This window comes from Zingiber officinale, chromosome 9B (genome assembly GCF_018446385.1).
Source record: "Zingiber officinale cultivar Zhangliang chromosome 9B, Zo_v1.1, whole genome shotgun sequence".
NCBI lineage: Eukaryota > Viridiplantae > Streptophyta > Magnoliopsida > Zingiberales > Zingiberaceae > Zingiber > Zingiber officinale.
The window spans coordinates 114,298,852-114,436,952 of NC_056003.1; the positions used below are offsets into that span (position 1 = coordinate 114,298,852).

The 138,101-nt window shown below is 35.4% G+C and overlaps 1 protein-coding gene across 4 annotated transcripts; it reads right to left on the reverse strand.

The window, feature by feature from the left end:
* Window positions 1-20,317: 20,317 nt before the first annotated feature.
* LOC122022562 (histone-lysine N-methyltransferase, H3 lysine-9 specific SUVH4-like) lies at window positions 20,318-105,700 on the reverse strand. Of its 4 annotated transcripts, none has more exons than XM_042580594.1 (16): window positions 105,444-105,700; window positions 104,772-105,350; window positions 103,835-103,918; window positions 96,001-96,069; window positions 89,843-89,897; window positions 86,153-86,262; window positions 75,590-75,769; window positions 74,758-74,856; window positions 64,403-64,501; window positions 53,673-53,722; window positions 50,024-50,112; window positions 28,668-28,827; window positions 26,856-26,961; window positions 26,604-26,786; window positions 22,012-22,230; window positions 20,318-20,767 (listed from the first exon to the last, which is right to left on the reverse strand). In XM_042580594.1, exons 2-16 carry the CDS (start codon window positions 105,348-105,350, stop codon window positions 20,654-20,656), a joined length of 2,196 nt encoding a protein of 731 aa, XP_042436528.1. In that variant the 5' UTR covers window positions 105,444-105,700; the 3' UTR covers window positions 20,318-20,653. The 4 variants fall into 4 exon arrangements, with proteins under 4 accessions (XP_042436528.1, XP_042436527.1, XP_042436529.1 ...); XM_042580593.1 differs by having other exon boundaries at window positions 86,144-86,262; XM_042580595.1 differs by lacking the exon at window positions 74,758-74,856 and having other exon boundaries at window positions 86,144-86,262.
* Window positions 105,701-138,101: the final 32,401 nt, after the last annotated feature.

The following is a 138,101-nucleotide window of genomic DNA, read 5'->3' on the forward strand; positions in this document are numbered from 1 at the left end:
AATTTATTAAGGATTGTTCATTATGTTTTCCTTTACAAAATGTGCATGTTCCCTACTTTGTTCAATGCACTAGTTAGTTTCTATAATTTTGTGGAATTTGGATCCCTTTAGTTTTGATGTTCTTGTATGTCTTGGGAGGATGATACCATGATTAAGGTTCTTTCCTTATGCTCTAAATGATTTGTATAGATGGTAAGTCCTGAATTTTATAGCTTATCCCTATGTTCCTTTCGGTTTTGAAAAGATGGCACTATGGTTTAGTTTCCTTTCTCATCTCTACTTGAAAACTAACAAGATTTGATGCTCTAGTGGTGCTTGGGATTGATGTAAGTTTTGGATCCTTTAAGAGGAGTTTAAATTATGTTTTAGGAGTTAGTTATATGGATGTTGTACTCCATAATGTTACATGCTTCTGATTATTTTCCCTTGGAAGATAGAAGACCCTTTTTATGCTCAATTCGAATTATATATCTTGGGTGTTTCAGATTTATAGGAGGGGTTTAACAATTGTTTTTAAGAGCTATTTATTTGGATGATGTACAAAAATTTACCTCATGTTTTGCTATTGGTTTACCCTTAGAAGTTAGGGATCTTTTCATGCTCACATGGATTTGTAGGCCTAGTAAGTTGCAAATTCTATAGGTTAGGTTTTAATCACTATTTTTAGGAGTTTATTCATCATGATATTGCCCTATAATTGCTTCATGTTCTTCTATCTATTTTCCATTAGAAATTGGAGATCTTTGCATGCTCAAATTATGTTATAGATTTTGCAAGTTTTGGATGTGATAGGAGTAGTTTTAAATTCTATTTTTAAGGCTTTAATCACCATGAGGTTGCTCTACAAAGGTTTCATGTTCTTCTATTTGTTTTTCATTAGAAACTAGAGATCTTTACATGCTCAAATTATGTTATAGATCTTGTGTCACGCCCCGGAGGAGTCCCTGTCCGAAGAAATTTCGGCAACATCTCCCCTGTACGGCGGACAATCTGAAATTTTACTATATCACCATATACCTCAGCCACATGCGGCTGGAATAATAACAACAATAGACAAACAATCACACATACATCTACGCAGTTTAATATGAAATGCTAAGAAGACTCAAAATCCACCCTACTCAACTACACTCATAAAACGCAAATCCGATGATAAGATAACAACAATAGACAAACAATCACACATACATCTACGCAGTTTAATATGAAATGCTAAGAAGACTCAAAATCCACCCTACTCAACTACACTCATAAAACGCAAATCCGATGATAAGATCAACTTACCTCTTCTGCCGTCTAGGCAGGCATGTAGTAAAATAAATCCAAGTAAAAATCCATCGACAAGTACAATCCATACAAGCTCCAAGTATCAAAACAAAACAAGTCTAAACATAGTCTAATAAAGAAGAAAACCAAAAGATCAATAAGCCCTCGTGGTCTGCAGGGGACTAGCTGTCACGCCCCGGAGGAGTCTCTGTCCGAAGAAATTTCGGCAGCATCTCCCCTGTACGGCGGACAATCTGAAACTTTTCTACAAGCACTATACACCACAGCCACATGCGGCTGGAATAATAACACAAATTAAAACAAACACCACACAGTTTATAAAGATATTCAGCCTCTAGCTGTCACAACCACGCAGTTAATAATAGTAATCAATAACAATAGGACTCTGACTCGAAATCCACCCTACTCCACTACACTCGTAAAGCTCAAATCCAACGAACTCACCTCTTCTGCCGTCCAGGCAGGCACGTAGTAGAATGAAATCCAATATCATATCAAAAATCCATCAAAAGGTATCACTCCATACAATATCCATAGGAAAAATCTAAAAACAATACTAAAACAAAGTCTGATATAGAAAAAGGCTAAATAAAAACAAATAACGAACTAGTAGAGAACTGGCTCTACGTGCAGATGGGGGGCCAGCGACGGCCTCAAACTGAAAATATCAACAATGGAGACGGGGTGAGTCCAACACTCAGCTATACAACTGATATGCATAATAAAACAAATAACAGACAACACTAATCATGCGTACAGTCTCCCGAATACGAGAAGGAATAAATGCAATTGAAACGAAATCGGAGATAAGTACTAACCGGAATCAAGGTACAAAGGTAGCAGGTCGTCGGACCGAAGAAATCATATGCATGTCAATCAAATGCATCCATACAAATGCATATAAGTGCAACAATCACAACAATAAAATGCAATAAATGCATATGGTGATCGTGCACTCGGACATCACCGCTCCGACGGTGACTGAGTGGACGGATTGTGTCGTATCCTCTGGCCCCAAATCATAAATGGGGAGCTCAATGCTCTCATCTCCACACAATGACGGGAGGAAAAATCTCTGGCTACCACCGAGTCTCGACCAGCGGAGCCAAACGAGTCCACCATCTGCCGGCTACCACTGCTACACTAAATGCCAACGGAGCCAAGCAGAGCGGAACTGTCTGCCGTCACGACTAACGGAGCAAACAGCAGAACCGCCACACACCTGCCTGATATACAACTAATCCATGGGTGGTGGTGGTGTGTGCAGTACATGTAACTGGCGATGGGCTCAACCATAGTGGAGCCGACAATCGCACAGAATGCAAACATGATGCATGATACTAAGCATGACAATCTCATGAATAGCATAGCAAGATCCATACATAAATAAAAGGTGTACCACAAGTCAATGTATCGGATGGAAGGTACACAAACAGATAGGGTATCATATAAACCCTAGGTCCTGAACATGATGTATCACATGGTTGGGTCACTACCGAAAGCATGTATGGTCAGATAAATAATAACATGCAGTACATAATAAATAAACAAACAACATGTAACAGATCATGTAGTGACCAACCGAATCAAATGGAAACACAATTCTTGCTATATGTTAGACACTTTATCATGTATATCAAAAGACATAAGTCAAAGTACCCGCCTCCAAAAAAAGAAAGGATCGTATCCGGTCCAAAGCCAACGTCGAGATACTCGTCTCGCGTCAAAATCCTAAGTCACGAACAAATAAATATATTTTATTTAGCTATAATTTACATAAATAGCTAAATAAATTCTTAAGAACTATTTAGGGCAAAACCCTAAGTCAACCTACTAACCATATAATTCAAATTCACTACAAAATGTATCACGATCCTACACTTTACCTCAAATCACAGCCACTGATTGTTGCTAATCGTTTACTGCTGAAATGAGGGCTGCCGGAACAGGGGCAACTGCTGGGAACAAAACAAACAAACCAAATCATCAATTTTCCTTCCAAACTATGTTCCCAAAACATAACCATTACCTCTACGGTGGCAGTTCCTTGTGTCTAACTGAAACACCCCTCACAACTAGCTGCTGGTGACCTTCTGTGGCCGGAGAAATGGCTGACAGTGTACACCGCCAAAAACCCAAATCCTAACAGCGTAAGGATTTGGTGAAGAAGGAACTCGGCAGTGGAAACTAGGGCTCGGCAGAACCCTGCGACCTCAACTAGAGCTCACGGCAATCGTGCTAGGACTGAGGCTTCGTCAACAATGGCAGCAAGCTTTCTAATGACTGGCTAGGTCAAGAAATGGCGGTGCTGGGTCGGCAGATTTAGGGCAAGGGAGCTTGGTCGGCTGTCGGCGCTCGGAAGAGGAGAAGAAGAATCTCGACACCGAGGAGGCAGCCGGTGGAGATGCTAGGCAGAAGGGAGACCGGCGGGGTCGCGATCGGGGACCGAGAGCCGGCGGCCAGTGATCGGGATCTCACGGCTAGGGCTACGGGCAGTGGCGAGGGGAAGAGGTGAAACCCTTAGCCGAGGGCTATTGTACGCAGAGGGGAAGAAGAAACCGCTGCGGCCGGCGGTTAGTGCTCCGGCGGTTAGGGCTCGGAGGCGTCGGGCGCAAGGGGGAGAAGGTCGCGGCCTCGGGGGGTTTCGGCAAGGTAAGAAAAAGAAAACAAATAAAAAAAATAAAAAGGAAAAAGGAAATGAAATTATAAAGATTTCCTCGCTTAACTGGGGTAGCCAAAACAGGCTTTTCCGGGCCCTACTTTTATCCCCGTGAACTCGTCCATACGAGCTCCGAAAAATTCCCGAAGAATTTCCAAAAATTTCAAAAAATTTCCTTATTAATATTTCCTATTTTCCGGTATTTTACATTCTCCCCCACTAATAAAAATTTGGTCCCCAAATTTCGTTATCTACCATCAGCAAGTACTAACAACATATATAAAGTATATAAATGCTGAACGGTAAATAAATCACATACCTCAAGTGAAAAGATGGGGATATCGAGCTCGGATCATATCCTCGAGCTCCCAAGTAGCCTCCTCGTCTGAATGATGCTGTCATCCGACTTTAACCAGCCGGATAGTCTTGTTCCGCAACTGACGCTCCTTCCGGTCGAGAATCCGTACCGGAACCTCCTCATAAGTAATGTCAGGCTGAACTGGAACTGGAATATCTACCGGTACATGCGTCGGATCGGGTACATATCTCCTCAACATGGATACATGAAATACATCGTGCACGCCTGACAGGGACGGTGGTAGTGCCAGTCGGTAAGCTACCGCTCCAATCCTCTCCAAGATCTCGAAAGGGCCAATGTACCGCGGAGCTAGCTTACCTCTGAGGCCAAATCTCTTCACCCCTTTCGTGGGTGAAACTCGCAGAAATACATGGTCGCCAACAGAGAACTCTAGTGGTCTGCGTCTCCGATCAGCGTAACTCTTCTGACGGTCCTGCGCCTCTAACATCCTCCGTCTGATAATACGGATCAACTCTGCCTCATGCTGAGCTCTATGAGGTCCCAACAACTGGGCCTCACGGATTCTCGTCCTGATCGACGACTGAGCAACTATGGTAACAAGAATGCCCTGCTCGGTCTGTCGCTGCTCCTCAAGGTCTAACTCGGAGAAACCCTGAATCAAGTCTGTGCCCACAACTCGATGGCAGGCTAAAGTCCCTCTGGACTTCTGGCTAAATGCATCGGCAACCACATTAGCTTTTCCCGGGTGATAGCTAATGGTACACCCATAATCCTTCAGGAACTCCATCCATCTCCTCTGTCGAAGATTAAGTTCCTTCCAAGTAAAACAGACATTTGAGATTCGATGATCAGTGAGAATCTCAATGTAATATCATACAGGTAATGCCGCCAAATCTTCAGGGCAAAAATAATAGCGGCCAACTCCATATCATGAACTGTGTATTTCTTCTCATGCTCCTCCAACTATCGAGAAACATATGAGAATACTCTACCGTGCTGCATCAGAACAGCACCCATACCTTGTAGAGACGCATCGGTGTAGAGGACAAATCCGTCCTCTCCAGAAGGTAAAAACCAAAAAAAAATCAAAGCCGACACTAGTCTCCGCTTCAGCTCCTAGAAGCTGGTCTTGCAATCCTCAGTCCAAGTGAACTTCACGCCTTTCCTGGTCAGGCGTGTAAGTAACATAGCAATCCGTGAGAAACCCTCAACGTATCTCCGGAAATATCGAGCCAAACATAGGAAGTTACGAGCTTCTTCTATAGACTCCGTCTATTCACAACGGTAACTACATCGATCTCCTGTGGGATCACGGTATACTCCTACTGGTGACCGTGTATCTCAAACATCTCACAGAAGACAACCAAAATACACAGTACTGATCTTCACATCTAGACATTTCCATCGAAACATCTCTAGAACTATGCAAAGATAGTGTACGTGATACACCTCAGATCAGAAATAAAACACCAAGTCATCAATAACTATAACGAATTCTGATCCAATATCCTAGGGATACCCAAATCATCGAGTCCATGAAAACATCTAAGGCTCCGCAAGCCCTACTGGTAAAACCAAGACACATAATGTCCGTATCACAACATTCCTAATCATAAGATCCTCAACAATAAACAGATCTGATCACCAACGTTATAAATCATCTAAGCATAGATCCTCCAGTGTGAGAGCAACGCTCCATCACAGAAAACACCACATATGTGGGAGCAACGCTCTACCACAAACAATCCGTAATATGTGGGAGCAACGCTCCACCACAAACAATCTGTAATATGTGGGAGCAACGCTCCACCACAACAATCCAAAATATGTAAAAGCCATGCTCTACTACAAACCAACAATAATATGTGGGAGCTCCGCTCCACCACAAACGATCTATAAGTGTCCAAGACACCTAACTATCCAACTAGAGGCTGCACGAGCTCACTCAACCACATATCACTGTGGCAGCCAAAGGTATAACAATCCAGCAATCAAATCAAACTCATCGTCAAATCTATCAACATCTTAGTGAGTCACCCACTGATAAGAAAATGGGTTGACAGGGTAATCCAACAAATGACATAATGCAGACACTCCACATCCTGCATTCAACTTAAGTGGAATCATCATGCTGCTACCAATATATACCTGGCACACATGCTCACACAACATATGTATGATCGACATAATCCTCCAATTAGTACACACCAAACATACTCACAACATAGGTATAAATCATCGTGATATCTCCAACAATGCATACCGAACCCATGTGCAAAATCAACATAGTAAAATCAACAATACACCTCAAACAACACTCACATAACATATAGTATAACCAACATATACTTCCAATAAAACATACTAAACCCAGGTGCACTCACAATCAAACATAATCAAAAAGATACCTCAGATACCACACCAAACACATATGTACATATCACAACTCAGATTAAATCGACAAAATGCCTCCATCAAAACACCACCGATGTACTTATACTACAACTCGGATTTAATCGACAAGATATCTTCAATAATACATCCAGATACATACACCGAACTACATATCTATGATCCACAAGGAACCTTCAAACCATATCAGAACATGGATACATATACTACTTGCAAATGGACAGTCTACCATAGAACTCCCACAACACATAACAATCATAATATACATGCAACATAGACATGCAAAATCAGCATACCAGCTCAACCAAAGAGACCAAGCTTATGCTACCAACACTCATGGGTTACGGGTATATCTAAACAAAATTCATGCATATGTATCAAGCATGAATACATCAATCAAAAGCAACCCAAAATAAAGCAGTCTAATCATCCAGTAACAACCCTGCTCCAGGTTCAAGGAACTAATATCGGACAAGAAAGATATACACACCATGGTATAACATTGCAAGTCAATGTCATACACTACCAAGACCATATCTAATGGGAAAAATTTTATCATCATAAATCCAAATGTACTCTCCCAGTATACACTAGTAACGATTGTATCCCATAAGTTTTAAGCAATTAGCTCTACACTTCCTTACATCAGCAGGGTCACATATCCCAATGCACCCCTTAAGTTATCCCACCAGGTATATACAGTCCACGGTCAAAGTCTTCATGGAATATGATACATCGATCCTCTATAACCTATCCAAGCCGTCAGTGATATATGGCAAAATCAGTCCTTTCCACGTCAGTACAAAACATGTACTCAAATGTGCTTTAGATACATAACTAAGCACAAATATCCTAAAGGTTCGAACCTCTAAAAATAGAGTATGGCAATCCTCTACTGATCAACCAACAAAACTAAATCATTCATCTACTAACTAATCAAGAATACATTAATCCTCCACAAGCAACTAAGGTATATCCAACCACATAATATCATATGTATAAATGTGTACGACCCAAAAGAAAAAGTCAGAATTTAAGAACATCAAGACACTCTCATCTTCATCCTCAAAAACATCAGCCCACACTATATCAGATGAATAAATCTCTACTCCCCATGAGAGCTTATTAGCATTCAAAACATCGATCATTATTTATCCACACAGTCCAATATCAGAGGAAGCATATATCAATTTTTTATCATCCTGTTAACTAACCACAACTAACCAGATTCATTAAAATTTCATGGGCACACTCAACCGTAAACTCTCTAGCACCCAATTTATAATCTGAGCACCAACTATAATCATCAAAACTGTAAATATCATACATGACACTCATTATGTCACCATCAACGACATCCCAAAAATAAATCATCAAAATAGTTATCCACTAATAGATCATCAAAACAAATATCTAGTAATTGGTCATCAGACAACCACATAACATTTATCCTCATAAATCATTAGAAATCAACATATCACAATACCTGATCTCACAATATCCCTCAACCTCAAATCATTCTCAACAATGATCAAACATGATAACCCCCAATGACCAATTCCCATCGTATGGGTACCCTAATATCCAAAAGGTATGAGTATAAAAACTCTACTGGCTAAGTCAACAGGAGTCTATAGGTATCATCCACTACCCAGCTAACAATAGCAGAGGCCGGTATGTGCCTCCATCCCCTATGAGTAGTAACAGAAGCTAAAACTACTGATGGTATGATAAGAAAAATCACCAGAGACTATAATCCCTTATCTCTATTAAGGTCAACCATCCTCAATGGCAAACTCATCACAAGTAATATGTGCTACAGCAACCAGACAGGTACTAAATAAAGAATGCTAATACCTGTCATAAACTATAAAATTAAACATCATACCTATATGCCGTCTGGAGAAGTTCCATCGCTGTCCAGTCCCCAAAATGACCTCGGAATTCCGTACGAGAAAAACAAACACCGAAAATCCATATAAATCCAAAACGGAAGTCCATAACATAATCGAAACGGACAAATCCGTGCAACCCAAAATAACTGCCCAGACCAATATGTCTCGCAACTAGGGCTAATATAAAATATCCAAAATACCAAAAGCAGGTATCTCACCCTGCTCTGATACCAATGAATTGGTATCAGATAAATCTCGAAAATCCAACACACGGAAATCAAACAAATATCGCCAAACTTTGGCGCTCTGATACCATATCAATTGGTATCAGGTTATATCAACTATCCGAAATACGAAAACAAAGATCGTAAAACTTAAGCTCTCAAAAATCCAGAACACATAGCAAGTATCGTATACCTGCTCTGATACCACTAAATTGTCACGCCCCGGAGGAGTCTCTGTCCGAAGAAATTTCGGCAGCATCTCCCCTGTACGGCGGACAATCTGAAACTTTTCTACAAGCACTATACACCTCAGCCACATGCGGCTGGAATAATAACACAAATTAAAACAAACACCACGCGGTTTATAAAGATATTCAGCCTCTGGCTGTCACAACCACGCAGTTAATAATAGTAATCAATAACAATAGGACTCTGACTCAAAATCCACCCTACTCCACTACACTCGTAAAGCTCAAATCCAACGAACTCACCTCTTCTGCCGTCCAGGCAGACATGTAGTAGAATGAAATCCAATATCATATCAAAAATCCATCAAAAGGTATCACTCCATACAATATCCATAGGAAAAATCCAAAGACAATACTAAAACAAAGTCTGATATAGAAAAAGGCCAAATAAAAACAAATAACGAACTAGTAGAGAACTGGCTCTACGTGCAGATGGGGAGCCAGCGACTGGAACTGCTCCGGACAGCTTCAACCTGAAAATATCAACAATGGAGACGGGGTGAGTCCAACACAGTACAACTGATATGCATAATAAAACAAATAACAGACAACACTAATCATGCGTACAGTCTCCTGAATACGAGAAGGAATAAATGCAACTGAAACGAAATCAGAAGATAACTGTACTAACCGGAATCAAGGTACAAAGGTAGCAGGTCGTCAAAAAAATCATAATCTGTATGCATGTCAATCAAATGCATCCATACAAATGCATCATATAAGCAATCACAACAATAAAATGCAATAAATGCATATGGTGACGTGCACTCGGACATCACGCTCCTGACGATGGATCGAGTGGACGGAATCTTGTCGAGTACTCCCGCCCTCGCCCCAAATCATAAATGGGGAGCTCAATGCTCTCATCTCCCAGACACAATGACGGGGAGGAAAAATCTCTGTCGGCTACCACGCTGCAACAGAGCCAAACAGAGTCCACCATCTGCCGGCCACTGCTACACTAAATGCCAACAGAGCGAAACTGACTGCCGGTTACCACGCTGAGTCACCTGACCAACGAAGCCAAACAGCAGAACCGCCACACACCTGCCTGATATACAACTAATCCATGGGTGGTGGTGGTGTGTGCAGTACATGTAACTGGCGATGGGCTCAACCATAGTGGAGTCGACAATCGCACAGCATGCAAACATGATGCATGATACTAAGCATGGCAATCTCATGAATAGCATAGCAAGATCCATACATAAATAAAAGGTGTACCACAAGTCAATGTATCGGATGGAAGGTACACAAACAGATAGGGTATCATATAAACCCTAGGTCCTGAACATGATGTATCACATGGTTGGGTCACTACCGAAAGCATGTATGGTCAGATAAATAATAACATGCAGTGCATAATAAATAAACAAACAACATGTAACAGATCATGTAGTGACCAACCGAATCAAATGGAAACACAATTCTTGCTATATGTTAGACACTTTATCATGCATATCAAAAGACATAAGTCAAAGTACCCGCCTCCAAAAAAAGAAAGGATCGTATCCGGTCCAAAGCCAACGTCGAGATACTCGTCTCGCGTCAAAACCCTAAGTCACGAACAAATAAATATATTTTATTTAGCTACAATTTACATAAATAGCTAAATAAATTCTTAAGAACTATTTAGGGCAAAACCCTAAGTCAACCTACTAACCATATAATTCAAATTCACTACAAAATGTATCACGATCCTACACTTTACCTCAAATCACAGCCACTGATTGTTGCTAATCGTTTACTGCTGAAATGAGGGCTGCCGGAACAGGGGCAACTGCTGGGAACAAAACAAACAAACCAAATCATCAATTTTCCTTCCAAATTATGTTCCCAAAACATAACCATTACCTCTACGGTGACAGTTCCTTGTGTCTAACTGAAACACCCCTCACAACTAGCTGCTGGTGACCTTCTGTGGCCAGAGAAATGGCTGACAGTGTACACCGCCAAAAACCCAAATCCTAACAGCGTAAGGATTTGGTGAAGAAGGAACTCGGCAGTGGAAACTAGGGCTCGGCAGAACCCTGCGACCTCAACTAGAGCTCACGGCAACCGTGCTAGGACTGAGGCTTCGTCAACATTGGCAGCAAGCTTTCTAATGACTGGCTAGGTCAAGAAATGGCGGTGCTGGGTCGGCAGATTTAGGGCAAGGGAGCTTGGTCGGCTGTCGGCGCTCGGAAGAGGAGAAGAAGAATCTCGACACCGAGGAGGCGACCGGTGGAGATGCTAGGCAGAAGGGAGACCGGCGGGGTCGCGATAGGGGACCGAGAGCCGGCGGCCAGTGATCGGGATCTCACGGCTAGGGCGACGGGCAGTGGCGAGGGGAAGAGGTGAAACCCTTAGCCGAGGGCTATTGTACGCAGAGGGGAAGAAGAAACCGCCGCGGCCGGCGGTTAGTGCTCCGGCGGTTAGGGCTCGGAGGCGTCGGGCGCAAGGGGGAGAAGGTCGCGGCGTCGGGGGGTTTCGGCAAGGTAAGAAAAAGAAAACAAATAAAAAAAATAAAAAAGAAAAAGGAAATGTAATTATAAACATTTCCTCGCTTAACTGGGGTAGCCAAAACAGGCTTTTCCGGACCCTATTTTTATCCCCGTGAACTCGTCCATACGAGCTCCGAAAAATCCCGAAGAATTTCCAAAAATTCCAAAAAATTTCCTTATTAATATTTCCTATTTTTTGGTATTTTACACTAGCTACTGGAACTCTCTCCTGACAGCATCAACCTGAAAATAGTAAATATCCACGGGGTGAGTCAACTCCTCAGCGGGTAACAACTGATATACATAGTAGAGAAATAACATCTAGAACTAATCATGCGTACAGTCTCCTGATATAAGAAGGATAAAATGCAACTGTAGTAAACAGGAAAAAACTGTACTAACCAGGACCTGGTACATGGATAAACAGTCCGAGAGGTATAGAAATCATGTATGCATGTCAAACATGGGCATCCAACCAATATGCAGCAAATAAATGCAGCAAACACAATCACAAGAAATAAATGCATCAATGCGTATGATGTCAATGATGCGTCCTGGTCACCCCTGACACCAGTCAACCATATCACACACAATAGTGAGACAGAGTGGGTAGGACTGTGACAACCGTGCACTCTGTCGTCACTGCTCCTGATGAGTGACCGAGTGGACGGGATGCTGTCGAAGTACACCTATCCTCCTACCCCAAATCATAAATGGGAGAGTGCAATGCTCTCAACTCCCGGTACACGATGACGGGAAGGAATCTCTGTCGGCTACCACGCTGCGTCACACTACCCATGAGCGGACCAACGAAGTCAAACAAAGTCCCTGCTGCAACACACTCTGCTTGAATCGACCATTAACCCATGAGTGGTGGTGTGTGCAGATCCATGTAACTGGCGATGTGCTCAACAATAATGGAGCGGACTATCGCACAGCATGCAATCATACGAATGGTGCATGGCACTAACCATGTAAATATCCTGAGCTAAACCATATATATATATAGAAGGTGCACCTTAGGTCAATGAATCAAATCAAAGGTACACAGATAAGATAAGGTATATAACCTAGGTCTTGAACATAGTGAAGCATGGTATATCACTACCCCCTATAAGCATGTATAAGCAGGTAAGAAATAACATAATATGCAAAACAAGTATCAACCAAGCATGTAACAAGTATCAGGTAGTGACTAACCGAAACAGATAAGAAACATAATTATTATAATTTGTTAAATTCACTACTATGCATATCAAACGACATAAAGTCAGAAGTACCTGCCTCCAATAGGAATGTCCAAATCTGATATCGAGATACTCGTCTCGCGTCAAAGTCCTGTAATAACAAACATATACGGATTTAGCTAATTCCCTTGTATATTTAATTAGCTAACCAACCATTAATCCATATCCAACTAGATTTAACCTAACCCATTTCACAATTACAATGGATTAGGTATCCCCAATTATCTAAAATCAAATTGTATCAGATTAATACATGAACTAATACCTAACCATGTAAAAACAAATTCTTTACAGCATGTATCACGATCTAAAATAATCAAACTACACTATGATCTACAACTAAGACCCAAAACCCAGTACCTTACCTGAATTCACAGCTAAGGGTTGCGGCCAGAAGGAATCTAGGACACAGTGGCCGGCTGCCGGCGCTAGGAAATAGCAAGGACAACAACCAAAAATGGTCGCCGGAGAGATCAAACCGTAGCCGTCGGCTTCAAGCTAGGGCACAGTGTCGACTTGGCAATTTCGCCGTGAGAGCTCGGGTGGCGTTGTCGGGCAGAGACGGGAAGGAAGGAGGACGGCGCTAAAGAAAAGAGTAGGGCTCTGCTCGGCTGTGCTCGCCCGTCGTCGGCGCTTGGACAGGGAGGAAGAAGGGAGAGCGTCGGTGGTGGTGCTGTGCAGAGCTCGGCGTAGAGAAGGCCGGCGTCGCGAGAGATGAGGGAAGAAGGAGGGTTCGACTCGGGAAGGAGAAGAGAGGTGGAGGCTCGCGGCTCGCTAGGGCACAAAAGAAGGGAAAGATAAGAAGGAAAAAGGGGCTCGGCGAGGGAGAAGTAGAGAAGAGGAGAAACCGCTCGGCAATTAGGGCAGATGGTTGTCGGGCGCGCGGGGAGGAAGAAACGGCGAGGAAGAGAGAAAATAAAGAAAAAAAAGAAAAAGGAAATATAAAAATAAACATTTCCTCGCTCAAATGGGTAGCCTAAACAGGCTTTTCCGGAACCCCGTTTTATCCTCGTAAACTCGTCCATACGAGCTCCGAAAAATTCTGAAAAAATTCCCAAAAATTTCGGAAAATTCCCTTATCTTTATTCACCATTTTTTCGGTATTTTACATCTTGCAAGCTTCAGATATGATAGGAGTAGTTTTAAATTCTATTTTTAAGGATTTAATCACCATGAGGTTGCTCTACAATGGTTTCATGTTCTTCTACTTGTTTTCCATTAGAAACTAGAGAACAATGCATGCTCAAATTATGTTATAGACCTTGTAAGTTTTGGATATAATAGAAGTAGTTTCAAATCTTGTTTTAAGGGTTTGTTCATCATGGTTGTTCTACCATTGTTTTATGTTTTTCTCATATCATGTTTTATTTTAGTTGCTCACGTTCATGTATGTTTAGGTACCCTAAATGAGTTTCGGTTTTTGGTTTGTAAGTATATGTTAAGAAAATGATACCATCTTAGCTCCTATAATTTTTAAGTTTCAAATTTTATAGATCCTTATGCTCTTTATTGGTTTAAGAAGGTGAAGCCATGTTAGCTCCTATAAACCTAGAGGTTTCAGATTTTTATAGGTCCTCACGCCCTTAGTTTTAATAGATGATACCATATTAGTACCCACCATTTGCAAGGTTCGAATTTCATAGACTCCTATGCTCATCTACTCATTTAGTGGATGATATCAGGTTAGCTCCTAGAACTTCTAAGTTTTGGAATTTGCTTAGTATGCTTGTGCTTACCCTTACTTCACATCATGATAGTTTAGTAGGTTATAGATATGATATGAATTTGTATGCTTACATTTAGAATTATGATTATGTCATGTCTAAATTGTTATGCCTGCTCATGCTATGTTGATATACAAAGTCTATGCTTAAGCTTATGTTATGAATTTACACACAAGTTTATATTCATGTTCTTCGTATGTATGATTATGATATATTAAAGTGATAATGATAATGATAAAGATTAAATAAGGATATCGTAAGGGAAAATGCCCCAAAGGGCCCCTGTTTACGGAACAAGGCAATATTGGGTAGGTTGATTGTAACAAAGTGATAATGAAAATAATAGAGATTGAATGAGGATACCGTGAGAGAAAATAATCCAAAGGGACCTCATTTAGGGGACAAGACCCCAGAGGGAGCCTAATATCGAATAAGTTGACTGTGATCAAACGATTATGATAATGATTTATGGGAATACTGTGAGGGAGAAGGCTCCAGAGAGACCCCGTTTACGGGCCAAGACCCCAGAGAGAGCCCAACACCAGATTTCCATAGGCCACAACCTAGTGATAAAAGGATTGTTGGAGACCCCGCTAACTATAGGCTAAGACACATAACGGAAAAGTGGTTGTTGATGTCCCATTGCCTGGTACTATGGTTTTACAGCTGAGATTGATCAATCGACCATATGATGATAGCTAGTCACTTTCAACAATCCTTATAAAAAGGTTTTATGATAAATTATGCTTATGTTATGCTTATGTACATGCTTATGATTATGTCTGTTCATATGCTTATGTACATACTCATAATTATGTTTGTTCATATGCTTATGTTTATACTTATGTTATGCTTATATACATGCTCATGATTATGTCTGTTCGTATGCTTATGTTTATACTTATGTTATGCATATATACATACTCATGATTATGCTTGTCTGTATACTTATGTTTATGTTATGCTTATATACATGCTCATGATTATATTTGTTTGTATGCTTATTCTTATGTTTATGTTATGTTGATGTTAGAGCTGTCAGACGGGCCAACCCGTGGCGGGGCGGGTCGGCCCGTGGCGGGCTAACCATTTGGCGGGGTGGGGCGGGCCAACCCGCCAACTTGGCGGGTTGGAAAATTTCCAACCCAACCCATTCTAAGGCGGGTTGCGGGTTTGGCGGACCAACCCGCGGACCCATCAAAATTTTTTTAAAAAATTTAAAAATATTTCATATCTTCAACATTTTACTTCCAAAAAGTTTTCTACAATTAAATGTATACATAAACATGTATTTTAAATATAAATGAACACAAACGAGTACTTATGTTGGAGGAAAAGTACTATTTTTATTTCAAAATTTAAACAAAGAAAGATAATAAATTGGCCTAAAACTTAGCTTACATATGTTTTTCAACCCGTGGGCCAACCCAAGCCCGAGCGGGCCGACCCGCGCGGGTCGCGAGCCTAGGCGGGTCGGCCCACGACAGACTTGGGTTGATAAAATTCCAACCCAACCTGCTTAAATTGTTTGGCGGGGCGGGCCAACCCGACGGGCCCAACCCAAATTGACGGCTCTAATATTTCCATAGGCCACAGCCTAGTGATAAAAGGATTGTTGGAGACCCCGCTAACTATAGGCCAAGACACATAACGGAAAAGTGGTTGTTGATGTCCCATTGCCTGGTACTATGGTTTTACAGCTGAGATTGATCAATCGACCATATGATGATAGCTAGTCACTTTCAACAATCCTTATAAAAAGGTTTTATGATAAATTATGCTTATGTTATGCTTATGTACATGCTTATGATTATGTTTGTTCATATGCTTATGTACATACTCATAATTATGTTTGTTCATATGCTTATGTTTATACTTATGTTATGCTTATATACATGCTCATGATTATGTCTGTTCGTATGCTTATGTTTATACTTATGTTATGCATATATACATACTCATGATTATGCTTGTCTGTATACTTATGTTTATGTTATGCTTATATACATGCTCATGATTATATTTGTTTGTATGTTTATGCTTATGTTTATGTTATGTTGATGTTAGAGCTGTCAGACGGGCCAACCCGTGGCGGGGCGGGTCGGCCCGTGGCGGGCTAACCATTTGGCGGGGTGGGGCGGGCCAACCCGCCAACTTGGCGGGTTGGAAAATTTCCAACCCAACCCATTCTAAGGCGGGTTGCGGGTTTGGCGGACCAACCCGCGGACCCATCAAAAATTTTTTTAAAAATTTAAAAATATTTCATATCTTCAACATTTTACTTCCAAAAAGTTTTCTACAATTAAATGTATACATAAACATGTATTTTAAATATAAATGAACACAAACGAGTACTTATGTTGGAGGAAAAGTACTATTTTTATTTCAAAATTTAAACAAAGAAAGATAATAAATTGGCCTAAAACTTAGCTTACATATGTTTTTCAACCCGTGGGCCAACCCAAGCCCGAGCGGGCCGACCCGCGCGGGTCGTGAGCCTAGGCGGGTCGGCCCACGACAGACTTGGGTTGATAAAATTTCAACCCAACCTGCTTAAATTGTTTGGCGGGGCGGGCCAACCCGACGGGCCCAACCCAAATTGACGGCTCTAATATTTCCATAGGCCACAGCCTAGTGATAAAAGGATTGTTGGAGACCCCGCTAACTATAGGCCAAGACACATAATGGAAAAGTGGTTGTTGATGTCCCGTTGCCTGGTACTATGGTTTTACAGCTGAGATTGATCAATCGACCATATGATGATAGCTAGTCACTTTCAACAATCCTTACAAAAAGGTTTTATGATAAATTATGCTTATGTTATGCTTATGTACATGCTTATGATTATGTCTGTTCATATGCTTATGTACATACTCATAATTATGTTTGTTCATATGTTTATGTTTATATTTATGTTATACTTATATACATGCTCATGATTATGTTTGTTCGTATGCTTATGTTTATACTTATGTTATGCATATATACATACTCATGATTATGCTTGTCTATATACTTATGTTTATGTTATGCTGATGTATATGCTCATGATTATATTTGTTCGTATGCTTATGCTTATGTTTATGTTATGCTGATGTATATGCTCATGATTATGTTTGTTCATATGTTTATATTTATGCCCTCGTACTTATGTTGATGCCTATGCATACGTTTATGGTATGTTAGTAGGAAGGTCCCTAGTTACCTAGAATGTGGTTTCCCTTAGTACACTAGATTACAGGCGCTAACTGTTGCATAACATGGTTTTGAATATGCTAAGTCTCTTGACTCATAGACTTTAACCTTTCTTTTTTAGACAATGGAACAAATGAGAGAGGAGGCGTTGACCAATGAGTCAGCTCGGAACAATGGCAGTACAACCCGAAGACCTTCTAGTTTAATTTCCACATTTAGCTATGTTATTTTTTGAACCGTCTATGTAATTTTATTTGAATTAAGAAATCGCTATGGAAGTATGAGCAAGTGACGTCCGCAATTACATTTATGAATTGTAAAAAAAATAAAAGAAAAACTAGGGGTGTTACACTTAGACACAAGGATCAAATACACAAGACCTAACTAGACTTGGTTGATCACATTAAAAATCACCATAAGGTACTTACACGGTCAATTGTACGTGGTCGACTGGAAACCATTCAATCACACATGCTTGGAGTTCACTTCTCCAAGACTTCTTACTACTTAGGATTACCTCCCCCTAGATTTTTTCATTGTCTGACTTCACTTATCAGGGTTTTCACTACATAACTTCACTTACTAAGGTTTAACTTCACTCACTAAGACCTTCACTTTGCTTGGAATTCACTCCTCCAAGACTTTCATTATCTAGAGTTACCTCCCCCTAGAATTTTTCTCTTGCCAAGTATTAGGTCACTTTGACTTGCTTGGACTTGTTAGTTACTCGGTAGACTACTCACCACTTGTCTAACCTCAGCTAGAACTAGTCACTCGATAGACTTCCACCACTTGCCAGTCATTTAGTCAATCTTGACCTAACTAGACTTTTCACTTGACTAGGTCAATCTTGACCAAACTCTATTAAACGTATTGTCAAACAAACATAAAAAACTTGGAGGTCGATTGCACCAATAATCTCTCCCTTTTTTATGTTTGGCAAATATATTTAAGTTAGGCTGATTACGTAACCCAACTTATCGAGTCAAAAGCGTTAGATTTCTAACTTAAATCCTTCTTCTCCCCCTTTTGTCTTTCATAAAAAAAAAACTTACATAAATGTTTTAATTTCTAAGGTATCCCTTAGGTTTTGTACCAACAATAATATTTCCGTTATCCTTTTGAAAAATAATTTATAATTTTAATTTTTCAATTTTGAAGAACTCTGTTTCAAAATTATTTTAAGTTAAAATATTTTGCAAAAAGTAATTTTCAAAATATATTTTCCAAAACATAAAAAATATTTTAAAAGAAGACATAAAAAATAATTTTCAAAGTAACTTTGAACAACTTTCTAAATATTTTTCAAAAATATTATTTATTGAAAAGATGTATTTTGAAAATATTGTAAAAATTAATTTTCAAAGAATTTTATATAGTCATTCTCAAAGTGCAATTTCAAAAAGAAATATTTCCAAAGGTATTTTAAAAAATAATTAAAACATAATTTTTTAAAATATAATTTTTTACAAATATTTTCTTAAGTATGATTGTGAAGAATATTTTTAAAAGAATTTTGAGAATAACAGAAGTTATGTTGAAATTATATTTTTAAAATAGAATATTTTAAGATAAAATTTTTTAAATTATTTTTTAAGATACATTTTTCAAAAATATTTTATTTTAAACCATTTTTTTAAAATATACCTTTCAATAGGACTTTCCTATTAAAGTTCTGAAAATATAAGATGAATACCAACATCGGACCAATAAGGTTCCTTGGGCGAAAGTCACCAAGACTACTAATAAAATAATCCCCAAGAGGATTCTACAAACTTCCCCTTCTTTCAGTGCTCATCCCTAGTATTGTGTTTAATGGCATCTTCTAGTGTCCTATTAACCTCAGACAATTGCTGAATCAGTTTGGCGAGCTTGGCTTGAGTCATTTTTTCCCTTTGAATGATAGCATCTAGTGCGCTCTTTACATGATCTCATTGTTACATTAGGGCCTTTCTGGGAGATGACATTATATGTTGCTCGAGGCCTTGAGTGAGAGCCCTGTTTAAACTGGTATACCAAAATGTAGAATCAAACTCAACAGATAAAAAATATAATAAAGTTAGTCAATTGATTAAAAGAGGGAATGATAAAACTTCACCAGGGAACACAAGAAATTTCTGAGGCAGAAGATTCTACAGTAATAGAATAAACATATGTAGAATCTTTCGATGACTCTTCAGACGAAGGGGGCATTTTAACGTCAGAGGAGGAAGGTTTAATTTTTGATGGGTTAGAGTATCTGGAAACCTTCAAGAAAATTAGGCGGACTTGCGCCATGAGATCAGGGAAGAAATAAATGAACACAAAAAGGATGAGGAGGCACACATTAAAGGATGGAAATGTGAAGATCGCGAGGTATCAAGTTTATAGTAAGAGCCTCCTAGTCTTGTCATATGTTGATAAGAGGTGACGGATATGATAAAGATAGGTTCAGGAAAAAGTTGAAACGTCTCATCGAAAATGGAAGGAAATGAATGAGGCAACTGAAGGGTCAAATTCACCTTATGGATCACGAGGTAATTCCTCGATAGCAGAGAAAAGTAGGAACAGATACATTAACGTATGTGATTTTGAAAATGTCCATAGTTTTAGGTAGATAAAACAAGTCAAGGAACCACCAAACATATTCAAATTGGAAAAGGAAACTTCATTCAAAACAGTTAAGTTGTAATGTAATGCTTACAGATGTGGAGTGGTCTACAATACCCCCTTTCCAAAGAGAATACATCAAAAATTTGAGCCAATGTTGTGAAAAATGCTCAAGATTTGAGGCATGCTACCACTTACAATACATGAAAAGTTCTAAAGAGAATACAGCTGAAAGAATAGGGGCATTGCACTCTTTCGTTAAGAAGAGTCCCTGAAAAGATAATTGGAATGCCCCGGCCAATGTAAAATTAGGGGCACCGTTACAGTAGATGTCAAGGAATTAACTAACACCTATCTAATGATCCAACCATTTAGTATAACCATTTTCTGCAGTCAACTGCCCCACAATGGCATGGCATCTTAACAACTTTCCCATCAGCTCCTACGACACTATCCAGAGCATAGCCATAATCGTATGTGAGCTCCTGCAGGATAAAAATAAAGACTAGTATTAAGCAAGTTTTTCAAACAAGTGTACAAATGCTGAACAGAGAAAAGGACCTCCATGACACAAGCAATGTTTCGCACATGCTAAAGTTATAGATCTGACTCCATGAAATAAGCATTGATTCTTACATGCTAAAGCTATAGATCATCAGTTAAACATAATCTTACAATTCCCCTCCAGCTTCAGAATTGCAGGATGGCATCAAAATTCAGATCTAAATTGCTCCATAACCCTTTTATCCAACGCATGAGTTTTTCTGGAGATATTTCATTGAAAATTCCAAGTATTGATGCAATAGTTGGCCTTCTAATCAACCTCCAATGTTATTCATTGTCAAAAATAAAATTTTACCAGCTTCATTAACGCTGGCATTAACAGACCCACATCATACTTATAGGTTCTGCTAAAATAGCCTTCTAATCATGTAACTATATTGTCACTCAGAATTTTGTAGTCTTCATTTGCCGAGTAATTTTATATCATTGTTTCAAATGAAATATTGTATACTTTTTAACAAACGTCGCGATATTGTTAATTTGAGAAAAATAGAATGTTTCTGATCTTTTTGAACATCAATTATGTACATTTTCATTATACAAACAACAGCACTGATGAGGACAGTATGTTTTACATGATAATAAGACCCTAAAATTTGAAATAAACTAGTAATCAAATGACACACACACAGGTTAAGTCTATTGTTTCCTTTTCTATGCACCGTAAAATTTTCAAATTATTTCATCTTAATTCTTGTCGATTTCACTCAAATAGATTATTTCTTGAGAAAGATAATTGAAATTTACTAATCCTGAATGCATTTGAATAGAATAAGCTAGTATAGGAAATCATGGGTTTAGGACACATTTGTTAAGAGAGTGACCGCAGTTTGTACTAGACAGGCATCATGTCTAGAGAGGGACTGCAGTTGGTACTAAATATGGGTCTAGGAATAAACATGTTTTAGGATGTATCATTATCCAGAGTGAATGCACAGTTTGTACTAAACATACTAAGTGGCATGTTTTTCCAACCACCCAAACCAATATCCAGATTAAAAACCCAAGCAACTTCAAACATAATAACTCCAACTTCTATTTACATTTGGTTTTAAATATATCATTTGAATCTTTAAACCTTTTTCCTTGCTTATCATGAAAAGAAATGTTAAATCTGAAATATACAATGTATATTACATATAAGATAGAACTACAGGGAAATTACCTCCAATGGCGGTATAGTGTCTGCAGCAAACAACATCACCTTTGCCATTTTCATGTCATGGTGTGAGCTCAGAATACACTGAACAAACAGATTTGGTTGGCAACTGTGGTTAATGAATCTAGCAACATTACCAACTGAACCTGCATCAATGCAATACTCTACAACCTCTGATCTTTTATCATCAAGGTTGATGAGCGAGGACACATCTCCAGGCCGCGTCTACATAAAAAGATGCAATTAATATAACTAATTTTCCATTCAAAGGAAAAATAACATAGATTAATTCTGCAAAAAATGAAGTTGTATGTGAGAAAAATAATGAAAACAATGACTTGTCTTCTTTATTGATTGAAGTTTCTCTAGAAATATTAAAAGATGCTCTCTATCTTGCTCAACAACAATGGCAACATATTGAAAGTAAATACTGCTCAGAGGTTGAATTAACAGAGGTCAGCTTGTTTTCTCATATTTTTTCTGTTTATCTGGTTCTCTGGATTTCTGAGGAAAAATAGTCTGGAAGAAGGCCATTGTGAACAAGACAGCAAATTGCCTTTATTGAAATCACAGAAGTGGAGGTTGAAGATGCACCTAATTTGAAGATGCAAATTAATAGAGAAAACATAAAAGTTTGGCTTCTGCAGTGGTGATGGTAGCGACAACAAAAAGAATAGGTCGTTGTCACATTCTTGTGTTACGATTTCAGTGCCGAATGGAGCATGAAGCAGCTAATTATTGATGGTTGCTTCAACAGTCCAGCATTTTGAGGTCTCCAGCCACATATTCTCCAGGATATGAGAAGATGTGGGGAAAATCTCACAACGGAGAAGGATAGCATAGTGGAGAGAAGGCTGGAAAATCTCACACGTTATCCAAGGAAGAGGCTTTGCATGATGATGAAGGAAAACAAAGCTTGTGCTGAAGGGGAAATCACGATGAGATGAACTAGTGGTGCACTTTGATACCAAAACTTTAAGTAAAAAATACTGATTTCCCTATTCAGTCCTCTCTAACTATATAAATGTACTACATTCATGCAATTTGTACGCATACAAATGCTTTCTCACCATATCAAATTAGCCCCTAATCTATTTACAACTAGGTGCCTAACAAAACTAAACTAGGGTGTGACAGTCTAAACTCGGGTATACAGGACTAGTCTAATTATAGAATTCATCTGTTATGTTTAAGCATTTAAGTGCCCACGGCCTCATTACAAGGATTGCATTTTCATGAAATAAAATGCAATCTGTGAGAATAATTTTGATTTTTATATAGATACCCACAGAAACACGTATACAACAACAACAACAACCAAGCCTTATCCCACTAGGTGGGGTCGGCTATATGGATACTTTTACATTATTGAGTTATATCTCTAACTATATCATCATTTATATTTAAATAAAATTTATCTTGTTTTATCGTTGCTAACAAGTCTTTTTTGGTCTTCCTCTTTCTCGTTTGATACGCGTGTTTGTCATAGTTTCACATAGCCTAACTGGAATATTTATTGGTCGTCTAAGTGCATGCTTGTATCATCTTAAGCATGTCTCTCAGAGTTTTCCAATAATAGATGCAACTCCGACTTTCTCTCTAATGCTCTCATTTCTTATTCTGTTTATTCTCGTATGTCCACACATCCACATTAACATCCTCATCTTTGCAATTCCCATCTTCTGCTCATATTCTCGAGTCATAGCCCAACATTCAACTCCATATAACATAGCAGGTCTAACTGCGGTCTTGTAGAATTTTCCTTTAAATTTTAGAGGTACTTTACGGTCACATAAAACACTCGATGCTCTCCTTCATTTCAACCATCCTGCTTGTATTCTATGTAATACATCTCTATCAATCCCTCCATCATTTTGCAAAAATGATCTTAAACATTTAAACCTCTCGGTTCCGGGTAACTCATCGTTTCCTATCTTAACAATTGTCTCATTATATCTAATATTGCTAAACTTAAATTCTATATATTCTTTTTTTATTCTACTAAGCATAAAACTTTTCCCTTCTAATGTTTCGTCCCGCCAAGATTCTAATTTAGCATTTACTCCTTCACATGTTTTATCTACCAAAACAATATCATCTGCAAACAACATGCACCACGATACTATGTCTTGAATATATGCAGTGAGTTCGTCCATAATTAGTGTAAAAAGATAGGGACTTAGAGTTGATCATTTGATGTAACCCTATTTTTATTAGAAATGCTTCAGTTACTCAGTCTGAAGTCTTTACTCTAGTCGTTGCATCCTCGTACATATCCTTAATTAGTTCAATATATGTTATGCTAACACCTCTTTTTTCTAAAATTCTCCATATAATTTCTCTTGGGACTCTATCATAAGCTTTTTCTAAGTCAATAAATACCAAATGCAGATCTTTTTTTTCTTCCCGATATTTTTCAATTAATTGTCTAAGAAGATGCATAACTTCTATTGTAGACCTTTCAAGCATGAGCCCAAATTAATTTTCGGTCACTGGTCTTCTTCCTTAATATTTTTTCTATTACTTTTTTCAAAATTATATGGTATGACTCATTAGTTTGATACCCCTATAGTTTGCACAATTTTATATGTCTCCCTTGTTCTTATATAAGGGAACTAGAGTACTTATTCTCCCTTGATCAAGCATTTTTTTCATTTTCAATATCATATTAAATAATTTTGTAAGTCATTTAATACCTTGTTCCCCTAGGCACTTCCATACCTCTATCAGAATATCATCTGGTCTAACGACTTTTCCATTGTGCATCTCATTTAAAGTTTGTTCTACTTTTGAAGTTTGAACTCTATGATAAAAAATAAAATTTCTATACTCATTTGACTTACTTAAATTACCTAAGTTAAGTTGATCACCTAAACCTTCATTAAAAAGTTGATGAAAATACCTCCTCCACCGCTCTTTTATTTCTCCCTCATTTACTAGTACCTTATTACATTCATCTTTAATAAATTTTATTTGGATAAGATCTCTTGTCTTCCTTTCTCTCATTTTAGCTATTCTATAAATGTCTCTTTCCCTTTCTTTTATATCCAAGTTTTGATATAATCATTCAAAAGTTTTATTCTTTGCTTCATTCATACTCTCTTAGTTTCTTTCTTGGCTATTGTATATTTTTAAAATTTTTCGCATTCTTATAAATATATAATTCCTTATTTGATATTCGTTTTTCCTTCACTTTCTCTTATACTTTTTCATTCCACCACCAAGATTTCTTACGTAGTGGTGCATGTCTCTTTGACTCACCGAATATACTCTTAGCTACTATTTTCAACTTTCATACCATCTTATCCCATATTATATTAGAATCACTGTATATTTCACCTAATGCTTGTACTCCTACCTTCTCCTTAAATATATTTTGTTTCTCATCCTTTAAGTTCCACCACTTAATTTTAGGAGTCATATATATTTTTCTTTCTATTGATATTATGCTTGAGGTGTATATCCAACACTACTAACCTATGTTGGGTAGTTAAGCTTTCTCTAAGAATGACCTTGCAATCTTTAAAAATCTTTTGATCTTTCTTCCTAACCATAAGAAAGTCAATTTGTTATTATTCCTACTTCTAAACGTGACTAAGTGTTCCTTTCTTTTATTAAAAAACGTATCATAGCTATCGTAAAATCTAAAATAGTTTTCCTTTCTTCATTTCTCGTTCCAAACCCATAAACTCCATGTACCCTTTCATGTTCCTCATTTTTCACTCCGACATGCTCATTTAGATCACCTCCTATTAAAATCATTTCATTTGGCGGAATGTTTTGTAATATTTCATCTAAGTCGTCTCAAAATCTTGATTTAGTAGCTTCATCTAATCCTACTTGCGGTGCATATACGCTAATTATGTTTATAGTTTCTTTTGTCACTATTATCTTAAGGGTTATAATTTTATCTCCTTTTCTAACTACTCTTACAACTTCATCCTTTAATGAACTATCTACAATAATACCCACATCATTTCTTGCTTTACTCTTTCCTATGTACTATAACTTAAAACTCGAGTTCTCTATCAGTTTTGTCTTCTCGCCTACCCATTTTATCTCTTGTATACACAACATACTAATTTTTTTCCTAATCATCGTATCTACTACTTCTATTGATTTACCCGTGAGGGTTCCTATGTTGCTATGTTCCAAATCTTAGATTATTAGTTTTCCTATCATATTTATTTTTATCCAACCTATGATGTGAGAACTTTTGCTTATTTAACACTACACCCAAGTTCTCATGGAGATATAGTGGTCCTTGTCGATACGTTAGTCGAATCATGCAACGCGAACCCTTGGATATTTAGCACTACACCCGAATTCTGGAGATGTAGCAGTCCTTGTAAAGATATTACAGTCGGACCCTGCAACGTATTCCTTCCGGGGAATAACCTAGCATTAGCATAATAATTTAATGGATCCATTCATTGAATATTTGTCATAGTTTTAACACTGACTGGAACCCTCCTCTTTATCCGGACTTAGGACCGGCCAGGACTATGTCGTCACGGGCGGAGTTCCACAGAAACGCTCATCATGTAAATAAAATGGGAAGGTAAAATTAAATTAAAAATTAGGATTAACAGAGGCACCTCTCGGCCATCAAGACCCTTCATCGTCTGAAGACAGTCTATCTCAAAAATATAGCTGTTGTCAGCTATGTTGTCCATGTCATCGGTCTTTGTAAGGATTCCAGTGTATTCACAAATTGGAGCGCCAGAAGGAATAGTGTCCCAAGATCGAACTCCCCACCCTTTGCTAGGTGTGCGAAACACCTGGATACACAATCCATAAGTTATGCAATTCACAATTAAAACAAATATCTTTGAGAAATCAGGCAGAACCTCCAAATGATATTTTATTCCCTGCTGAGATATACGATTGACACAGCTAACGTTACACCCACAATTTGGACCACATTCAAAGACAACAGATTTGGCTTCAATTAGCCTGAAAGGGGAAAAGGAAAATGAAAGTAGTTTCAAAATAACCTGAAAACAAGAATGTATTTGGTTCAATTTGGCTCATTTCAAAAATGACCAAAATCAGAATATCCAGTGAGACACATGAGAAAGGTCAGTCAATGGAACACTGTTAAAGTGAAAGAAAACCAAATCAACTGAGCTATGCAACAATAACACAGAATTCAATTATGAAGGGTCATTCTATAAAGAATTCCTAACATTTGTCCTGCAGCAGTGATTGGAAAGATTCTCTGCAAAATTTTGAAATTTTGGAATCCCAAAAAATATCTTAGGCTGAAGGCGCCTCCTACCGAGATGGTAAAGACCGTAAGTTGTTGCCAAATTGTTGGGTGTGAAGCACAACTTCACAAAGTAGGGATCCAGATTTCAGCTATCCCTTCTCCTGAAAACAAATAGCTTAAGCTAACTGATAGTTAAGTAATATATATCTAACACCACCCCTTCCTGTGTGGAATACTAGAAAAGAGCAAACCCAAGAAGCATCAAACAAATAGGATATATATATATACACACACACACACAGTTTCAGATATGGTAACAAATTAGTTGAAAGTGTGCAAGGGCCTAAATGTAGACAACTTATTCAATACATATGTATAGATAGAGGGGGCTACCAAGGATAACTCTAAATTTTTTCTCGTTCACATAAATGGTATCAGATAGAATTCTTGGTTATGTGATTTTAGCCTGTGCATCAGCCTGGTCATGTCCTTATTTGATTTCACAATTGTCTGGACAGTGCTGCAAACTGCTGCAGACTTCCTGAACTGGCAGAGAAGGGACACCTGGCTCACTTCCTTTCCCTCTCCCCTGCTTTAGCAAAGTTCACGCAGTGCAGTGCCTCTCCAACATCTTCTGCAAATCTAGGTGGAAGTAGCATGCGCTCCCAATCTGCACTTCTGATAAATGATTTTCTTGGTCTTCTTTACCTATTACATCTTCCAATCTATTCAATTCAATTCTTTTGACAATAGAATCCATTGGTCGCCTTTGATCATGGTCAAACAATCACAAATTATTCTCTTATTCTATTATTGGTTACACCTACACCTAATTGTTTTGGATATTAATATATTTTCTTTTGGGTCCCTCAATCAAACTTATACTATAGTCTTCAATCCATTCCAAGCATCAATTCTTTATTATTAATGATATCTTCATTAATATCTCTTTGCTGAATAATACAACCACATCAATTTTGCCAAGGTTTCTATTCAATTACTAACTACGAGAAAATTGACTAAATTACTAAAGTGTCACATAATCTTTGCTGCTAATTCTATTTTTATTAAGGAGTTACAGACTGAAAAGGTGATTGGTATAGGTTATCAGCTTCAAACATTGTATCAATTGATAATGGCTACCCTTCATTATATTGTACCATCTCGAATAATAAGTTTTTATTTTTTAGACACGTAAATTTATTTTACAATTTAAAAGGAGTTGAGACACCAACTACTTTTTGTTTACCTTCTCCATCTAGACAGAATCACCTGAACAGAAACATATCCATTCAATTATCTAAGGTTCAATAATTATGGAATTTGAGGTTATATTATTAGTATACATCCAGCAAATGGAGTTAACCCAAGGCCAAAAAACACAAACTTGAATGGAGTTTGATGTAATGTTGATTCTTTCTTACTACAATTAATGAATCATTAAAATCACCTGCCACCATCCCGTTGAACATATGGGAAATCATTGCCATTTAACTGAGCACATGCACAAGCTCTTGGATTTGAGCAACCCCCTTTGCATTGACAGCCAAGACAATTTGTAGGAAGCTTCAAGTTGTTTGCAAATTGCATAGACTTTTGATATACAAAATCTAGCATTAATAGTTCATAACTGTTAGAAAAGATGAATGAAGAGATGCATTGAACAATTCTAAATTAGTAAGGATAGTTGATTAGATTATCTGAGCCTGAGCAGGCATAACCAATAATATATTGCAATACAAAACAGAAATTAAAGAGTGCTCAGCTAGAATGCAGCTAGGCTTGAAATCAACAAGGACTAGCAAGATATCAGTTGGTTCATTGAAAATTCAATGACAAAAGCTATATTTCAATGATCTTGTGACTTTGAACTTGGCTAAATGACATCACCATAGTAGTTTTCTTCAATAAAAAAGTCAAGAAAACCTCCAAAAAGGAATGTGGAAGATAGTAAACAAATGCAGAACAAGAGTTCAACTAGGGAAGTTCAAAAAGGTTCAAACTTCTTGTCATCATCCACTCTTCCATAGTCGTTGGCATTTGCTGGCATACCCACTGTCATGCTAATTATATCTATATTTTGTCATGAACATGGTAGCCATAATTGATGTCATATAATTAGGCAAGACCATTATCCATTTCAAACTAAAAAAAAAAAAAATCAAACCAAACATAATTTTCAATTTTGGCATAGCCTGGTTTGATATGGAGAAACCCAAAAAAAACAGTTTAGTTGACTAATTGGACAGTTAAGTGAGGATCAAATCAAAAATTGATACACGAAATTTGTTTTAATTTATAAAAGTTACATTTATATCTAAAAAACCCACCGATGTCCATCCCTAACCCGGATGAAAAAGGGTGATGGTTACGTTAGGTTGCTAGGTAGTTCAATAAATGAATCCATCAAACTATTATGGGTTAATGGTAGGTTGTTCCATGAAGGAACACGTTTTAATTTTAGCATATTTAATAGGAGTAGGTACTGCTGTAGATAATTTGCTAAAAAATGAAATAGTAGGAGTAATTAGAAAGGAATAGGATTATAGCTCTTAAGATAGGGGTGACAAAAGAAACTATTAATGTAATTAGTATTCTGATAGAGACATGGAAGTACTTAGGAAAATAAGATATTGAATGACTTACAAACTTATTCAACCTGATATTGAAAATAAAAAAAATGTATGATCACTAGAGGGTAAATACTCTCGTTCTCTTATATAAGAATAAAAGAGACTTATAAAATTGTATAGGGTTATGAAACTAATAACTCATCATGAAACTTTCGGAAAGAGTAATACAAAAAAAAGTCTAAGGAAGGAGACCACGATAATAAAAAAATAATTTGGATTCATGCCTAAAAGATCGGCAATAGAAGTTATACATATTCTTAAGCAACTAATAAAAAAATATCGGGAACAGGAGCAAAACTTACACATGGTATTCATTGACCTAGAAAAAGCTAATGACAAAGTACCAGGGGAAATTATATAGAGAATTCCAAAAACGAGAGGTGTTAGTCGTATATTGAATTAATTAAGGATATGTATGAAGATGTAATAACAAAAGTGAAGACTTTCAACATATTAACCAAAGTATTTTTCATAAAGATAGGTTTCATTAAGGATCGGTTCTAAGTTCTTATCTTTTTACACTAATCATGAACGAACTCACTAGACACATCCAAGACACAGTACCATGGTGTATATTATTTACACATGATTTTGCTTTGGTAGATGAGACACGTGAAGGAGTAATTGCTAAACTTGATTTTGACGGGAAACACTGGAAATGAAAGGTTTGAAGCTTAGTAGAGTAAACGTAAAATATATGAAATTTAAAATTAGTAATATTAAACGTAATGAGACAATTGATAAAATAGGGATGACGAGTTGTCTCTAACTGAAAGTCTTAAGCATTTAAAATCATTTTTTACAAAAAGGATGGAGGGATTGAGAGATGTCTTACATAGAATATAAGCAAAATGGCTAAAATAAAATAGTGTCAGGTGATTGTTGTGATCCTAAAGTACCTCTAAGACTTAAAGCAAAGTTCTACAAAATGGCGATTAGACCTCCTATGGTATAAGCTGAATATTAGGCTATGACTCGAGCATATGAGAAGAAGATGAGAGTTGCAAAAATTAGGATATTAAAGTGGATATGCGGACATACAAAAATGGACAAGATAAAAAATGAAAGCATTAGAGAGTCGAGATTGCACCTCTTGAGGGAAAACTTCGGGAGACACAATTAAAATAAAACAGACATGTACTTAGACAACCAATAAATATTTCAATTAGGCGATGTGAAACTATAATAAATATGCACATCAAATGAGAAAGACCAAAAAAAATTTAGTTAATAATAATAAAATAGGATAAAATTTATTTAAATATAGATAATGATGTAGTAGAGAATAAAGTTTAATGGTATAGAATGATCTATATAGCCGACCCTACTTAGCCAAATAAGACTTGTTGTTGTTGTTGTTGTTGTTGTAGTAGTAGTAGTAGTACTTTTACATCCAAAATATAGTTAGATATGTTTTGGTTTAAAATTATATTGATTATCATTGTTTAAGGGATTAACCTGCAAATTACAAAACCGGTATCATATATCACTGATTGTGATATTTGAGTAACTAGGAGCAGATTTAATGTTCACTAATTATTGACTTATTCAGTGTATTGGGTCTAAGTTGGTTAGAACTCATCCTGTTTTGACTGGCCCAAATCAAAGTTAAATAGGAAGATTTATGACTGAGCAAGAGTTGAACCAAGATGAATTGAACCAAACAGTTCAAAATTTGTTCGACTTATGATTTGTTACAGTATTTAAAAACCTTCCTCTCCCACCCAATTCAATTCCCATTTCCTTCAAGCTTGTGCATCATTACCCCTCGACCCCTTTGAAAAATGCAATTTCACTACCACAAAGTCATCATCATACACAAAAAAATATACAAAGTGCTATCATTGCCTATAACATTCCAAAAGCAAACCCTCCTCTCAAGGATACAGCCACAGATTGCAAATATGTTGACGGTAATGCCATCACTGCCTTAACTGCAAAAATTATGGAAGCACCCTATCATCTCATTGCCTTCAACTGTTATCATTTCCTCTCATTTGAAAGTGTTGTGAGTCTGTATTCTCTTGAACGCTGCCTATCAATCTTCTGTGAATATCCAATCTGCATCTTGCAATTCATGGTCCATGCACATGTGCACTGATGTATTGTAACTCACCCAAACATCATTCTGCCCGTTAGATCTCTTGATCCTCTATCTTCTCTTGTTTTTTCTGCCCAGATCATGTTACCCATGCCAATGCCATTGCTAGGCTTGGTCGTCTTGCTTTCTTCTGCTGACTTGAGGAACGTATACAATCAGACACGGAGAACATGACGCTTGGCCTTGGTGCAGAGAACTCAGGCCTGCCAAATCTAGCATCGCTTCCTTGACAAATCCAAATATTCTCCTCTGCTGCTCTTTGCCAGATACAGATTGCCTCCGCCATGATTATGGCAGCATAAGCCAGATTGTAAGAACTGTTTTTAAAAATGATAACTTAGTTGTAATTTCAAAAAAAAAAAAAAAAGACATTTCTTGCAAAATTCCAATTAAATCCCACAACCTTTTCTTTCTTCTTTCCCTGATCCGGAACAAGCCTATTTTCAGTATCTTCCTCTGCTGACTCCATCCAAGCCTGTATCCGGACCATTCCTTTTGTATATGAAGGCCCCTCCACAGTGGCTGCCTCCTTAGGATTCACACAACAACAGAGACAATTCAATTATAGGCTCATCTGCAAGACATGGCCTCGGTGCCCTGACCTCACACTTGAATCTATAAAACCTCCTATAGTCCTAACCTTATATTTCTTGACACTGTCAGGACCTTCATTCAACTTTGCATGCTCCTCTTCACCTTTCCAGTGTTGGCCTTTGGAAGCAACAACCACCAGCAGCCCTTGCTTAGTACCTCTATAAGCAAACTGCAGATTGATCAATAGTTTGTGAAAGCCATCAGCTACCTAGGAGAAGCAGCAACCCTGGTTGTCCTGTCCTCTTGATTGGAGCGAGCCAACCCTATTGACCAAAACCTTTGCAATGTGATTTGGACAGTGACTTTTCCTTGGGGTATGGATTGTGGTAACTTGGGGCATTATTTTCTCCCTCCATTGGCAAAGTGTCTTAACCCTCTTGCTCTTTTGGCATAGGTCAGTGACAGTAAAAATGAAGCTTCAGTTGTGCATGAGCCATCTCCCTTTGTTGATCAATCTGTATCTTGGTAAGTTAGATTCCTACCCTTGCCATCGTTGTCCCTAAAACCCCTGTTTTTATTTGATTAGGACAGCAACATTATTCTTTTTCCCAGTTGCATTTGTTGATTGCGAATCATGTTCTAGTTATCTTGACCTTCAGAATCAAGGTAGGATCCTCCTCCTTGCTTGTATGGCGAATCATTAGGCTAGAGGTCCACCAACAATGGAAAGGTAACGAAGGATTTTGGATTGTTTAGATGATAGTGTTGGAGATTCTACTTTTGTTTTGCAAAATGTATTCATGTATTCTTTTTTTTTTTTTTTGATAATCGAGGTGTTCAGGCTTCGTCCGACTAATCCTAGATAGTTTTCCCCTGGTTCGCCTACTAGGTAAATCTAGAATACAATTTATGCACAGTCAAAAGCCAACTTCCAAGATATTCACTTCATTGGGGATTTGAACCCTAGATGTATACATATAATCTTGCATATACCCATTGTGGCGATATCAGAAAATAAAAGTTTTGCATCCTAACCTTAGGAGAAAGATTGCAGATAGTTTATAATTTCCCTTAATTTGGAGTTGAACATAACTACCAAAAAGCTTGAGCTTAGCCATGCTATAGGGTTAGTTGAAACCTAACCAAGTGAGATTTTGTCAATTCTTATTTATGCACTTCCTTTTGTAATCTTGTTACTATTATATATGATTACTAGACTTTTATGCTTATGTACATACCATGTTACATTTGTCGCATGCTAGAGTGTTTATTTTATTGGAGCATGCTTTATTACTCTTTGATTGTTCTTAATTATGAAATTACTTCTTGTACAAAATATGACTACTCATGTAGAGATAAAACACAACCTATGGACATGGTAGCATTCTTGTAACGAACCATTAGGGAATCACTTATAGGGCCTTACGACTCTTAGGTTGGACCTATGAGAGTTGGGTTGGGTCAACTCTAACCAAATATCTTGACACCTAATAATGATTTTGAACTCATGTCAGTTGGATGTTATTTAAGCACAACTGAAGACTGAGCTTCGAGTGTAACTTCTCAATTTTACTTGACCTAGCGGCTAATATAACAACTATGGTCAACAAAGATATTTTGAGTTGGCCCCTCTTAGGTTGATAGAAAGGGTAAAGTCCCTTGATTGACAATTATAATTAAGGTTTCCTATATGCTCCATGTTAATGTCCATATTATTATGTTTCATAGTTAGAGTTTATTGCATATGCATAGCTTTTCTCTTTAACTGTCTTGCTTATATTTTGTTTGACCTCTTGGATGGATCTATCAAATTTATGAACAATTCTCCTTTCTCTTTACCTTCAAATCAGCCAAAGGCTTCTAGTGGTGTTGAGTCTTTGCATTAGGTGTGCTATTGGGTTAGATGCAACCACCATTAGGTCTATAGTTTCCATGTTTTACATAATTTTTGGATTAGTTTATTTTATGCTTCCACACTTTTACTTTACACTTCGAGATCTCTATTATCTTCAACCTTTGTAAACTTAATAACATGAACTTTATTATTTCTATAAGATTTACTTATTCATTATTATGATAATGCTCGTGTTCCCATGGGTACATGTATGTTTGTGTTACAAGTGTTGTCTAGTGACTCAAGTATGGGAAAGTCAGAAGACATACGGAAAGGGATCACTTGAGGCATAAAAATCTGGCGGAAGATAGTCGGAAGGTGGTTCCACTTGGTGGGATTTACAAAGCAAAGGCAATCGATGACTATGCAACAAGTTCATCTACTAATTGGCTAGCGTCAGATGAGGAAAGGGTGCACTCACTGAGACCAATTGGGGAAAGAGTGAAACCTCTATTCACGGCAAAAAAATTCCTTCATCAACAAACTCTAGTGAAATGAGCATAATCCCGCACCATTGGTATCAGGGCACGGTCACAGACCTAAAGGCAAGGATGTGTCGTAAATAGGAAAGGAAAAATCCCAAACTGCAAGCAACGGACAACTTTGTCCACTAAGGCAAGCAGAGGAATGTACCATCCTCAGCCTCAACTATGTCTAACAACGCATAAGCAAGGTTGTTGGTGTGGGGGAAGAAGCAGATAGGTAGGCATTAGACGCCGGCTATGTCGGCCTCATTGGGTCACGGGTGAGTTCAATGGAGAAGACCTCTATAAGAAGCCACATGACCATGTCCAACACACAAAGCAAGTAGATTGTCATATAAAGGAATTTGGATGGTAGAGAGTTGTGATGGTAATTGCAATAGAGAAGCAATAGGCCACATGGGCAGCAAGACAGGACGCGTGTAAGAGCATTTGAATTTTAAATAGTAATTGTAGTCACTAACTAACATAAAGAGTAGAGATCTTTATATTTTTAGGCTTGGAGTAAGCCAGGAACGGGATAAAGGAAAATTTAAAAATTGTTGAATACTTCCGAAAATTCCCTTGATCGTAGGAATTGAGATTGATCTTGACTGTATTCCCTTGATTGTAAGGATTGAGATTGATTTTTTCTTTTTCCCTCCTTATGTATATAAATACCTACATGTAAGTAAATTTATAATGAATACTAATAGATTTGTTTTCCTTCTCTTCTACATGGTTTCAGAGCAAGATTAACCCTTCACTGACCTAGTTTTTTTTGTTCTCTTTCTTTCTCTGCCACCACTATTAGAAACCCTAATAGCCACATGTTATTTTGTCACTACCATCCCTCTCCTTTCGACCTCATCTAATCAACTGGATGCCACACAGTTGGAGTAAGCAACAGATTGGAACTTCTTGATCAACAGGTTGCTTGATCTCAGGTACTGTTGGATCGCCGGAGAGGGAATCAACCAGCACTGTTCTAATCTATTACTACTCAAGTTTCTGTCCCTGAATTTCTCCTATGATGTCTTCATATTCTAAACATAATTTGGCTACCACTATCAAATTGAATGGGACCAACTATCTCCTATAGTCGCATTCATTTGAATTATTACTGGGTTCTCGCAAGAAGAAGGATCATATTATGTTCGGCCCTCCTGACTCTAACAATCTGAAATATTCAGATTGGATTTCGAACTATTATTCTACTATGGCTTAACTTCTCAACAGTATGGAGGAGTCCATGAGCACTAATGTGGCCAAAGAGATGGGAATGCTTTATGTGGCATGTATTCGAATGACAAAAATGTTTCTCAAGTCTTTGAATTATATGAAAAACTCTTCTCTATTCGTCAAGCTGGTCAATATGTTAATAACTATTTTGCTACTCTTAAGGGGGTTGCCGATGAAATTCTGATATACCATTCGCTCTCTTGTGATGCTCAGACTTGAAAGAATCAGTGCGAGGAATTTTTGGTCGCAAAGTTCCTATCTGCTTTAAATTATACTCTATGACCGCTTCGGGATAATCTGCTGGCAAGTAATAACATAATGCTCTATCTCGAGTTCTCGTCCTGATACCAATATTTCTTCATCTTCCGACACTTCAACTATGACTGCTCACGGTCGGGGGTTCTTTCAGGGTCACGGTCGTGGTCATTCATGTGTTCACCATGGCCAGTCCAACCATGCCTCCGAGAAGTTGAGCGAAGTTTGGTAAGCCTAACTAGGTTAATAATACATCTACCGAACTATCAACTCCATCACCGGACACTGACGATCACGATGATATGATCTCGGTTTCTCATACTGATTATGAGAAATTGCTTTGCTCTTCTGCTAGCATTCCCTCTACCACTGCTGCCTCATCCTCTATAGGTGCATTTGTTGTATCCCATGATAAGTTTTAGATATTTGATTATGGTGCTTTTGCTTATATTACTGGTAACAAATATGTTTTCTCTTCCTCTTTTGTTTCCTCATCTTTATCCTATGTCCGTTTAGCCATTGATACCTATTCTTCGATTATAAGAATAGGTGTTATCAGGCCCAATATAAATATCACTCTTGATAATATTTTCTTTGCGCTTAAATTTCCTATTAGTTTATTGTCCATAAGCCAACTTACAAAAACTCAAAAATGTTCTATATCTTTTTATCCGTCCCATTGTATTTTAGGATCTACAAATGAAGAGAATGATTGGTGAAGAACATGAGCGTGATGACCTATACTATCTGGATTTGGTTACACCTGTGAGTTCCAGGGCACTCTCCTTATCGATGGCATTGTAGTCTAGGTCACCCATCTTCTTTCGTTCTTAAAAGTTTAGTTCTACTAATTTTCAATGTGAGTCCTGTGAATTCGGCAAACATCATCGTACTTCTTTTCCTTCTAGAATTGATAAACGTAGTTCTTTTGCATTTGAATTTGTTATATTTGAGGACCTAGTTGAGTTGAGTCTAGAGGGGGCTTTCAATATTTCATAATTTTTGTTGATGATTATTTTAAGGTGTTAACATCATTTTATAATGAAATAAAAACTCAAAGTTTTGTTGTCTTGCGCATTCTTTGTACTGATAATGCACTTGAGTTCACTTAGAAAACTGTATCTACATTCTGTGATTCTCATGGCATAATTCATCAAATCTCTTGCTCATACACTTCCCAACAAAATGGTGTTGTCGAATGCAAACACCGTCATATTTTCGATGTAGCTCGTACTCTTCTTTGTCAAATGCATGTTCCTAAGTTTTTATAGGGTGATATTCTCACAGCTTGCTTTCTCATAAATAGGATGTCATCTATTATGTTATATGGGGATATCCCCTTCTCGTCTTCATTCTGACAAATCTCTTTTCTTGGTGCCTCCTCGCATATTTGGTTTTATTTGTTTTTGTCATAATTTTACTCTTAGCTTAGATAAATTGTCTCCTCGCTCTATTAAATGTATCTTACTTGGATATTCTCACACACAATAAAGGATATTGTTATCTTGACCCACTCACAAAACACAATTATACCTGTGTTGATGTTACATTTTTTGAGTCCCAACCATACTTTTCTCCCCGTCTAGATCAGACACATGATACATTAGCATTTCCTCCCTTACCTATCCCACCATCCATGTCTCCCACTACAGATGCTCCGTCTACTGGACCATTGCAAGTGTACACACAGCATGCTCGGCCAGAACTAGATTCATGTCCCTCAGCTCCTCTTGATACTCCTCGCCCCTTCGATATTGATCTGCCTATTACTTTTCGTAAAGGTAATTGGTCTTGTACTATCCATCCTTTGTCTAATCATATCTCGTTTAATTACCTTGGTCCTGCATTCCAAGCTTTTGTTGTTTCTCAATCATCTATAGAAGTTCCAACTTTCTACTCTAAGGCTTATCAACACTCGGCTTGGCGAACTGCAATGGAGGAGAAAATGTATGCCCTTATCTCTCGTGGTATGTGGTAGCTGGTAGCTGGTAGCTGGTAGCTGCACCACCTTCTGTTGATACTATTGTCTGTCATTAGATGTTACTCTTAAATTTAAAGTTGACGGTACTATTGATCGATATAAAGCTCATCTAATAGTCAAAGGATTTACACAAACGTATAGTGTTGACTACTTTGAAAAGTTCTCTCCTACTGTTCGCCTGAACTCTATTAGAGTTCTATTCTCCTTAGCTATCCATCAATCTTAGCCAATGTATTAGTTGGATGAGAAAAATGCCTTCCTTTATGGCGATTTGCACAAGACCATTTTTATGGAATAACCTCCAGGGTATGTTACTCAAGGAGAGAATGCTACTATGATTTGTAAACTTAAAAAAGTTATTTATGATCTTAAACAAAGCCCGGAACCTGGTTTGATAAACTCAGTAATATAATCGGAATTGTTGGCTTAAAAAAAAGCAAATCTGATTATTCTGTGTTTGTACAACAGAGCACGAATGAGATTATTATTCATATTGTTTATGTTGATGACATCCTAAAAGCCGACATAGGATAGATAAAACTAAGAAGTATTTGCAGCAATACTTTGTGACGAGGGATATGGAACGTCCTAAGTATTTCTTGGGAATTGAAATTGCTCATAATAAATCTGGAGTTTCATTATACCAACAGAAGTATGCTTACATATTTACACAAAGAAACTGGATTGTTTAGAATGAAGCCTGTTGATACTCCTATAGATATCAAATGTTTGAGATGATACTGGAGAATTCTGCTTTAAGGATAAGGCAAAATATAGACGACTAGTTGGGAAACTCATCTACTTAACAACAACGAGAACTAACATCTCTTTTACAACTAGAATAGTTAGTCGTTTTATAGATAAGCCAAAGCAAGTTCACTAGGATACCGCTATCAGGATTCTTAAGTACATTAAGAAATTTCTTGGAAAATGATTGTCATTTATGAGAAATGAGTGCCTAAAGATCAAAGCTTATTCTGATGCCAACAATGTTGGATCTAAGACCAACAAACGGTCTACTTCTGATATTGCACTTATGTATGGGAAATCATGTAACATGACGAAGTAAGAAATAAACTGTTGTTGCTAGGTTAACTGTCAAAGCTAAGTACACAGTCATAGCTCACATTGTAACTGAAATGTTATAACTAAAGAATGTGCTTGAAGAATTAGTGTTCATCTACAATGAGCCACTACCAATGTGTTGTGATAAGCAGCTATTCACATTGTAAGTAACCCGATTTTTCATCAGAGTAAGCATATTGAGATTGACTGTCACTTTATTCGTAAGTGTAATGAGCCTGAAAATTGCTACTCCATTCACATCATCATCCAACCAAGTCATCGATGTCTTCACTAAAGTATTAGGAGGAAAACAATTCTCAGAACTTTATGACAAGCTGGATATGATTGACATATATGCTACAGCTTAAGGGGGAGTATTGAATACTTTTGAAGATTCCCTAGATTGTAAGGATTATGATTAATTTGAATTCCCTTGATTGTAGAGATTGAGATTGATCTTGATTGTACTCCCTTAATGGTAGGGATTGAGATTGATTTTTCCTTTTCCCTCCTTATGCATATAAAGATTTACATGTAAGCAGATTAACAATGAATACTGATAGATTTTTTTCCTTCTCTTCTAGAAATACAAAATCTTAAATGGGCAAAAACAAGAAGAAATTGCTTAGATTGCTTAGTGCGAAGGCAAGGTAGAGGAGCAGCATCAAGATTGAGGTCACCTCAAGGACTTCTGGATGCTTTGGGAGCAGCATCTAGAGTTCAAGCTTGAACTCCTATAGTAGAGAAGGTACAAAATGATGCAGAGGAGTTGGTTAGCAACCAAGAGTTAGATGAGCATCCCTTAAATTCAGTCATTGTTGGGCATCAACAAGCCAACATAGTGAAGGAAGGGCAAGCACTAGTGCACAGTGGTGCTATTGAGCTGGCGTCGAATCATGCAGAGCATGCAAAAGAGGCAAGCCTCACTAGCTCATAAACCTGATAGGAAGAAGAGATGGAGGGATTTATTCTCCACCAATCGACTCTGTACCGAAGAAACAATATTGCAGCACCTCTAATCTATTGATAGTCAGGTAATCCTAAATGTGATGATATAGAAGTAATGGAGCAAGTAATGGGTTTTTGTCTGGTTGAGAGATTCCTTGAAAGGTTCCTTAGTTGGCAAGTGGTCAAAGACATGGTCAATCGTGGGCACATACCATACAAATTGCAGGTTCACAGATGCCAATAGCTACTATTTCAATTTGACAGTGAAGAGGGGAGGATTGCATGTAACATGCTGCCTGATTTATCCCAAAGTCATGCTGCCGTGTTACTTGTTCGAAGATAAAGAACAGAACAAAATTCCACTCTGGATGCAAATTCACAATCTCCCAATTGATTGTTGGTAAACTAAAGCATTGAGTAAGATCGTCTCTCACATTGGCAAGCCTTTTTACACTTATCAGCTATCTAAAACCAGGGAGGGCAACAGTTTTGTTCGTGTGCTTGTGGAAATTGACATATCCAAGGAGCTCCCAAAACATGTGCCCATCACACTGCTAGATGGAACCGAGGTAGACTTTGAAATTACATTTCAATGCATACTAAAATTTTGTGCAGACTGCAGAAAATTGGGCCATCACACATGGAGTTGTAAACTTATGGAAGGTGAAACAAATACACAAGGCGCAAGGCTCAGAGAAGCTATTTTTGCTCAACAGACAGTGTGGTAGATCAAAGGAGGAGCAGCCTTCGGCAGCCTTTGGCAGCCATCTCAAACATCAATAACCAGGCATCAACGCAAAGCCAGCAGCAGCACTCTGAACAGCCAAGTTCAGCTACAGCACTAGTACACCAACAGATGCCAACTGAGGAGGTCACGGCAACTGCAACTGGCAACTCCATACAAATCCGTACTTGGGCAAGTGCAGCTAAGCAGAAACCTTTGGCCAGCAATGCCTCACCAATGGCACAACAACTAGATAGAAGCAGGGGAAGGCATCATCATCTGTTGCAGCTTCAAAACTCATATGCAATGCTGTTAGGGAGAATTTAAAAGAGAAACAAGTGACGGTGGATGAAGCAAATCACATTATTGGCACATCCATTTCAGCTGTTGGCACGCAGCAAACCTCTGCAGGAGGGCTGGATATGCAGTCACAAGGGAAAGGTTTGCGGTCTACTGTATTTCACAGCAGCATGGTCAGGAAATCAGCAATGGGGCAGCATCAACTGCCGCCAAGCCTACAAAACTTGCAGCCTGGAACATTAGGGGCTTCGACAAGCCCCAAAAGCAGAAAGGAGTGGAGAACTTCTTTTCAGAAACATGGGATTGGCATAATAGGATTGCCGGAAGAAAAACTAACCCAGGCAGCATTTCAGAAATTGCAAAGAATTAGATTCGAGCAACTACAAATGGAGCACAGCACTGCAGGAGAGTAAAGAGGACGAATGTTATTAATCTGGGATCAGCAGAAAGTTAATGTATTGGTACTGGACTGCCAACAGTAGTGGATACATTGTAAGGTAACCTGTAAGATCACTCATTGTTGTCATGATCACCTTTGTCTATGGAAATCTATCAATTGTTGCACCATGTCCACTGCGGACTTCTCTCCAGAGATTGAGTACAAGAATGGATTCTTCTTGGCTGCTCCTTGGAAATTTCAAATCCATGTTGTCAGCTGATGAGAAACAAGGTGGGCTGCCGTTGACCAATTATCATATAGCAGATTTTCTGGAGTTCACAACCCAAGCAGCTGATGTCAGTGGGCTGTAGATTTACTTGGATAAATGGTACTTATCTTCTGCAAGCTGGATCGAGCTATGGTTAACAAGAAGTGGATGGAAACTGATCACAGGAGCTTTGCTGAGTTTTATCTTCCAAGCTGTCTTTCTGATCATGCATCTTGTGTACTATCAATACTGGAGTGGCGAGCCAAGGCATCGGACAGCCCGCTCGTCAACAAGCTGCAGCAGATCCACCAGGAGATCATGCTCACTGCCGGTTCTGCTCAAGCTGCCGCCAACCAGCTTGTTGGCTGGTTCGATTCCGAGCTGCGAAGTGGTGTTAGGGATGCTTACGACCTCTTCAATCCATGGAGCACAAAGGAGTGGGCAGCAGTAGCGTGGAAGGTGTTCCTCATGTCAACCACAGATTTTTCATTTGGCAGCTTGCAAACAGCAAGGTGCAAACCAAGGACAAGCTGGCATACATTGATTGCCAGACGTGTTCATTGTGCCAACGGATGGATGAGACAGAGAGCCATCTTTTCTTTGATTGTTCAGCAATCAAACCACTATGGGATAAGGTGAGAAGTTGGTTCAATATCAGCCCCAAATTTGCCACAGCCACAGGTTTACTGGATTGGTTGGACAGCAACAACGCAGAGACAACCGCCTCAACAAATCTCGTCACTTGGGTATCTCTTACATGCTCTATTTGATTTGGCAAACCCGAAATAGGTGCCAATATGGAGTACCAAATGTTGAAATGATGTTTAGAAAGGTTAAAACACATGTACTCCGCTTCTTAAGCGGGTAGAATGTAACTTGATAGATGACATCAATGCTATTTACCTTTATAAAAAAAATACTGGTGGACCAACAGCGGATCAGGAAACCATTCGAGTTTTACAAAATGTGGACAGCACACGATCACTTCCTACAGATTGTAGAGGAGGCCTGGAGTGCATGACCAAACAGCACAGCACAGTTCCATCTCAAACAAAAGCTGAACATTCTGAAACTCAAGCTTCAGTCCCTCAATAACCTGCATTACCAGCACATCTTGGAGAGAGGACAGCATGCCAAATCAGAACTTGAAGAAACCCAGCTCACTGGATTATGCACAGGGGAGATGGAGGTTCGATATAAGCAGTGTTTGTAACAAGCAATGAGTCTGGCTGAAGATGAAATGTCCTTTTACTCACAATGTACCAAGGCTGCCTATCTTAAGGGTTGTGATAGAAACACAAGATTCTCTGACAATTTGGTGAAAAGAAACAAGAAGAAGAATGAGATTGTAGCCTTACAACGCAGCTCTGGTGAGATACCAACCAGCTGGGAGGAGATAGTCTCTGATTTTACAGCTAACTTTCAAAATCTGCTTGGGAATGCAATAAACAGAGCTGATGTAAATCCGAATCTGTTTAGGCATGGGCAGGTGCACAATTGATCCAGCCAGTTACTCCAAAGGAAATCAAGAAAGCTTTGTTTATTGGTGATGATAAAGCCCCCGGTCCTGATGGCTATGGTGCAAGATTCTACAAGTAGGACTGGATTGTGATAGAGCATGACTTTCAAGCGGCCATTGTAGAATTTTCAGCACAGGCAGGCTCCTCAAGCAATGTAATCACACTCTTATTGCACCAGTACCGAAATCCCTTTATGCAACCAAAGTAGAGGATTATAGAACCATTTTATGTTGTACAGTCTTTTATAAAGTCATAGCCAAGATAAGTTGCAAGGCAGAGGTTGTGGGGAAGATTCTTCATCCAACTCAGGCAACATTTGTCAAAGGGCAGTCTGTTGCAGATAATATTCACATAGCTCAGAAGCTACTGACAAAATATAAGAAGAGAATCTCCCCTAGGTGCATGCTTAAGATGGACGTGCAGACAGCTTTTGATTCAATCAGTTGGGACTTCTTGCAAGATGCACTACATGGTTTGGGGTTCCCACATCAGTTTATTGCATAAATAATGGAGTGTGTTACCATTACCACCTTCTCAATTGTAGTTAATGGAGGACTTTATAAACACTTCAGAGGAGCAGAGGTCTGAGATAGAGGGACCCACTATCCCCATACGTATTTGTATTTAGCTTGTGCTTAAAGGTATTCTCACAACTACTGAATCAAGCTACATCAGATACAGGCTTTGACTATCATCTGAAATGTGTTGCAGATCACACACCTAGCATATGTAGATGACTTGCTACTCTTCGCCAGGGGTGACACTTCATTAGTGGGCATACTTGCTAGTTGCTTAGAGTATTTTAGTGGCATAGCGGGATTGCACGTCAACCGGCTTAAATAAAAAATCTACATGTCTTGGGTGGAGGAGAGAATCAAGGTCAGCTTGATGGAAACTTCAAAGCTCCAGGAGGATACATTCCCATTCAGATAACTTAGTATACCACTTGTTTCAGAGAAGCTAAGGATATCAGAGACAATATATTGGCGCCATCATTAGTAAGTTTCAATCTTGGCCATGATGCACGCTCTCTTATGCGGGGAAAATGTAGTTGATAATGTCAGTTCGTCAAAGAATTGAGTGAAACTGGCTATCCATCCACTATCGTTTGAGATTATAGACATGATCTATACAATGTGTAGGATCTTTGTTTGAACATCTAAGCATCCCCCATCTCGTGGGAATATATATGCTCGCCAAAGGAGAGAGGTTATAGGTTGAGGGATCTTAAAGCTTGGAACAAAGCCTTATTATCCAAAGTTTTATAGCATATAAAAGATAAGAAAGACTTCCTATAGATCAAATGGATACACTATGTATATGAGAAACATGCAAACTTGTGGACATGGCAGGTGAAGACCTCAAACTCCCCATTGATAAAGCAATTATTGCACATAAGAGATGAGATACTAAGATCAAAGGGCACAATTGCTACAGAGCAAACTATTGAATGGTATGTACCAATGTTTAAAATCCCGTGTCATACTGAGCAGTATGAGCGAAATACTTAGTTCCACCATTGCAGGTGAACGAGAAACTTAGCTTTTAATTAAATAACTTGAGTATTTCAATCAACACCTAGTCATAATAGGATAATTTAATTAGGTTTAATTAAACTCTAATAAAACTATCCCATTAATTCAAACTCCGCCCATGATGACCCGTCATGGCCGGTCCCAAGCCCGGATAAAGGAGGAGGGTTGCGTTAGGTTGCCAGCCAGCGTCAAACTATGGCAAAATTTCATGAATGAATCCATTAAACTATTGTGCTAATACTAGGTTGTTCCCCGGAAGGAACGCGTTGCAGGGTCCGACTGTAACGTCTCGGCAAGGACCGCTACATCTCCAGAACTCGGGTGTAGTGATAATTCAAAGCTGATTTATAGCAATAAAGTAAATCTGACGGTCTCCTTTTTTAAAAGCAATAGTTTAAAAAATAATGTAAGATTTCAGTTACAATATGAATTATGAACTAATATTTCCAGTCAGAATATGGTTCAATATTGTTATGTGAAGGTGGTAAATATTCATTGCTTTATTGGAAAAATTAATATTTTATGTACAAAATTGAGAGATTCAAAATGATTTTGTTTTGCACTAATAAAAAAAAAAAAAATGGGATTATTATCCTGTAATAGGTTAAAATAAATAAGTAGATAAATAAATTATAACTCTTAAGATAATAGTGGCGAAAAACTACTAACATAATTAACGTATATATATGCACTCAGTAGGATTAGATGAAGCTACCAAATTAAGGTTTTGGGAGGACTTAGATGAAATATTCCACCAAACAAAAGGATTTTAATAGGAGGTGATCTAAATGGACATGTCGGAGTGAAAAATGAGAATATGAGAGTACATGGAGGTTATGGGTTTGGAACGAGAAATGAGGGAAGGAAAACTATATTAGATTTTGCGATAGATACGACCTTATATTAGCTAATACATTTTTAAGAAAAGAAGAACACTTAGTCACGTTCAAAAGTGGGAATAATAAATCGTAAATTGACTTTCTTATGGTTAGGAAGAAGGATGGAAAGATTTGTAAAGATTGCAAAGTCATCCCTGAAGAAAGCTAACTACCCAACATAGGGTAGTAGTGTTGGATATACGCCTCAAACATAGTATCGATAGAAAGAAAATATATACGATTCCTAGAATTAAGTGGTGGAAGTTAAAGGATGGGAAGCAACGTATATTTAAGGAGAAGGTGAAGTCTGCATTAGGTGAAATATCATGACTCTGTACGACTGGGATAAGATGGTATCAAGTTGAAATAGTAGCTAAGAGTGTCCTCGGTGAAGGGGCATGCACCATTAAGTAAAGAATCTTGGTGGTGGAATGAGAAAGTACAAGAAAAGAAAGGAAGAATAACTTAAGAATTATATATTTGTAAGAGCGAGGAAAATTTAAAAAATATACAATAGCGAAAAAAGCTAAGAAAGTAGTGAGTGAAGCGAAAAATGAAACTTTTGAACGGTTATATTGGATACAAAAGAAGGGGAAAAGATATTTATAGAATAGCTAAAGTAGAGAAAGAAAAACAAGAGATCTTAGCCAAATAAAATGTATTAAAGATGAATGTAATAGGGTATTAGTAAGCGATGAAGAAATAAAGAGCGGTGGAAGGTATTTTCATCAACTTTTTAATGAAGGTTTAGGAGACCAACTTAACTTGGTAATTTAATTAGGTCAAATGAGCATCGAAATTTTAATTTTTATCGTGAATTGAACTTGAGTAAAAGCAAGCTTTAAATAGGATCTTGATGGAAAGCATTGGACGGATGATATTAGATAGAGTATGGAAGTCTTGGGAAACAAGGTATTGGCTTACTGAAATTATTTAACATGATATTGAAACGAAAAAATGTCTGATCAATGAAAAGTACTCTGGTTCCCTTATATAAGAATAAGGAGACGACAAAATCAAACTATAGGGTATTAAACTAATGAGTCATACTACGAAACTTTGGGAAAAAGTAATAGAAAAAGATTAAGGAAGGAGACCGTAGTGATGGAAAATCAATTTGGGTTCGTGGAAGGTCGACAATAGAGCTATCATCTTCTTGGACAATTAATTGAAAATATCGAGAAAAAAACAAGATCTACATGGTATTGTTGACTTAAACGTATGATAGAGTCCAGAGAAATTATATGGAGAATTTTAGAAAGAGAGGTGTTAGCGTAATATATTGAACTAATTAAGGATATATGAGGATGTAATAAGACGGAGTAACTGAAGCATTTCCAATAAAGATAGGGTTACATCGAGGATCGTCTAAGTCCCTATCTTTTACATTAATTATGGATGAACTCACTGCACACATTCGAGAGTACTGTAGTGCATGTTGTTTAGAGATGATATTATTTTGGTAGATGAGACACGTGGAGTAAATGAGTAAAGTAAGTCTCAGAGACATTCAGAGGAAACCTTTTTTTTCTAACTCATATATATATTCGTTAAATGTGATTTAAATTAATGAGATAGTTTTTTACATCTTTTTCGGGCTAATTAATATTTATTTATAAAAAAAAATAAAACTTCATATTCCCCATCCTTTACCAGATATGCCATGTGGGGTAAGGAAGCAATGGCATTGATCAAGTTAATTAGTTAGCTTCATCGACAAATCTATGTGCGACAATCCACTTATTGAAGTGCCCCTCAAACAGTGTAGATTCTAGCGTTACTCTTATAAAAGATATCGGTCTCTCCCTTCCCTTTAAGGTCAATATCTTGAAGGTTGATATCGCCAAAGGTATGTGTCTTCACCAAGATGATAGAACCTTTCTCTAGCGTATGAGTTGTTGTCTCGATTGTTGATCTAGGTGGTAGTGTTCACAATGACAACAATATCAACCCTTTTGGTGACAATGATCACAACTCTGTGTCCTTGCTTGTTAACTGGGTATATTTGTTTCTCCTAATTCCTAGATTCACTTATTTTTTTACACTTTTTCCAAAAGGTCCCAATTTAAATGGGTTCGAGTCTCAGAAATAGCCTCTTGTACAACAGGATAACGTTAAGTACAATAGACCCTTCGACCCGTATTAGCGGAAACTTCACGAACGGGCTGCCTTTTTTTTAGATATTCTTTCACCATGCTTGACTTCTTTAAGTTACATTGTAAGAGGGAGTCTATTTGCAATTTTGATAAAACGATTGATGGTCATGTATTGTTGAACATAATGCAAAAACTAGGCAGAGGCCATCCATTCCGGTTCCCACCAAAACCTTTATGTAATGCTGGAAGTGGAACAAAATAAAAGGAACCAAATGCTGTGACATAATGCTGAAACCAAACAATGGAAATCTACCTGCGGAAACTGCTGCAGTGTAATGGCAGAACCATGTGAAGGGAACCCTACCATAGAAATCACTGCAACAAAATACTGAAACCAAGTGCACAAAGCACGCCTTTGACCCACAATGGTAACATTGAAACCACTGCATGGACAACAATCTAACAGTTATATGCCTCACACAAAAGAAAACACAACCAATACTAGCCTCTTCACGCAATCCCACTACCTATGTACTCTATCAACTATCTTTAGAGCGTTGTCGATGAGCTGAAAGAGATCATTAATTCCATGTTCATTAATACATGTCTGGAGTCCTATATATTTGTAATGTAATGGGGAATAACTCAATATAATTTTTTTCTTTCGATAATATCTATATTCCTAACATGCAACACATGTCATAACCACTAATGAACATGCACCTGCTTGAATTCAACTACAATATATATGGTAGCTACTTGTTAGTTTTCATTTAATTTGTCCAATTTGTAGTTCCAAGGATTCTAATCATCTTTGAGGTAGGTTCCTTCATCCTTTTTCCTTGTACCAGATAGAGAGATTCCAAGGAAGGGTAACAATAGTATATAGCAAATTGATAATATGCTTATGTAGAGTATCCATGATTCTGAAGCAGCTTGATCGAGCATCTAATACAAGGGGTGTGATTAGTTGAAATGTGTTGTATAATTGCTCGATTACCAAGGGGGCAGGAGGCAAAAATTGTAACTTAGCATTGAGTTGATCAAGGTAGAGTTATGATTTTGAATTGGTTCCTTTGTCTTTAGCTTAGTAAAATAGAAAACTTTATTTTAATTTATTTGGAAGTGTTTCCTCAAATGGAATATTTTTCAATTGAAAGTGTCTAATTAGAATTTTTTTAAAACATCCAAAAAAAATCAGCAAATTGTAGACAGCGTTTGTATGTATCTTTTTTATAATTATCACCGCCAAGCTAGTATATCAGTTGTACCAAAATTGATATTTTAGATTAGACTAGTGAAGTATATAACTCATAAATCCAAGTTCAATGCATAAACAATCAGAAAAGGGGATACAAATCATGATCTGAATCATTCTTAAGTTCTAGACTCAAAATATAAAGGGGGAAGGCATCTCATGAAGCATATATTGTTATAATGAGCTGGGCAAACTACAGGAAATTGTACAAAAATTTCTTCTCCTTTTAATCTTGTGGTGTTTCTTTGCATTTTATGCTACTCTTGATTCTGGCAACATGTAAGGGAATATTCAACTTCAACTCCTAATATAGTGGATCATCATTAGTAGAAATAACCCCAACCACTACAGCCATGAGTCCATGACCAATATCTATAAAAGAAAATACAAAGATAATTTTCACAACCAGCATAAGCATTATCATAATTGCAGCCACTAAGGTCTGGGCCTTCTTGTTTAAAACCTATTGGCAGACAACCACAGAGATAGCACTTGGAAATCAGACTGATCTAGACAAAACAGCTCAGGGACCACAACTAGAAGGCAAAGTAATCTAGACCGACATTTATACTCTCTCTCCCTCAATCTCCGCATCTATCTAGTGTTTGCAAATTAGTTATGATTGAGGAAAAACAGAAATATTTAACAAGAATTAGGTCCTACATATACCACAATTGATGACAATTTTCACAAAATTCTAAATTGCAAAGTGAGCAATTTTTAGAAAATCTCACCTATAGGCCCAACTGGTGGATCATCTATAACATTGGTTACAGGTATTGGAATGTTCTCTTGACCACCACTCAGATCTTCACACACTAATCTGAGAGGATAAAGTCAGTTTCAAAATGCATATTAATGAACAATGACGGAAGAAAAAGTAGAATGCTCAAAAATGGGGAAAATAATAGCATTGCTAAAGACAATACCAAGAGTAACAAAAATTTGATATCATGTCCAACCAAAAGAATGAAACACAAACGCATGCACACATTCACACAACTTATATACTTAAAATCAAACAAGTTTCCTTCTAGTAGATAATTATAGTACTATGGACAACAAATAATAATAATAATAGTATAATAAGATCATTACTAGCAACCAATGCTTTAGAAAAAGTAACAGGTATCGACCAATCAAATTTAACATGGTGTTCAGAAATGACAAAACCAAATGCTAAACTCAAAGTCAAAATGTCCACTGACTTGACAATGTTAATAATAAGTAATAACTAAAAAACATATTAAAAAATAATATATTGAAGCTAATCCTACAAATGTCTGTAATCTTGTTAGCTAAGTGAGTTTTAAGTCTGTGTCATTTTAGATCAATTTTCTTGACACAAACAAGATCAAGCATTAAGAACTCAGCACAGTATGAGACTTCAAACGACACAATAGTTCAATAAAAACTTTTTAGCAAGGTCATTCAAACACTTAAATGTCTTCTTTGAATTAAGCTACTTCGAATTAAGCTAGTATAATGCAAAGAATTTTCATTCTCAAAGAAAGTATGTCACTAACCTAGCATGCCATTGATCTACATGACATGAGACTTTTTTTGGTGAAAATGGATGGACTCCGAAAGATTTTCGTCCATTTTCCAATTATGATGAAGATTTCAATGAATATGCCTAATGATACTTCCTATAAGCAAACTAATCTATTAAATGGTCACCCATTTGAACTTACCATTTACAATTGGAGCCGGATAGACATAGGTATAAAGTCCTAATTAGTACCACTAAGAGTGTATCTTTCTTCAATAGATTTAGAAATTCCACCTAGGAAAAGTATTTTATATAAAAAGATAGGCATAAAAATTGAGATATATATTAATGCAAACTATATTATCATGGTAAGTGATCGTAATTCATCTATAGAAGCCGTACACTTGTTGGGATAAATGTGATTGCTAGAAAGAGAAAAAAGTGTTCAGGCATCTACTAGTATTGACGAAGTATTGAGATGTCATGCCTATGCAATTATGTGGTTGAATACTTGATTGATATTGGTGTTCACTGATTGAGCCAACGGCTTACATTTTGATAACAAGCCAACTTTTCACATTGCCAATAATTATTATCTAGAACTTCCAAACACAAGTATTGTCAGTTTACCTATGGACTAATTCTTTAACTTATAAGCATACAAACTCTACTTGTAGATAACTTCTGAAGGTTTGTTGATTTTCAAATTATTTAAAAAGTCGAATGAAATACAAGTCTATACTCACCTTACTAATGTTAAGAGTAGTTTATTGGAGGTTGCATTAACAACGCATTGTACCATAGAATCAAATACCATATTGTGTTGCTCGGCAAGGGAGGACTTTTTCATTTTGCCCACGGATCAGCACAATGTCAAGAAGACAATCATGATCTCATGGCTGCCTCCAATTTTTTAAAAAAAATATATAAATCCATTTATTTATGTATTATACATTTTTATTTTTTAAATTAATTTATTTATTATTTTTATTTCTAACCCTTATTTTAAATTCCCTTTTTATTTTTCTTTTAATTTCTTTTATCCATTAATTTTTTTCCACCTATGAGAAGAAAACTTCTTTACCTCTTTAACAATTGTTATTTTTTTTCTTCCATCTATATATGAAAAAAAAATCATAAGAGGAGCTTGACACAACGGTAAAGTTGTTGTCATGTGACTTAGATGTCATGAGTTCGAGTTTTAGAAACAACCACTTGCAAAGTAAGGTAAGACTACGTACAATAGACCCTTCACTAGACCCCGCATTGGTGGGAGCTTCAAACTGCTCTTTATCTATGAAAAAAAATCCTCTTAAAGGATAGTTAATTTTTTTCTTCTATCTATCCATAAAAAAATCTCTTGAGGGTAGTTAATTTTTTTTTCCTATATTTATTTACAAAGTAAACAAAATAAACCTCTTTAAGATGGAAAAAAATGTTAAAAAATAAATATAATATAATTTTTAATCTTATAAAATATACTATATGAATTAAATTATTATATATAAATTTAGTAAAAATATAAATTTAATTTAAATATACTTAATTCTGTGATGTGGACATTCTTAGTGGACTTTAACTAATCCTAAATTAAATTTTACTCAATAAGTATTAAATATTTTACGAGATAGTATTAAAATTTAAACTCAACTTTCAATATCTCAATGATAACTCGGTACCAAAACCATATCATTCTGTTCATAAACCAAAATTTTGGCATAGCTCAAAATTTTAAACCTTGCATTATACTACCAGTTTACCACTTGTTTGAATATACATGCACCTTTCTATTAATAGTGACCCATTCAACATGTGATTATCATTCTTCACCAACAAAAACGGATCATGTTTTCTCAAAAAATGACAATAGAGATGAATTCTTATACATACTAATTCATACAAATTGAATTGCTGAAAGCATTCCTCACTAAGAAGTCAAAACAATCTTATATATTTTTCCAGTAACAGAATGGATGTCAAACAATACCATCTGTACCATCTGTACCACTCTGTAACACACAAAAAGCTTGAAATGAAATTTAAAGAACTACAGAGAAAAACACTCAAAAGATTTATGTGAATCAATTTGTACATAAATAGAGCACAAACATCAGTTATTTAGACATGGATTAGCAAGTAGGTAGGCTAGAGATCAAGGCATTACACCAAAAGGAACAAAAATGTCTACAGGCATATGCTTGAATGAAACATCTTCAGATTAACAGAGGCATGGTACTAATGGATTAGTGGGATATATATTAGAGATTAGCTAGCCTATTCTCGAATAAGCATAGATCATATATTGATCCAATTAGAAGGATAACCTTGTTTTTCATCAAGGATCAAATAATCTTTATGAATCTAACATTTTTAGTAACCAAATTTGATTCCAATCTGCAGGCATAAAGCTCACATTCATAAGAGCCTTTAATTATCATTCATTCCGTCAATTCTCAAAAATGTTACTTAACATGAAGTTTGGCTAGATAGTTCCAAGAAAATAAAAAAGGCTAACATAATAGACTTCCCAAGAAAAGCAGAAGAAATAGAGAACTCCAAAAACTTCTTCACTTGTCCCATCCATCAGAGTTAAATATCAGAACAGAAAATTAAATCGGTCAAGTATATTTCAGCCATATGCAGCATCTATGGCAGCTAAATGACATTTATCCATTAGTACTCCGAAACAATAATTCACTATATGTTGATCTACAAACATTAGAAACAAAAAAACATAATCCTACAATCTCAAAAAATCTAAAGAAAATAAATATCAACGTTCGTGCAACTACAGTGCTGAGCTAACCTTATCATTTGTCCATGAACATCAAGTGTAGTTTTGATTATCAACAACAAAACAATAAATGAGAAAATAGAAGTATATTTCATACCCACGAAGGTTTGAAATTGACCTAGGAGCATGTGCTCGAGCAAAAAACACCTGAAATGAGCAATAAATTAAATAACCAAGTGGAACGGACATGTGCTAGAGATGTCAACGTAGAACATTGATGCAAAAATGTGATAACGCTCACACCAAACACCCCTCATCGCCGGCCCCACGGTGAGATGAAGGGAGAAAAATTAGGTACTGAGCGGCCCCTTAAGTGGGAGAGTTATTTGCCACAGTCGCTACTTGAACCTTTGCCCATTGATAAAAGTCTACCAATTGGGTACAATGTAGAACATGACTATATACACACGTAGTACCTGATGATAATATCATTGACATGACAGACTTGGATTGAAATTCTAAGTCATGCTAGAGTTTCAATAAATAACTAGAATGGTACCGTTTCTATACCGTGCCTAAATTTTGACCCACAATCCCGTTGGAAAAAATATAGTAAGGAGAAAGAAGATGAAAAAAAAAAGAGAAGAAAGCTACCTACTTAGGGGCAAGGTTTAAAGTATTATTCAAACTGAAGAATATAACAACTCAACACTGTGTTGTCCTAATAGTTAATGCATAACATGCATCGAAGTATATTGAGGTGAATTTAAATCAATACCCTTTCACTTTCACTTAGTTTATTTACTTAAAATAAAAGTGTAGCAATCAAACAATAGATTGAATTAAATCTTAGTATGGATACTCGAACTATAAACTTAAAAAAATATATAATAACCAAGAAAGAGACTAAGAAAGTAGTGAATGAAGCAAAGAATGAAACTTTAGAACGATTATATCAAAAATTGGATAAAAAAAGAAGGAAAAAGAGACATTTATAGAATAGCTAATGTGAGAGAAAAGAAGATAAGAGAACTTATCCAAATAAAATATACTAAAGATGAATGTAAATGATAGAGAAATAAAAGAGCAATCGAAAAGGTATTTTCATCAACTTTTTAATGAAAGTTTAGGTGACTAACTTAACTTAGATAATTTAAGTAGGTGACTCAAATGTGTATAGAAATTTAAATTTTTATAGTAGAATTCAAACTTCATAAGTAGAACAAGTTTTAAATGGGATGCACAATGAAAATGTCGTTAGACCAGATGATATTCCAAAAGAGGTATAAAAGTATCTAGGGAAACAAGGTATTGAATGACTTACAAAATTATTTAACATGATATTGAAAACGAAAAAAATATCTGAAATTGAGGATGAGTACTCTAATTCCATTATATAAGAATAAGAGAGACGTACAAAATTGTACAAACTATAATGGTATTAAACTAATAAGTCATACCATGAAACTTTAGAAAAAAGTAATAGAAAAAAGATTAACGAAATCAATTTGGGTTCATGCCTAGAAGGTTAACAATAGAAGTTATACATCTTAGACAACTAATTGAAAAATATCAAAAGAAAAAATAAAATCTACACATGGTATTCATTGACTTAGAAAAAGTTTATGGTAGAGTTCTAGAGAAATTATATAGAGAATTCTAGAAAAGAGAGGTGTTAGAGTAACATATATTGAACTAATTAAGGATATGTACAAAAATGTAACGACCAAAGTAAAGACTTCAGGCGGAGTAACTGAAGCATTTCCAATAAAGATAAGGATACATCAAGGATCAACTCTAAGTCCCTTAATTATAGACGAACTCACAGCAAACATTCAAGACACAGTACTCTAGTGCATGTTGTTTGCAGATGATATTGTTTTGGCATATGAAACACGTAAAGGAGTAAATGTTAAACTAGAATCTTGGCAAAAATACTAGAAGGGAAAGGTTTTATGCTTAGTAGAATAAATACAAAATATACGAAATTTAAGTTTAGCAATATTAGATGTAATGAGACAATTGTTAAGATAGGAGATGACGAGTTGCCCGAAACTAAGAGTTTTATGATCATTTTTGCAAAACGATAAAGGGATTAAGAGAGATGTCATACATAGAATACAAGCAGGATAGTTGAAATGAGTAGAGCGTCGGATGTTTTATGTGACCATAAAGTACCTTTAAAATTTAAAGGAAAGTTTTACAAAACCGCAATTATACCTGCTATGTTATATAGAGTTGAATGTTGGACTATGACTCAAGCACATGAGTAGAAGATGCAAGCTCCAGAGATGAGGATGTTAAGGTAGATATGTGGACATACGAGGATAGACATAATAAGAAATAAGACCATTAGAGAGAAAGTCAGAGTTGTATCTATTGAGGGAAAACTCTGAGAGATACGTTTAAGATGATAAAGACATGTACTAAGACGACCAATAAATGCTCTGTTAGGCGATGTAAAACTATGACAAGCATACAAATTAAACGAGGAAGAGGAAAATCAAAAAAGGCTTGGTTAGCAACAATAAAATAACATAAAATTTATTTAAGTATAGATGATGATATAGTAGGAGATATAGCTCAATGGCGTAAAAGGATCTATATAGCTAACCCCACCTAATGAGATAAGGTTTAGTTGTTGTTGTTATATATTCGAGATATTTCAACGTGTGTTAAAGCAGCCTGAAATAGAATAAAATGATTTTTATTCATTTGATCCTCTGTCACATGATTTTCTATTATAATATGAGTATATTCAAAAGGATTTTGTTCATTTTTTATTCCATCCATGTTCATATAAATTTTATTTAATAATCCTCTTCCACTTCACTTTTTTTTTTTTACTTATACAAGTAAAACCATTAAAATTAAATAATCAAATTAATTAAAATTCTAGATAAAAAATTTAAAAAGTAAAAATAGTACTTGAATTCAACTTTATGCATGTCATAGTGTATCATATGTCAACAAGATATAATTCGTTAGCAAAGGTGACACAGATGACATGGGAAATTATTTGATTTAATAAACAACAACCAAACCTAGAGTCGGTTATATAAATCCTTCTATGCTATTAGATTGTAACCTCCACTGTATCATCATTTATATTTAAATAAATTTTATCTTATTTTATTATTTCTAACCAAATTTTTTTAGCCCTTCTTCCTCATTTGATATGCACATTTATCATAATTTCACATCGTCTAACTAGAGCATTTATTGGATGTCTAAAAATATGTTCATACCACCTTAAACGTGTCTCCCGGAGTTTTCCTCAATAGGTGCAACCCGACTCTCTCAAATATTTTTTCTTATCTCATTCATCCTTGTATGTCTACACATCCACTTTAACATCCTCATCTTTGCAACTCTCATCTTCTGCTCATGTGTTCGAGTTATAGCTCAACATTCAGCTTTATATATCATAGAAGGTCTAACCGTCATTTTGTAAAACTTTCCGAGATACTTTACAATCACAAAGAACATTTAACACTCCTCCATTTCAATCATCCACTTGTATTATATGTAAGACATCTCTTTCAATCCCTCCATCCTTTTGGTTACTTATCTTTTCCCTAATCTTCCACTTTTATCTTTAGAAAGAGGTGACAATTTATTGTGATTGAAATCTCTCCTAGGGGTTAAGCTTGTTATTGCTTATGAAATCGCAATGGCTAGGTCAAGGTGTATCCTTGTTTGTAGAAGTTATGCTATTGTCTTTTGTGAAGAGGTGGTTTAGGGTCTTTAAACCAAGCTATATCTCATTTAGCTCCATGAGCTTTTTATATTAATTTTATTTCTGCTATGCATAAACTTTGACATGACCAACCAAATATACACATGATTCGTGCTACCAACCAACCTATATCACACGTGATTATGCTGGTGTTTCAAAGCATGGTATCGATGATGAATTGGAGGTTGAAGAAGGAAAGACACAAAGTTAAGAAAGGATATATTTTCTATCCCAATTAGCATCAAGTTTCAATAATTTTCAAACATTTTGACTTTTCTCCTTGCACGATACAAGATTTTAACCCTTGGGTACACGAAGCAAAGTCTTAAAATGTGTACACACTCACCTACCATATGTAGAGCTGAACATGCTCTTATAACCACTTGATCTTGCACCAAAAACCATCTCACTAATATTACTCTAATGACGTCACACCACTTGATATTGCATCAAAAATGATCTCATATAAAAAAATTTCAAACTCAAAGAATGAATTACACAAGGAATATTTTAAAATAAGGCCTGATTACAATTAGATACACAACCTTTAGCGTGTTTTGCAACTTTTTTCAAACCTTTAAAATATTACAAAAAAATACATGAACTTTGGGGGTTATTTGCAATTACCAATCCATTTCCGACCACAGGATGCCAGTGTGCAATTGGGTTTCTGCCTAGTAGATTCCTACGTGTCCTTTATGCAAAAAAATACATGACCTTTAGGGGTTTCTGCCTGCGTGTACATCATTGAAGATATTGAAAATAAAAATATTTCACCTTCCTAAGGTGGCATCGGTAAAATCTTCTTCCTAGGTTGTCATCGGTCATGAAAGTCAACAGATCAGCAGAAATCTCATGGCCATTACATACCTTTGTTGAGGGTGAGCTCGTGTATGAAGTAGATGAACTTGACATTTTGGAGTTCGGTGTTGTTTGCCTCCTTCTATTTGACATTCTTCAACTACTCAAGAGAACGAATTTCTGATAGAGAAGGAAATGAACTATCAATCGATTTAGGGTTCAATGTTTCATTTTAATTTGGGAATCGATATACAAAATAGCATCATTTTCCTTTTGGAAAAAAGATTTAAAGTTTAGCATTTTTAATTGTTGCTTACTTGGCAATTTTGGCCAGCTAGCCTGGCATTTTGGCCTGACACATAGGCACCCGATCGCTTGAAAATTGAGTGGTGCTTCGAATTGCAAATAACCCCAAAAGTTCATGTATTTTTTTTTCAATATTTTAAAGGTTTGAAAAAAGTTGCAAAGCACGCTAAAGGTCGTGTATTTAATTGCAATTAGGCCTTAAAATAATGATAACTTTAAAGTCCAACTAATCCTAATAAATACAACAAGCTTTTAAAAACTTATGACAACTTTTAAAATTCAAAAAAAATTGTAAAAAATTAAAACCCAAAAAACTTCAAAAAAAACTCTAAGATTAAGCCTTAAATGTTGAATCGTATCATCCTTCTCCAACAACTTCATACAAATTGTTAATTTCTTTTTCAATCATCTTTAAGCATAAGTGGTGTCGATATGCTCAGTTTAGCACAACTTCATTAAAATTTTCTTAACCAATCTTTTTAATGAGTGAGAAATTAATGCATCTTCACTTTTTTGGGTTTATTGTTTAATGTGCGTATTTGCAATAATTTCACATCACCTAATTTGACAATTTATTGGTTGTCTTGAAATTTTCCCCCGATAAATGCAACTCCAATTTTCTCTCCAATGTTCTAATTTCGTATCCAGGTCATCCTCGTATATCCTCACATTCACCTAAATATTCTTATCTCTGCGACTCTCATCTTATGCTCATGTGCTCGAATCATAGCCTAACATTCGACTCTATATACAACAGCAAGTCTAACCGTCATTTTCTAGAACTTCCCTTTAAGTTTTAGAAGTAATTTACAATCACAAAGAATATCTAACTCTCCCTTCCATTTCAACCATACAACTTATATTATATGTAAGATATCTCTTAACCCCTCCATCTTTCAAAAAAATAATCTTAAATACTTAAAGCTCTTATATTGTCGTCTTTTATCTTAACAATTGTCTTAATATGTCTAATATTACTAAATTTAAATTTCATTTGTTCTACTTTTACTCTAATAAGCCTAAAACCTTTCACTTTCAACTTTCAGGGTTTCCTATCATGATTCGAGCTTAGCATTTACTCTTTCACGTATCTCATCTACCAAAATAATATTATATATAAACAACATGCATCATGGTAACTTGTCCTTAAAGTGTTTAGTAACTTCATCCATGATTAATGTAAAAAGATAGGGACCTAGAGTTGATATGTGAAGTAAGAAAAGCTTCAGCTAATTCGCCTCGAGTCTTTACCTTTGTCATTACATCCTCATATATATCCTTAATTATTTCAATATACACTACACAAACACTTTTCTTTTCTAGAATTCTCCACATAATTTCTCTCAAAAGTTTGTCATAAATTTTTTCTAGGTTAACCTCTTACTTTTGTTCGTTGTCTAAAAGATGTATAACTTCTATTGTCGGCATTTCAAGTATGAATCAAAATTGATTTTTGCTCATTGTGATCTCCTTCCTTAGTCTTTTTTTCTTACTCTTCACTAAAGTTTCATGGTATAACTCATTAACTTAATACCCCTATAATTCATACAATTTTGTACATCGCATTTGTTTTTATATAGGGGAACTAGAGTCTTACTCTAGACATTAGATTTTATTTTTATTTTCAATATCAAGTTGAATAATTGATTAAATAATCAATTTTCCTATAATATTTGTTATCATCTAACCTATGATGTGAGAACTCTTATATATTTAATACTACACCTTAATTTCTCATGAAGATACAATGGTCCTTGTCAAGACGTCGCAATCGACAAGTTATCTTAAGTGTCACTCTTAATATAACACAAAGTTCACAATTCTTGATATAACTAAAAGTTTATCAAAATTAAGTTATCTTTAAATTTGGTTCACTAAAGGAAGATTATTTCGTGTTTCCATACTTATTAAGCAATTGTGTCATAAAATATGATGGAACATATATTTCCATCAAGTTTCTTTTTATTTCAAGACGATATGTAATGAATATGGCGGAGGCATTGGGGCGAGTGAATCATCTTTTGCCACCATGATTTTGATGTTGGCAAATCATGCTCGTCTAGTGAAAGTCAATATATATTAAAATAGCTTTATTATCATCTATCCAATCTACAAATCTATTAGAGTATGATTGTGTTGTCATGCTTAGGCCTATATCAAGATTAGACATGGAAAAAGTTTATTATATGCTCCTATAAATTAATTTGGGCAGTTCATTCTAGTTCTCATGAATTTAAGCTCGTTATTTCATGATAGTTAGATTTGCATCTCTCATACCTCATGTATCTAAAGGTGGTTGTGATGGTTCTCCTAATCATGCACATCTAAGTATTGATAAGTAATAATACTTAAATTAATACAACTTATTAATAATATGATGCAATCAATAGTAATGATAAAAATTACAACGAAAGTAGGCAGTTATACTTATTATTTGTACTATTTATGGATGAGTAGTAAACTTAATAAATAATAATAAATTTTTTGCTGCTTTATATAGTTAATGATCAACATAAATAAGGAAACGACCTTGTAAAGATATGTAGTATTATTGTAAAAAACATTTACTAAACAAAAGTAAATTTCACAAGACACATTGCAATTCTTACCAAAGTAACTCAAGCTTAGTCCAAAATTGATGTTATCAAGAGGTTTGACCCATGTTCAGCCGATGAGATGAGTTGCACTTGATATCTCTCCCTTAAGCAATTTAAAAATCTCGTGTAATAAGAAGCTAGTGAATCTTAACCTTGTATTAAATCTCACTTAAATGGCAGGACTAACACTTTAACACTCCTAAAAAACTCAGCAATTATTTTTCTAATTGCCACATCATACTGATTTTGTTTTCCTTTCTTTCTTTTTTTTGCTGCCTTTGTTTTTATAGTTAATCAAAGTTAAACCTAATTCATCTCAGTTTCAAACCCTAAACACAAAAAGGGCCATAGGAGAATACAAAAGGAGTTGTAGGAGCTCATATAATGGGCCGTAGAAGAAGTTGGGAGGTGCAAGGGTAGCTAGGCTTAATAAAGCAATTCCAGCGTTAGGCTGCTGTAGAGGATTCTATGGACAAAGGTATGTAATTCATGCATATTGTGGGCATCGAGGGATTAGAACAGTTACAATACAAGGCAACACAACTATTCATAGAGTGGATCAGAAAGGAGTCATCGGAGTAGATTATTCTTGTAGAACAATGTCGCCAAAGTAGAGTAAGGAATGGGAGCCAAGGGCTGCCTTAGTGGACACTTCATTGGCCTTGATGTGTGTGGTGGTTGTGAGACCATTTTAAGAGGCAACAATCATGCAACCATCAACGGCAGTGCATGGGAGCATAATGGCATTGGACAAAGGTACTAAGGGTAGTGATGGTATCATTGAGCATTGTCGAGGAGGAAATCAAGGGGCAAGTTATGTTGTAGCCTCCATTAGGTGGTGAGGGCAATCAAAGACAAGGTCGCCATCTATTGAACAAGACTAGAGACCAAAGATAGTGGAAGATGAAGAAGATGGTCGAGAAAGGAAAGACATGGGATAAGAGTGTGCAACAAGGAGATGGAGCATAGTAATCTTTTTTCTTTGCAATTGGTGTAGGCTTAATGGAGAAGTATGTGGGTGTAAAGGTGATGAAGGACAATACAATCTAGGGGATGGAAGAACTAGTATTATGACTAAACGATCAAGCTCCAGCTCTAATATCAATTGATGTAGCACCAAACTGTGGAGGAACAAACTTAAAGCACTGGACTACCACAATGATAAACTTATCAAGAAGAAAATATAATTATTTCAACGATGTCTTATAAAGGGGGAGTTGGATCTATAACACAAGTGAAATTGCAAACAATAGATGAATTGGTAGGCAAACTAGAAAACAACCAATAAACTCGCATAGGAACTTGTGGATGCACTCACAGACGAATGAACATGCAAACAACGAACAAACTCACAAAATAGTAGAAGAACTTGCATACAAAGGATGAGCTTGAGGACTAAGGATGAGCTCATGTTTAAGTATTTACTCGTAGTAGGATTTCGGACCTTCCTATGTGTTGGTCAACAAGTGGAATAAAAAATTTCACCTATGTGGACCGACAAGGATTAAAATGGAAAATGTTGGTTCTCCTAGAGATGATAGAGATGATTATAAGTATAGGGCTATAACAAAATGTGAGGATATTGAGGTTACACAATTGATGATTAAGTTCAGACATGTTCCAATAAAGTCAATGAACTACTACAACAACCATGCTAATATACAAAGCCACTAATCCGATGTTTGCTACGAGACACAGCATAGAGATTGTTAGTTTATCTGAGAGGAAACAAAAATACAATGAGATCATCAACTTATTTATGAGTTTTATTTGGTAATGGAACAAAATACATAAAGATTGATTGCTAATTCATCAAAAGGTAATCCAATGAGATCATGACCTCATTCTCAGTGGCAACAATAAGTTAGGAAACTTGCTAAACAAATCCTTAAAAAAATTAGAATTGAGTACATTTGCAAGAAACTGATTTTCATAATATATTTAAAGCAGTTAACGAGAGTTGTGGGCTTGAAATGAAAATATCCATACTACATGGATTGGCACTAGAGTTATTTATGCTGATTAATAAGATAAAGTAACAAGAATTACCTTGGTGACAATCTAATTTTTCCCATAACATATATACTTTTTTAATTTCTTTATTGTCCTACGTATATCCTAAATTGGACGATTTTTAAACAAGACCTCATATCCAACTTTTAAAAATCACATGTCTAATACTTGGATTCATATTCATATCAAATAATCATATTCTAGTTCATGTAACATACAAAGGAAAATACCTCACAATTGTTGACTATTATATATTAATTGTAAAATAGTTTGGCATTGGAATGAGACCTTCTAGTACATGCCAAGTTTAGGTGTGAGCATAACCCCATAAAATGACTAGGATAATAAGATAGCATAGCAAAGCAGAAAATGTATAATTGGGTCGTGAATCTAACATGTGTTAAATAGGTTATTATAGCCTATTTAAAGATACACCTATAAATGAATTGACTTGGCTCCTCATAAGAATTCTTAAGTATGTTCAGCATAATGAGAATTTGATATGAGTGATATGAGACGAAACCAAGGCATACAACATCTCAATTTGGTGCGATGAAACTTGGGTGAAAAATAAATATTAAAAATACTAATCAAACAAATGTCTTTGCATTTAATATAAAGAAAAAATATCATGGTAGATCTATGATTCATAAAGTGTTAAACAATGTTAGTTGGCATAACCAAAATATATCCTCATAATTGCCAAACCATACTAATATTGTAATGGCATGGATAAATGTCATTATGTCGCCCACATTGACATGGTTGCAATTGTATTAAGTATTAACCAAGAAATAGCCTATCTTGACAAATACAATCAAGAATTAATAAGGATAGTGTAGAATATTGAAGAATATTTTTAAGTTAGAGTTGTGAAGTACATTTTGATTTAGAGGAAAAAAATTCAACTTCTCTAATTTCCTCGAATAGGAAGATTTTCTTTCCATGTATCATCCTTAAATTGCATCTACCAACATGAGTAAATAGGAAAAGGAAAGAAAAAGAAGCACAAAAGGATGATTCGGGATGATTCGGGCATGATACAGCCTAGTAGAAAGCATGCATTCAAGCCATGGTTTGAAACTGCATCATTAAACAATATTTTAAACCTTGGGTATATTAATTGGTGCAAGTAGCATATATAATAACTTAATATCATGACAATCTACTCCACTCCCAGAATTATATCATCAAGGAAAGTCAATATATTGTTTTGATTGTTTGAAAGGTATTCTAGAGAAAAGACAGAAAAGGTTGCAATTAAGATATATACGTGCAACAAGTTACCAAAGAAATTTACCAAACTTAAAAGTGGAGGCAATTACCATAAGAAGTCAAACTATGCAATTAATCTCACCAGGATATTAATCCTCAATAGAAGCAAAAAAAAAAATCAGCTGTATTGTTAGTACAAGGGAAAAGTTGTGAAACCTGGCTAGTTGTTAAAAGAGGCTGTCCTTCAAGTCTCTTCAATTTGTATTTGAAAACTGTAAAGCCCCGGACCCCTTTCTCAGCCCAATATTTCACTACCTATAAAAAAATACAATCTATTGATTTTTGTTTGCAACAATTCCAATTTATTGTCCAGCACGAGCTAAAATAGGCCAGCACTGAAATTCTTTAAGATAAGATTAATAAAACCAGTCTTATTAAATTTTTCTTAGACCATAAGAGACACATGGTGAACAAGTCCCAAAAACTCATCTTCATTTTAATCAAAACAAATTCTCATCAATAAATTTTTGTTGAATAATAGGGCACAAAATTGTGCAAACTATAGGGGTATTAAACTAATAAATTATACCATAAAATTTTGAGAAAGAGTATTAAAAAAAATTAAAGGAGATCACGGTGATCAAAAATTAATACTTCATGAATTCATGAAAGGTTGACAATAGAAACTATATATCTTCTCACAACTAATTAAAAAGTATCGGGAACAAAAATAAAATTTACACTTGATATTCATTAACACGGAAAAAGCTTAATAATAGAGTCCCAAGAAAAATTATACGTAGACTTCTAGAAAAGAGAGCTATTAGCATAGTGTATATTGAACTAATTAAGAATATATATAGTAATATAATAACAAGAGTAAAGACTGCAGATTAATCGAAGCATTTCCTATAAATATAGGGTTACAAAGGATCAGCTCTAAGTCTCGATCTTTTTACACTAATCATGAATCAACTTAATGAACACATCCAAGACACGATACCATGGTCATCCTAATTGCAAATAATAATGTTTTATAGATGAGACACGTGAAAGAACAATCTTAAACTCAAATCTTGATAGAAAATGATGGAAGTGAAAAGTTTTAGGCATAGTAGAGTAAAGATGGAATATATGAAATTTAAGTTTAATAAAATTAGACGTAATAAGACAATTGTTAAAAAAAAAAAAAGATGACGAATTATTTGTAACTGAGAGCTTTAAATATTTAGGATCATTTTTGCAAAAGGATAAAGGGATTGAGAGAGATGTCTTATATTTTTGTTTTTATAAGAAAAAAATTTCATATCATAGTTCAAGAGTACAGAAAATGGTCTATAGTTGCTACTTATGACTGATGCAGCATCAGATCAAAGTACACCCCTAAAGACATGTATACATATATACACACTCCTAAATATCCTCTCAACACTAAATTATTCGCCCTCAGAGTTATATTTATTTCTAGCTCTTGATACATAGTGCATTAATGAAGACAACGCCAAGTACCAAGCCTTCGTTAATACCCGATTCCCATGGTAACATCTCCCGGACACTCTTAGAACCTTGTCTGAAAGAGGACATCTCCTATTGCATATGGAGTAAGTCTCTAACCCTCCTCCATAACTCAGCAATTGGGGGCACCAAAAAAATAAATGCTCCTGCATTTCTAACACTTATCGACAAAATGCACACTGCTTATCCTCCAAGTACTCTTGCCTGTATTTAGTTCGAAGATGCCCCAAGGCCAGCATCCAGCAAGTGGTGGCACGACTAGGTTGCAAACCATCCTATCAGTCTTTGTCTAGCATCAGACGTTGAGCCCACATCCAAAAGAATTTGGTACTGTATTAGCGGTAACCTCGTAATCAAAAGTGAATCTGAAGGGGATACTTACCAAGACCACACACCTGCACGCCTCAAATACCTATGGTGGACCCATTTGATCCAAAGAGCATCTGCTTTCACCTCAATTAGCTAAATTACTTTAGCAAGCAGAGCTAAGTTCCAACTTTTTAACTCCTGGAATCCCAAGCCTCCTTCCTCCTTCGGTTTACACATATTAGCTCAAGATACCGGAGGATGCTTAGATGTCCAGGTGAAATATCTGTAAATTCTATAGATACGGTCTATAACCCCCATAGGCACAGGAAAGATGGAGTATTCCACCCCTTGAAGCACCAAGGAAATAAGTTGTCTTGCGTGCATAAGATAAGAGTGTGTCTCACCAACCGTTAACACATCGGACCAAGGAGTCAATGAGAGGGCTATAGTTCGAAATCTGAAGCCGCTCAGCTGCAAGGGGAACCCCAAGATATCTAAACAATATAGATCCCTCCTGAAAGCCCATGATGGGCAGCAACCTCATACAGTCCCTATCCTCAACTCCAACCAAGTAAATGCATAATTTCAGGCACCTGAAGAACAACTGTTTCCCCAAATTCACACAGACAGGTAGATAAGGTTGCAACCGAATTCTCATCACCCTTAAAAAAAAAGAGATTGTCAGATATAGGCTAGGTGAGTTAGTCCCAGTGGTGTACATTGGGATGAAATATGAAGGCTGAACCAATTGTGCACTGCTGAATTTGTCTCCCAAAGATTTCTATATAGATTTCAAATAGATACAGTGACAATAGTGGATCTCCTTGTCGCAACCCCCTAGCTCCACGGAATAGCCCAAAAGTTCCTCCATGAATGGCAAGTGAGTATAAGGTAGTGGTCACACATTCCATAATCCAATCTATAAACTTCCCTAGGAATTACAACCCCATAAGTGCCTCCTTCAGGAAATCCTAGTGGCCCGAGTCAAATGTTTTTTGCAGGTCAATCTTCATGATGCACCTCGGAGACAATCGCTTTCGATTGTATTTTCCTAAAAATCTCCTGAGCCAAGTGGATGTTATTTGCAATGAGTCTGCCTTTTACAAAGGCAGTTTACGACTGATGTAAGAACTTGTCCATGATATTTGCTAGACGACCAACCAATAACATAGATATGACCTTGCAGAAGACTGTACAGCAAGATATAAGTCTATAATCCGTCACTTTACTAGTATGGGAAGACTTCGGGACTAGAGAAATTAAAGTATGGTTCCATTTCTTACATAAAATACAAACAAGATGATTGAAATAAAAGAGAGCGTCGGGTGTTCTTTTGGCTATGTTACAAGGAATTAACAATGTGAAGCTATGACTCAACGCATCGACAAAAAATAAGAATGTAATAGATAAAAATGTTAATGTAGATGTGTAAACATACAAAGATGGATGGATAAGAAGAAATGAGAAAATTAGCTAGAGTTAGAGTTGCACTTGTTGAGGGAAAGCATCGGGAGACATTTAAGATGGTATGGACATGTATTAAGATGACCAATAAATGCTTCAATTAATCGATGCACATCAAATGAGAAAGACAAAAAGAGACTTACTTAGAAATAATAAAATAAGATAAAAATTTATTTAAATATAGATGATGATATAGCAGTCAACCCCACCTAGTGGGATAAGACTTTGTTGTTGTATAGATGATGATATAGTAGAGATAAAGTATAATGGCGTAGAAGGATTCATATAGCCCACCCCACCTAATGGGATAAGGCTTGGTGGTTATTATTGTTGTAATATATCAAACATATTTAAGTCATTATAGGAATATTTTGTCCATCTTAACTAATTTCCACTGATCATTTAAAATATATTTCATACATTCAATGTTAATTCTACTTAACTCCTCTAGTTTCTAAAGTTTCTATACATAACTTAAGTTACAACTTTACCATAATTTCATATTAAATACTAAAAGATAAAATCTAATAGAGTAAATTAATCTAGTACAAAAGAGAAACAAAGAAAAAATATATATGGGCATAGAATAGAATAGATCTTTGATATAAACCAACATCTACAATTAAAGGATAACAACTTATTGCTTTTTTAATTGTCGCAACACAAGTAACTATATTATCTTAAATTTTTCTTTTTTTTATTGTAATTTTTAAATAGTTTGTTATTTTTTAAAACTCATCATAATAATAGTAGAAGGACTCTTCATCAGCATTGCCCAAGTCAATATTTTAAGTGTACACCTCTCTTATTTTTATCTATATTTCTAATTTAGTAAATATATAACATAATTTATCTTCTGAACATAAAACAAGTTTAGCTTTCAAGAATTTCAAATTTAGTATTTATATTATCTTTCACAAATATGAATAGTTTGAGGTTGTAAATTGGCATTACTAGGTCAGAAAATTTCTAATTTTTATCTATATTTCTAATTTAGTAAATATATAACATAATTTATCTTCTGAACATAAAACCAGTTTAGCTTTCAAGAATTCCAATTTTAGTATTTTATATGATCTTTCACAAATATGAATATTTTCAGGTTGTAAATTGACATTACTAGGTCAGAAAATTAATGTTACCGCTAAACAACAGAAAGGAAGGCAAATATCATAGGAGGGTCCCCTACTACTTGTGACAGGGCTAGTTGTTGTTGGTTGTAGATTCAGTATGCAAACACGTGTTGAGATCTCAAAGAGATGTAGTGAAGCAACCACAAACAGAGAGATGGCACTCAAAAAGGAGGCATTGCGCAGGATGTAGCACACACATAAAAACAAAGCAAAAAAATTTGGTATTCTTGCAAAGAAGAGATTGTAGTCTATAGTCATCACATAAGACTAATTAGGGGTCACTTCATAAGCTAGCGATAAGGCAATATGCATCCATGTGACTCTGCTTGATGCCAAGTGTTACCGAAAATAACACTCAAACCGTGCTTAAACAACTCATGAGAGGTCATTGTGCTAGAAGAAGATGAACTCATGAGCCAACGGAGATGAGTCCAAGGTTTAAAATCTTGAATCAATCTCTGGATAATATACTATTTCGTGTAAATATAGTTTCAACACTAATTTAATTAAATTATTAATAATAAGGTAATTAATTTTATAATACAGATTGTAACTTTTAATAACCTTTTTATTATAATTGAATTGTTTATTTAATAGTCAATATAATGCTTATACATGTTTCTTTTTATATTTTTTATTAATTTAATCTCCATGGTTTCTGAGTTTTAATTTTTCAATTTTAGTCCTTTGTAAATTGTATACTTTTTCCATTGCATTTAATTTACACTAATAATCTATTCAACTTTGTAGGTATAATAATAGAATAAAAATGAGAAAATTAAAGCTTCTGTGGTGCCCTATAAACTAGGGCATATTTTGCTCCAGATTCTACAAAGAAATTACAAATTTGAAGTCAGAGAGACATTTATTATTAGGGATGTAATTGTGTTGACATGAACGTATAGTTTTATAGTTTTTGTAATTATGATTGAAATTTGTTCATGACTATTTGATGTAAACTTTGAGCATCAATTATCACTTTGTTCTTTTATAAACCAAAATTAAACACTTGAATGCAAAGAAATAATTTAAAATTTACTCGTTTAATTTTAAATTGGTTTTATATCTTCCAAATAACTACAATTATTAGAGTGGACCAAAAAAACCATTACTTTTATATTTTAGGATATAAAGTTTTATATTTTAGATTTAAATTGGATTTAAATTTTGTAGTTAAAATATCTATAAAAAATACAAATCTCAAACTCATATTCAACTCAACTAAATTTGAAAACTATGGACTAGAAATTCTTTTAAAAATCAAATGAAAATTGAAAATTTTTTATTCATTCAAGTTGAATTGCAGAGAGTTTAAAAAAAAAAATAGCACACTTGATGACATCATGTATCTTTAATGAATTTTTAAAGAAACAAATAAAAATAGTGAAAAAATGAGTCATCTTTTTAACTTATTCAACTAAATTTTCATGTAATTAAAGCACCATATCGAGCTCTAGTTGTTCCTCAACACTCAAACTAAAGCTGAGAGAAGACACAAAAATTGAGAAGAAGCTTGACATGATCTTATCGAATCCTAATTTTCTTGCAGTTTACTGAACGATATCTTTGGTTTCTAACCTAATCACAAAATTTAGAACACGAAATATATCTTCTCTAATGTAAGATTCTAAATTTTATCCTATTTAAATTTCTACATTTTAATTATTTTTTAAAAAATATTTAGATGACTAATAAGCTAAATCAAACAATTATTTTGACTTTTCGACTCGAGTGAAAGTGGATCTAGGGTTAGGTGAAGTTCATTAAGCATACATGGTGGTTAGGATAAGGTAGGTTCAAATCAGGCTCGATTTGGATTTATTTTGAGTGGCTTAAAATTAAACTAAGCTTACATAATAATACTACAGTTCAATCATATTTAATTAGACTACTAATATTTTTGCAAGGTCAGAAATTGTTTTAAATTTCTCTCTTTTCTCTCCACATATTCCCCTCCCTTTCTCCTAATTGCTCTATCTCGCTTGTCTTTCATTGTGCCCCCATTACCCGCCCATCATTAGTCACATGTTGCCATCGCTCTTACTATTCTCTTAGTTCTTCTTATACGTTCTCTTTCCTCTCTTTTCTCTCGTGGTCTCTCTTCTCTCCCTTAGTCTCTCATCCTCTCTAGTTCTATTTTGCTTCAGTGTCCTAACTATCTCACGTGTCTATCGATGAGCACACCAATCAATTTTGCCAATGCAAATCAGCCCAGCTCTCGACTTCAATTGTTGGACGTGAGTTGCCTATGTAAAACCTTAAGCTACAATTTGCAATGCAAATTGTATCTCTACCTGTGCAAATTATGGTATTACAACACCACAAATATGACCATAAATATTTACAATATCTGAAGTAGCTCCTAGATAGTGATCTGAAGATCACTATTCTTATTTTTTAAATTATGTTTTCACTATTCTTATTTTTCAAACATGACCAACACCTTGTAGGGTCGGTCCAATAAAAATCGCCGAACTGGCGATTAAGCACCAAACCAGAGATTCACTGCCGTTCGGCCCGTTGGTTCTTTTTTTCTTCCTTTGTAAACATTAGAACTGTCGGTTCTGACCATTGGGATAGGGGGTTTGTATTTTTTCAACAGTTGAAATCATTTGATAATTTTTTAATCAATGATTACGATTAATATTTGTTACTCTCCAAACTCTATAAATAAAGAATTCATTTCATTATTTCCGTACCATCTTCTCTACTCTCATTCTCAATTCCACAATCTCTACACGCTTTCAACTCCAATAATTCTACACGCATTCGACTCTCACTTCCCACTACAGTGGAAGGAGGCCAAGGAGGTTCATCATCTCGATCTCGAAGAGACAAGGAAATAGTAAATCCAAATGAGCAGCTCAACATGATTCAATCCCTTGATGATGAGACCAAGCAACTTCCGACACCCGAAACACAAGAAAGTACTAATACAATTACTTCAAAGATTCTAGAAGCTCCTCCTTTAAAATCTTTTATTTTTATTAAACATTTAGCTAATACATTTTTTAAGAAAAGAGAAGAACACTTAGTCACATTCAAAAGTGGGAATAATAAATCGCAAATTGACTTTCTTATGGTTAGGAAGAAGGATAGAAAGATTTGTAAAGATTGCAAAGTCATCCCTGGAGAAAGCTTAACTACCCAACATAGGGTAGTAGTGTTGAATATACGCCTCAAACATAGTATCAATAGAAAGAAAATATATACAATTCCTAGAATTAAGTGGTGGAAGTTAAAGGATGGGAAACAAAATATATTTAAGGAGAAGGTAGAAGTACAAACATTAGGTGAAATATACGATGACTCTAATACAACATGGGATAAGATGGTATCAAAGTTGAAAATAGTAGCTAAGAGTGTACTCGGTGAGTCAAAGGGGCATGCATCACTAAGTAAAGAATCTTAGTGGTGGAATGAGAAAGTACAAGAGAAAGTGAAGGAAAAATAAATAGCTTATAAGGAATTTTATATTTGTAAGAACGAGGAAAACTTAAAAAAATATACAATAGCCAAGAAAGAAGCTAAGAAGGTAGTGAGTGAAGCAAAAAATGAAACTTTTGAACGGTTATATCAAAGATTGGATACAAAAGAAGGGGAAAGAGATATTTATAGAATAGCTAAAGTGAGAGAAAGGAAAACAAGAGATCTTAGCCAAATAAAATGTATTAAAGATGAATGTAATAGGGTATTAGTAAATGATGGAGAAATAAAAGAGCGGTGGAAAAGGTATTTTCATCAACTTTTTAATGAAAGTTCAGGTGACCAACTTAACTTAGGTAATTTAATTAGGTCAAATGAGCATAGAAATTTTAATTTTTATCGTAAAATTCAAACTTCAGAAGTAAAACAAACTTTAAATGAGATGCACAATGGAAAAGCCGTTGGACCAGATGATATTCCGATAGAGATATAGAAGTGCTTAGGGAAACAAGGTATTGAATGATTTATAAAATTATTTAACATGATATTGAAAAAAAATGTCTGATCAATGGCAGGTAAGTACTCTAGGTCCCTTATATGAGAACAAAGGTGATATATAAAATTGTACAAACTATAGCATTATTAACTAATGAGTCATACTATGAAACTTTGGGAGAAAGTAATAGAAAAAAGATTAAGGAGACCACAGTGACAGAAAATCAATTTGGGTTCATGCCTGGAAGGTCAACAATAGAAGCTATACATCTTTTTAGATAATTAATTGAAAAATATCGGGAGCAAAAATAAGATCTACACATGGTATTCATTGACTTAGAAAAAACATATGATAGAGTCCCAAGAGAAATTATATGGAGAATTTTAGAAAAAAGAGGTGTTAGTATAACATATATTGAACTAATAAAGGATATGTATGAGGATGTAATGACCAGAGTGGCAGAGTAACTGAAGCATTTCCAATAAAGATAGGGTTACATCAAGGATCATCTCTAAGTCCCTATCTTTTTACAGTAATTATGGACGAACTCACCGCACATTCAAGACACAGTACCGTGGTGCATGTTGTTTGCAGATGATATTATTTTGGTAGATGAGACACGTGAAGGAGTAAATGCTAAGCTAGAATCTTGGAGGGAAACACTAGAAGGGAAAGGTTTTAAGCTTAGTAGATTAAAGACAGAATATATGGAATTTAAATTTAGCAATATTAGAAGTAATGAAACAATTGTTAAGATAGGAGAGGACGAGTTGCCTGGAACCGAGAGATTTAAATATTTAGGATCATTTTTACAAAATGATGGAGGGATTGAGAGAGACGCGTCATTGAGCTCTATCTCTTATTATATCATCAATGTAAGATGTCTCTCTCAATCCCTCCATCATTTTGTAATAGGAGATAACATGTTATAAGAGATGTTAAAATAAGAGATATCATCAATGCAAGACAATTGTTAAAATAGAAGATAACATGTTATCAATAAACAAAATATCTAGGATCATTTTTGCATAAGAATGAAAGGGTTGATAGAGATATTTACATATGATACAAGGAAGATGGTTGAAATGGAGGAGGGCGACAAGTGTTCTTTGTAATCATAAGGTACATCTAAAACTTAAAAGAAAGTTCTTTAAAACGGCGGTTAGACCTACTAGATTATATAAAGTTGAATGTTGAGCGATGATGAGATCACAAAAATAGAATATGAGTCATAAAGATGAGAATGTTAAGATGCATGTGCAGACATACGAGGATGGATAAGTTAGGAAGTGAGAACATTAGAGAAAAAAAATTCAGATTGAATCGATTAAGGGAAAACTCCGAGAGACGGATTAAAGATGGTATGGGCATGTATTTAAGAGATTAATAACTTCCCAGTTAGGTTATGTGAGATTATGACAAATACACACATTAATTGAGAAAAAGAAAGACAAAGGAAGACTTAGTTAGAAATGATTAAAAAGAATAATTCATTTAAATATAGATGATTATATGGTAAAGGATTGGACCCAATAGAATATGAGTCATAAAGATGAGAATGTTAAGGTGAATATATGGGCATACGAGGATGGATAAGACAAGAAATGAACATTAAAAAAAATCAAGGTTGCACCTATTAAGGGAAAACTCCAAAAGACGAATTAAAGATGGTATGTGTATTTAGGAGATTAATAACTATCACAGTTAGGTTATGTAAGATCATAACAAATACACACATTAATTTAGGGGGAAAAAAGACAAAAGAAGAATTAGAAATAATAAAAAAGAATAATTCATTTAAATATAAATGATTATATAGTAAAGGATTAGACCAAATAGAATAAGAGGATCTATATAATCGATCTCATTTAGTGGGCTAAAGACTTGGTTGTTATTATTGTTATAAAAATATGAGAACCTACTAAGAAAGAGCCTAGTCACACGAATAAATAGACAACACGGTGGATGTCACTAGAATTATCATAATGACAAATAAATTCTAAGTCGCACACTAGGATCCGAAATCATAAGTGTCATGACAATTTAAAAGATTAAAACATATTATATAATGACTAAAACCATAGGTAAAATATTCCATGAATATGGTGCAAGATTACTTTTTGAAACGTATTACGACAAGTAAAATAATAAGTAAATTATTTGATGCATAAAGTGCAACGCCATCTAAACATAGTCCACAAAAGAAAATTCCTTTTCCATCTACAAACCTTATATAAGCCATCATATGTGTATACTTTTCCACAATAGCTATTTCGAGATTCATGTCCACGAACAACTCGAACAGACAAACCAGATTCAAAGTTATTCTGTAGAGGGGAAAATATGATATCATGAAACTAATAGAGCATAAAAAAAACATTCCCCAACAAGGGGAAAACATAACATCATAAACTAATAGAGCATAAATAAAAATATAACTAAGAATTCAACAACTTTTGATTGGCAAGTTCCAAAAAAAAAAAAAACTAAAAAGTGACATCAAAAATATTTGTAGTTAAGTGTGTCAAATTTCATACAAATAGAACTCTAAAATAACTATAAGAATACATAATCTAGGAATGGAAAAAAAAAAAAGAAATGAATGAGATGGAGTAAATCACCAAGAGCAATCATAGTCTACTCATTTTGCATAAGTAGAAGACAAAAAAAAATTATAGCAATGTCCCCTAGCTCGACTAAATTAAAAAATAGATAAATGCCAACATTAAATTCATAAAATGGTAAATATAAACTATAAATAATAATTTCCAGGTACCAATATGTCTGTGCAAGTTAAAAATAGTAAATTAGCCTTTAAAAAGTCCTAAACACCACTTGATTTCCCAAAGGTAGATTAACTCAAAGTTTGAAATTAAAGTAAATCAGCTAGATGCCATATAAAAAATGGATTTTAAGTGTCTCAATTTCTTAAGTACATAGCTCCAATTGAGAATATAGTTGAAGAGCATACTTAAATATTATAGGAACTACTGAGAAAAAATCATTCAGCATATCTTCATAGTTTGCATAAAGCAGCATCAATAGTGCACTCGGACAAACCTTCAATGCCAAATTACCGCGTCCCAACTTTTGATCTTTGATTTGTTGCTTATTTCCAAGAAGATCATGCCCACCCTGACCAGTATACAGAATTTCATCTGCATTATCAGTGTCATCCTCATACATTCCTGACAACACTATGCACACAGCGAGTGGAAAAGGAACACCCTTATATTTTTCCTGCCAAATAGGAAAGAATAAATAATAAAGTTATGCAGAGTATTTTGTAACACCAAAACATAGCAGAAAATATGGAATTCCAATATATTGTGACACAGGCATAGAATACCTAAGCATATCCATTATAAGATGCCATACATACCACAGATCAAATATCAATTCTAGTAAGGAAAAAATAACTAAAAAGTGTATAAAAGATGATTAATCCGATTGTTCTAAGTTTATCATACACGAAAATATAAATTTATGTATATTTAAACTATTTAAGGATGTTTATACAACTTTTGTTGAGTTCTTAACTGCAGAGAGAATGTAATAAGACAATAAATTTGTCTATAAAACTATATTAAAGAAGTTAACAAAGTTTCAAAAAATGAGTCTCGTACAATAGAAATAATGCTAGATAATATGGGGTATCTAAAAAACTGTATTTAATAAAATTGCAAGAAAAAGAAGATGCAAACTAATTAAGGAAAAAATATTTCATGAGTTAGAAATTAGTATATTCAATAAGATTGTTATCTAGAGTTTAACTAGCCTTTGATTGGTATTAATTGAGTCTAATTTACATTGTATTTTATTTATTATTTTTCAGGATTAGCTTTTTTGCAGATTAAGGCAATGGTGGTGAAGGAGGTAACAACCTCAAGCTCAAACAATTGAAGGTCAAAGGAACAAATTTTTGTTGATCTCATACGTTGAAATAAACAATAATCTATTTAAAAAATTAATAAATCTCATTGGGTTATTATGATTTGAATTTGTTTCTTAGATATGTAGTGATCCTTAATTGAACCAAGCTTGTGGGAATTGAGTTGTATATTAACATTGGGCGATTAAACTGTGAACGTTAATTTGCAAAGTATGCGATGGTTATGCTATGTTGATCTAGCTTTGGATTTGTCAAGCAATAAAAGCACAAATATTTCAAGATCAAGATTGAGAAGAGAGAATGCTGGGTTGCTTAAGATCAATACTCTTTTTAAATACTTGTTACACCACAATATCTTGTTTGCTTACTGCTTGACATGATTGAATTTTATTGCGACTCTTGCTATTTCTGATTATTTGAGTTGGCTAATGGGAGCAGAATTGCTACCATAGGGCAAGGGTTCGAATCTCAGCAAAGTCGAGGAAAAAAAAGTCCTCCTCGGCACTGGCCAACTACAGCTTCCCAATTTACCTCCTCACAGATGGTCGTGGGGCCGACCGTGTGGGGCCGCTGGGGTGGCCGATTCCACCTTTTGCTACCAGGTGAGACAATTGTTGATTCTATGTGTTGGATATGCACTATCAAAGCTACTGTATTAATTGGTGGTTTCTATGTTAGAGCAAAGATATAGTATTTACTCCTCGAATCAATGATGGGAAAGTGTGAGAAAATTCAACTTTGTTTTGAGGTAGCTTTGATTGGTCAGCGTGGTAGTAGACTACATGAATAAGGATAGTTGTGATCACTAGTAGTGATCCAGGACATGTCAGCATTCACAATTGTCATTGTCCTAGAATTTTCTCATACTCCTCTTCTCTTAACTCAACTTTCAGACAAAATTTATTGCTTATGCTAGTTTCTCAAAGATTCCTTAAACTATAACATAGAGATGTATGGTTTCGTTTGTTCTGCAGTGCTCGGTTAATTAGTAGCTGTAAGTTTTTTCATCATGGTCATAAGTTTTTGAATGCCCATAGAATGATTGGCAATGAGGCATAACATAAAATTTGTAGTGCTTAATGATATTACATAAAAGTCTGAGGTTACAATTGCTTTAACGTTCAATAAAGCTCAACTAGAACTGATTTTAAGTTAAACTAGTACCAAATCTTCATGAATAGACTAGACGAAAAGACAATAAATACACCAATAACTTGGGTATCTCCAGCCAAATTGGACCAATTCTGGGTTGCATAAAAAATCTAGTTTACATTTAATTTAAGTCAATTCAATAATTTAGAAAATGATGAGGAAGTGATCCCTTAATCAAAGCAATGTCTTAAGAAGTAGCCTAGAATCCTAAACAGCTACATATGCCATCACTTACATGCATATAACAAAGAACTGCATAGCATATATAGGTGGTCCCGATATGTGATTGGCATTCTCATACAATACCAGACAATCTGTAACTGCAGCAGTGTTATATGCAACCCAAACATACTTGTACACAAAAAAACTAGATTTTATGGTCCATCCAAAGCTGCTTACTTGGAACCAAATCAATAAGTCATAGTTATTTCTTATTCTAATCACTTTTCAAATAACATTCGCCCAAGATGTTTTTTCTTTTCAAACTCGAGAATTTGTTCACTTTTCTAATGTAAATTTTTTGGTATGGTAGCATGTAATTGTTAATTTAAACACTTACATTACATGAGTTAATTGACATATGTTAGTTTTATGAGACATTTCGCATTTTCAAAAATATAGATGTTAGTTTTATATATTATTGCTCGAGTAGTGTCCGTTGCAACAAAAGTCAATCATTATGAAAAATCAATGATACCAGGAACATTGATTTTAAAAAATGGATACTCGAGAGGATAAAAATAGAAAAGAATTAGACACCACTATAAAATAGATGCAACTAGTTGAAATTTGGCCAAAAAGTGAAAAGGATGGAATATCAGTTTGGAAAACTCAACAAACTTAACCAACTTTATATTGATCTCAATGAGAGAATCTTTTTCACTCTCTTGAATTTTTTATTAACATAGGCCATAGCTCAAGATAGAACAACCATTAAACCTTATTGATATTTGTGATTACAATAAGCTACAATAAGTGTTTCATCCATCTATCTCACTCCATGTCTAATGAAAGAGATAACAATTAATCAAAAGATGATAATAGAGAATCACTCAATCAATAGGCCCTCAAACCACCTTATTTATGAGATTGTAATGTGATTGAGGTCATAGCTAAAATTTATATGGAAAATTACCAACTGATGCATTAAAATTTAGCAACAAATGCACCCTACTTTGAAAATTATCAAAAAGGCACACCTTTGAACATTGATATTCCCAAAATATCCCTCTAGAATAACAACTAAGCCTTATCCCACTAATGGGGTCAGCTATATGAATCCTTTTACGCCATTGAACTCTTCTTCTACTATATCATCATTTATATTTAAATAAATTTTATCTACTAATTGAGTCTTTTTTTTTGTCTCTCTTTTCATCGTTTGATGTGTATATTTTTTATAATTTCACATTGCCTGAATCATTTTTTTATCTTATCCATCCTTGTGTGCCCACATATCCACCTTAACATTTTCTTCTCTACAATTCTCATCTTCTACTCATGTACTACAATTCTCATCTTCTACTCATGTGCTCGATTTATAGCCGAATATTCAGCTCCATATAACATAGCAGATCTAATCGTATTTTGTAAAACTTTTCTTTAAGTCATAGAGATACTTATCGATCCCAAAGAGCATCTGATACTCTCCTCTATTTCAACCATCGTACTTGTATTCCATGTAAAACATCTCTATCAATCCCTCCATCCTTTTATAAAATTCATCCTAACAACTCATCATTTCCGATCTTAACAATTGTTTCATTACATCTAATATTGTTAAACTTAAATTTTATATATTCTTCTTTACTCTATTAAGTCTAAAACTTTCACTTCTAGCGTTTTCCACCAAGATTCGAGTTTAGAACATACACCACGGTACTGTATTCTATCTTTATTATGCTAACAATAAAGTCTTTCACTTCTAATGTTTTCCATCAAAATTCGAGTTTAGCAACATACACCATGGTACCGCATTTTGGATGCGTCAAGTAAGTTCGTCCATAATTAGTGTAAAAAAATAGTGACTTAGAGTTGATCCTTAATCTAAGCTCATATTTTTTCAAGCATTAATGACAATGCTTCAAAAAATATGAGTCAAATGGATTTGAAAAGACAGTCAATTATTGAGAAGTATAAGCAACAAAAAGCTCAAGTTTTTGGTGATTGAAACATGTCAAAATTAGACAAGTATCTTAATAAAATAGTTAAAGAGTACTATGATACTTTTGATATTTTGGGATAGTGGAAGCAAAATTGTTAGATTTCCTATACTTGCTCAAATTGCTCGTGATGTATTAGCTATTCCAATATCAACAATTATTTATACTTGATTGTTTTAGGAGTTCATTGACTCCTAGGGTGGTAGAAAATCTTATTTGTACTCAAGATTGACTTCAGTTAAGTTTGAAACCACTCGACATGGAAGAAATTTTAGAGGATATAGAAAAAAAATTAAAAGCAGTAAAATTTTCCTATTTAAGAAAATTATAATTAGATTTCAATTTATAATTATAAACTTATAAAGCATTTATTTATTTAACTTGTATTTATTTTTGTTAGAATTTTCAAAAATTATATTGGACTCGTCTTCTTCGACAATACTAACAGATGGATGAATGGCATAATAATCAATGGTATGTTATGCCTACTGTAGTAATCTGATAGCAGTTCATTTTCTTTCATAATTTGCAATTAGCATGTCTATTCTCATATTGCAATGTAATATTCAATTTTCTAATTGAATCTCATATTTTGCCTACTTAATGCCTTGAATCTGTCTGGCAATAGAATGCCTAACTAGATTGCCTTTGTTTTGTGCTGTAGTGATGTGATTACAACAGTGTTAAGTAAAATGTCTGTGCTTCTTAAGGACAAACTGTATAAAACACACAATTAGCAAAGACTTGCAATCTACACTTTCAGAATATCATGCTGTCTAAATCTGCAGAATATTATTAGTTTGGATTTTAAGTTTTGGGTTTAGTCATTGTCTATGAACATAGATGGCCTATGGTTTTATATTTTATCCACAGAAAATTTTCGGAGGAAGTTGCTGTGGACAGAATGTTAAAGTGTATGCTTTTTCTTCCTAAAAGAGAATTGTCTCTCTTTAGTTATAATCAACCTTTAGCAGAAAGTTCTTTTATCTAGATTATATCTGTTTCTTCATTACTCTTTTAAGTCCTTCCATAATCGGGTTCTGATGCTCACGCAATTAAAATTAAATATTTACCGGAAAGAGTGGACATTAGTTCACTGGCGGTAAAAGTTATGCACTAAATTTTTCTATTTCCAGGGTGATATTTGGGGTCATAATCATGAGGCATCATGAAAGGTTTAACCACTAACATTTGCTATTTTACAAATTCGAATCCCTTTTGAATCTAGCTTGCTTACCACTAGACTAAGCAATCATTGACAAATTCAGGATGCTTTGTTACGGTTCTAACTGCTTTCTTTTCCCTTTTCATTTTTTTAGAGAAATATATGCATCATTCGGAGGACTGCTTATGATGATGGAGTAAAGGGCGACACCTCCAATGCTGCTCAATTCGAGTTGAATCAGGGCCTCTTTCTTCAGATAAGAAAAGTGTAATCTGTATGTTCCATAGATAGAACAACTCTTCATCTCAAGGCTTGATAATGACTTGGTTTTGGGGAACATGAACAAGTTGTGGAGACTTTAGTTTTTGGATTCTGCATGATGTGATGTGAGCTTGGAATCTCTTTTTCCTTATCATGACTTTAAATTATCTTGCGAGTTTGGTAATATTCAGATTTCAGGCATGTTACTGATTCTCAATTCATTATGGAATCCAAAATAATCTTGTTTTATCTTTGTTTGATTATAAATTTTTTTATTTGATTGGTTGGGGAAAAATTATACAGTATATTTTTGATCATTTTAAAACTGAAGATATAGTATCCTCCACATCCGTCTAACCGTCTCTAACATAATTTGACTTCAAGGAACAGGATCTAAATGTATTGTACAGAGAGATGATGATCTCTGTAAGACTGTATATATTAGCAAATCAACCACTACCGAGTAAACTTTCAATACAAAATGGACCAATTATCATCTTATTCTGTCTTAAAATGTCTAATTCATCCAAAAGGTTCATAAAATTTTCAAAAGAATTACCTCTATTTTTTGAAGTTGGGAGTATTCCAATTCTACAAATTTTTGATAAAAGGTATAATTATGCATTTTGATACCACAAGAAAACATAACAATCCTTAATTAAAATAGCAATTCAAAACAGGAAACCAGAGCGTTAACAATTCGAAACAGAAATCAGATAACGTATTAATCTATTTATGAGTATTTTATTTTTAAAAAATTATATAAATTTAGTTAATTTGGTTAAAAAACCGAATTAATCGATATTTTATCAATTTGGTTATTTTGGCTTTTTTAGAAATTTTGATCAGTTCAGTTTATTCGGAAAAAAAAATCGATTTGTTCGATTTCGGTCTATTCAGTTCGGTTTTAGCCAAACACTGAACCCTATTTCTAACTACTCCTACAAATTTCATCCTTTAACGAATTATCTATAACAATATCCACTTCATTCCTTGTTTTACTCTTTTGTGTACCATAACTTAAAATTTGAGGTCTCTATCTTTGCCTTTTTTGTTTATCCATTTTGTCTCGTACACACAAAATACTAATTCTTCTCTTAATCATCACATCAACTACCTCCATTGATTTACCAGTGAGGGTTCCTTTGTTCCATATTTCAAATATTAGACTATTAATTTTCCCATAATATTTGTTCTTATCCAACCTATGGTATGAGAACCTGGAAACAGTCTCTTACAAAAAGCAGGGTAAGGCTGCGTACAATGGATCCTTCCCCGGGACCCCGCATGGCGGGAGCTTCGTGCACCGGGCTGTCCTTTTATTTGTTCTTATCCAACCTATGGTATGAGAACTCTTATCTATTTAACACGACACTTAAGTTCTCATGAAGATGTAGCGGTCCTTGTCGTACGTTTCAGTTGGGCCCTATAACGTGAACTCTTGCATATTTTATTACTACACACGAGTGCTAGAAATGCAGTGGTTCTTGCGGAGATGTTACAGTCGGACCCTGTAATGCGTTCCTTCCGGGGAACAACCTAGCATTAACATAATAGTTTAATAAATTCATTCATTGAACATTTGTCATAGTTTAACGTTGGCTAGCAACCTAATACAACCCTCCTCCTATGTCGTTCAGACTAACTAATAAGATCTGAAAGTTGAATAATTGTGATAAATGGATAAATAGAAATCCTACATCAGAGTACTCGACCGCCCATATGTTGTGGTAGTGTGGTCGCCCATAGTCTAGAGTATCTGACCATCCATATTTGTTGTAGTAGCATGATCGCCCGCAATCAGTGGTTATTGTTATATTCCACCAGTGAGGTGGCTTTTAGCCTATACATCATATGATGTTACTACTCTAAGGACATAGGCTCAAGTGATTCACTTCTTAGTTGATTTATTAGCTTTAGATCATTGATATTCATGTTGATACTCACGTGATGATGATATTTATCTATGTAGAAATTATACCTTTGATGAAGGGTATACGTGCTGATTAAATAATAAGAATTAAGAATTTATTTTAATTAATAATAATAGATAATGATAATTCTACAAGAATATACATTTATGTATAACTTGATAACTTACAGAAGAACTAAAAGTTATAATAAGAAATTGTGCTTCCTTGACCTCTTAATAAGATGATATTCATGCACATCTTTTCTAATTACCCATTTAGTAATTTATGCTTCTCCCCTTGATCTCTAGTTTTATAAGCGCAGGCACCCTTTTGATATTATAATTGATTTCAACATGTACATAGAGTTGCCTAAAGATCTTAACCTGCGCTGAATCCAGGTTTGGTTTGCTTTTTATGTGTTTTATTTTGTCTCCTATTTTATTCGTATAGTTTCATTGTATAGAAAGAAAATGCTATAAATAAATAAATTAGATTAATTTCTTGATTATTTTATTTATATGGTATTTAGATCTCTTTCAATATATTGTCACCGAGTGGGGTACCTCCCAATATGCGAAAATCACACTGTCAAGGCGTGACAGGATCAAGGTTGACCAAGATAGGTTTGGACGTGGATGGTTAAGCGAAAGTTATGTAGGTCAAGATTGATTGGATATTTGACGGTGGAGAAGTCTAAGTAGGTCATGGTTGATCAAACTCTTGGCTTTAGATGGGAAGTCCAAATAAGTTAAGGAGGACCGAATGTTTAGTAATGGTGAAGTCCTAGCAGGTTAAGATTGACCAGATATTAAGCATGAGACGAGAAATCCTGACAAATTAAGGTTAACCAAATACTCGACGATGGTGAAGTCCTAAAAAAAAAGTAGATCCGCTACCTTAGCGGCCCCCTAGTGTTGGTCCCACGGGTATGGAGGGAGGTAAATGCAGGTAGTGGGGTAAACCCCAAGTCGTCAGTTCCTGAGAATCAACCCCTGGTCATTACGTCAGAGATGTCATGCACTCACAGTCTGCACTACGCCCTAGGGGCAATGATGAAGTCCTAAAAGTTGACTGAATGTTAGGCAATAGTAAATGACTACTAGCAATGGTGAAATCTGTCAGTCAAGGTTGTCTCAACAGATCAAGGTCAAAGGAAGTTATGATAGGTTGAAGTTAATCAGATACTAGATAAAGCGAGAATTCAGTATTGGTAAAGCTGAAACAGAGGTATCAAATGATTGCTATGGAATGCAATCGATTGATGACCTTGAAACCCTAAGTTCAAGATTTCAGGGGGGTTTATGAGAGTTTGTGATATATCAGTTGATTGTTGGATATGAGCAACATGACACTATTGGAGCGAATAGAAAATTTCGAACTCAATCACAGCTCTCGAGTGATGCAGCAACAATTATTAATGTTGAATAACAATTGACTGTTGTGATCAATGATGAGTTGGAAAGAGTCATTTTACAGTTCAAATTCTAGGAGCATAATCGATTGATGGTGATTAGCAATCAATTATTGAGCGATTTTCAATTATGACTACAATAAAGTATGAGCAATCAACTGATGACATTGTTAGAGAAATAGAAAATTTTGAACTCGATCACGGTAATAGTTGATTGATGTTGAATAACAATCGACTATTATGATCAATGCTGATGCAATGTTTGAATTCTAGAAGCATAATCGATTGATGGTGGCTAGCAGTCGATTATTGAGCAATTTTCAAGTCTATAAAAGAGGGTTTCGTGGAGAATTTCAAACATCGGTTCTTGGGAGTTTTGGAAGAGAATGTTGTTGTATTTTTAGACATTCAAAAGGTAATCCAAGCAACTATACAGTGAGCAAAGCGAGATTCATTTGTAAGTTGTTTCATTTGCATTGAATTTATTTGCATTTGTATCTTTTGTTTTCATGTTTGTATTATTTGTAAAGTACAGGAATTTTAAGAAGTTTTTCTACCTCTAGAAATTGATTTGTTGTGTTGTTTTTGTTTTTATTTTTCTTTCTGTTGACTTTTAACTCTTTGTAGACGAATACAATGAAATCCAAAATCGCTATTCTTTGGCGACTTTATTGATCCCAACATGCACGATGACAAAGGCACAGCACATGGCTTCCCTTGAGGCTTCTGCAAAGTGTGCACTTGCGGTAAAGTGGCACAAGCCTTCCATGAACAACACGACAAGGGCTAGGGTTTGGCATTGCATCTTCTCTTCTTCCTAGCTCCTTGATTCCCTTCTTTTGGTGCCTATGGCATTGTGTGTCAACACAACACTAGCGCATCTAGTTCCAACAAGGGATCAAAAAAAACCCAACTCAAAATGATATTTCAAACCTTTATATATATATATATATATATATATATATATATATATAGAGAGAGAGAGAGAGAGAGAGAGAGATCCTGCTCAAGGCCTCTTGCGCGATTGTGAGCGACATCCGACATGGACGATCCGACATAGCCAAAACCCAATTTTGTTAATCCCTCTTACCTGCATGAAACAACTTCTCTCTTTCCTCTTAAATTAAAACAAAATTCTCTCTTCTCTCTCATATAATTGCATGTGACAATCAATGGTGCTACTTTTTAAAGGTGGTGTAGCTGCTACTACACATCTGCTACAACGTTGTAGCAGCTACTCTGTATAGCAGCTACTCTGTTGTAATAGCTATTGTGTAGTTGTAGCAGCTACTACATAGTAATTGTTACAATGTTGTAGCAGTTATTGTGTAATAGCAGCTACCACACCCGTGTAGCAGCTACACCACCTTTAAAAATCAGCACAACAGTAATTATTGCATGCATTCATAGTAAAGAGAAGAGAGAATTTTATTTTAATTTAAGAGAAAAGCGAGAAAAGTTATTGCATGCAGATGAGAGAAGGGATTAAAAAAATTAAGTTTTGACCGTGTCAGGTTACTCACGTCGAATATTGCCCATGGTCGGACAAGAGGCGTCGGGTATATATATATATATATATATATATATCTGCTACCTACACAACCGCATATTCAGATGAAGCAAACGCCTTTTTAAAACCATGGTCATAAAAGACTAACCAATGATACCTGTTTAGCATAAGACATCCCCATGTAGTCAATTCCACTTAGCCAATGGCTATGTACACCAAGAACCACCATTTCAGCACGTGAATAGAATTGATGCCCAACATCAATACCTGACATATATAAAAGATCATTCAACATGAACTTCCTAACAAGTGATCATGAACATTCATCACACAAAAAAATGAAGAAAGATGATTACAATTAAGTATAAAAAGGCCAATTACAATATCATACGCCTAGACATTCAGTTTTTTTCCTACTTAAGTTTTGGAACCTTTTCTACACCTATAACTATCTACACCATTCCATGAACTTAGAATTATGATTTTCGCTAGTTAAAGATTAGTAAGGTTCTAGTTGAGTGAAGTTCCAACTGATGGGGTTCAATAAATTCAAAATTATTATGGTAAAGGTTTACACTTGACAGACAAATTATTTCATTCAAGTGGTCTCTTAATCAACTTGAACAACAAAATTATTTGGCTAAATTCAAAATACGTCACATTAAATAATAATTTATTATTATTTCATTCAAGTGGAGACACGAGAGCATTTATTATTTGGAAGTCCCACTATATCAGAGTTGTAGAGGCGGATTAGAGATGGCTTCACATGCGATAGGAGATGTCCACATATCGGCAGATAATGCGAGATTTTGGGAGATATTACTGTGGGAGCAGAATGTTGACAAAGGTCCATCATCTTGTCTTGCCTTGTATGATACATTATGTATGGAGGACCAGAAATAGATGAGGAACAATTAGAAAGAAGATTTTTAGGCGTGTACAAATTCATATATATCGGTCCTTGGGAGTATACTCGGATCTGACACTATGTCGGACATAAGTAGCTCCTAAAGGTCAATTCTTGTACTCCTGATTTGTGTTATATTATTTTACTTATCCAAAAAAAAAAAAGTATCAACAGCAAGATTTTCCATGCATTGCAAACTTCATGTGTATATATGACACAATAAATATAACAGATACAACAACCAAGTCTTATCCCACTAGGTGGGGTCGGTTGTATGGATCCTTTTACGCCATTAAGCTCTATCTTCTACCATCATTTATACTTAAATAAATTTTATCTTATTTTATTGTTACTAACCAAGTCTTTTTTTTTTTTCTTCCTCTTCCTCGTTTGATATACGTTTTTGTCATACTTTCACATCGCTTAACTGAAGCATTTATTGGTCATCTAAGTACATGCTCATACTATCTTAAACGTGTCTCTCGAAATTTTTCCTCAATGCAACTGTAACTCTCAACTTTTCCAACATTCAGCTTCATATAACATAGCAAGTCTAACTGCAATTTTGTAAAATTTTCCTTTAAGTTTTAGAGGTACTTTACGGTCACATAAAACACCTGACGCTCTCCTCCATTTCAATCATCCTACTTGTATTCTATGTAAGACATCTATCTCTCTCAATCTCTCCATCATTTTGCAAGAATGATCCTACATACTAGAAGCTATCGGTTCCGGACAATTCGTCATCTCCTATCTTAACAATTGTTTCATTATGTCTAATATTGCTAAACTTAAATTTCATATATTCTGTCATTATTCTACTGAACCTAAGACCTTTCTCTTCTAGTGTTTCCCGCCGAGATTCTAGTTTAGCATTACTCTTTCACGTATTTCATCTACCAAAATAATATCATCTGCAAACAACATGCACCACGGTACTGTGTCTTGAATATATGCAGTGAGTTCGTCCATAATTAGTGTAAAAAAATAAGGACTTAGCTGATCCTTGATGTAATCCTATTTTTATTGGAAATGCTTCAATTATTCCATCTCAAGTCTTTACTCTTAGTTGTTATGTCCTCGTACATATCCTTAATTAGTTTAATATATGTTACGCTAACACCTTTCTTTTCTAAAATTCTCCATATAATTTCTCTTGGAATCATAAACTTTTTCTAAGTCAATGAATACCATGTGTAGATTTTATTTTTGCTCCCTATATTTTTCAATTAATTGTTTAAGATGTAAATTTCTATTGTCGACCATCCAGCCATGAACCCAAATTGACTTTCGGTCATCGTGGTCTCCTTCCTTAATCTTTTTTTATTACTTTTTCCCAAAATTTCATAGTATGACTTAGTTTAATACCCCTATAGTTCGCACAATTTTGTATGTCTCTCTTGTTCTTATATAAGGAAAATAGAGTACTTATCCTCCATTGATCAAGCATCTTTTTCATTTTCAATATCATGTTAAATAATTTATCAATCATTTAATACCTTATTTCCCTAGGCGCTTCTATACCTCTATCGGAATATCATCTAGTCCAACAGCTTTTCCATTGTGCATCCCATTTAAAACTTGTTCTAGTTCTAAAGTTTGAATTTTACGATAAAAAATTAAATTTCTATGATCATTTGACGTAGTTAAATTACCTCAATTAAGTTGATCACCTAAACCTTCATTAAAAAGTTGATGAAAATACATCTTCCATAACTCTTTTATTACTCCATCATTTACTAATACCCTATTATATTCATTTTTAATACATTTTATTTGGATAAGATTTCTTGTCGTCTTTTCTCTCACTTTAGCTATTCTATAAATGTCTCTTTCCCCTTCTTTTATATCCAAGTTTTGATATAATCATTCAAAAGTTTTATTCTTTGCTTCATTCATACTCTCTTAGTTTCTTTCTTGGCTATTGTATATTTTTTTAAGTTTTCTTCGTTCTTATAAATATATAATTCATTATTTGCTATTTGTTTTTCCTTCACTTTCTCATGTACTGTCTCATTCCACCATCAAGATTACTTACTTAGTGGTGCATGTCCCTTTGACTCACCAAGTACACTCTTAGCTACTATTTTAAATTTTGATACTATATTATCGTATGTCATATTAAAATCATTATATATTTCACCTAATGATTGTACTCCTACTTTCTCCTTAAATATATTTTGTTTCTCCTCTTTTAACTTCCACCACTTAATTCTAGGAATCGTATATATTTTTTTTCTATTGACACTATGTTTGAGGCATATATCTAACACTACTAACCTATGTTGGGTAGTTAAGTTTTCTCCAGGGATAACTTTGCAATCTTTACAAATCTTTCTATCCTTCTTTCTAACTATAAGAAAGTTAATTTGTGATTTATTATTCCCATTTTTGAACGTGACTAAGTGTTCTTCTCTTTTTTTAAAAAATGTATTAGCTAATAGAAGGTCATATGTTATCACAAAATTTAATATAATTTTCCCTTCCTCATTTCTCGTTCTAAACCCATAACTCCAATGTGCCCTCTCATATTCCTCATTTTTCACTCTGACATGCCAATTTAGATCACCTCCTATTAAAATCATTTCATTTGGTAGAATATTTTGTAATATTACATCTAAGTCGTCCCAAAACTTTGATTTGGTACCTTCATCTAATTCTACTTGTGATGCATATACGCTAATTATGTTCATAGTTTTTTTCGTCACTATTATTTTAAGGGTTATAATTATATCCCCTTTTATAACTATTTTTACAACTTCATCTTTTAACGAACTATCTACAACAATACTCACTTCATTTCTTGTTTTACTCTTTCTTGTGTACCATAACTTAAAATCCAAGTTCTCTATCAGTTTTACACAATAAATATAACAGATGACACAAAAAACATTGCATGAAACCTATCAAAATAAGCTTAATTTTGAAATGGCTAACCTGGAAGATGGCCTATTCTTTTCTCTGGATATAAAACAGATCTATTCTCCTTCATCTGCCAAACAAAGTACTCACTTCAGTAAACAAGACACAAAAAATCAGAACAGTTGGCTTCTACACACAGGCCATTCGCTATAGCATTCACTATTGATGGGTTAGAATAAGCAGATAAATGGTGGCATATTCATCTTCATATATACAACAAGTGTAATCTATGAGCTTTCAATAAATTCTAAAAGTTCACAGAAACTTTAGAAAATTTGACATCTGATCTTCAAAAGATCAAATCATGGGAATGATTATTCAGAATAAGATCATCCCAGTTACCAACATAAGATCATATGTAATTCATTTATTAATTCACATATCTAGCAACCAACATAGATTTATACACAGGTCCAAGGGTGTTGAACAAATTTGGAAAAGTTGCATCAAATGTTATTAGATAATTGGATTGCTTTGTCAAGCAATTGTCAGAAAAAAGATTTGAATCACATTTCTAGGTTCAAGCTAACAGCATAAAAACGACATGTACCTACCTGTAAAAAATATCCAAGATAAGTGAAAAGTAACTCCAATAGGAAGATACCAGTCTGACTGGAACTAAAGCCAACTTCAAAATACTCTGTAGTTTACTTATTTAATACATGTGATGTGAATACTTTTAGGTTCATGATTATATATTGGATAATCTTTGTTTAGTTAGATTGATCATTTTAATATTTAATACCAATTTTCAGTTAGATGGTTCCAACAAGTGATCTTGGCTTAGTTTGCAATTCTAATATATATTGTAGGTCATTGGAAAATGCTAAGTTTTAATAAATCTATAGAAGTCATATTTAAGGCAAGTGAAACTTTCATCATCTGAAATTGTCAAGCTTGAAGGCTGATACCTTGAGAGTCTATTTGAACTCTATTTTAAGATTGTGGGTGAAATAAAATGTATTTTAACTTCATGGCTTGATCTATTCATAAGCAGCTAGAGTAAAGTCTGTCTTCCCTAGAGAGTTTGTTCTTGGCATCTATCAACCGTAGCAATACCATTTGAGTCAAGATTATAATTTCCATGCTTCCTATGGAGAACATCTATGGTGGATCAATGGTGATGGCTTTGAATAGATGAACTGCAAAATCAGCATCCTAAATATGTTTGGAAAGAGTTATCTTTTTGGGTATTTCATGTTCTGTGATTGATCAATGGTCCTTCATTGGTCAAGTATAATTCGCACAGGAGTCAAACTTCGAGTTTGTATTAGCATTACTCGACTAGTTACTAGTCAGAGAACTAAAAGAGGCGGTTAGGTTTGTCTCTTATTGATATGTATTTAGGAAACTATACTTGTTTAATAGACCAAAACCAACCTTCTATTTGTTGGTTAGTCAATTAAAGTGCGACTAGTCAACAACATATATCTTTCTACACAAGCTAGCACCAGTGGACATCTTTTTAGGTGACTACGGTTTGTTTGGGAGAGTCTACAAAAAATTATACTTTGTGCCAAAAGAATGAATAGAGCAAAGTTGGCAAATAAAAATATGCTAAAGATTTGTCATAAGCACTCACTGAACTTTATCGGTTCATCACGATCAAAGAGAGTGAAAAGAGATCTGCTGAAGAATTAGAAGAACAACTTCAAAATGAAGGATGATGAATATGTTGCTTACATGCAAGCGAGATGGATTTGCAAAGGATGATTGTATGCTATTGATGAAAGGATTGACAGCCATGACATCTTGACAAATGCATTGAAAGAATTACCATGTAGACTCCATTTTGAACTTCAATACTGGATTTGTATCAAATATCCAAAGATACTTCTAAATATAAACTTGCATAATTTGAGCTACATGAAAGTTCCAACCCTATTTAAAATGAAAACAAGAAAAATATTGTTTTCTTAGAGATGAAAGAAAAAAAAAAGATCATATAAGAAGAATGGATTGGGAATACAATCAAAATCCCACGTTGAAAAGAGTAAAGATCATGGGTTTAAAAAGATAAAGATGTCTCCATTAGTATGAGGTCTTTTAGCTAGAGCACAAAAGTAAAATCATAAGGGCTTAGACCCAAAGTGGACAATATCATACCATTATGCAGATATGTGAATTCTTTTGATCCTAACAAATGATATCAGAGTCATGGTCCAAACCGGATGTTATGTGGAGTGGTCTTGAATGAAATTGTCGGAGGCCCGGAGCAGGTCGAGTAACTGGATACTTACGAGGAGGTACGGAGCAAGTCAAGAGTGACCGAATGCTTGAGGGAAGGCTCGGACCATGAGAGTAATAGTGGTCCTTCGTTTGAGAGAAGCACCATGGGAATACAATCAAAATCCCGCATTAAAAAAACATAAAAAAAGATAAAACCCAAAAACAAAACTATGAGAACTTAGGCCACATCATACCATTATGAAGAAATGTGAATTCTTTTGGTCTAACAAGTGATATCAAAGTCATAGTCTAGACCAGATGTCATGTGGAGTGGCCTTGAACGAAGTTGCGGGGAGGCCTGGAGCAAGTCAAAAGTGACCGGATGCTTGTGGAGAGGCCTAGAGCTGACCGGATGCTTACAAGGAGACCCGGCCATGAGAGTAACGGTGGTCATTCGTTTGGGGAAGATTGTTAAGAATACAATCAAAGTCCCATATCAAAAAAATATGGAAAAGGTCATGATTTAAAAGAATGAAGATATCTCCATTAGTACGAGCCCTTTTGGGTAGAGCCCAAAAATAAAATTATGAGAGTTTAGACCCAAAGTAGATAATATCATACTATTATGGAGATATGTGAAATTTTTTGGCCCTAACACAACGTGCAACGACTAACAGTTAATAATAAGGGTGTCAATTCGGGTGGGTCGGGTCGAGTTGGGTCGGGTTGATTTTTTTTAACCCAACCCAAACTCGACCCGAATCCGAATTCAACCCAAAACCCCTAAACCCGAACTCGACCAACCCAAACCTGACCCGAATAACCCAAAAACTCAATTCAAAACAACTTTTTTGTTTGTTATTTTCCTTATAATTCTTCACTTTTATCTCAATACTTTATCATATCATACTAACATTGATATTAATATACATAAACACATCTTAATTTTCAAAATAAAATTCGATTTAATCCAAAAAAAACCACTAAATCCTATATTTGGGTCAACCCGGGTCAATCCGAAAATTTTCAACCCGAAAACCCTCCAACCCAAACCCGAAAATGATCAACCCGAACCTGATTTTTTTCAGGTCGACTCGGGTTAGGTCGTCGGGTCGGGTTGATTTTTGACACCCCTAGTTAATAACAATAGCTTTCTTCTTTAGATTTTTAATTGTTACTCAAATTTATCAAATGATTATGCGATGATTCAAAAGAATTCACACATTGTTAAAAAGGATAATTCAAAGGATCAAGCACTCGAACTAATGGAAGAATAATCAAAATCGAAACCAAGAATAAATGTTACAAAAAAGGTATGAAGAAAATTCAAAGGCAAAGATGACTTGCTATAGTTGAAGGAAGAAAAATGATTACAGGAATTACAAGAATGAAGGAATAGAGATAAAGAAAGACAAGTTTACAAAAAAGGAAAGATAAAGAAAGACAAGTTTAAAAAAATAGAAAAAAGAAAAACACTCTGGTATATGGAATGACACAAGTGTCAAACAGGCCCATTAAGTTGAGCACAACCGAGAAGCATTGAATATTTTCTATTGTGTTGAGCCAAGCATAGCACAGACTTTCACGGGTCATGGGCACATGATGACACCATGCAATAGCTAGCAAGAGACCACCAAAACCCTAAAATATTTTAAAAAATTAGAACAATTGACAAATCAAAAATTAAAATAAAAACAGAAAATTTAGGAAATAATTTTATAAAGAAAATTTAGGAAATAAATTTGAAAAATTAAAAAGAGGAAATTAAAAAATAGAAAGATAAATAAAAACTCTTATTTCAACCCAAGAACAAGCATCAATTTTAATTACATATATTCTTCGTTAAGAAACTTATTTTTGAATAGAGTGTATATAATAATTTAGGCATGCTCAATTAGAAGATACATAACTACATGATGAACATAAAGTGAACTATTTTTTTAATACGTCTAAGCAAGCAACTAAAGATATTTAATCTAAAAGAATTATTTAAGCAAAGGTTTCCAAGCAATATCTTGTCAAACCCATTGGAACCGATGTCATATGGGTACCAAAAATATTGATTTTCCATGGCATTCAGTAGGCTTGACAAGTGTGATCACTAGAGATAAAAAGTACTTGCAGAGTGGATGCTCATGACACAATCAACAATGCTAGTAAGTTCACCACCTTAAAAGATAAAAGTAAAGGTATTGTGTCATTTCACAATAATGGTGAGAACATAATCATTAGATATGGTAAAAAGGAATTCAAAAAAAAATATTCATAATACTTTATTAGTAAATGTATGAGGATAACATCATAAGTTACTAGTGCAATATGGGATAAAAGATTGAGTTTCACCAACCAAATATCTTATAAAACATTATAATTCAAGCACTATTGTTCTAATAGCAAGTTGAAATGAAAATGCATACATTGTTAACTTATTTTTGTTCCTAAAATATACAACAAAGTGGTGTGTTCATTAGGAAAGGCAACTCGTGCATGCTTAATGAATTTTCTTCACCTACAATTTTTTTAGATTTTATATTTAAAATATTTATTTACATTCTATCATGTTGAAAATCTTTATGAACTCTTGGTATAAGATGTCTTCCATAGAGTACTTTTGGATATTTAGTTGAGTTGTATTTTTCCAACACTAAAGATCACTTGGATAAGTTTTCTACAAAGGAAAATAAAAGTATTTTTGGTAGGTATACCTTATCAACTAAATGGTTGTCATGTATTCAATAAACTATCATTTGAGTAATAATTTAATCATTTAAAACAACTTTGAATTGCTTTCTAGTTTACATATGTTGGATAATCTTGCTTCCTCTGTTATGGTTAAACTGATCACATAGGCTTCAGAACAATTTAAATCAAAACATCTGGATTGACTTTGTCTTGGATTTGTTATTCTAATTTTTATTGTAGATCATTTGAAGATGCTAAGCATAAACAACTTAGTTAAAGAAAATTTTAAGGCAAGAGAAGCATTCTTCTTGTGAAGTTCTCAAGCATCAGATAAGCTGAGAGCATGTATGAAAAATGTACTTTGAGTTCATAGAAAGACCTTGCAAGAAGAAGATAAGCATCTAAGGTGAGTCTAATTTACCTAGATATCATATTCTTGTAATTTTCCATCTATAGCAAGATATTTGAATCGGGTTCCATGTTTTCCATCCTTTATATCAAGTGATGCCTGTGTTTATTTCAGCGAGTTTTATATCGATAGTGGACACCTGAACATATGCATTGAAAAGAGGTGTCATAAATGGGTCTAGGAGCCTTAGAGATGATATTTTGAGTATCTCTAGGTGTGTAAACGAGCCAAGCCGCTCGCAAGCTATTCGTGTCTCAGTTCAAAAAAAAGTTTTCAATTCATTCGATTAAGTTAATGAGTCAAACTCGAGCTTAATTTCGAGTTTGAAAACATTATCGAGCCGAGCTCAAGCTCGAGCTTAACAGTATTTGGTTCGTGAGCTCACAAACATGTTCGTTACGAGGCTAGTTTATATACATATATAAGGGTGATATGTTGCACACCCATCTGTCACCTAGTGTTATATTTTAAAAAAAAATTAGGACTTAAGGAATAGCATTTAGGCTAAAGAAAATAAAATTTTATAAAAAAATTAACACTAGATGCTCACGGATGGATGTGTAGCATATCACCCTTATATCATCACGTGAATTATAAATATAATATCTTAATAATTATAATAACTAAATATCTTAAACGAGCTCAATTCTAACACTGCGGTCATGGGGAAGGTCGGACCACATGGACACAGAGGGTGTCAAGAGCATACCTTTTGAAATTGTTCCATTCTAACACAAGTATTAAGCTGGTGTTCTAAAAAAATTCCAACAGTCACGACACTTGTAACAAGAGAAAAGGACTTAAACTAAAGAAAAGTGTTAATCTTATAAACTAAATCATATTAAAAGTATCAGTGGCTGCTTCAATCTGAAAAAACTAGTTAAACAACATGTTACAAAGTTGAAATACGTACTTTGCTAATTGCTTTGAGATCAGGCCTTTTTGAACCTCGTTTTATTTCATCATCACTGCTGCCTCCAATCTGTAGAAACAGAAACCAACTTGCTTTCAAAAATAATGATATTTTAAATAGTAGATGCGATGAGAATAAAATCGTATTGATAAAATTCAAGACCAGCATTTATGTTATTTATGTAATGAGATGCCTAATAAAAGACAATCCGGTACACTAAACTCCCGCTAATGTAGGTTTTCTAGGAAAGGTCAAACCACATTAGCTCTATTGTACAGCCTTATCTTGCTTTGCAAGAAGCTATTTTCACAACTCGAATCCTGGGCTAACAAAGTCACATGGCATTTATTCTGGCATTCCAAGATGAGATGCCTAGGAAATCAAGAGAAAATAAGAATGAAATGCACATGGTTTTTTATTGGATAATGTGTACTAGCATTCCAATATAAACATTCTGGTTATCAATTTACAAAAGAAAGGAATCTCTTCTATTTATAGTTGATCATTGAGGTGATCAAAATATATTAATAATAATAACAACACTAATTATTACAAATGCACGAACTTTGTCTAGTATATATAGCTTTACAAGTTTTTGGATTGATACTAGATCAACTTACTACTGGTATTCTGGTGAAATTAATATATTTACATATGATATTATCCTATAATTGATGGTTTAGAATTTTTTTTTTTTTATTTTCATCTTGCAGATTTAAGAATAAGTCATTGAAAATTGAAAAGAAGAAATAAACATTTATCACTCCGTTTCAACATAATAAATTTAAATGTGCCAAAATAAATCAATGTTAATTATTTTATTTCTCTTTCTAACTTTCAAATTCTATTTTCTAGAAAAAATAAAGAATAAAAATAGAAAACTTTCCAAATAAACACTAAAGACGAGGAAATGCTAGGGAGTAGTTGCTCAATCAAGTTTGATTGCAGGATTTAAACCACTCCAAATTAAATCCATTCACAAAGCTGACGAAGTTGCTGACTTGGAAAGTCATTTGGATGATGGTGAAATAGAATTGAGGCTACTCCCTGAAGAGTTCACAGTAGATATTAGTAATGAACAAATTATGGGTACTGATACTAAGGTACACCCTTAATAAGGATGCAGAAGTATTGAACAAAATGAAGCATTTACAGAAGCTACAATATCAAATGCCTAAATGCTACTTGGAGTATTAAAAATTGCAAAACATACTCTCTTCTGTTTTTGGATTTTGGTTTTCTTTTGAAGAGCTAAAAGCTATTTCTAGTACTCAATCTCTGCTATTGAGATTCGATTAATGAAAATCATTTGCTACTTGAGTGAGCAGTAAATATTTGTAGCCTATACTTGTGATGGAGAACAACAAAATGATTAGGGGATGCAGAATTTAAGTGTTAAAACTCATATATATACAGATTCTTGGAGATTTTCCTATTTTGTAAGAAGCTGATTTTTATGATTCTAGTGCTTCATGTCCTCCAGGATTTTGGAGCAGATGGTGTTCTCTAGGAGCCTCTCTTTCCTTATGCTTCTGAATCACTTTCTTCCCATGAGATTGCATGTCTGTATTACTGGATTTCCTTCATTTGGTTAAGTGTGTGGAAATATATGAACAATTAATTTGGTTCGTTCATTTTATATTAGAGTTTGGTGGGATAGAGGTAGGTTGTCACTAGTAAGATACTCATTAATTTATACAACAACCAACCAATCTTGTATCCCACTAAATGAAGTTTGGATTGTCCTACGTTATTGAACTCATTCTCTACTATATCTTCATCTATATTTAAATAAATTTTATCTTATTTTATAGTTACTAATCAAATCTTTTTGGTCTCTCTTCCTCGATTAATATATGTATTTATCATGGACTCGCCTAACTAGAGTATTTAACACCCACTCTCTCTGATATTCTCATTTTTTATCTTGTCCATCCTCATATATCCGCAAATGCACCTTAACATCCTTATCTCTGCGACTCTTATCTTCTACCCATGTTCACTTCATAGCCCAACATTTAACTCTATATAATATAATAGGTCGAATCGTCATTTTATAAAACTTCCCTTTAAATTTTAGAAGTAGCTTACAATCATAAAGAATATTGCACCTTCCTCCATTTCAACCATCCTTTTTATATCCTATGTAAAATATCTTTATCAATCCATCCATCCTTTTAAAAAAAACAATCTCAGATATTTAAAAACTTGTAGTGAAAGGTAACTTGTCTATCTTCTATCTTAACAATTATCTTGCTAATTCTACTTTTACTAAACTTAAATTTTATATATTATATCTTTATTCTATTAAACTTTAATCCTTTAACTTTCAATGTCTCACGCAAAACTTGAGCTTAACATATACCCTTTTATGTGTCTCATTAGTAAAAACAATGTCATTTATAAACATCATGCATCATAATTACATGTCTTGGATGTGTGAATTCATCCATAACTAATGTAAAAAGATATGAACTTAGACTTGATCACTGAAGTAACCCTATTTTATAAGCACTTTGATTAATCTGTCGGGAGTCTTCACTCTTATCATTACATTAAAATATATCCTTAATTATTTCAATATACATTATGCTAAAACATTTTTTAAAATTCTCCACATAATTTTTTTTTTGGACTTTGTCGTAAGCTTTTTTAAATCAATAAATACCATATTTATATCTTACTTCTTTTTCCAATATTTTCAATTAATTATTTGAGGAGATCTATAGCTTTTATCATCGACGCATAAATCCAAATTAATTTTCAGACACGATAGTCTCCTTGCTTAAATTTTTTCTATCACTCTTTTCCAAAATTTCATAGTATGGCTCATTAGCTTAATGCCCCTATAATTCACATAATTTTGAACACTTCCTTTGTTTTTAAACAAGAGGACTAGAATACTTACCCTTCACTAATCAAGCATTTTCTTTATTCTCAATATCAGATTAAATAACTTCGCAAGTCATTCAATGTTCTTCTCTGAAAACTTTCATATCTCTATTGGAACATGATCCAGTCCAACTACTTATCCATTTTCATCCCATTTCACATCTACTCCACTTATGAAATTTGAATTCTCTAATAAAAATTTAAATTTTATACCACTCTGACCTACTTAAATTTCCTAAGATAAGTTGGTCGTCTAAATCTTTATTAAAAAGTTGATAACAATACCTCTTCAATCATTCATTTATTTTCTCACCCTTTACTAGTACCCTATTAGATACATCTTTAATATATTTTATTTGGATAAGATATCTTATATTCATCTCTCGCTTAAGTTATTTTATATGTGTCTCTTCCTCTTCTTTTATATCATGTTATCATACCAAGTGTTCGAAAGTTTTACTCTTGATTCACTACTTTCTTAGTCTTTTTCAAAGCTCGCTTTATTCTTACAAGTGAATGAAAACTTATGGGTTGTTCTTTTTTTCTTTCCATTCATCCTGTGTTGCCTCATTCCACTACTAAGATTCTTTATTTAGTGGTGTCTGTCTTCTTGACTCACCAAGTACACACTTGGCCACTATTTTTAAATTTTATGTCATCTTCTCTCATATCGTATCCGAGTCATTATGTATTTCTCTTAATACTTGTGTTCTTATCCTCTCCTTAAAGATAATTTACTTCTCATTCTTTAACTTCTACCGCTTAATCCTAAAAGTTATGCACATCTTCCTTTTACTTGTGGCAAAAGATCATATACTCACCCCGAGCGCCCCCACACGACTGATCCCACAATCATTTATAGAGAGTTAAATCACAAGCGCCATCACTTGCTACCGTCTTTAGGTTAAACTTTTATATTTTGGTTCAGTACCGCACAAACAAAAAACCTAACTCTCTGTTTCGGCATTTCAACGTTTAAGTTTTGCTTCAAACATGTCGTCGAACCCAAGGGCACATTCGGGCCATCGTCAGGTTTGGGTGACGCCCCCAGGCCCATCATCAGGCTTGCATGATAGGTCCGAACTCATCGCCGACGCCAAGCGACGGGTCCGGACTCATCGTTGGGCCCAAGCGATAGGTCGGGACTCGTCGTTAGGCCCAAGCGACAGGTCTGAACACATCGTCCAATACAGTGGCAGGTCTGAACACATCGCCCAATACGGCAATAGGTCTGAACGCATCACCCGATACAACAACAAGTCCGAACGCGTCGCCCGATCCTATAACACATCTTGCCTCCAAAGCCGAGACACTAAAGTCATCGAAACAGAGAGGTTTTTCATTTTTTTAAAACTTAACTTAGGATTTAATCAAATAACTTTATATTAATAATTTTAATCAATTTCTAGATATTATTAGGATAATTTAAATACACTTAATTAAAGTCTAATAAAATTATCCTATTAATTTAATATATATTTTTTAAAAATATATATTTAGATTAACTTTTTTATTTTGATTAATATATTTTATAGTAAATTTATGTTTTAATTTTTTATCTTTTATTTAATTATTGAAGATAATGGTGGAAAATGAAAAACCACCATAGATGAAATTAAACCGAAAGTCTACTAATATTATTTGGGATTATAGGGTATTGTATTGCAAAGAAAAAAGAGATTAGATCACATGCAAATTGTGTAAGAGGCTAATTAAGGGAGGCATTTATCGAATGAAGCATCGTATTGCAGGTATTATAGGATAAGTTGAAGTGTGCCCTAAAGCATTCGATGAAGACAAAAAAAGAGTAAGAGCTTATCTTGAAAATAACAAGAATAAGAAGCGAGAAATGGTGGAAAACTAAAAGAAGAGAGTGCGGAAGTAAATATATGTATTGATGTAGAGGATGATGATTGTTAAGTGGAGGGAGAATCTTCTAAAAAGAAGTCAAAGCACCTTAGGCCTATTGATAAGTGGGCATCAGCAATCGATCCAATAAAGACAAGACAACAAAACATAAATGATGCATTGAAGTTATACAAATGATTTGAATGAGTACCTTACAAGATGGATTTATGAGGCGAGAATTCCTTTTCATGCAATTGACAATCAAAGCTTTAGACAATTTATAGAGGCGGTGAGCCAATTCAGCCCAGGCTACAATCCTCCAAGACAATATCTTGTAAGAGAGCCACTTTTGAAGCAAGAAGTTAAGAGTACCAAATAATCTCTAAAAAGCAGGAAGAAGAGTGGATGAAAAATGGATATTCAATTATGACTGATGCATGAAAGAATCGCAAGAGGAGAAGTAATATGAATTTATGTGTTAATTCCAAACTAGGCACTTCATTCCATGGTTCCATAGAGAATCCTTAGAGGCAAACACCGAGGCTTACATCTTTGAGTTTGTGGAAAAATATATCAATGAAATTGACCCTCAACATGTTGTTCAAGTAGTGACAGACAATGCGACAAACAATATGGTTGCGGCAAAGTTGTTGAAGGTTACACAATCTCAAATTTTTTGGACCTCGTGTGACTCATACAATAAACCTCATGCGCATGCAATTGGAAAGCTACCCAAGTTTAGCGAATGCTTGAGAAAAGCAAAGGCCCTAATAATATTCATCCATGCACATCATAGAATTTTGGCTATTATGAGAAAATATATCAATAAGAGGAATATTATGAGACTCGAGATGACTAGATTTGCTACTTTATTTTTTACTTTAGAAAGTCTCAAAGGCAAAAAAAAGATCAGACTTATATTTACATCCAAGGAGTGGAGCAACACAAAATTAAGTAGTGTGATGGGGAAAACGACGGAGGCGAAGGTAACAAGTATCTCTTTTTGGAATGGTGTTTCTTTGGCTTAAAATGTTTTTACCCCTTTAGTGAAAGTTTTACGCCTTGTTGAAGGTGACAAAAAGTCCTCAATGGTCTTTTTATTGGTGCACTTAAACCAGCCAAGGAAGATATTAGAAAGACTTTTCAAAAAGAAGAAAATGTCGTCCCTATTTTAAAGATGATAATCTAAGGGTAGACTTAATAGTCCCTTGCATTATGTCGTTCACTTGTTGAATCTGTTTTTTTTACTTCAAATATCCAAGTATACAAAATGACATCAATGTTATGAATGAATTTTTGAATTGTGTTGAGAGAATTTTCTCCACCGACGAGGATATGCAATCTACCATTTCTAATAATGAATTATTGAAGTATAAGAGTAAATCCGAAAACTTTGGAAGAAAAACGGCGGTCGCAACATATGAGGTGGATGTGTATCATGAGTTTGATTCGGGTGCATCTCTTTCCTTTATTTCTATTCACTAACATACATGTCTCTTTTACTTATTTTTGGGTTATTATTTTTTTGTCTCTTTACTTTTTTAAGTTGGATGGTGGTCCAATTATGGTGGTGAGGCTCCAAACTTACAAAAAAAAATGGCAATGAGATTTCTCTCTTTGACAAGTAGTTTATTAGGGTGTGAAAGAAATTAAAGCCAATTTGAAGGGGTAAATAGTAATACATAAATTATATTATGTTTTTTTATTATTAGTTTTTAATAATTTTCTACTTGTTTAGATACATACTAAGAAAAAGGATAGACTCGAGACATCAAGATTGAATGATCTTATATATGCAAATTCAATGTCAATCTTATGAAGAAGAGTAAAAGAGAAATGGCTAGAGATTTGCTTCTATCCTCTCAAGCTAATGAAGCGTTGATGGTGGTGATGAAGATAAGGTCGAGTCGGGTTCGGGACTCACTTGGAGAATGGTGGCGGAGGCCTCGGGAGCGGATGAAGTGCTACAACCAACGAAAAGCGCAAGGAACATCCCCATTAGAGAACTTGATGAGGATTTAGATACATTGGAGGAGGAGAATAAAGAAAATGTTGATTTTGAGTCTAATGATGAGAGGATTATAGATGCAGTTGATTGTGCATGTGTAGATGATTTAGAAGATTAGTTATGTTTAGCGTAGTCCTTATTGGTTTGTTGCAATGTTGGATTGAAACTTTGAATTTTAAACTTAGGCTTTTGGTAAAAGTAATAATATTACTTTTTTTAGTATTAATATGATAATGAATTTTTATTATCTTGTTGGTTGCATTTATATATTTATTTGCACCTTATATAAATTGTATTGTATTGTATGAACTTTATTTATGCATAACCATCATAAAGAATGTTGACTATTTATAATATTATATATAAAAATAGTAAAAAAAATCGACCACGTAGGCGGCTGAGGCAGTCACTACCATCCTGCGACCGCTTACCGCCATTTATAAAATTGCTTATAATGTTTGTTCTTTTCCAACTTAGGAAGAGAATATTTTTGCATATTTAATATTATACCTAAGTTCTCATAGAGATGTAGATGTCCTTGACAAGGCATTGTACTCGGAGCCTGCAACACGTTCTTTTCGGAAAACAACCTAGCATTAAGACAATACTTTGATGAATCCATATATAGCATTTGTCTATGTTTAAAAGTTGGTTGACAACCTAACGCAACTCTCCTCCTTTATCCAACCTTGGGACCGGCCATGTCGAAGTACCATGGACATAGTTTTGTTAATTTACACTTGTTTCTAAAATATAAAGTGATACAGATATATCTTGTTGATACCTTATGTTTGTGATTATGCTCACTTTGTAATTGGTGAAAAGAATTCAAAAATGTGATAATAATTCAAGATAGCTAGATAGTATTATAGAAATCTACATTGCAACCAAAAGATTGCTATGTCCTGCCATAAGTTGTTTGAAATTGCATGATATCGTGGTTCTTACTATCACAAACTATTTATTGCATGAATAAGTACTCAGAATTGCAAACTATTTTAATAAAAGCGCAATTTTAAATATTGGCAAAACATATTATGGTGATTATTGTCAAAGTCACATTAACAAACATAGCTTGAGCAAAACCTTCTTTTTCGGAACCTTAACTTTTACAGCCTTACAATTCGCTGATTGTTTGACTTCAACTTGCTTTACTCTATGCTCTTCCGCCTGTGTCATAAAGAGAAAAGAGAAATACTGTATAAAAAAAATCATCCGCTTTTACAACAATTGATTAGCGAATAAATAACTTTTGAATAGACGACCAAGTGCCTATCATCAAGCTTTACAAAATTCTTTGACAAACAAAAATTCTTGTAGAAAATAACTGGATGTGTGTTTGAGCACATTCAACATGTTCATAATCACAACACCATGAAAACAAGGGCAAACTTCGTCAAACAAAAAAAACTCAATCATATTAAAGTCATTGGCATTAGAGCCTGGTTTTTTAAAATAAAACACCCAAAGCACAGTTAATGAGGACGAAGTGAAGCATTTTTGACTGTCTAGTTATTTCCACAAGAATTCAAAAAGTGCTTAGCAAAGTAGCATTGATAACTTCTATAAAGGTTACATTTGCCAAATTCACGACTTAACATGATTTACCAAATAAATGTAAAATGACCATATAGGATTCTTTTCTCAAAATATCATAATTATACAATCATTCTCACAATAAAAGTTAATAGATAGCTGGTCATGGCACCAAATCAAAAAATAAACATTAAAAAAAATATCAGTTCATGCAAATATATATAATTTACATTTTCCTTCAAATAAACTGAATACATTATCAACAGCTGGATGAAAAAACACAATAAACAAAGCACCAAGAACAAGCATTCAAAGCCATTTTTCTTATGATAGGTGATTATTATATTGATCTCCCTAAGTCTAAATATTATCTTTTGCGAGACAATCTGTCTTTCTGAAATATAAATTGGAGCTACAATGCTATCATTAATTAAAACAAAAGAGCATTTCGTTATATCATATTCCCATTTTATTAATGAGGCAGTACCTGAACAAAATGAAGATAGTGACTGTTAAAAACCCGCAGTGCCTCCTTAACCTTCATATGATCACTCTTCACTGCTCCATTCTGGGAGGTACCACCCACACCATCAACACTACTCTGTGCGTTAGCATCAACCTTGCCAAGAACCACCTTAGTCTCACTGTTGGTAGCTTGCATAAGCGAGAGGTCCATTATGGCCCTCATTTTCACGATTTCTTTCCTAGGAACCTTCTCGGGTTGCTTCTCACTGCAATTTGGCCGCTGTTTCTCTGCAAGCCTGGGACTGGATCGGGTAGCGACCTTGGCCGTGGGCAACTCAGTGGTCGCAGCTTCGCCATGGTCACTCTTCGCAGCTCCATTCCGGAAGCAGCCATCCCCACCACCAACACTACCCTCTACTTCCATTTTTCTCGCTATGTTGTCACTGGGACCTGGCTCCGACTGCCGCCGTTTTCCCAGCAACCTGGCGCTAAATCGCCTCCCGGCCTTGCCCAAGGACGAATCCGCCATCGGCGCATCTTCTCCACAGCTCGTGGTTACCGGCAGAGCCGCTTGAACGCACTCCTCCGCGTCTCCAACCATCTGGACAACAACAACAATAATAATAACAATAAACAAAAATAAATGAATGAACTAATAACTTCAAAATATCTAAGAAACTGGGGGAGGGGGCACCTTACAACCGCGCGAACAGCTAGGGTTTCTATCTGAGTTAAGACAGAAACCACGGATCGATCGAACGAGGAGAACAGTAGAACTAGTGGAGATCGTTGAGAAGAGACCGCGAGAGGGGGAATTCCAAATGGAAAAAAGGAGGAGAGATTTTGAAGCAGTGAGTCCAAGTGCGAGCTGGGTATCTGAGGAGCGCGGGCGTCACGTCGAGGGCCGAATTTTGCTGAACCGTGCACGAAACTAGAGATTTTCGGTGTACCCAATTTTTATAATATTGGAATCATGCATCGCATTTCCGTTCTGCCCCTCAACTTCAAGAATACATAGAACTCCTGATTATTTTACACTTTTTTATCGAACATAACCATGTAAAAAAAATCTCAAATATCTAAACCAAACTATGTACTTATTTTTTAAAATTATCAAAATACGTATCCAATACTATTTTTCTAATTCAAAAGTGGTCAATTCCATTTTTTTAAAAAAAACCTAAAAAATTTCAATCAAAATATAGAGAATTCAGAATTATGTAAAACTAAATTATATGTATTGGTCTAATTTCTCTGATTATATAAATATCAGCTGGATTCATCGAAATTTGAGAGAGATTTCACAATATGAAAAAAGAAAATAGATGTATTCTTTAAAATTGATTTTAAAATTTTATTAACCATTAAATATGGCCTTGTACCACCTAGAGATCATCACAGAAAAGAAAAAGAAGAACATCTTTAGAAAAAAAAGAAACAAGTTAACTTCATAGCCAATGAAAAAATAGAATTTCATCTGCTAATCATGTTACCATCTCAAAAAGTCAACAGCATTGACAGCTACAACTCGGCCAAAGAACTCTGGGGAAATTTTTGGAGCTTCGTGAAGGAATATCGGTGGCCAAGCTAATAAGATGGGGCATCCTCCCAAATCAGCTAACAAACCTTAGAATGGAAAAAAGATAAGTGGTGGCTCAACTACACGCAAAGCTCAAGTAGCTGACCAGACTCATCGACTTCAGAGAATCAATAACGAATCGGGACTTAGTCTGATATGCACTCAATGTCTTTCTTAGAACCCAAGATTGAACATCAATAATTGATGTCTACTAATCTCAAAAGACTTGAAAGTACATATTTTAGAATATTTGTTTTTAACATTAGAATTACATGAATCTCAATATACATAATCAAGAAAGGAAAAGGAATCGAAACACATTTTAGCATTGCAAGTGAAGAGAAACAAACTAATTCAGACTCATCAGCTAATAAATATGAAAGAACTTATGTGGTAAGAAAATTAAATATTTTTTTAACTAATAAGTTTAATAAGATGCAGGATAAGAAGTTTATTCAGGGAAAAAAAATATAATGCTACAACTGCAATGAAAAGGGGCATATCAAAGATAACTGTCCCAGACTGAAGGACAAAGGAGCAAGAAAATCCAAACAAAGGAACCTGAAAGCAACATGGGATGAATCATCCTTTGAATAGTCCAAACATGAGGAGTATGCCGGAATAGCACTCATGACAAGTCATCCAGAAGAGATCATTGATAAAGAGGAAGCTACATCAGAAGAAAGCAATGATGAAGGGGGAGAATCAAACTATGAATCTAACACGATAAGTTAGGTAAGGTTTCTACCTCTCAAACAATTATATGATGGTATTAAACTAATGTCTAGATCATTATTCAAATTAAGGTCCAAATATTTTAAATTAAAAAAATGTTATAAGTTAAGTAAGGTCTCTATCTCTCAAATAATTATATAATGGTATTAAACTAATGTCTAGATCATTATTCAAATTAAGGTCCAAATATTTTAATTAAAAAAAGGATAACATTGAATTAAACATTCACTTAGCTAATGCATGCCCGTTAGAACACTTTGATAAAGTTTAAACGGAAAATGCAAAACTGAAAGAATAAATAGAATTATATATGCTCAAGTTGAATGTTTCACCAATTTCAAATTTTAGAAATATTGGAGGGTTAAATTGGTATATTAGAAACTATATGGGTTAAATAGTAAAAGTGTCAAAAACTTATATTCCTAGAAAATATTTAGTTAATACCGTAGTTAGAAATTTATTTTAGTTTCCTAAATAATGCTTTTCCTATTAAATTAATTTTATATGCTTGCCTAAATTTAATTTAGTTTAATTTTTTTACATTTTTAGTAAAATTAATTATTTCATAAATCTTTTGTTCATATTTTATATTGAAATTTTTATATAAAATGAAGATATTATCGGCTAATAGAAAATTGTTTAATTTTTTTTCTATAATATTATTTTTTAAAAGTTTTTTTCTAAAAATGAATTTTTATGATTAAAAATATTTCAAAAAATAATTTTTAAAACATTTAATTTTCAACTTTTTACCGAACCAGTAGATAAGTTTTCAAAATGCCCAAATTAGGTATCATAGTTTTAAAATTATCAAATCACATACCCACTTCTCATTTTGCCCACATCCTTAAATCAATTCGGCTGGAAAAACAAGTCAGTTGAATTGATTTCCTTCTATTTGAAAAATCCATCAATCGGCTTCAACCAAAATCGATTGATGAACTAGAGACCTTGGAATAATATGAAATCAATTCCTATATGTTCGTCTAGTTCTTCTAATTGTAAAAATACTATCAAATATCAATTTAACCAAATATATTGAGAATAATGATTTTTTGAACATAAATTAGTTTTTCAAATACATTTGTATTAAAAAATCATTGCTCTGAATATATTGCGTCAGATTGATATTTGATAGTATTTTTATAATGAGAAGAACTAAACGAACACATAGAAATTAATTTCATATTATTTAAAGTCTCTAGGTCCATCAGTCAATTTTGGTCAAAATCGACTTATGGACATAGAGACCTTGGAATGGCATGAAACAAGTTCCTATGTATTTGTCTAGTTTTTTTAATTATAAAAATATTATTAAACATCAATTTGACATAATATATTGAGAGCGGTGATTTTTTTTGAAACTATGGTTGAATGAACCTAAATAAAATCAATTTAGTTTCATTCAGTCAAAATCAGTTGATGGACCTAGAGAGCTCGGAATGAAGTGAAACCAGATCCTATGAGTTCTTCTAGTTCTTATGATTATATTTATGCTCTCAAATATCAATTTGACCTAATATATTGAGAGCATTAATTTTTTAAACATGAATTAATTTTTTAAATATATTCATATTTAAAAAATTACTGCTCTTAATATATTTGGTTAAATTAATGTTTGATAGCATTTTTACAATCAAGAGAACTAGACGAATACATAGGAACTGGTTTCATGTCATTTCGAGGTCTCTAAGTTCATCAGTCGATTTCAGTCAAAATTGACTGATAGACATAGAGACATAGAAATGATATGAAATCAGTTCTTATGTGTTCGTCTAGTTCTCCTGATTGTAAAAATGCTATTAAACATCAATTTGACTGAATATATTGAGAGCAGTAATTTTTTAAACATGAATTAGTTTTTCAAATATATTCATATTTAAAAAAATCACTACTCTCAATATATTAGATCAAATTAATGTTTGATAGCATTTTTACAATCGGGAGAAATAGGCGAATACATAGAAACTGATTTCATATCATTTCGAAGTCTCTAACTCCATCAGCCAATTTTTACCGAAACTAGCTGATGAATTTTTTCAAACATATAGAAGAAATCAATTTAACTGGAAAATTTTTTCAATCGAATTGATTTGAGGATGAGGGTAAAATGGGAAGTAGGTACTGTAGGATCGAAAGTACTAAAGGGGGAGTGAATAGCGCTCGTGGCTAATTCGTTCGTTTAAAGTAAAACACGTAGTGGAAAATAAAACACACAACATAAACACCAAGATTTTACTTGGTTCGGAGCCTGTTGCGACTCTTACTCCAAGGCCCGCACGTAAGAGTGCTTTCGATAGGCAATCACTAATCAATTTGGAATAGTACAAAATGATTACAGTTGTAGTACAAGGAACTTCTAAATAAAAACAATATCGACAGCTCTGTTTGAGAAAATCTCCAGAAGAAACGTCGTCGGAGCTTTCGGGCGTCGTAGAAGTGTTTTTTAAGCAGCTCGAAGAAGCGGAAGTTGTTCGTTGTGCTGTTCTGAAGCTTCTGGTCGAGGCTACTTTTATAGGTTGTTCCGGGCACCCGGAACCCCTTCGGGCGCCTGGACCACGTGGCTCGGCCACTCCGTGCACGCCACATCAGCTTGGCGATAACCTTTGAGTTCCGAGCACCTAGGCCGACTCTAGGGGCCCAGACCAGCTCTGAGCGCCCAGACCAGTTTCGGGTGCCCGGAGTCTGAGCGCTCGAACAAACTTTCTCCATCCCTTGTTGTAAAATACCGGAAATAGGTGAATATTAATAAGGGATTTTCCGAAATTTTTGGAAATTTTTCGGAGCTTGTACGGACGAGTTGACGGGGATAAAAAACGCGCTCTAACCGCCGGCCGCAGCAGTTTTCCGCATCTCCCTCGCGTGCGTAAGGCCGAGCCCTCCTCTTTATCTCCTCCATTTTTTTTTTATTTTTGTTTTCCTGCCGAGCCGCACACCCGACGCCAGCGCGCACGCCTTCTTCTTCTTCTTCTCTGCGCCCTAGCCGCCGACGACGCACGGAGCAGCACCGCACACCCCAGTGCCCTAGCGCCGATCACCGCGCAGTGTTCTTTCTTCCTTTGCCCTTGCCCGGTCGACCCGTGACCCTCTCCGACCGATTCGGCCAGTACTCCGGTGCCCTAGGTTGGGTTCAGCCGGCCGATTTCCTCCTCCCTCGGCTCGCGACATCGCCGTCCTTCTGTGAGTCCTAGTCCTTCCTCTACATGCCACTGCCGAGGCTTTTCATCACCGGCACAGAGTCACTGCAGCCATAACCGAGCCGATCCTCTTCATTTCCCTCCGTGTCGCTGCCTCTGTGCCCTAGTATCAGTGACTAATCCTTAATTTCATTACTCTCTGATTTCCAGCAATCTTGAAGGTAAGGGTTTAAGGTTTGGTGTTTGGTTTTGTGCTTTGATTCGTGTTGTGTTGTGAGCAGCATTTGTGTTGGGTGGAAGATCATGTTAGTTACGTATAGTGATCTGTAATTGTAGGTTGATTGCGCTAGTTGAGGATTGGGGTTCCAACAGCAGCTACACTTTCCAACAGTAACCATCCTTAGCCGTGGAGCTACAATTGCTGTGAGGTTGAGGTAAGGGACAGAGAATTTGTTTCTCTTATTGTAGCGTACACATAATTGAAGCTAGGAAAGAATAAAAATGAATAGTACAGAAATTTATTAAGTTTAAGTTTAAGTTTAAGTTGTTATGTGAAAATGGATTAGGTTTGGAATTTGGTCTGATGGTATGATTAGGGTTAAGGTAAATTAACCCTAGTTAATTGTTGGATTTATGTTAGCTTCTCGTGGATTTGATTTAGCTATTTTATCTATATGAAATTAGCTAAACCTGGAAATTATAAATATTACAGGACTTTAACGCGAGACGAGTATCTCTGAGTCAGATTGGACCTTTCTACTTTCGGAGGCGGGTACTTTTGATTTATTATCTTTGATATGCTTAGTAATGAAATTAACAATTTGCATTAATTGTGTTTTCTTATTTGTTTCGGTTAATCACTGCCTGATACATGTTACCTGCTTGATTGATTGTTTGTTTGCATATCGTGTTGATACCTATCTGATTTCACATGTTCATGGGTAGTGATATAACCATGTTTTACCATGTCAGGACCTAGGTTTGATACCTTATTTGATCAGTATACCTTGATATGATCTATTTACTTTGGTGCACATTATCATATGTCCAGAGATTGATTTAGCATATTGCCGTGCTTAGTGACATGCACCATTCGCATGATTGCATGCTGTGTGAGAGATTGCTCCATTATTGTCGAGCACTTTGCCAGTTTTCATCACTGTTTCTGACGCTCATGGGTAGCGTGACACGGCGTGGTAGCACGTCGGTTTGACTCTTGCTCCGCTGATCCGCCCATGGGTAGTGTGATGCAGCTGTAGCACGTTAGAGATTCCTCCCGTCATAGTGTAATGGGAGATAAGAGCATCGCCCCCATTTATGATTTAGGTAGGAGTATGTATGTACTCGACAAAGATCCCGTCCACGATCACTCATCGGAGTAGTGTTGCAGAGTGCACGGTCACAACCCTACCCACTCGGTCCCACTTTTGTTATGAGTTGGCTGACCGTCGACATGACATTGGCATCATATGCATGATGCATTTTATTGTTTCTGATTGTGTTTGCTGCATTTATATGCTGCATATTGTTTGGATACCTATGTTTAACATGTATACAGGTCTTCTATACCTTTCGGACTGTTTGTCCTTATACCGGGTCCTGGTTAGTACAGATTCTCTCCTGTCTACTTCGGTTTGCATTTACCTTTATTTTTATCAGGAGACTGTACGCATGATTAGTGCTAGGTGTTATTTCTTTACTTTGCATATCAATTGTACCTGCTGAGTGTTGGACTCACCCCGCCTCCATTGTTGTTATATTTTCAGGTTGAGGCTGTCCGGAGCAGTTCTAGTCGCTAGTCCTCACTGCACGTAGTGCTAGATCCCTGCAGACCTCGACGTTTTATTTATCATTTAGTTTGGTTCTTATTTGGTTATGTGTGTACTTGGTTATTTGGATACTTGGACATCGTATGTTTTTTTTCTTTTGATATTGATGGATGTTCTATTCGATATGTTTTACTACATGCCTGCCTGGATGGCAGAAGAGGTAAGTTTGTCGAATTTATGTTTTACGAGTGTAGTTGAGTAGGGTGGTTTTCGAGTCAGAGTATTACTGCTTTGTTTGATTATATATAACTGCGTGGATGTTTGTGTGGTTGTGTTATATTTATTGTTATTATTCCAGCCGCATGTGGCTGAGGTATGGAGATATGTAGAAAGTTTCAGATTGTCCGCCGTACAGGGGAGATGCTGCCAAAATTTCTTCGGACGGGGACTCCTCTGGGGCGTGACACTTGTTTTCTGTAAAACAAAGTTAGTCCAGATCAAAATAATATACATATAATATGAAATTATGATAGCCCCTGAATGTCCAGTTCTGACTTTGAGTTTTGTCGAAACTCTAGGTCGAACTGACACCTATTGTTCCTTCGCCGGGGAATACGCCCTCACCTACTCCTCTCAGGAGAGTTTACCTGTTGTCAGCCCGGTCCTCTAAACTGACTGGACTTTCTACCTAGGGTTACCATCGCCTAGGACCTAGGGTTACCACCCCCTAGGGTTTTCCTCAGCCTAGGGTTACCACCCCCTAGGGTTTTCCACCTGCATAGAATCCACTAGGACTTTTGCCTAAGACGACTTAGGACTTTCCTGCAAACTCAATGAACCTTGTTAGATAACAAATAATATTAATTTTGAATCTTTTGTCATTATCAAAACTCAGGTTTGATTGTTGGATGCTTCCCGCACCAACAATCTTTCCCTTTTTGATTATGGCAACAAAAGTCAAAGTTAAGTAAAACATAAGAAGATAAATGTGCATAAAAAGATGCAATATCAAGATGTTAGTGCAATTTAAAAGGATTTAAAAAAATACAATATTTATAACACCTTATTGTAGCTCCCTCTTAATTACTTATTCACTAGTTAAATTCATTTTTCTCTCCCCCTTTGCCATATATCAAAAAAAATACTAATCAAAGAAAAAAAATGTAAGGATAGGAACTTTTTAGCTCCCCTTGAAAGGTAGTACTTAAAAAACTTAACTAATTTATAAGCGTTGGAAGGTGTGTTTGAAAAAGCTAATTTAGAAATGCTTTGAAAAAATTTAGCTTTTTCAAAAATAACTTAGCTAAATTTTAGGTTTGAAAATTACTTAGTACAAAAAAAACTTAGTTATTCTTGAAGTTATCTTAATTAAAAGTACTCAACTTAAAAAGGATTTTGATTAATGCTTGAGAAATTTTTTTTAATAAAAACTAAGTTAAGTACTTAGCTTTGATAAGAACTTAGCTTTAATACTTAGTTTTATAAAGGTTTTGAAAAATATTTAGTTTTGAAAATAATTATTTTGTTAAGTACTTAGGTTTAAAAAAAAATTGATAAGAACTTACCTTTTGATAAAAAAAAAATATATTTGTAGCTTTAAAGAGATTTAGGTTTGAAAACGAATGTGATATTTACTTTTAAAAAGAATTTCTTGAAAAAAAATTGATTAAAACCTTCATGAGTTTAATTTAGCTTTAAAAGCCCTTTGGATAAAAAGACTTTTAGCTTAAAAGTAATTTTTGTTTAAACACAAAGAAAAAACACTGAATTTTCTTTTTCAAAGAAAAGTCAAAGTTAAGAATTTATTTTTAAATTTAAGTCCTAAAGTCCAAACATGAGTAGCAATTTATTTTTAAACATAAAAATCTACTTTTAAACAAATGTCTAACCGTTAGCTATTAGTTGTTTACCATGAGGTAGTAGCTTTTACTTGGTTAGTCAAATTAAGTAAGTATTCCAGTTAGTTTGACTAAGTATGGATAACTTAATTTGATTAATTTGAATTCTGTATTTATTGCCCAGACTTATATTGATGCATAGACGTAAGCATTCTGAAGTCCAGGCAGTATCATATGCATCTCACACCATTCTAAGTATTTTTCATACACAAGCAAGGTAATCCTAGTGTACTTGTGAGATGCTCTGGCTGAGTCCTAGGGGAACATACTTTCTAGGAGGTAAATACCTAGGCTAAATCTAAATTTTTGAAAGACTAATAAACTTGGGATTTTGAAAATATTTTTCCTAGGAGTTTAAAACTAAGCTATTTTTTTAAATAATAAAGAGGAGTATTTTAAAAAATGAATTTTATTCTACTAAGCATATTCCTATTTATCTTCTAAGTGCATTGAACTCAAGTTTAGGTAAGGGTTTGTGAAAATATCAGCCAGGTTTGACTTGGACTCAATATAGTTAAGTACAATGTCACCCTTAGCTACATGATCCCTTATAAAGTGATATTTTACTTCTATGTGTTTAGTCCTTAAGTGTTGGATTGAATTTTTGGTTAAGTTAATTGAACTTATATTATCAATTGAAATTTTTGTATTTCTATATTCTAATTGATAATCTTTTAAGGTATGCATCATCCATAATAGCTGAGATGCACATTCCCCCATGGCTATGTATTCAGCTTCGGTAGTGGATAAAGCAACACAGTGTTGCTTTTTGCTTGACCAATTTACTAGTCACTGACCTAGAAATTGATAGCTTTCACTTGTGTTTTTTCTATCTAGTTTACAACCGGCATAGTCAGAGTCAAAATAGCTAATTAGGTCAAAGGTGCTAGTCCTAGGGCACCAAAATCCTACATTTAAGATTCCCTTAATGTATCTAAGTATTATTTTAACATTTATTAGGTGTGATTTTTTTGCACAAGATTGGTATCTTGCACACATACCTACTGCAAAAATAATATCAGGTCAACTTGCAGTTAGGTAGAGTAGACTCCCTATTGCACTTCAATAGTATTTTAAGTCTACTGATTTTCCTTCTAAATCAGAATTAATTTTAACATTAGTTGTCATTGGGGTATGTATATTTTTAGAATTTTCCATGTCAAACTTCTTAATTAATTCCTTAGCATATTTTGTTTGAAAAATATAAATTTTGTCGTTGGTTTGTTTAATTTGTAAGCTTAAGAAAAAGTTAAGTTCCCCAACTAAGCTCATTTCAAATTCACTTTCCATTAATTTAGTAAATTCTTTTAAAAATTTAGTATTGGTTGAGCCAAAAATTTTATCATCTACGTAAATTTGGGCTATAAAGATATCTTTTTCTAGAATTTTTACAAATAAAGTTTGATATATTTGACCTCGTTTAAATCCTTTAGATATTAGATAAGTTGATAGGCGTTCATACTAGGCCCTAAGTGCTTGTTTTAGTCCATATAGGGCTTTCTTTAACATAAAGACATGGTCTGGGTGATCCAAATCCTCAAATCATGGGGGTTGACTCACATACACTTCTTCCTTGATGAACCCATTCAAGAATGCGGATTTCACGTCCATTTGGTATAACTTGAATCTTTTATGTGTTGTATAGGCCAGCATCATTCTTATAAATTTTCTATAAATTTTAATTTGGGTAACCCTCTAACTAAGCTATTTTGACTCATTTTTAAAATGAGTTTGGTATGAGTGTGATCCAATCTTCTATGTCACAACTTAGTTTCCTCTTATTGTGTCAATAGACACTTTAGTGAGGACATTGGTAGGTCAATTGTATAGATGTTTTGTTTCCTAATTCCCTTAAGTGTAATTTCAGAATTTTTTTACATTTTTAATTAACACTTAGATTTTGAGAATGTGACTAAGTACCTAGAGTCACAACTGACTAATGCTAAGTAAGTTAAAATTCAATTTAACTAATAGTACTTTTCAAATAATAAAATCGGAACTTAGTTCGATATTACCTGTTCCGATTACCTTAAATTTTCTGTCGTTGTCGAACGCAACTGATCCTAAGTTCTTGAGTTGCAGCTTAGTAAATTTCAAACTGTCTCCAGTCATGTGCCTGGAGCATCCACTATCTAATATCCATTGATATGTTCTTACACATAAAATATTTGATTTGGTTCAATTTGACGGATCAAAAGTTTGTTTGATTGAAATCAGCTCTTTAATATTACATCTCACCCAGTCTAGATTGTCAAACATGTTATTCCTATGGGTGATTGTGAGATGATTTTTGAATTTATTAAGTCAATTTGATTTATTAAGTTAAGTTCTGAACTGGATAGATTAATTTATTGAGATTAATTAATTAATTAATGATTTATCAATTTAGATTTATTAATTTAGATAATTATTAGATTTATTAAGATTTTATTAAATTATAATTATGAAATTAGATTTATGAGAATTTATTAAATAATTAATTTAGATGATTAATTATTGGATTTATTAGATTAATTAGATTAAATATTAATTTAGATAATTAATTATTAGGTTTATTAGATTAAATATTAATTTAGATAATTAATTATTAGGTTTATTAAGATTTTATTAAATTAGATTTATTAAATTTAGATTTATTAAATTTAGATTTATTAAAATAGATTAAATTTATGAAATTTAGATTTACTAAAAATAGATTAAATTAGATTTATTAGATTAGATTTATGAGAATTTATTAAATAATTAATTTAGATTTTTAATTATTGGATTTATTAGATTAAATATTAATTTAGATAATTAATTATTAGGTTTATTAGATTAGATTTATGAGAATTTAGTAAATAATTAATTTAGATGATTAATTATTATATTTATTAAATAATTAATTGATTCTAAATTTTATCTAAGTCCATCTAATCCTCTTTTAAATTATAGCTTTTTATGAGATGATTAATTTCATTTTTGATTTAGATTATCATCTAAGAATTAATTTACATTTGAGTTAGACTCGGGTTTTACAATCAGTCAATTAAATATTCATTTCAAAGATTGGCTTCCAGGTTGTCGGGAGGTACTAGGCCTTCTTGATATGTGATCATCCACCACTTCTAGACAAAACCTTTCAAAGAAATTGGATATTTAATTTTCTTTTTGAAACTCCTTAGGTCTAACTAGTCAAGTGTAAATCATGTCTAGGTTCTTATCTAGCCTAGTCTAAGCATGTATAATAAAGTAGTAAAAGCAAGCATCAAACAAATTTATTTATCGATAAAGAAGGTCTTTCTATTGGCTCCACCTGGATCATAATCTTGATAGGGTCTATCAAGGTAATGGATCTGATCCTTGGGAATCCAATATTGACTAAGTCCAACTTAATTAACCAAGTTCGACTTGGAAACTCATGCTTGGACTATTTTTCTATTAGTTCTATTTACAAGTGATAAGTACGACTTGTATTTTCATTGAGCCTTAAATCCAAATTTGGATCTGTTGTATACGACTCTTTTGTTAGGACCAAAAGTAGCTAGAGGGGGGGGGGGTGAATAGCTCGTCGTGTTCGCTCGGTGCTCGACGTTGCTTGTTTCATCAAAGATATGGCAGCGGAAAATACACAAACAACCATACAACGCTAACACGGTTGGTTTACTTGGTATCCACCTCACAAGAGGTGACTAATCCAAGGATCCACACCAACACACACACCCTCCACTAATAAAACTCTCCTTTATGGTAACTACCAAGGGCGGAGAAGCCCTACAAGACTCAATACAAGAAGAGAGGGAAAGGATATAAGAAATACAAGCTTACAAGCTTACAATGAGTATAAACCCTAACCCTAGCTTCTCTTCTTGGCTTTGATCCGCCTCTTGACTTGGAGAACTTCCAAGATCCTTCAAGAACTGGCGATCTGAGCTTTGTGAGTGCTGTGGAGGAGCTGGCGAGAGATCTGGAGTGAATCGGTGAAGCGATGCCGAAGGAATCGTGCGCCTGCGGCCTTTATCGACGCTAACGGTTGGATCCCGATCGATTCGAATGTTCCCAATCGATCGGGGAGGCTTTGGATCGATCCACGGATCGATCCAGAGCGCCTCTGTGCTCTGGAGTAACGCCTGGATCGATCCACGGATCGATCCAGCGCTTATCGCGCGAATCAGCATCGTCCCGATCGATTCACTGATCGATTGGGACATCTGGATCGATCCACGGATCGATCCAGAGGCTCTCTGTTCGCTAGAAAAGGCTTGGATCGATCCACTGATCGATCAAACACTTGGTTTTTGCCCAAAACCAAGTTCCAAGCCTCTCAAACCAACATCCGGTCAACCTTGACCTGTTGGTACATCATGCCTAGCATCTGGTCACTCCTTTGACCTGCTAGGACTTCCCACCAAGTGTCTGATCAATCCCTTTGACCCACTTGGACTTTTCTATTCATGCCAAGTATCTGGTCACTCCCTTGACCTACTTGGCCTTCCACCAGATGTCCGGTCAATCCCTTTGACCTATCTGTATTTCCTCGTGCCAAGTATCGAGTCAATCCTTTGACCTACGGACTTCCCAACACCAGATGTCCGATCGTCCTTGATCCATCTGGATTTTCCCTTGCCTGGCTTCACTCACCAGGACTTTCACCTAGCTTCACTCACTAGGGCTTTCACCTGGCTTCACTCACCAGGACTTTCACCTAGCTTCACTCACTAGGGTTTTCAATCTGCCTAGCTTCACTCACTAGGACTTCCCTTCTGCCTGGCTTCACTCACCAGGACTTCCATTCTACCTAACATCCCAGTTAGGACTTCCCAGTCAAGTATCCGGTCAACCTTGACCTACTTGACTCTTCTTCAATCAATTTCTTATTGTCAAACATCTAAACTCAAACCAAGACTCAGCTTGGTCAACCAGGTCAACCTTGACCTGAGGGATGTTGCACCAACAATCTCCCCCTTTTTGATGTTTGACAATACCACAATAACACTTACAATACCACATGTAAGTTAGGCTAATCCTATAGCCTCAATCTTCATGCCACCAGGTGATGAACACATAAATTAAGCTCTTCATTCTCCCCCTAAGAGGACACACTCCCTCTAGGTAATGAAAGTCTAACTTACACCCATTCACAGGTCATTTCATTCTCCCCCTATTGGCACACATCAACCCATCTTTGGGTACACATCAACAAATCCATTTGTTGACGACTCTCCCCCTGAAGAGTTGCTCATTGTTGTTCACAACATCACTCGTTGTGATCAACACGATAATGAAGGTCTCATACCCTTCATTTATCCTTAACTTCTCCCTCAATGTAGACAAATACCCAACCTTGAGCATTCTCTAACCACTTGAGTTCCCACTTGAAATAATGAGGATATCCACTCCCCATTACAAGTTCAAAAGCTCATACATGAGCATTTTCTTTAAAGAAGGTTAACCACCTTCCAAGGTTCATAAAAATAATTTTTCATGTCTTTAAAGAGTCCCTCCCCCTAAAGATATGGTGGTAACTTCTGTCATTGCACCAACAATGACTTGGAATCCCTAAACCTTTAGGAAACCCAAATTTAGAAGTTTTGAGGTTCAAATACTCAAAATTTGAAACAAACCTCAACCTAAACTTCAATGAAGCCTTCCTTAACAAATCCATCCTTGTTTTCACATGAAAACATCCTTTGTATGTATACAAATGTATTTTAGGGGTTTGGAATGGTTACCTAGACTCAAAGAGGTTCAAAGATGCTGAAATCAGGCATTCCCAGCCAAAATCAGCAACTTGGATCGATTGGAGTTGAGTTCCAATCAATTGAGCCTTTCTGAATCGATCCACTGATCGATTCAGACTACCTGGATCGATCGGCTGATCGATCCAGCGAGCTTCTGCTCGCGGGGGACTTGCCTTCTGAATCGATCCACGGATCGATTCAGGAACTCCAATCGATCCATGGATCGATCGGAGCTCTGATAGTTGCTGAAATTCCATTTCAGTCAACTTCAGAAACCCCTAGAAAATTCTACAAAAATCCAAAAATCATGAAATTTCGTGTAGACATTATTTAGGGCATACTTAATCATGGAAAAATAGTTTTCTACGAAAATACATCATATTTTCAAAGATTGACACAAGCTTGAAAACTTGCTAAAACTTTAGCGTTTTCTTCAAGTTTGTGTCTAACTATTCAATGGTGATTACTATCAAAAGATAGCCTTCACCATGGTTTTCCAAAAGCATCTTTAAAAATATTTTCAAAACCGATATCCCATCATGTTCCTTGGGCATAATGCACATGACTTGTACATTAGCTTTCCCAATGATGGGAAAACACATAACTATGTGTTTTGATGAACTTAAAAACTCAAAAGAATGCACTAAATCAACATCTTGAGCTTTGTTCATCATCCTAACATCTCACTTGTATCTAATGTGCACTAAAGCACATACAAGTCACCTTATAGTCTTTGTGAGATGTAGATTTTGGTTTTGCCCTAATCTAGGGATCATGCATATCTATCTAGGCATTTTAAGGATATTAGACATCCACCTAAGATGTCACTTGTTAATAAGTGTTGTTAAATGCCATTTGTCCTTAATTACAAGGAATTAAACTAATGCATGATAATGTTATGACATACATCAAAATAAACTAACTTTCAAAAGAAAGATTCTTATAACTACATGATGTATGAATGTCATGACATGGTATTTTTGGATTTTGCATAATAAAACATGAATGCAAAAATAAATATGATGTCATGGCATATGATGGGCAAACAATCATGGAAAGATTTAGCATAAATAAAATATACCTAGATCAACTATCTAAGTATCCTTAAAATCTTAGCTAAACTTACAACTTAAACCTAGATTGCCCTAAAGTGCTTCATGAAAATGCCAAAGCCTAAATTTGGCATTTCTAATTCCCTTGATTAATTTGTGTCAGTCGAAATTAAGCATATCCTCAAATGTTGGCATATTTCATTTTTTACAAAAGTAGCACTTTTAAATTAAGGCCCGGATTGCCTTAAATTTCCTAAGAACATACCAAAATCCCAACTTGGTAGTTCTTATGAATTTCCCAATATGTGCCATTTAAGATTAAAATCAATTCTTCCACCATTAGGCACATTTTACTCTTTCAAGGAGTAAATAATAATTCCATTTCATTTTCAAAGGTTAACAAAACCTTGAAAATGCTCCTTGAGTGTCAATTTCCTCAAAGTTTGGTTAACTACCCTTCTAATCGGAGTTGACACTCTCAAACCCATTTATGGGGTAGAGAAAATGCTCCTAGGAACCCAACACCTATTGGTGCTCCTTGGATGCTCTAGGTACTCACTAGGGATAACTTCCCTAGATACCTTCCTAGTGACCTTGTTGGGCTTCTTAGAAGCCTTGGTCACATTTTCTAGGTTAACTCTAGGGATAGCCTCCCTTGTGACCTTGTTAGTGACTTTCTTAGACTTCTTAGAAGTCTTAGTCACTTTGGTTGCAAAGATACTTCTAGGGATATCTTCCCTTGTATCTTTGACTTGACCTCTAGACTTAGGGTTTGTTCCATAGCTATATGGAACCCTATGATAACTAGGCACATCCCTTTTTGCTTTGGGTTTGTATCCCAAACCTCTATGGCCATTGGATGGCTTTTGTACCCCTAAACCTAGGTTATGCTCATTTTGCCCTTTTAGGATATTTTCCATCCTTTTTAGGGTCTTTTCCATCTTATCAAGTCTTGATCTCAAGACTTGATTTTCTATCATTAAATCCTTAGATTTTGATTTTTCATTACAACCATGAGCATTTTTGTTTTTGGGCTTGTATCTATTATCCTTAGTGTTCTTTCCCAAGTGTCCATCTACCTTCCTAACCTTAGGTTGGATAATTTTGGCATGTAGGGCCACATGCTTTTCCTTAAAGCCCTCATGCTTCCTATTCTTATGGTAAATCGCATTAAAATGATAAAAATTAGAACTATCATGCTTTTTACCATAATGTAAAGGGGTAGGCTCAATAAAAGATACCTTCTTCTTTACCTTGGAGGCTCCCCCTTGACTAGTGCCTCCTTGAGCCTGGACCACCTTCTTCCCCTTGGGGCATTGACTTCGGTAATGCCCCTTTTTATTGCAAGAGAAGCATATAATATGCTCCTTGCTCTTCTTTATGTTGGGGATGATCTCCTTGGACTTCACCTTGCCTTTTTGTGCCACTTGGCCCTTCTTCTTGGCCAATTTAGGGCACTTGCTCTTGTAGTGTCCATGTTCCCTACACTCAAAGCATATAATATGATTTTTATTATTAATTGAAATATTTATACCTTTGCTTGTAGGGGTGGCATTTTCTTTGGATCCGGAGGTAGAAGCTTCCTCTTGATCGGACCTTGATTCTCCTCCATTTGATTTTTCTTGACTTGTGGAGGCAGAATCTTCTTCCTCCTCTTTGTCTCTTGACCCGGATGTAGAAGCTTCTCCTTCTTCTTGATCCGGCGTCACCAAGGATTGCTCCCCCTCAATCCTAGAGGTGGAGGCTTCATCATCTTGAATATGAAACAAGGAGTATGCTCCCTCCTTGTTCCCTTCGTTGCATTCCCTTGAGGATGAAGCTTCTTGGATTTCCTCTTCTTCGGAGGTTGAGCATCTCTCAACCTCGGAGTCCTCCTCTTGGTCTTGCTCCAAAGAGTCACCCTCTCTGGATACTTCTTGCTCTTGTACAGTGGAGGGGATCTCTTCATGAAGCTTGGCCAATTTGCTCCATAATTCCTTTGCATCTTCAAATTCTCCAATTTTGCAAAGGATGGTGCTTGACAATAAATTGACCAAAAGCTTGGTCACTTTGTCATTTGCATCGCACCTTTGGACTTGCTCCGAGCTCCATTTGCTTTTCTTGAGAAGCTTGCCCTTCGAGTTTGTTGGAGCTTCAAATCCTTCCATTAGAGCAAACCATTGCTCTATCTCCATCATAAGAAAGTTTTCGATTCTTGATTTCCAAGAATCGAAGCTCGTGGAAGTGTATGGTGGAGCCACCCTTGTGTCAAATCCAAGTCCATCTTGGAATTGCATCTTGAAGTTGAGCTTCTTGAAGTCTTTGACTTTTGATGAATTTGCTTCAACTTCTTCACCCTCTAGCTTTTCTTGTTATGCTTGACCCTTCCGGCGATGATTCCGGTGAAGAGCGGCCTCGCTCTGATACCACTTGTTAGGACCAAAAGTAGCTAGAGGGGGGTGAATAGCTCGTCGTGTTCGCTCGGTGCTCGGCGTTGCTTGTTTCTTCAAAGATATGGCAGCGGAAAATACACAAACAACCATACAACGCTAACACGGTTGGTTTACTTGGTATCCACCTCACAAGAGGTGACTAATCCAAGGATCCACACCAACACACACACCCTCCACTAATAAAACTCTCCTTTATGGTAACTACCAAGGGCGGAGAAGCCCTACAAGACTCAATACAAGAAGAGAGGGAAAGGATACAAGAAATACAAGCTTACAATGAGTATAAACCCTAACCCTAGCTTCTCTTCTTGGCTTTGATCCGCCTCTTGACTTGGAGAACTTCCAAGATCCTTCAAGAACTGGCGATCTGAGCTTTGTGAGTGCTGTGGAGGAGCTGGCGAGAGATCTGGAGTGAATCGGTGAAGCGATGCCGAAGGAATCGTGCGCCTGCGGCCTTTATCGACGCTAACGGTTGGATCCCGATCGATTCGAATGTTCCCAATCGATCGGGGAGGCTTTGGATCGATCCACGGATCGATCCAGAGCGCCTCTGTGCTCTGGAGTAACGCCTGGATCGATCCACGGATCGATCCAGCGCTTATCGCGCGAAGCAGCATCGTCCCGATCGATTCACTGATCGATTGGGACATCTGGATCGATCCACGGATCGATCCAGAGGCTCTCTGTTCGCTAGAAAAGGCCTGGATCGATCCACTGATCGATCCAACACTTGGTTTTTGCCCAAAACCAAGTTCCAAGTCTCTCAAACCAACATCCGGTCAACCTTGACCTGTTGGTACATCATGCCTAGCATCTGGTCACTCCTTTGACCTGCTAGGACTTCCCACCAAGTGTCTGGTCAATCCCTTTGACCCACTTGGACTTTTCTATTCATGCCAAGTATCTGGTCACTCCCTTGACCTACTTGGCCTTCCACCAGATGTCCGGTCAATCCCTTTGACCTATCTGTATTTCCTCGTGCCAAGTATCGAGTCAATCCTTTGACCTACTTGGACTTCCCAACACCAGATGTCCGATCGTCCTTGATCCATCTGGATTTTCCCTTGCCTGGCTTCACTCACCAGGACTTTCACCTAGCTTCACTCACTAGGGCTTTCACCTGGCTTCACTCACCAGGACTTTCACCTAGCTTCACTCACTAGGGTTTTCAATCTGCCTAGCTTCACTCACTAGGACTTCCCTTCTGCCTGGCTTCACTCACCAGGACTTCCATTCTACCTAACATCCCAGTTAGGACTTCCCAGTCAAGTATCCGGTCAACCTTGACCTACTTGACTCTTCTTCAATCAATTTCTTATTGTCAAACATCTAAACTCAAACCAAGACTCAGCTTGGTCAACCAGGTCAACCTTGACATGAGGGATGTTGCACCAACATCTTTATTTTCCAAGAATCAGATCAAGATTCTTAGAACCCATGGTAAATCGTTCCAATGTATCTTTAAGTTCTTTAACTTGAGTTTTCATATTGAAATTTTCTTTCTCAAGTTGTTGGACTTGAGTTGAACTTCCATTTTGAACTAGCTCAGTCAAAGAACTAAGTTTAGTCTCCTCCTTAAGAAGTGTTACCTCCTTTTGGAGTGATTTGACCTGGACATTGGATTTGGCTAACTTACGCATAAGATAATTAACTAAGTTATGTAATTTGTCTAATTGAGAAGATCTTACAGTGGGGTTAGGCCCTTTGGAAACGGATACGGATCTGTGGCTTCACTCGAACTCAGTTTCTGATTCGCTCTCAGTTTCTGATTCGTCGATTTGTTCCCGGGCAGTAAGCGTGAGGAAGCTCGTCTGTTCGAGCTCTTCGTCGGAGTCTTCTGAAGAAGACTCATCCCAATTTACCTGTAGTGCTTTCTTCTTCCTTTGCTTCTTTATTTCCTTTTGATTAGGACAATTAACTTTGATGTGTCCCTTCTTGTTGCAATCATAACAGGTGACTTCGGTCTTCAATTTTGGGTTTGATTGCATTGTTTTGGATTGAATTACCTTCTTGATATCTTTCTTGGTGAACCCTTTCTTCTTCTTGTAGAGCTTTCATACAACGTTGACGAGTTCGGCTGCTATCTCGTCGTCACCATCTTCTGAGTCGGGTTCTTCTTCAGACTCAGGTTCAATTCTGCGCTTTATTTTTGCTTCCCAGGTTCTACTCGTACATGTAATCAAGGCAATACATTTCTCAACCCCAGTAGAATTAGTCTGCTCATGTAACTCAAATTCAGAAAATAGTTCATCTAATTTAATTAATGATAAATCCTTAGATACTTTGTAGACGTCTACCATTGATGCCCACAATATATTCCTCAGAAAAGTGTTTAGTGCATACCTTATTATGTCTCAATTCTCCACCTTCTGTCAGATTGCGTGGAGGCCGTTGAGGAGGTATTAAATGTTTGCGTGCAATTGACTTGCCGATTCACCATCCTACAATTTTATGTTATATAATTTATTCAAAATTAGATCTCTTTTACTTACTTTTGTGCCGAAAGTTCCCTCATAAAGCTCGATCAGCTTCTCCCATAGTTCTTTCGCACTTGAGAATGAGCCTACTCGGTTTAGCTCCTCTTTTGTTAAACCACATTGAAGAGTACACATCGCTTTGGCGTTGGCCTTGACCTTCTTCATCAGACTTACATCCCAGTTCTCACAAGATACTGGTTTTTCAGTGGCGTCGAGTGGGAGTGAGATGTCAGTTTTGATGATCATCCACATCTTGAGTTGGGTTTGGAGGTAGTATTCCATTCGCCCTTTCTAGTAACCAAAATCTTCCCCGAAGAAGAGAGGCGGGCGAGCTGTGCTGAAGCCTTCTTGATGGGACATTTAAAAATCTAGCACAACATAAAAAAAAACTTGTTCCAAGAATTGGTCTTGGATTAGTAGTGTGGGATAATGAAAAAAAATAAGCTCGAGTGGTGTTACACCAACTTCGAGAAACGAAAGAATTTGATCGAAAAAAATTAGAAGACGATAATTTTACTGATTCTGATTGACTCCTAAAAATTAAAAATTACCAAGAAAAAATTGCTTGAATGGTGGTTTCACCAATTTGAAATGACCCCGCTCTGAAATCAATTGTAGGATTGAAAGCGCTAGAGTGGGGGGGGGGGTGAATAGTGCTCGTGGCTAATTCGTTCGTTTAGAGTAAAACACGCAACGAAAAATAAAACACATAATGCAAACACCAAGATTTTACTTGGTTCAGAGCCTGTGACAACTCCTACTCCAAGGCTCGCACATAAGAGTGATTTCGATGGACAATCACTAATCAATCTAGAATAGTACAAAATGATTACAGTTGTAGTACAAGGAACTTCTAAATAAAAATAATAACGACAGCTCTGTCTAAGAAAATCTCTAGAAGAAACGTCGTCGTAGCTTTCGGGCTTCGTGGAACGTTTTCTGAGCAGCTCGAAGAAGCGACAGTTGTTCGTTGTGTTGTTCTGAAGCTTTTAGTCGAAACTACTTTTATAGGCTGTTCGGGGCACCTGGAACCCCTCCGGGCGTCTGGACCACATGGCTCGGCCACTCCGCGCGCGCCATATCAGCTTGGCGATAACTTTTAGGTTCCGGGCTCCTGGACCGACTTTGGGCGCTCGGACCAACTCGGGGCGCCTGGACCAGTTCCAGGCGCCCGGACCAACTTTCTCCAGCCCTTGTTTTCTGTAAAATAAAGTTAGTCCAGACAAAAATAATATACATATAATATAAAATTATGACAGCCTCTGACTGTCTGGTTTTGACTTTGAGTTTCGTCGAAACTCTAGGTCAAACTGACGCCTACTGTTTCCTCGTCGGGGAGCGTGCCCTCACTTACTTCTCTAATGAGAGTTTACCTGTTGTCAACCCGATCCTCCAGACCGACTGGACTTTCTGCCTAGAGTTATCACCACCTAGGACCTAGGGTTACCACCTCCTAGGGTTTTCCTCAGCCTAGGGTTACCACCCCTAAAACCTAGGGTTACTGCAGTTAGGACTTTCCATCACTTAGGGTTACCACCCCCTAAAACCTAGGGTTACCACCCCCTAAAACTTAGGGTTACCGCCTCCTAGGATCTAGGGTTACCACCCCCTAGGATTTTCCACCTGCCTAGAATCCACTAGGACTTTTGCCTAAGACGACTTAGGATTTTCATGCAAGCTCAATGAACCTTATTAAATAACAAATAATCTTAACTTTGAACCCTTTGTCATTATCAAAACTCAGGTTCGATCGTCGGATGCTTCCCGCACTAACAGGTACGTGATTTGGTAATTTTAAAACTATGATACATGATTTGGGTGTTTTAAAAATTTATCTACTAGGTTCGGTAAAAAGCTATTTAATTTTTATGTGATAATGAATTATATTTTCTATTAGATTAAATTTTTTTGAGATATTTCGACATTTAAGTAATTTTTATGAATTTTTATAAAAAAAATAATTTTAATATTTAAAATTTTTCTGAGATTAATTTTAAAAAATCTAATTTCTTGGTTGAAGACCATTATATTTTGAATTTTAAAAAAATAATAGAATTTTTAGAAGTCAAAATCTATTTTTAAATATCTATATTCAAAAATAACTATTTTATTTAAAAATTATTTATTTTATTTAAAAATTATTTATTCTGGATAAATGAAAATTCTTTGGTTTGTGAAATTTTTTTTCATGGTTCAAATACTCATGCCTAATATTAAAAAAAAATTAAGAGTTTTTGAAACTTAAAAATAATTTTCAAATTATTTTTGAAACAACAGAAAATTAATTGGTAAAAATTATCGTCTTTGAAAAATAATTTCGATAAAAAAGATATGTTCTTGAATACACTGTTTAAAACCCATAGAAATTTTTTAAATATTTTTCTAACTTTTTTTTATATATTTTTTAATTTTTTTTAATGTGATTAAAGGAGAAAAAAATTAGGTATTGAGTTAAGGGAGTAGATTTATTACTTGTAATAATTGCAAATTTATTAATTTTATTGTTTATTTTATCTTAGCTTAAAATGGGTTGATGCACATTAAAAAGAGGGAGATTGTAAATACCTTGGATAATTTTGATGTGATCAGTTGAGTTAGGTTGGGCTCTGTGGTTTTGATCCCTTGTGTCTAAGTGTATAGGGACTTAGGAATACAAGTAGTCGAGCGAAAAATATAACGAGCATGAAGGATGACATGAAGCAAGTCAAAGGGCTTGGTGTATGTAACGCCCGAAAATTTTCAAATAAATTATTAGAAATATTCTATTATTTTCCAGGAATTTTAGGAGATTTTTTATGGAATTTTTAGAGTAGCGGAAGTAGCAAAAACAAATAGAAACGTAAAATGGTCTAGGCGGGAATTGAACCCGAGACCTATGGGCCCTATGCCTTATAGAGGACTCTAGTAACCAAGTGAACCCAGCAGGGCCGTGCTGAAAGAAGAGAGAACCAATTGTATTTATGTTAGAGTTGGGCGGAATTACCCACTTAGTATAAATAGGAAAATTATTAAGTGGGGAGTTGTTTTAACGCTACTCTTCTCTTCCTCAAACCCTCACCCGCCGACCCCTCTCCCTTCCTCACCTCTCGGCGCCCAAGTCCAAGGAAGAACCTAGGGTTCCACCCCTAGGGCCATAGGAGTATCTTCTGGCAACATCAAAGGTACGAGGACGCTCCTCTCCACGAGAAGATCGTCGAAGAGATCCCTTCTCTGGAAAGCCTAGCGATTGGATTGTAAGAAAAACTAGCGCAGGAGGTAAGAAACCCCTCACCTGCAGTATAAGTAGCTCTTCCGAGGTTTTACGCATTAGTTTAGTCGTATGCAGAATTTTAGTATGTAGGGTGTGAACTAGTGCACATCATATGTTCGATAAAATGTGTAACTCAGTTAAATGCTACCACAGACATTTTAATAGCTCAGTGAATGCAATAGAAGCATTTTTACAGCATGTTCAGTTTTATTACAGCTTTTATGGGACTACGGTCCAATTGATGGGCTCCCACAGCCGCCTCTAGGTTCAGACAACCTAGCTCTAGGTTCAGATAACCTAGAAATAACAAGATAAGAAAATTCAGCTATAACCAGTATTTTATTTTCAGCAGTGGCACTGTACTGGACTAGATGTCCATTGGGCTGGGCTCCCATAGTCGTCCCTAGGTTTAGATAACCTAGTACACTCTACTAAATTCAGAATTTGCAACCCCGGATCTAGTTAGGGATGCGCGCATAATAAGTACAGATGCCGGGCCCAACAGCAGCATGAATATGTATTTTAATCTATTTATGATAATAGTTTTCAAAACTTCACAAAATAGTTATGTGAATTCAATACAGCTTTAGCATTAGTTTAGTATTAGCTTAGCTCAGCTTTTGTATCAGTTTAGTTTCTTGTTGGTACAATACAATAGTTATGATTAGCACTTGTTGTCATGCCTAGTTTAATGTTATGCCATGTTTAGTGTTTTCATCATGATCTTCAGCTTGGATTTCGATTGACAGCATATATATTTTAAGTGGCATGTTTTAAAATCATAAAATGCATCGTTTGCATGTTTTGTGAGGTAGATGGTTTCTTACTAAGCGTAAGCTTACAGATACTTCTTTTCCTTATATTGCAGATAAAGGTAAAGGAAAGATGGACTAGCGGAGCCTGGAGGACAATGCTACGAAGATGTGTGTGGACAGGAACTTGGAATAAAGATGCTTGGGAATTAGCAAACCTGAACTTAGCATTTCTGATTTTAGTTACTTTCCTACATTTTAGAATGTTTGAGTAGCACGAATTGTGTAGTATGCATTAAATTTGATATTAGATAGCACCCTATGAGTAATGTTATGACTAGTAGTTTTATTTTATGCTTCTAGAGTTGATACATGTGATTTGGGCACGAAACAGTGCTGAAATCAGACTCCTGGTACGAAATCAGAAACCCCAATCGATCAGCCGATCGATTGGAGGCTTCTCGATCGATCGGCGGATTGATTGAGGAGTTTGTACCGCAAACAGTAAGGCCCTGGATCGATCAGCCGATCGATCCGGACGCATTCTGTCGCGAACAGAGAGCTCTGGGATAGATCACTAGATCTATCGGCCAGACCGGATCGATCAGCCGATCGATCCAAACGGGACCTCCGTGCACAGTAGCACGCTGAATCGATCACTGGATCGATTAGCCATAGCTGGATCGATCCATAAATTCTTCCGTGCACAGTAGCACGCTGAATCGATCAAGGGATCGATCAGGCCACTCCAATCGATCCACCGATCGATTGGGAGGCCTGACAACAGTAGGAAACCCCTCGTTTCAGCCCTTGATCATAGGGGAAGTCTAGATTACCTCCTTTAGTATAGAAACGGCATTCGAGATGTAGTTTAAACATGAATTTCAGATTTAAATAGCAAGTAGCAGAAGAAATTGTATTAGTTAGCAAAAATTTAAATTAGATCAGTTTTCCGTATATTAAGGATAGTATAGTAACAGCATAATGTGACGGTCCGGCCTCGCAGCCTAGTCAGTAGAAGGTGGGTCGTTATAGTGTATCCAAGGGACGAGGAGATGTGGAAGAGTATACCGGCGGGCGAGAAGGACACGCTTGGCACTTCTAAGGGATGAGAAGCCGGGGAGGAAGATTGCTCGAGGAGAAGACCAGAGTTAGGTTCAGGTGAGCTCAACTCTAGACGGTCAGAGAATCACCCAAGCGATCAAACAAAAAAATGGTCAACTTTAAAGTTAACAGTGTCCAGGGGCCTGGACTGGGTCCATATGCTCGGAATCCAGGTGCTCGGACCATGTTTAGGCTCCCGGATCATTTTGGCCACGTCAACGAGCCATTGCGAAGAACACTAGAGTCCACGTCAGCCGATTCCAAGTGCCCAGACGGGTCTAGGCGCCCTGAGAAGCGAAGATCAGATTGGAGAGAAGCCATTGTGGAGTGGATCGAGTCGACAAAGTTCAGGCACCCGAATAGGTCCAGGCGCTCGGGAGGTGCCACGTCAGCTAATAGATAATTTTGATCAGTGAGCTATAAATAGAGTCCTAGTGCTCATAGTTCGATATAACACACTCTGTATTTTTTTCTGTTTCCTATTTTAAGTTTCTATACTCTTAACGTTGTAAGGGGCTTCTCCGCCCTGACACTTGTCGAAGAAGGAGCTTTGATAGTACACCATTTCATAACCTTAGATTAACAACCACCTATGTTGTAACCAAGTAACCTCTTAAGTCCTTACTTTCTTTTATGTTTATTTTAATTAATTAATGTGTGTTAGTTCTTGCTAAGTTTAGAAGCAAAAAAAGTGTTAAATTTTTATCGTAAGCTATTCACCCCCCCTCTCCCTGCTCTCCCCCACTCTAGATGGCTTATCTAGACCTACACTTGACATGTTCAAAATATTCTTTATGGAGTTAGACATATTAGTCGTTATATGGATTCCTAAACTCAATCTTATATGAAGGTTGCCAAGAGAATATTGAGGTATGTTAAGGGAACTTTGGATTGTGATTTAATTTATTCATTTTTCAATAATTCCAGGTTAGTTGAATATAATGATAGTGATTGGGAAGAAGATATTGATGATAGAAAAAGTACTTCTGGTTTTCTATTTTACATTGGAGATACTACATTCACTTGAAGTTTAAAGAAGTAGTCGATTGTGATGTTATCAACTTGTGAAGTAGAATATGTAGCTACTGCTTGTGTTTGTTATGCTATATGACTAAGAAAATTATTGAAGATAATGCATTTACCAAAAGAAGAAGGTACTATTTTTTTTTTTTTTTGATAATAAGTTAGCTATTGTTTTAGGAAAGAATTCTATTTTTCATAACAAGAAAAAGCATATATACAAGATATCATTTTATTATAGAGAGCATCATTAGAAATGAAGTTCAACTAAAGTATGTGAAGACACAAGATCAAATTGTTGATTTTTCACCAAAGTATTGAAGTTTGAAGATTTGCAAAATTAAGACCAAAGCTTGGTGTAACAAAAGTTTAAATTTAAAGGGGAATATTGAAATAACAACCTCAGGTTACTACAAGCAATGGGAATCCAAGGCTAAATGAGCAGTGTGGCGGATTGCAAAATATCGTTCCTACACATTTGATTTCTGATAAACTATAGGCAATAGCCAACATTGTGCATGCACAAGTTCAAAATAATGACTCATGAACTGAAGTTGTATCATTGAAGTTACACAAGTGAGGATATCATATTGAAGAAGGAGAAATAACTAGGGAATTCACTGGAGAGGTTGAACATGGTTTGAGATTAGAAACTGGCATGCAATTGCACATTGTAGCCTGCCATGTTTAGATTGATGGAATTGACATTGAATCCAGACCACGCTTGAACCCAAATAGAGGGGGAAGCCATGATAGTGACAAAAGGTGAATATGCTCACCCCCAGCGTCCCCGCCAACCCATCCCAGGGCCAACATGGAGGAGGTAAATCACGGGTAGCTACTAGCCTTTGAAATAGTGATTAGCACATAAGGGAGGCATTTACCTCGGCTTTACCGAGATTTGAACCCCAGACCTCATGATGGCAACACCTCATACACTAGCCACTAGATCTTCCCGAGGGGGAAGCCATGATGATAACACTATTGGAGGGGCTCATCCATGTTAGGCCAAACACCAATTGAAGCTTTCTAAAAGAGATTTTGAATCTAAAGTTGCAAGTGGAATGCTACAATGTCACTTGCAAGTCCAATCTCAACATCTAAAGCAATTGAAATTATAATGTAAGACACTAGCAAGAAATCAAACACATTACAAAATAGTTCAGGGAAACACTAGTAAAGATTTGAGCGGTGCTAATAATAAAGGAAAGGATCAAAATTTATCCATCCCTAAGAGAAATCAAGAACGACTTTGATGCCCTCTAAATTCTAAAGATCTAATTTAGCATATTCAGTTGAGCACTATAACATGTCAATTGTCAACCTTGACCCATGTTTCAAGTCCCATTGATGGTCATGAGCTAAGGAGGACACAACTTGATCAGAACATGACAATTGAAGCTGGAACTGTTAGTGTGCATCATGTGTATCAACAGAGAGTCACAAATGAGGAGTATAGATGTATGCATCAAGATAAAGCCGATGCATCTATTTTATATAGGTATTTTAACATGTTTTGATGCATCTTTTGACCTCCTTTGCTGTAAATATATCATGGTTTCATCTCTTTGTGCTATATGTCAATACATTTCTATATTGGGATACTGCTCTTGTATATTTCTTGTGCTAGGGTACAAAATGGAGAGAAAAATGAAGCTCTAGCACTGAGCAAGGGCGCCTGTGCTTAGCAGCATGACCCGTGCTTAGCCTCCCAAACATAGGTGGTAATGTCCAGCGGCACGGCAAGTGTTCAACTTGGCTTCTGATCCAAAGAGCCTATGCCTAGTGGCACGGGCTATGCTCAACCACAAGCAGCGAGCGTAGGTACTTGTGCCTAGTGACATGGCCCGTGCTCGACCGCACTTTGAAGCAACAACGCCCGACATGGGCACTCATGCCCAACAGCACGACCCATGTCGAGTTGCCACCTCCTTATATATTTAAGGCTCTCACACCATTCTTCAGGGGGGATTCGATTTGGGAACCGTCTGAGAGTTCCAAGGAGGCTTGAGGAGGAGATCCTAGCACCATGCACACCATTTGGGCGAAGGAGCATGGCTGAGATCATCTAGGAAGCAGAATCTTGGATCAAGCCTAAGACTCTTATCTCTTTTCTCTGTTTCTCTAAGTTTGTAATCAGATTTCTAAATCGTGAACATGTTTTATGATTGTAATCCCGTGTTTATAAGGTAAACTCTCGATTCTAGGATTAGGGAGTAGTTTCTTGCGATGTAAACACTATCTCTTTGAATCTAAACATGTTTAAATCTTCTTATTTCATGATATGTGATTTATGGTCCGGATCTACTATGTTATCATGATCTCAATGCCAAATGCACGAGATTCGTATCCTACAAGGGAATTGGAGATGAACCAAAAGGAGAATCCAACCCTTCGACCCATAGAAAACTGAGACACAGAAAGTTGGCTATGAAAGAAGATCGATAAGCTGCGTGGAATCCTAGGTTATCACGGAACTTAATAAATTAGTCTTAATTCATCGTCACATGGTAAGAGAACAACCATTTAGAGGTCGAGGGGTCCCATGACAAGGTCCTACTTAGGTTACGGTCCCTAACATGGTCCACTCCAGAAGCAGTCAATCATTAAGATTAGTACGTCAATGTAGTTCTAAAAGTTCGCACTGGTTACATAGGATAGTTTACCTATACAACTCAACATTGAGGATAGGAATTCAAACATATATCAAGTGTTTACTTGCATAGAAGTGAAATCAAAGTCCTAAAATCACTCTTTCTCTGACTGATTGCCTTAATTTTTGCTATGTTATTGTTTCTTTGCTGCATTGTTACTCTTCTTCTGCTGCATTGCTACTATTTGAGTGAGTACTCTCTGTCTGAACCATTACTACCTTTATTGTCTTTCAGAGTTGGCTATTTTTTCTCTCTTCTCTTTTCACTTTAGTTGTTGATTTTTATCTTTATTACTTGACAACCCAACCACACACTTGCGATTTGTTCACATCAATAACTGGCATTCATCCAATATAATGTCAACAGGCAATGGAATTTGAATTTTAAAACACTAAATTTTTGATACCAATGCCATTGTGTAGGAATCAAACTCAGTTTCAATAGTTAGATGACAACATAAGCTATGTCCAGGACCTCACATTATCAAAGATTAATAAAACCTCACAATTTAATCACCTCCAGTAGCAAAATGACTCTTTATATGCTATCAAATATGTCCCTGGTACAACAAGTCAGATTCTATAGACAATGCAATTTACTGATACAAGGGGTGCATTAAAAGCAAAGGGGCAATCAGTGAAACAGGAGGGCACTAGTCAAGGAATTTCAAGGAGATCAAGAGGTCAACGAGTTCATGTTAAACTTTGAATCCATGCATCAAGGCATAGTTGGGACTCACACAACCATGTTAACAAACATCTAATTTTGAAACTAGAAACCCTAAAAATATGATATTAGTGTGTAGGAATCAGTCTCTATCAACTCTAATAAAAATTTGGATGATAATATATGTTATTGGAAGATCCCAACATCCACACAAATTCCTCAGCACAAACAACATCATGCTCAATCTTCAAGCAGTCATTCACAGCCTCTACAATCTATATAGGAAGCAAATAAAATAGCAGTTTCAAGGGCAAAAATCTTTCTTTTACACAAGCATGTTTTACCAGGAAATGAATTTCATTGTTTGGAACATACAATGACACACAACAATAACAACAATAATTCAGTGAAAAATGAGAGAAACCCCACAAAATGAAGAGATAAACACTGAACTTTAGCACTCAAATGTCTATAATATGTCAATTGAGCAAAGTGTATTAAAGATCAATGAAGTGTTATATTTTGAGAAATGTCCTAAGATAATCCTCTTATAGTTTACTATTTATTTGATAAATATAGATTCACTATTTAAGTGCATATTATATATTTGAATAGTCTTAAACTCATTTACTGAATATCCGCAATACAATTCATAACATGAAAGAATTTGTGATTGGATTACAACTTGTGATTATCTCTACATATGCAATTATGAACGTATTAGAATTTTCCTAGTCATCGAATTGGTGCATTCGGACATCATCAATTTTGTAAGACTAGCACGGATTATATTCCTTAGTTCAACCAAGCAGCTATTTCTCACTAGCTGGAGACATTGGGATATCGAGAGTTAAACGTGGATGCTAGTTATGGTAACTAGTTCATTGGAGTGACTTGCTGTAAGACTTCATATGGTTCTCTATAAATATGGATATGTTTGTGAAGTTCTTACTGTAGCTCGAGTGCAAGTTTTCTTCGACTTGAGTTATACAAGTCATCTAGGCCATGGAGACTTATACTTTAACATCTTAAGCAAATATCTCTTGGAGGAGTGGACTCGAGATGATTGGGTGTAAGTCCAAGTGGTCGAAGATGTTTAGATAGCCCACAGAGGATTCACCGCATATTGTGATGAGACATATATCCTATGGTCATTCATTAGAATTATTACTTAAAGTCTTTAGCCAAAGCATCACATGTTAAGAGTATGAGACTCTGGTACGTATGTATGAGTAATTTGAATCAACAGAACAAGGAAATATTACTTGGGTCAGGTGTGACATAGTCAGCCTAGTGGGATAGACACACAGACCATGCCCTAAACTAAGTAGGTATAAGATGAGTGAAAGAAACGAGGTATGACTCACTATAGCTACTGAAAGGTTCAGAATTAGTTCTGAGATCAACTATGATTTTTTTAATTAATTGGGGATCATGATGTACTACTAGGTGCCACTTATGATCGTTCTATAATTAAGTAATTAATTATGGGCTACTAAGATAAATGGGAAACTTATTGAGTCACATGGACTACGAGTCTCTAGAAGACGTAAAACAAGTTAAAGAATTATATTATTAGATAAAGAGATAAATGTTTGGTTAAATCATACATAAGATAAATATGGAAATAATTGGTTAGAACAGCAGCGTGGATGGACCATATCTCTTATGAAAGAGTTAGACCCTATTTAGTTTAGTCATGATCCAATTTTATTTAGCCATAAACTAACTTGTTTTAGTTGTGAACCAAATAAAGGGTTAATGAGCTAATTTTTTGTTAAGATATAATGGGTTGAATTTAAACTTTCTAATTTAACTCATTAAAATGGACTATACATTGATATGGTTAAGAGATAATTAATAGATAATTCATTATTGGCTTAATTATATTTTGGAAACCTAAACCTAATACCTCTCTATCTCCCTCTCTCTTGTCACTGACTATAACAAGAGGTTCTCCTCTTATTGCCAACTACAACAAGAGGTTCTCCTCTTGTTATTGTGAGCCACCCAAAGGAAGAATATCTTCCGTTTACCACTTCTTCCTCTTCTTGATTCTTCTCCTTCGCTCGTGGTACCTTCCGAAGACGAAACTTGTTCTCTTGGAATTGTCTTGAAGAGCTAAGTGTGGATATGAATAGAAGTGAGGTTTGATAATGTTGCAAAAGGTCGATGCTCTTCTAGTTACAAGTCATCCGTAAGGTATACCTACAATAATTGATATTCAATTTCGTTTTGTTTTATAATCTTGTCTGCACGATTATATCTTACATGTGTGTGATATATGTGATGTAATAAATTAGTTTATTTATCATTAAGTTTTCCATTATGCATGTTTACGAAACATGTTTTTAGCACACATCACATCGAGCATATCCTAATAGTGGTATCAGAGCCTGATCATGCTTTGACGTGATCGTAAAATTATTTTATGGTTAGTAATTAGTGTTGAAATTAATTTTTGAGATTTTCTAGAATTATTAAGAATTTTTTATTTTTTTTGAAGTTTCTTAAATTGTCAAGAAATTTCACTTTTAGAAAGTTTCTAAAATAATTTTAGAAAATTAAATTTAGAAATATTCTGTTAATTTAGAAATTATCATTTATGGAATTTTCTAAAATTTTTCTAATTTGTTAGGTAATACCAAATTTGGAAAGATTCCAAAATTCTTTAAAAATCCAGATATTCTAAATTAAATTATAGAAATTATCTTTTTTAAAATTTTTAAATTTATTAAAATATTCTATTTTAGAAAGCTTCCTAAATTGTTAGGAAATACCAAAATTGGAAAGATTTAGAAAACCATAGAAAATATAGATTTAAATTATTCTATAATAAATTAAGAAATATTAATTGTTTATTTTCTAAATTGTTAGGAAATTAATTTATAAATTTATTTTCAAAATAATTAAGGATTTTTTTTTATTGATATATAGATTTTAGATGAGATATGTTAATTAAATTTGGAAATTGGTTTTCTAATTTGATTAGATAAATCTTGATTTGTTAAAAATTATATTTATTATATATTTTTATTTATAAAATAGAATTATAATATATTTTTATTTCTAAAATAGAATTATAATATATTTTTATTTCTAAAATA

Coding starts and splice junctions, on each gene's coding strand:
- LOC122022562 (XM_042580593.1), bottom strand. CDS start 105,350: ATGGTTGGAGACGCGGAGGAGTGCGTTCAAGCGGCTCTGCCGGTAACC. Junction 89,898..96,000: donor ATCTCAAAGCAATTAGCAAA/GTACGTATTTCA, acceptor TTTGTTTGGCAG/ATGAAGGAGAATAGATCTGT. Junction 20,768..22,011: donor ACACTATACCGCCATTGGAG/GTAATTTCCCTG, acceptor TTTATCCTGCAG/GAGCTCACATACGATTATGG.